The sequence below is a fragment of the Periplaneta americana genome, chromosome 7 (genome assembly GCF_040183065.1).
Source record: "Periplaneta americana isolate PAMFEO1 chromosome 7, P.americana_PAMFEO1_priV1, whole genome shotgun sequence".
In the NCBI taxonomy this organism is placed as follows: domain Eukaryota; kingdom Metazoa; phylum Arthropoda; class Insecta; order Blattodea; family Blattidae; genus Periplaneta; species Periplaneta americana.
This window is the reverse complement of record NC_091123.1, coordinates 13,842,019-13,986,197: the sequence shown is the minus strand read 5'-3', so window position 1 is coordinate 13,986,197 and position 144,179 is coordinate 13,842,019. Positions and strand designations below refer to the sequence as shown.

At 35.4% G+C, this 144,179-nt stretch overlaps 2 protein-coding genes across 2 annotated transcripts; one reads left to right on the top strand and one right to left on the bottom strand.

Moving 5' to 3' along the window:
• Positions 1-27,228: 27,228 nt before the first annotated feature.
• barc (RRM1_TatSF1_like and RRM2_TatSF1_like domain-containing protein barc) lies at positions 27,229-98,527 on the bottom strand. The gene is made up of 8 exons (XM_069830335.1): positions 97,919-98,527; positions 96,266-96,489; positions 92,217-92,370; positions 86,173-86,378; positions 36,262-36,431; positions 34,363-34,549; positions 32,823-32,959; positions 27,229-27,517 (listed from the first exon to the last, which is right to left on the bottom strand). Exons 1-8 carry the CDS (start codon positions 98,385-98,387, stop codon positions 27,373-27,375), a joined length of 1,692 nt encoding a protein of 563 aa, XP_069686436.1. The 5' UTR covers positions 98,388-98,527; the 3' UTR covers positions 27,229-27,372.
• LOC138702929 (snaclec coagulation factor X-activating enzyme light chain 1-like) lies at positions 72,799-78,677 on the top strand. Its single transcript, XM_069830336.1, has 3 exons — positions 72,799-73,096; positions 76,627-76,833; positions 78,260-78,677. The coding sequence occupies exons 1-3, from the start codon at positions 73,027-73,029 to the stop codon at positions 78,559-78,561; spliced, it is 579 nt and encodes a 192-aa protein (XP_069686437.1). The 5' UTR covers positions 72,799-73,026; the 3' UTR covers positions 78,562-78,677.
• Positions 98,528-144,179: the final 45,652 nt, after the last annotated feature.

The window sequence follows — 144,179 nt, the reverse complement described above, 5'->3', positions numbered from 1 at the left end:
CACATTGATGCTTGTGAAATATTCGTTATTGGTTGTACTGAAAATGTTAATGGCTAAAATACAATAATTGGAGTCCACACCTGTGGAGTAACTGTCAGCGCGTCTGGCTGCGAAACCAGGTGGCCCGGGTTCGAATCCCGGTCGGGGCAAGTTACCTGGTTGAGGTTTTTTCCGGGGTTTTCCCTCAACCCAATATGAGCAAATGCTGGGTAACTTTCGGTGCTGGACCCTGGACTCATTTCACCGGCATTATCACCTTCATATCATTCAGACGCTAAATAACCTAGATGTTGATACAGCGTCGTAAAATAACCCAATAAAATACAATAATTGGAATAATAATATTTTACTAGAGACGTAGAAAAATTAAGTTTGTTTTAATGAAATTTATTGATTACGTTTTATTTTCAATTCTAGTGGGATTATTATTGCTTAGGCCTACTTTCTTTTTTCAAAGGATATGTTTTTAATTATAGCTGTTAATTTTGTTGTTATTTTTATTTGTTGCTTTACTAGAGACGTAGAAAAAGTCTGTTACAATAAAATTTATTGATCACGTTTTATTTCCAATTCTGGTGTGATTACCGGTATTATTGCTTGACCTCATCCCACTTTGTTAACTACGTAAGCCTACACCTACAAGTACCGGTACACGTAAGTTACTCCATTAATTCATATTTCCATTATTATTGTTGTAAAGGGAAATTAAAATTAATATTTTGGTTTCATAGTTAATTATCGCTATAATCTTGAATGAGTGAAGCTATTATAGTAAATTTCAGTTCGTTTTGCACAAACAAAAATCATATTAACCTATTTCTTGCAGGTATCTTCGAGTTTATGGTGGAATTTAATATACTTCATTAAAATAATAAATTAACTTTATGCATTTAATATATCAATAATGGAAGGAAGGTGTTAATTTTTCCAAAAGAACACGACAACGAAAGTGTAACATATTTTGTCGTCTACTATAGGAGAGAGATCTGCGATGATGAGGCGATAGTAGCGATCCTAGTGGTGGGCAACTACCCATGTTTGCATTTTTACTACATATTGAACTTCGCGACTGTATATAGTAGACTGTGATAATACCAAAGCGTCGCTAGATCATTTCTCTTATCGTTTATCGTTGCTCCAACGTGTACGTACCCTAAGAAGTCACGTTTAACTCTCATTTGAATTGCATGGAGCAACTGTACGCTGTCGTTAAAATTTATCTTACCTACGATTTTATGATCGTGTAAGCGAACTTTCCAACCCGAAACAGGTCAGAACCAAAGATATAACAAATTGACAAACTTTGAAAGAGTTCTCAATAGGTGGCACCATTATTGGGGCGGTTAAAAAGTATCAGGGAAAATTATTATGTAGATTAAGCATTAATTCCCATATTTGACAATATCAGCGGTTTCCAGCTAAACCCAGTGTTGTTTCACAATAAACAGATACGAATATATTCATCTATAATTGGCAATACTGAATATCTTCGCCATCTATTCCCAGAAGTAATAACTAAAGAAGCCACACTTACACCAACAAATTATCAATTACTATCGATTAGTAAGGTCAGATATCTTTGAACGTCAGTGTACTTCTATTTAGCTGTCGTTCCCAATTGACGGTGGCGATCCTAGTGGTTGTTCTTTTCGACAGGTTACCGTTTTTAACTAGGATGGCCAATCTGTTACGTATGTGATTAGAGATGAAAGTTACTGCACGCACCATCTACAGGAGAGTAGAAACTATTTCGCTGCTCTACCTGCTCCATCTTCATTGTAATCTGAGACAGAACTCCTTGTGATCACTGCCTTCTTGATTATGATTGTCTGATCAGTTGTGCCTTGTGCTAGTTTCTTTTTCAGCGTAAATGTTAAGTTTTATCCCAGGTCACATATAACAGATTGCTGTCTTAGAGGCTTTGACGGAAACAACTTTTATGAATTTCACTATGCTGCCATCTAGCTACTGCATAAGTCAAGTTATAACTATAATTTGAATTGCACGGAGCAACTGTACTTCCATCTAGCGGTCGTTCCTAAGCGACGGTGGCGATTCTGGTGGTTGTTCTCTTCCCCATGTTACTGTTTTTAACATGGGGATGGCCAATTTGTTACATAGGGGTGAGTCGGGTAGTATCGGACAGTGCGTTTCTTTCATCTACCACCATATGGTAGTACCTGAATGACATGGTTACGTTTCTCAATGCGACATTACAGAAACGTAACCATGTCAATCAGGTGCTATCATCGTGTTGTTGATGAAAGACACTCATTGTCCGATATTACCCGATGTCCGATGCTACCCGACTCTCCCCTACGTGATCATAGGTTTTAGGTCACTCATTTATTACTTTTATATATTTATATTTATATATATAATTTTTTTTCGAAAGACGAGACATGACAGTTAAATGGCCGTACTTGGAACTACAGCGTTGCGTTGCCAATTTGGGCGACCACACGATCAGCTGATGCAATGACGTTATAGTTCGATGCGAGCTACCAGGTGACGTTAAAACCTTCATTGACAATTGAGTGAAGGTCAAAAATGGACAGGGAATGAAAAACAGAACGTACATTGCGTGCACAACAAATATCGCCATGAGGGCTATTGAACACTCATCACGTGGAAACTGTAACTTTAGCTACACAACAGTTGTTACCAGGGGCCATAAGAGCTGCGGAGCTGCAGCACTCCCTGCTTTGACAAGAAAATAAAAATAATATTTATTTTAATTTCTAGAAGAATTGTTATAGCTTTTATTGGTAAATTGCTTTATATTTCATCTACCGCGAATATGTACTATTATCTTATGCATTATCTTTTTGCGCGTCGACTCTACTGGAATTGGCACTGCATTCAAAGTCGTCCTGGGATCTGCAGGGTGGGATAGCTCATAGTGAGCGTCTCTTGCTATACTGTTTTCGCTGTAAGAAAAATCCTAATGTAAACATAAGCACGTTGCTGTCATACCCGTGATTGGCTCCCAGTCGAAACACTCACATAGCGCAGGAAAATATAGTTCGTATTTGGAAACCACAATATTGTATTATTTGAAAATAAAAAATTGAATTCTAGTTGTTAAATACGACGAAACATCTAATTTCACTCATATGTAAAACGCTATGTAAAAGAAAAGCTACTTTTATATTTTGTTATGTACTATGAACGCGGATGAATACCAACAGTAATACCGAGGTAGTCTGTTTTTGTAACAAAGTGGCGTCACTTGAACTCGTAGTTATTCACGTAAGCATGTGGTACTGAAGCATGGCTTCTGCATCTTCAACTGTCCTTTGTGAAGACATAAAACTTAAAAATAATTTAATGGCAGTAATTATAAAGTAAATGTTTCCTAAGCAAACGAATGCATAGTAGTGAGGTTAGGCCTACTTGACGAGTAACGGGAAATGTTTAACATGAAACAGAATGTACAACAGTAGGCGGGAGCACGTACTGAGAATCTATGGCGGCAAACAGCGGCCAATGAAGCCTCACTTCAGTCACGTGCTATTGTTTACATTAGGATTTTTCTTACAGCGAAAAGATTATAGGTCAGGTGGTAGAGAGGTGAAGGGAAGCAGAGGGAAACTGCCGCTGTTTAAAACCCATATTTCGCTGCAGTAGCTTGCAGAGCCAGGCTACAAGGGAAGATCTTTCCTCCCCTCTCACACAACTATTGTAATGCTACATCAAATGGATTCTCTATTCCCCGTATTCCCTTGAAACTAAATGGCAAATTTTTTATTTTCTCTTCATACTTATTGTTGTAGAATCTTATCGAGTGAGTATAACGAAATTAATATTCTCTTTTGTCTTATTATTACGTATATCTAGTTCCAGCAGAACCTAATATTTGTCTTAACTCAAAATGATTGCGCTAGTAGAATTCTTTTGATATAGCACATAAAATACGAAAGACTTTTTTTTACAGTTTTAGGAAATTGTTGACCATCATTATATCCGAGTGTAGCTTTGGTGTGACATCTTAGTACCGTGCAAATGTGCAAGCATGAGTGTGTGTGAATTAAAGAATAATGATTTTATTTTTCTCAATTTTCACTTGCGGAAAAGATTAATATGAAATTAAAGGGTCGTCCCTTATCCGATTTAAATCTTACTCAAGCTTCGTCCAGCCGAAATAGTGCATATGTAAAGGAAGTTTAACAGTGAAAGTTACGCTAAGCATTCGTGGTTATGTGGATGTGAATAAAAAAAATGCTGTATTTTGTTTTTCTTGCCTCTTCGGTGGTGATACTGCATGGACTAGGGGCGGTGTGACAGATATAGGATATTTGTCCCTACAAATAAAAAAGCACGAATCTTCGCCGTCTCAACTGAAAAATGTTGTTTCATTGGCTATGTTAGGCAGAACTAATATTGCTGCGCAATTAAGTGAAGCCTACAGAACAAACATCTCAAGTGAGAAAAAATCGTGAAATTATTTTAAAAATTATTAACTGTATCTTGCGGCCAATATGAACTTCCTCTTAGGGGACATGATGAAGAAAAAACCATTCGAAGAACCCTGGTGTAGCCTATTTCGTGGGTTGCTACAGTTCGTGAGTAATCTAAAAGAGCCTCTCAAAAATCATTTGGAACATGCCACTGTGTTTAAAGTTAATTCTAAAACAATTCAGAATGACTGGTAGATTGCATGTTGAATTTCTGACGATCTGAAATTCAGACTGAAATCAATGGTTAGCGATCATGGTAAATGATGCCACATACGTCTCCCAACTAACTCAGGAAGTTTTGGTTTTTCGATATGTACTGCATTTATTTTTGTCCTGTACTTATTAGTAATGGTATCAAGAAGTGAAATTTGTATGTATCAAAATCTACTGCAGCTCCCCCGATCCACAAGTTCACGAGCCGCGACTGGTTGTTACCCAAAGAGTTTGTAATACTTACTAGAGACACATACCCGTGAGTGGCAGGCAAGGAAAATGTCACAAAATGAATCGGCTAGCATCCGCCATTAAACGGAGGGTTTGTGGCGCGAAATTCGAAAACAGTACAATACATTGATGTAGCTTGGTGATAGACACAATTTTAAAAATCTTTTACCAAGGATGGGTCGTGATGAAATGAATTCGAACAGAGTAGCGCTGTATGTATTGAAGTATTGTATGATTCATCTTTGGCGATATTATAAAAAATAAATTCAATCACCCACATATACTCGGGATAAATAAGTCAAATATTGAGCAATGGCACTGCCAACATGAATTTTCAGTATTACCAGTATTGTTTAAGGCCATAATAATAGATATCTACTGTAATATTTAAAATAATCTATATTTTAGTCCTTTCATGCAAAGGAAGAGGAAGATATATGGTGCTTAGAAAATGTTTAGTGGTGAAATATGAGATCATCAAAATTCTGGAAACCTGATTTAAAACATAACAAGAATAAATTTTTTTATCACAAAACAATTTATTAATTGTATAGCTGTCAGTACAGGTTTTTTAATGCAGTAGTAGTAATAGGCCTATACTTGTTTTTTTTTTAAAGATGGGACATGACAGGAGCGTTGCGATCGGAAAAACAATTGAATGTCACATAGCGTGGTAGGTCTGTTGCTATGGTAACGACGGTTGAGTTGCCAAACTTCCGTTCCCAAGTGACGAGTGCTAAATAGCTCTCTTGGCAACATTTATTGTGCACACAATGTTAATATTGGAATGTTTCGTCTTTGATTCTCTGTCGATTTTTGTATTTTTTTTTACCTTCACGTCAATAGTCAATGAATGTTTTAACGTCAGCCATCTTAACAACAATTGCTAACTTCCATCAGATGGCAGTGTGGTAGTCCATATTGGCAACATAGCACTGTAGTTCCAAGCTCGGCCGCTTAACTGTCATGTCCCATCTTTCAAAAAAACAAGTATAGTAGTAGTGAGGGAAGACCTAAGGGGAAAAATCTTTAGGGAGGCCGAGACGTAGATGGGAGGATATTAAAATGGACTTGAGGGAGGTGGAATATGATGGTAGAGACTGTATTAATCTTGCACAGGATAGGGACCAATGGTGGGCTTATGTGAGGGCGGCAATGAACCTCCGGGTTCTCTAAAAGCCACTTGTAAGTAACTAAATAATACAGTATCATATTAGCAATTTTAAATTAGAGTCTCAAGTATTCAAGCTAAATAGGATTAGTGAATTTCAAATAATGCAGAAGTATTGTGCAGAGATTACAAATAAAATAAAAACCAATATATATTTCTCTAGTCGCCCTGAGTAGCGCAGTTGGTATAGCACTGGGCTTCTGTGCCTCAGGTTGCGAGTTCGATCCCGGCTCAGGTCAATGGTATTTAACTGTGCTTAAATGCGACAGGCTCATGTCACTAGATTTAGTGGCATGTAAAAGAAGTCCTGCAGAACAAAATTCCAACACACCAGCGACGCTGATATAACCTCGGCAGTTGCGAGCGTCGTTAAATAAACCATAATTTATTTATTTTTATTTAATTTCATTTTATATTTCTCTATTAAAATAGCATTTATTTATTTCCCATAATTAAACAAGCTCAAAATGATATTCTGACAAATTATGTGATAAAATGAAAGATATATTTTGTGGTTGGGAACAATGTTGTAAAAATGATTAAATGGTTTAATTTACCTTGAAGCCATGTTATATAATGGAGTCATTACTTAGTACGTAAAAATTTCTTTTGTTTACAGGATTCAGTGACATAGCAAGTTACATTTTCTGAATTTCCTCACTTCCATGAAGTTATGTATGCATCATCATATGCGGATAAATCAGTTCTTATGAAAGCCTTGTTTGATAAATGTGAAGGAGTGTTGAAGTCACAAAAACTGGTAATGGTAACTGCACCATCATCTTTTTAACCATATCCATCAACATGGATATGGTTAAATGCTTCATAAAGAAACAGGCTGATGTGGATACAGGAGCTTCTATACCACGTGATAGTGAGGAAAGAAATTAAAGAAGAATGCTTAAAATTGAGAACATGACTTTTGTCAACAATTTCTTTGGTAAATATCCAGTGATAAAGGTAAATTTTTTTGGTAGATTAAGGGAGATAACTTTGTAAAATTGTTATACATAAAGCTTTCAAGGAACATGAGTATTTAAGAAGCAGTGTACACTTGGAAGACAATGAGAAGAACATTTGTGCTGGCTGGTGTGATGAGAATACAAGAACATGGATTTTCAAGATGCACTGAAGAACTTTGATCTATTGTGTGGGTATTTACATAAGCACAATAAGGAGAAAGTTTTTATGCTTTCAGATGAGTATGATTCTCTGCCAATGAGAGCAATGTTCAGAGAATTTAGACAACATTACTCTTCTTCCTGTCGACATTATAGCTCCTGAATTGAGATATGGTACCATGTAGCTGGTGTGATCCTCACAGACATCTACATTGCTGGTGTTAAGCTTTCAATGACCATGAAAATTAAGAATCCTTTTAGGTTTCTAGATGTGGAAGAATTTGGTGAATATTATGGCCTTACTGAAAAAGAGATTAAACAAGCTATTGAAAGATTTTAACTTCACAGAAGATGAAAAGTTCACAACACAAAGCGTACAATGGTTATGTAACAAAGAATGGGCTAAAAATGTACAATGTATCTGTTACATACACTGGTTTCAAATTATACAACAGGTTACCCCAGCACATTGAGGAAATACCTACAATAGGTAAATTTAAAAAACTAGTTATTAAAAATTTACAGGTAAAATATTATTCATTATAGGAGTATTAAATGAAGACTAAATTCAGGGGTGTTGTACTCAAGAAGAATTTCATCATTAGAATCTACACCCATCATAATGACTACAGGACGCAATAAACAGACTGAATTATTATTTTCAGTTATCTTGCAAAATGCCAATATATGTAAAATTGTTATTCTTAGTCATTCTGTTATTCAATCTAAGTTAATTTTAGTTATTATGTATAATTTTAATATAGGCCTAGTGTTAGTAATTTATAATTTTAAGATTTTATGTAGCTTTAAGATTTTGACAATGTCAAAAAGTTTTATACAAGTCTAATTGAGAACCGTTTTTGCAAAACTTGCTAACTGAAAAAAACTAAATTTTACAGAAGAGACAAAACACTACAGTAAGCAAGTTTTGCTGTATCTCTCACTTATAGCAGAAAGCAAGTTTTGAAAAAACGATCACACTTTGACACACTACAATGAAGAGAAATAACCCAATTTTACTAAGACGCTTTGAACATCATGTAGAGGCCTGCCTTATGTTAACGAATCCATCAAAATCTCAATTTTGCAAATTTTGCAGTTGGCAAGTTTCACAAAAACGGTCCTCAATTACAATAAGCGCTTAGGAAAATATTTGGGGCTAAGAGGGATGAAGTTACAGGAGAATGGAGAAAGTTACACAATGCAGAACTGCATGCATTGTATTCTTCACCTGACATAATTAGGAACATTAAATCCAGATGTTTGAGATGGGCAGGGCATGTAGCACGTATGAGCGAATCCAGAAATGCATATAGAGTGTTAGTTGGGAGGCCGGAGGGAAAAAGACCTTTAGGAAGGCCAAGACGTAGATGGGAGGATAATATTAAAATGAATTTGAGGGAGGTGGGATATGATGGTAGAGACTGGATTAACCTTGCACAGGACAGGGATCAATGGCGGGCTTATGTGAGGGCGGCAATGAACCTCCAGGTTCCTTAAAAGCCAGTAAGTAAGTAAGTACAAGTCTAATTACAACTAATTAATTAAGGTTCATTGTTAATATTAAATTTAAAATAAAATGCAATCCTGTTTACATCAATTATGCTAATAAAATTAGTTGGTATATAAGTGATTTTTTTTTTACCTCTGATTGGGGTTATGGCTGATAAGTACTGACAAGAAAATAAAATTTGGAACTCCCTTCTACAATAAGCAAAGGCGCCCGCGGGATCCAATCTCAATGGTAGCAAGATGGTTAGAAAATTAGGGGAAATGGATGGACGAGGAGACAGAAAATTGAACATGAAAAATAGCCAGTTCTGAAATCTAAATTACCCTAAATTTAAAATTTAATTCAAAATTATATAATACTAAGTTAGTGGCCTGTGCAGAAAATGCTGCAAACTAAGTTCATTACACGTTCAAATACAATTTTTCAGATTTATTTTCAATGAAGAATACCAGACATTTTGAAAGTTATTTGCTTCCAAATAATGAAACATACTCCGTCTGAATGTTTTTTTTTTAATGTCAAATACTTTTTCTTGAACTTATTCAGCTCCAGTTTTTGAGTTTTAACTCGAAAACGCAAATGATCGGAAGACTATAAAATATTGTAGACCTCTTATTTTATCAGTAAGTAATACCTTTTGGTTTCTCCTTAGGAACTGTAATTTTTGTGCTCTCTTGAGCCACACCGCCATTAAGTAGCCTATATAAAAAAGACCCAACTCCACTTAACTATAAAAATATTTGATTTTTTATAACAATATTATTACCTTATAAGTTTTGTAATATATATATATATATATATATATATATATATATATATATATATATATAGCTGTCACTCAGTAAATTATTGAAATGAAGCTGTAATTTAAGATATTCTCCACATCTACTTATATAACTCCAAAACGTTTCACTTTTATATCATCAATATAGCAATAAAATATGTATAATTATTGAAAAAAGTCACATCATGGCATTAACTATAATATTATTTCATTTCTAATGCTAATAATGTCATTGTAGATTTTAATATCCAATACACAGCTGTACTCAGAAAATAAATACCGCAGAATCAGACTTATAAATTATTTTTAGCAAGTCTTGAAGTTTTTAATAGCCAATTGAATTTGAATTCTAAATACGTCAGCAATCCTGCAGGTCATGGCCTTCGTGTAATAGTCTATTGTTTACTGTAGTGTGTTTTTTGTTTTATTCTGGAAAGACATATTTTCTCAAAACTGACATCAGATGGATTAAGGAAAATAGGAAAATGGTGTAGGAAAATTAACATTTCACTAAAAACTACTATTTTTCTGAAAAACTTTGGGTTTGAAGCCTCAAAATGAGGAGTCATTTATTAAAATCCGTTCAGCCGTTTTCCCGTAATCTTCATTACCAGTTCAAATCATATATATATATATATATATATATATATATATATATATATATATATAGATATAGATAATAACACAGTCTAGTACATACAGTCACGGAGCTCAATACATAGGGAATATGCATCCAATGACAGTTGAACTTTAGTTGCTAGCCATTAGGATTGCTACTATCGCCTCATCACAGACAACGTGAAATAGTACCGGCACAGTCTATTGTTTCTAGCACTCTTAGTTTCTAACTGCTTGGAGTGCTGTATCGCGAGAAATGCAAAAAAATCACCTCAAACTTCGTGACTGTATGATATTAGACGCTGATAATAATTCAAATTTTGATGTTCTGATGTATCTATATACAATATTCCAGCTAATAGTATTTCACTATTCTGATTCTTGAACTTGAAATAAAATTTGCATTCGCCTAGGTTCTCGTCCATAGATATCAATCACTTTATGCAAAAATGATTCTCTGTTTTCTTCTATGAGTTTCCATGTGTGGACAGCATACATAGAGAGGAAAGACGGTCATCTCGCATGGTGTTCCTTAGCTGAAGGGTGCTGAAACATATATGTACAAGGAATACATATAAGTATTTTCTGATAAATGCTGTAGGCCTAACCAAAACAAACGAACATCATAATAATAATGAATACACATACCTGAATGACTGTTCCACTGTACTTGTAGCGCAGGATAAAATGATTGGCAATGTCAAAGCTTGCTCAATGGATGGAAAAATAAAATAAAATAAAAATGAAACGCATATAAAATAAAAAATCCCTGGGGGCGCTCTTGACAATAAGTTTCGTTTACAACACATCGTGCATGTGAAGTAAACAAGAGCACCTGTATATATGCTACTTGTGGTCAGTTGTGCGAAATTGTTGTCTACAAACAGGTGGACTCCCATCAAGATGTGCTCCAAATTTTAATTCCATATCTAGAATTTATAAAACAGTTATATTACCGGTTGTTCTTTATGGTTGTGAAACTTGGACTCTCACTTTGAGAGAGGAACATAGGTTAAGGGTGTTTGAGAATAAGGTGCTTAGGAAAATATTTGGGGCTAAGAGGGATGAAGTTACAGGAGAATGGAGAAAGTTACACAACACAGAACTGCACGCATTGTATTCTTCACCTGACATAATTAGGAACATTAAATCCAGACGTTTGAGATGGGCAGGGCATGTAGCACGTATGGGCGAATCCAGAAATGCATATAGTGTGTTAGTTGGGAGGCCGGAGGGAAAAAGACCTTTAGGGAGGCCGAGACGTAGATGGGAAGATAATAAAATGGATTTGAGGGAGATGGGATATGATGATAGAGAATGGATTAATCTTGCTCAGGATAGGGACCAATGGCGGGCTTATGTGAGGGCGGCAATGAACCTCCGGGTTCCTTAAAAGCCAGTAAGTAAGTACATATATTATCAGGCAGTACATCTCACTTGACGATATGTGTCAGAGGAAGAACAATAAATTGTTTGTATACCAGTACATCTGATGTCTGACTAGTGTAATATGTAGCTAGTCGGCGATGTGTGCAATGAAGGGAGAAAGAAACTGGCCACCCTATCCCATTATCTCCTGGCTTAGTTGCTCCATGACTGGTGCCTAATTGGTGTCACTTGTGAAGTTCAGACCTGTCTTCGGACAGTTGATTTATAAGATTGAGGGTAAACGTTTTTGTTATTGTGATATCTGGTGATGTCCCAAAACTAAGCCTAGCCCATATATGCTAGTTTACAAAATATTTTTTGTAATCATACAGACTCAGTTTTCTTAGTAGAAATCAATGTTATTAAAAAAATAAACTATATATTTTACAGTAAAGATTTTAGAGTATATTGTTCACATGGGAGAAAGTTTCAACAAGTATCTTCAGTATTTGAGTTCTCAGGATAAACATGTCCAGGTGAAGAATATATTCCACAAATTTTCACAACTAAAGAAAAATAACTGTTGGATTTCTGAAAACATTAAAATTGCTTAGTGATGTAGCCTACAGATAGTATAGGCTATATTAAGCATGCCAATTTTTATTTACAAAGAGACTATAGATTCTGAGAAAAAAAAATGTTGAAATATAGTAAAATAATACAAAAAGGTGTACCTCCCCCCTTAAATAGCGTATTAAAGGAATAAAAATAACAACATACAGCATTATTTCAAATATCGACATGCTATAAAATGTAATAGCTATGTAAATGCTTAGTTCGTAGTTAGCAGTCAAAACTATTACTGGTAATTCATTAGTTACATAAAAGCAATTATGCTTAGTTGGTACTTTGTAGTTAATAATACACTTGTTATCCAATGTTATAGAAGAACGTTTTAGGGATAATCCCGGTATTTTTCTTATGATTATCTTATATTCTCAATTTCATTACACTCTTAACTGGAAAGTATGTGTGCCCTGGACCTTTATTGCAAGAATATGGTGGCCTGACCGATGCTTACTGTGTTGTATTAAGTATTGATATTAAAAGTTTGTGTTGTACTAGTAGGGAAGTGGGATATGATGATAGAGACTGGATTAATCTTGCTCAGGACAGGGACCAATGGTGGGCTTAAGTGAGGGCAGCAATGAACGTCCAGGTTCCTCAAAAGCCAGTAAGTAAGTTGTATTATTAGACTAGGCCTATATTGTAAAACTCTTCCGTAATATATATTTCAACGAGATTGTGACTATAATTAAGACTTTTTATAGTACTATTAAGATTTTTTTTTCGTTTGACATGTTCCACATTCTAGCTGTGAAACGATGTATGAATACCATGGAATATAAATAAATACAATACAACTTAATTACTTACCAAAATCCCCTTTAAAATTACGATGATAATAATAATAATAATAATAATAATAATAATAATAATAATAATAATAATAATAATAATAATAATAATAAAATAAGTTCATCTTTCGTTTACCAGGTTTAATTTATAGGCAGAAAATGTAGTATGATCATTTCCTAGCAGATGATGCTCATCGGAAATGAGAGTCTGTACAAGCAGATTTGGATGAAAAACATGACAATGTGTGAAAAAATATATTTTCTTTCTCTTTTCCCTTCCCTTCTTTCCTCCTTCCCCTTCTCTTTTTTTCTTCTTTTCTTTATTCCTGTAAGTAACTCACGGCACATTTATTTTTATATTTTCTTAATTCTATATCTAATTTCTAATGCTGCATATTGCAATAATATTATATTTTAAACTTCTTACTTTGGCTAGACGAGAATCGAACCACCAGTGCTTTACCAATTGAGCTATTTACAGCTAGTTGAAAGCTCATACGAAAATGTTCCTATTTGCATTACAGAGTCATAAGACATGTAATTGTTGATTACATAATTTTACATTAGAAGTAACAGCATCTGAAATTGACGAACATAAATACTTAAATAATATTATGGCTTTAGCAGAGATTTGTTACTTTATCGTCACTAATATTGAAGCAATAGGAAGACAGGACACAGTAATCGAGAAACTTACTGGTACACGAATCGCAGATTTGGACGAGGCATAGAGTCGTATACATACCGGTATTCATATCATAACCGAAGAGTAGAAGTTGACGACCAATAAAAGTACCTGTAGGTGTATGTTCATATTCATTTTCCAATATTTTATGTATAATATAATAACACTATGTCCGCCGAGTTAGCTCTGTGATAGCATGTCTACCTCCAGACTAGCCGGTCCGGGTTCAATCCCTGGCAGGGTCAGAAATTTTCATGTAAAGTTTCTACATCGAGACTAGGAGAAATGGCGGTGCAGAACTTCTAATCACTAGATTGTGCATCAATATGCTGTGTTAAATCCCAAATCTCTCCGCAGTACATATGAACATAAGGCATATGTCACTGTTGATAGTGATTCGTCTGTTGGACGGGGACGTTAAGCCTGACGGCCCCCTTAGTGCTATTAGACAGGTAGGCCACGTGCCGGCACTGGGTTTCCCCTTCTCCCTTTCTCATCTTCATCATCACCAGTCATTCCATACACTACACTTACACATACACTCACCCTAGAACAAGACTTAACACTCCACAGATACACATCATGTACAGTGTGGCCCGTCGAAGTGGTGTGCAACAAGAAAATGGGTCACAGTCCTGCCATCTATCCGCAATATGCGGAACCCGAATCACGTAACGTGAAGTGGGTAGGCATTGGTTGGATACATATAATAAGGTAATTTGCTAGGAGACGTCGTTGCATATAAACCACTTTTACACTAAACCTAAAATTTGTTTTTGCAAGATATACTAAAAACCCTAAACTGACCTGACCTGACCTGACCTAACCTAACCTTTTCCTAAATCTGTGACAGGTTAGGTTAGTGCTTTGGTATAGGCCTACGTTGTATACACTAAGGTTAGGTTTAGTGTAAAAGTGGTCTATATGCAACGTCGTCTCCTAGCAAATTACCGTATAGTCTTCTAGGAATTTACCAAAACGCCTATAATTTGACATCCTTGGCATAAAAATCACCAAAATCATTACATAATATTTCCTGAGTTTTGCCTTCATTTTTGACAGTGTGTAACAAATAATACGTTTTCCGAAGTGATATAGTGTTAAAAGTTATGAAATCAAGATGTAAAATAATAATGGTTTAGATATGCAACAGGCCGAGTTTACCATCCCATGATTAAGCAATCCGTGTGAAATTAACTGGTTAGAATAATTTGTCATGTTCTACCATAGCTATCTTAAATTCATTTAAGATGGCTAGGCTATGGTTGTACCTATTTTTTTCCTTGGATTCTTGCAAACCTAAATTACCGGTACCGGTACCAATACCATACTTATAAACTCGATTGTAGGCAATGAAAATTATTACAAACTCTTATGTACAAACCGTAAATCACAGCCGAAATACAGACCATAATTTACTTACTTCAAGACACATCGGAGAAATGAAGAAACACGAATATGCCGAATTTGAAGCACTTTTGAGGTTAGCCAACAGTCATATCACAGTCTAGTAGTCACGAAGCTCAATACGTTGTGAATATGCATCCATAGATAATTGTTAAACACTAGCATCGCTACTGTTGCCTCAACACAGACAATGCTGTTATCCACGAGACAATGCGAAATAGTACCGCCACAGTCCATAGCTCCTACCACAGTCTATGTGCTAGTACTCTCAGCTGTAAAAAATCACCTCAAGCTTCGTGATATACTGTGTCGTCATATTACGCATCCGAAAAAAAATTGAAGCTCAATCTGAATGAGCCGAAAACGGGTATCTGGCTTATTTATACTGTATAATTTTAAAGCAGACGCGCAGCCTTAAAAATTGTTTAATAATAATTAACAAAAAGTAGTGTCACCATTTTACGTATTTAGTATAATTCGTGATCAGTAATCACACATTATAATATAATGGAGATAGGCCTAGGCCTACTTGATTTTGCGTCATTTTTCCGAAGTGTCTCCATCTAGGAGGGCTCACCGAAACTAGTCTTTTTTTCTCCCCCCCCCCCAGGCCAGTGTCCACGCGAATTATAATAAACAGCACTGCGTGGTGGTGGTGGTGGTGGTGGTGGTGGTGATGATGATGATGATGATGATGGAGCAATGGTGAAATGCCTGTATGGGAAACAGAAGAAGCCCGTGAAAACCCACCAACAAGCAACACTATCTTTGTCCAGAATAAATAAAGAATTCCACTTAGACTCACTGGGATTCGAACCAGGGTATTACTATAAATGCACAGAATTATTCAGAAATACTGAGGAAATTCATTTTCATTAAAAAAGCACAAAGTGCTGTTTTTTACGATTTACACTGCCATTTTTAATCAGTCAACAAATATGATTGCTTCTGGAGACTGATAATTTTGAACATGACTATTTGACTTTCGGTGTACGTTATATATATATATATATATATATATATATATATATATATATATATATATATATATCTCCCTCGTACTGAGGAATGACCTGAAGGCTTGCACTGCAGCCTGAGGCTTATTGTGCTTACCACTCCTATTCTGTGAATGATTGGGTAGCCAAACGGCCGTGCTCTTGTACAAGTACAACATGCCACTCCGTGAACTTAACCGAGGCTATGGTATCTTGGTATGGATGATGATATGTGAATGTATGATGGTGAAATGAATCCGAGGTCCAACGCCGAAAGTTACCCAGCAATTCTGCTTCAACTGGCTGAGGGAAAACCCCGAAAAAACCCCAACATAACTTATTCCACCAGGATTTGAACCTGGACCCGCTCATTTCATTGCCAGACGCGCTGACCGTTACTCCACAGCAGTGGATCTACGACCGTATTTAAGTTACTCGTGTAATAGACGCCATAATTTTTGGATTAGAGATCCAGGGTGTGTATTATATGCGAGGAAAAAAAATTAGGGAAAAAAATAACAGCCTGACAACCCACGTGATAATCGCAGTTGGTTTCGACATTGGACAATATTAATACAAGGCGTAGAATTTAGAGAAATCCAATTAAAAACAATTCAACAATGTTCTAATTTTGTATCACGTGGTGATATCAGGTCACAGATGTTCAAAAAGAACCCCATTCAATGTCAAACAATTCATAAGTCCGTCTTAAGTTTTTATCTATGACTAATTAATTAATGACTTTCTTATTCTCCATGAAGAAAAATTTATATACTGAGCATTTCTCATTATGTTCGCGTACCTACATTGAATCATATTGGGTGGTGCACGAAATATCATACAATTTCTTTTACACGTAACACATATTTCTTTGCGTTAAAGTAACACACAAACGGTACATAATTATTCATTATAGGCTGGCAAATGTTTCCTAAGGAATAACATGTTCAATTTGACCGCAGTTTTTCCTCACAACCTTTGCAAATGAACCCTTATATTCGTCACCACTCTTCAACACAAGTCTTCAGATAGCAGATGGCATGTGAACGGTGTTGTATATAAACAAAATGTTCCATTCTGGATGAGGGAACATCCTCGCATACTGCAAGAGAAAGAAATGTATGGGTCGCGGTTTTGAGCCATGGAATCATCAGTCCATTTTTCTTTGATGACACCATCAACCAAGTTCCATACAAAGCCATGTTGAAAAACAGTTTTATCCCCCATCTCTTGGCAAAAGGTCTTCCTACGCAAATGTAGTGGTTAATACAGGATGAAGCCCGTCCACACACTGCAAACACCATTCTTGATTTCTATATGAGACATTTGATGATTTGTGTGATGTTGCATCAGTTTCCTGAAAGAGCTCCAAAATGTGACCACCTTATGGCCTGGACATTAAACTGTGAGATTACTTTTTATGAGGATTCCTTAAAGAGAAAGTGATCCACAGGAAGCCAGAAAATGTAGTGTAGCTTAGAGCCCACATAGTGGAGTTGTGCCATGCGCTATCATAAGATTTGTGTCAAAGAGTAGTGACGAAGATAAGGTTTCCATTTGTAAGAGGTTGTGAGGAAAAATGGCGGTGATAATGAATATGTTATTCCTTAGGAAATACTTTCCAGCCTATAATGATTAATTCTGTACTGTTTTTATATTACTTTAATACAAATAAATATGTATTATGTGTAAAAGAAATGGTATGACATTGCGTGCACCACCCTGTACATTTGAAGCACGACTGTCTGGGTAAACATTTACATATAATTGGCATTCTGTCTATTCCAAATTGTGTATTATGTTCTCACGAAAAAGAAATGGATATGAATTCTAAAGCAGCATTATATGCAATAAATTCATATAAAATGATGTCAATCAAAAATTAAAGAATGTCACAAAATGATCCAACAACTTCAAAAACTACAGAAAAAAAATTCAATTGCAATGGATACCTGCACATTGCGGAATTGCTGGAGATAAAACTGCTGATTTTCTTGCCAAAAAAGGATCCAATTTAATTCAGAATACAAATACAAGCCTACCTTTTACATCCATCAAAAGACTAATTAAAAACAAATATAAAATCAAGCAAAACCAAGCACTATGTACCAAAGTCAAAGATAAAAAATGGAGCATTTTAATAAAAGAACCAGAAATTATTCCAGAAATCCCACGTAAATCTGCAGTAGCAAAATTCAGACTGCTTACAGAACACGATTATTTGGCCAAACACTTGAATAAAATAGGAATTTACACAAATCCAAATTGCCCTCTATGCAACAAAGAAGAAGAAATGACTGAAGATCATCTCATAACCTGTGAAGTTCTACCTGATGGATCCACCACAGAGAAATATTGGAGAGCAAGAACGCTAATGGCTTCATTGCCAAAGCCCGGGATTAGATAACAACAACAACAACAACACTGCAACAAAATAAAAGTCTTACATCTAGATTCAGGGAAGCAAGAGAGAAAATAACTCAATTGTTAAATCAAGAGCATTATTGTCGTCCGTAGTACCCCAGGCAGAAACCAAGAAATCCGTTGTCGCCACTGCAAACGAGGTTGAAACCTTACCCCATGGTCTTGGTTTCTCCAAGAAAGATGATTTGCTGCGAAATAATCATCACCATAAAGTGAGAAACAGCAATGCTGAATTGCTCAGGAAATTAAACATCTTTGAAGTATTTGAAGATGTGCATTGCATATCATCAGATGGCTCCATAAAAAAAGCAGATATTGTTGTAATCAATAGAAAGAAGACATTCGGATACATTTTGAACCAACTGTGAGTTTCCAAAAGGATGCTGGTCAAGCATAAGCAGTAAATAAGGAAAAACAAAGACATTACGAGCCATATACAGTATTCCCTGTTTTTGTGAAAAGTATGACAGTCCAAATTGGGAAGTAATTAGGATTTTAATTGGAGGACATGGCAGTATTACAAAATTTTGTATTACTACATTCTTGCATTTAGGTTTAAATATTTCATCTTTGGAAGAAATAGCACTAAATGTTTTGAGAGATTCATTGTATATAGTAAATTATTTATAATTTGTACAATCATATAAATGAACATAAAAAAATGACTTCGTTAGAGATAGCTGTTCTCTTAATTTATGGCCATTTCGATTAAATAAATAAATTATAATAATAATAAATAATATTCAGAGGAAAAAAACTTTTTAATTTAAGAAATTAGATTGTCTTTTTATTGACTGATCAGTAGGCTGAACCTTTTAATGGTTACTCTTTATAAAAAAAGGCAGTTACCCAACATTTTGGGATCTCTCTCTCTCTACCTACCTATCTACATCTGAGACATTTTTAGATGTTTAATAGTCTATTATATGGTAAAAAATATTATTTTTTATGTTTTGAGACCTGAAGAATACAAAAAATGTAAAGATAATTAGATAGTTCCTTATAAAAACAAGAGACTCTTATGATCTCTTTTTCCAGACCATTTTCCATCAGCAAATACAGAGCTCCCAATCTCGAGTGCCTGCATTTTCCTAGAAACTTCATATGGTGAAGGCCACACATGACTCTCTGTAGTTGGGTATAGATGTCAGGTAAAGGAAACGTGCAAATTTGAAGGAATATTCTTCTTCATTCTTGTATACACTCTTTTAACACTTATATAATCAATTAATCACTGATGAACTATTAAGTTAAGGTACGGTCACACGTCGCTACTTTTGCAGCGATGCAGTACAAAAAACTGCGCAACTCTTGTACTGCGACGTGTGAACAACGGTGCAACCCAAAAAGTAGCGGCTGCCGAACCTGCTGCCCGCTACTTTTCCATGCTGCGCGCAACTTAAAAGTAGCGACGTGTGAACAGGGTTCTCAGGGTTGCAGCCGCAGCATTTTTGATATCAGTTTTGTTGAAACTTTTGCTGCGGTTGCAACCAGTGTTACCACCCAAATGTGCCAATGATACTTTTATTGTTTGGATATATTTTAATGTTAAATGTGATGAAAATAAATTATTTGTAACAGTTATTAAATACATAACACAGTCTGAGCATAATTGCTGACAATATAATTCATTTTTTAAATTATCCGTAGCGTAGTTCCAAACAGGAGGGTTGCCAACATTGATTACGTGAATATACTTTTGGTTATCATTTAAATATATAGATGTTTTTAAAAGCTTTAGAGTAAAAATAATGCCAATTTCTGAATACTAGATACGACAGGAAAGCAAATATTAGATAAGGAAGCTTTCGCATGAGTTTCTTAATAATGTGAACATAACCACAAAATGTATATTGAGAAGTCAACACGGAGATGGGAACCTGCAGCAAGACTGCGGCTGCAAAAGTAGCGCCTTGTGTGTGAACAGACTCGCAACCTCCAGTTGCAACTTTTGCAGTACTCGGGTTGCGCAGCACGAAAAGTAGCGCTACTTTTGGCTTACGTGTGAACACGACACGCAACTTTTGCAGCTGCAGTACAAAAGTTGCGCTGCAAAAGTAGCGATGTGTGACCGTACCTTTATTTAGATTAAATAAATAACGACTCCACTGTGTTAACATTTTAAATTATGGTGTTATTTTACCTGATTGACTAGTTTCGATGTTGTTTCCATCACTATAATTCAGAAGAAGATGCAAATAACATCGAAACTAGTCAATCATAAACTAAAATAACATCATGATTTAAAATGTTAACATAGTGAAGTCGTTATTTATTTAATCTAAATAACTTAATAATTCATCAGTGAATAATGTATGTATCCTTCATCTCAAATAGCAGAAATAACTAAAATGCTCTCTAAATTAATAACACTCAATAAAAGAATTGTATTCCAATGGATACCATCCCACTGTGGAATCCTGGGAAACGAGAATGCGGATGCTTTAGCAAAGAAGGGCAGCACTGCTACTTACAGACCTGTTACTAAATTTACGTATTACTCTGTGAAAAGATTTATTAAATCTACATACTTAAGGCTTCAACAAACAAAATTTGATAACACAATCACAAGGGAAAAAATGGAACTCTCTGCATCATAATCCACAGTTAATGCCCGATTTACCACGCAAATCGTCTGTAGCTGCATTTAGATTGGCAACAGGCCATGACTATTTGGCCAAGCATCTGGATAGAATTGGAATATATCTGTCCCCTAACTGTCCATTGTGCAACTCAAATCAAGAAATGGATTCGGAACACCTCAAAATCTGTGCGTCAGTGGCCGACCATGACAATATCTTTGGAAAATATTGGAGTGCAAGAGGTCAAATGACTTTATTGTCAAACGCCTGGCATTAGAAAACAACAACAACAACAACAACATGTATGTATGTATGTATGTATGTATGTATGTATGTATCCAATGCCTACCCACTTCACTTTATGTGATTTGGGTTCCGCATATAGCAAATGGATGGCAGGACTGTGACCCATTTTCTAGCTGTACACCACTTCGGCAGGCCACGTTGTACATGATGTGTATCTGTGGAGTGTTATGTCTTGTTCTAGGGTGAGTGTATGTGTAAGGGTAGTGTATGGAATGGGTGATGGTGATGAGGAAGGGAGAAGGGGAAATCCAGTGCCGGCACGTAGTCTACTCCTGTCGAATAGCACCAAGGGGGCCGCCAGGCTTAACGTCTTCGTCCAATGGACGAATCACTATCAACAGTGACATATGCCTTCTCTTCATATGCACTGCGGAGAGATTTGGGATTTAACCCAGGCATATTGGTGCACAATCTAGTGATTAGAAGTTTGTGCACCACCATTTCTCCTAGTCCCGAGGTAGAAATTTTACATGCTACCACAGAGCTAACTTGGCGGAGAATATTCTTTCTTGAAAAATGTATGTGTTAATCAGAATGCAGCAACAGATAACAGCCAAGCTTGTAACAGCATTTTATTTTTCATCAAAAGAAAAACAAATGTATACATGTTATGCATATACTACGGTACGTATATAATAACAACCTTGTAAAATAAAACTCCTTCCATTCATGCAGTATGTGGCTGCTAGCAGACATATACGGGACAACACATGCTCACTCACTGCTGTGCATTCAGTTTGCAAGGCAGCAATAAAGCAACACACAAAATTCATAATTAAGTAGAAGACTGTCATTTACATATTAAAATAGCGAATGGAGAAAGACAAGAGAGAAATTTTCAATCATCATGGTATAAGAAATATCCTTTGCTAACAGAGTGCTCTGAGACAAGTTAGCCAACTGGTGGCTCACGGGCCGCATCCGGCCAGTGATGTGATTTATTGCGGCCCTGGGGAATCTGATGTTTATTTTCAAAATCGTAACTTTTACTGTTATACCGACACAGTATTCAGTTTTTATCAAGACGCTTCACAAGTTTACTGTGTTCTTCAGTATACATTCTCATTGATTAAAGTTCACGTTAACACTTTGTTTGTTAAAAACATAAAATTACTTACTCATATGTTAAAAAGTGTTAAAATTTGAAAAAAGGTATATACCTTCGACAGACGGCCCGTTTCGACGTGGTGTCACGTCTTCCTCAGTGTCTTCTGAACTACTCGTGATCTTGAATTCTGTGATGTGCATTTGTCGATTGTAGGGGTGGGGGTATGTTGCTCTTATGGTGGGGGCTGGTTGTTTGTGTGTTATGACGTATCATGACGTCGAATAATGTGTGGTATTGAACTGTAATTGTGTGTTAAGTATATGTTGTGGGTATGTTATTGTATGCTTCTATATTTCGTATTGTTCTAAGATGTTTAACTGTGAACTTTTTGGTGTGATGTGTAAAATTTCCATATCTGTTTCTATATTATTGTAGTCATGATTATTGTTGATAATATGGTCTGCATAATTTGATGTGATGTAGGGTTTGGTTATAGCTTTAATATGTTCATTATATCTTGTGTGAAAGGATCTTCCTGTCTGTCCTATGTAAAAATGTGGGCAACTATTGCATTTAATTTGTAAACTCCAGTTGAATTATATTTGTTTGAAAGTTTAATGTGATTATTTAGATATTTCTGTGTTGTGTTATTTGTTTTGTATGCTATCTTGTATTTTAGTTTTCTGAATAAAGTTGCAATTTTGTGAGTAATGGTATTGTGATATGTTAATGTTATGTATTTATTCTCACGTGGTGTTTGTGTTGGTTTGTTTTGTTTTTGTTCACTGTTAAACATCTTAGAACAATACGATACAATAACATACCCACAACATATACTTAACACACAATTACAGTTCAATACCCACACATTATTCGACGTCATGATACATCATAACACAAACAACCAGCCCCCACCATAAGAGAAACATACCCCCACCCTTACAATCGACAAATGCACATCGCAGAATTCAAGATCACCAGTAGTTCAGGAGACACTGAGGAAGACGTGACATCACGTCGAAACGGGCCGTCTGTCAAAGGTTTTTAAAAATTGTAACGCTTTTTAATGTATGACTAAGTAATTTTATGTTTTTATACAATCTCACTGTGTTGGATATTCTCTTTTACAGCTTAAACTTGTCCTCTTTGTGTTGAAGTTCCAGAAAGAACAAAATAAGCCCTCTACAACTCTACTGTAAGGGTGATGAACTGATGAAACTGAAACAAAAGACCGAAATGGTTAAGGAAGGAAGGATTTATAACACCATCAAAATAATAGTGATCACTCCCAAAGCTGGCTCGCAGGGGTTGGTGTATTTACTGTTTTTTAACATCATGGCTTTTGTAAAGGATTTTTTTTTTCACAATGAATATAGACCAGAAATTGTAATACAGTAGAACCCCGATTATCCGTCACCCTATTAACCGATTGGCGGATTATCCGAGTGTTTCTCTCTCTCTCTCTCTTTTTTTACAGGACAAAATATGAAGTCCTACACAGTTACTTCTTGGAGGGGATGTTTTTCCCAACTTGTAAAATAGTCATTACCTGCTTTCAAGGTAATGAATGACCCCAAGAACTTCCACACAATTGCAAAACCTGTGTACAATTCAGTCCTTGTTCTACTGTTGGAGTGGACGTTTTGTATAACATATGTAAAATATCTTCCATGGGTGTCGAAGGAAAACGTGTTGTGCTAAGTATAAAAAAGAGCAAATAATTGAGAGATTTGGGAAAGCAGAAACTTTATCTCAGATCGAATCAGAATACGAGATTGGCGTTACAACTGTGGGTGATTTAAAAAAAAAAAAAAAAAAAAAAAAAGGTAATTGTATAAAGTACGAGTGTGTAAATCTACAACACGAGATCTCTACTCCTATCTCTTAGCAGACAACCTCACAAGGCCCTTAAAAGGCTCTTGGCCCTTAAAACCCGTCACTGATAACCAGTCTTAAATTAGTGAACTTCTGATCCACTAACTAGCATGTTAAACACAACACCACGGAGGAAATTTCGAAACTACAGGCTTAAATATTATGCACTTTGTTTATGAAAATCTTTTATGGTACGGATTATCCGATTTTTTTGATTAACCGTTCAGTCCATCCCCATTATTAGCACGGATAAAAGAGGTTCTACTGTATTTAGTATGTCTTCAAGTGCTGTTTAATTTTAATTGACTATTTAACGACGTTGTATCTAATACTATGCTATTTAGCATCGATGGAATTGGTGACAACGAAATTTAATTTGGCGAGATGAATTCAGTATAACATGACGTAATTGCTGTGATAGTTTCAAGAGATATGGGACAACTTGTAACGGTATGTCTGAGTGGTTTGTTATATATTACATTGAAATTGATTATTCATTCTGTCGGAAGATTGAGTCTGGATTGTATGTTTGTGTGTACTTATCTTTTGGGATTTTAAAATTATTATTTTCTTTTCTCTATCTTTTTCTTATTATCCTCTACTTTCCTTTACCTTGAGGCACTGTGGTTTTCATCACTCAATTTGTCACATGCTTCATACGTCGCAATTACATTTGTATCATTTCCAAAAGTTGGAAATGTGCAAAAACAAAGCTGTCGCTTTACTATGGACTATTCTTGTCTTGTGAGTGTTACTAGATCTCAATTGATATAGATTTATATTTGCTGTGATCAATGTTAGTCTACCATTTTCGACTCACTTATGTCCATTACATTTGCATCGATACATCTTTGATGTTTGAGACATGTATGCTGAGGTCGTCGTTTGTGAAATGTACCTTTTTCTCAATGCTTCCTATTCTCCTCCTTTCCCATTGTTCTTAATTGTTTTATTCAAGTTTTTTTTCTTCTTTCTTTATTTCCTCCCCCCTTGTCTTGTTTGCGGATGGGGGGGAGGATGTAATGGTATGTCTGAGTGGTTTGTCTTTGTAATCTAGCAGAGTGTAATCACATGTATGAGTGATGTTTCTTTACGATCTTAGAGCACGTGTGTTCAGAAAAGAAAGACTTTTGATGTGGCAAATTCTGGTTTTTTCTCGTTTTTATCCGCATGCGCCGATGGCCCTTTTGCCACCACATGGATGGTGCAGGCTGTGGCAGTCGGTAGTTGACTACAGCTGTAGCCATCAGCTGGAGTTGATATAACGATATAATTCAACCAATGATCTAAAGATTGGTCATGGTGCTCAGGATTTTGCTAGGCTGAAAAGAACCTACATCGCAAGCCTGTATGCTGTAATGGTTAGTATAGTTATGATTTGTTTGAAAGAGTATTAAGGATCATGTGTTACTTGTGTTGAGATAAGAGATGAAAAATTTTAAAATGTCTGAATTCTAATTCCACTGTTATTTAAACTAGATATTCAGAACATAAAGCAGATTTCTGTCATAGTCGTAATAGATCTAAATTCGCATCCCATTTAATTGAGAGTAACCATGAACTTCAAAAAATGTCTGACACTTTACAAATTTTAAAACCTATCAACAATGGGAACATTAATTTAGATGCAGAAGAATTTTATATAGCCAAATCGCTTAGTAATAAGATTTCGTTATTTAATGAACAATTACCTAATTCCAATAACTCTTTATTCAAATTGGCCAATGGGAACTCTTCTCACTGCAACATGTACCCCCCTCCACTTACGTCATGATGTGATTCTTTTATATGTCATTGCACCAGTCAACACTACCAGTCATATAACATCGTCTCTTCCTACGGCTTCAAAAATCTCATAAGTGTTTTGTCACTACATAATTTCTTTTGATTCCGCATAGGTTCCTTTATTAAAATATCTCTTATTGATTCTTACAGATTCACTACACGCTGCCATTCTATGCGTCTTGATGACTGTTGCAAGTTTTTACTCTTTTAACCGTCTCTTTTATATTTCATAAGCTGCACACACGTCTTGCAGACTTTTATTCAAGGCATAGATTCTGTCATTTAATATCTAAACTTTATGGAGGTTGAATTACTACAACCATCTCCCCTGTTTTCAAGTTATTATTTCACTTTGCTTTCTGTTTGAGCAGTTATTTTAATATTGTAATTTTTTTTCACGTCATGTATTTTATCACATTTATTATGTTGCATTTCATCTATGTCTTTATGTATAAAGCTTCATAATATGCTAACTAGACCTGAAGATGCCACCTTATTGGCGAAAGCGCTAGTCATATGTTTTATGTGTATAACCTAATGTAATTTCTTGTACTACGCATTAGGTTAAAAATAGACAGTTATTGAAGGATTTATGATATTTATCTTCATTTCCACTGTTATCGTTAAAACAAAAATTTTCATTGTCAATTTAATGTCATTCAAACAGACGTAATTTGGTATATTTTGCTTGTCTGATTGATTTTAATACTATGAGGTTGGTTTAATTAAAGGTTATGAAGATTAAAGAGAATTGGTTGGTTTAAGGGTGTGATTGCTTAGTAAAAAAAAAAAAGGGAGAATAAAGTTTGATACAAATTTCACATTCTGAAGAGTTAAGAATTTATTAAAGCTTTCAATAATTTTAGTAATACAGCAGGACACCACTTCAAACTGCATATGGACTACTCAAAGTATGCGAAATAGCTAGTATGAAAGAAATGGAGCAATAAATGGCTTGAATACAGAATATTTTGCATGATTTTCTTCTGAATACTGTATAGAACTTAGAAGACATTGGAAAACACAATGGCCAACATATTCGAATTTTATAGCATATTACGAGACTGGATACTATTGGAAGAAAGACACAGACCATAGGAAAATTGACCAACAAAAACTGAGAACTCAGATATGAAATACATAAAAGAACTAGTGCTTCTTCACTTATGGGGACATGGTGTGATGATGGTGGTGTCAGCTGTAACAGGAATGATTATGGTGCTTGTGGTTATGTACCCACAAGTAACAGGCAAAGTGATCTTCAAAAAAGAAAAACAGACCGGGAAAATATGGAAGTATCTGTGATGCTGAAGCAATGAAACTGTTGCAAGCAGTGAGCACGTCCTAGTCTGAACCACAACCACACAGTTACGCCGCATTTTCTCGTTCCCCCTCTTTATTACCCTCCTCTGCAGGTTTCTTCACTCCCTTCTTACTTTCAACTTCTCCTGTTTGTAGGAACTTGTCCCACTTTTGCAGCCGCTGTTGGATTTCAGCTTCTGTCTCTGCAACTCTGCAACAGAAACTCACATCAGACAGAAGTAAACAGGTGCAGCTCTATCAGTAAGGTGACAGCTGCCTGTCCGAGACATGAATGATTCCTCTTAAATTGTGGCTAAGTTGTTGAATATACACAAAAATACAACATTTAGAATAAATGAATGAATGTATGAATGAATGTAGGTATGAACGTATGGAATAAATAAATATAATAAGTGAATAAATAAATGAATAAATAAAATAAATAAATAAAATAAGATAAGAAAATAATAAAATAAAATAAATGGAATAAATAAATAAAACAAATATGTTAAATAAATAAAATACATAAACAAATAAATAAAATAAATAAATAAGTAAATAAATACAATAAAATAAGTAAGCAAATAAATAAATAAAACGAGTAAGCAAATAAATAAATAAAAAACAAATAAATTAAATACAATAAGTAGGCAAATAAATAAATAAAATGAATTAATAAAAAATATATATATAAAATAAATAAATAAATAAAACAAAATAAGTAGGCAAATAAATAAATAAAACAAAATAAGTAAGCAAATAAATAAATAAAACGAGTAAGCAAATAAATAAATAAAAAACAAATAAATTAAATACAATAAGTAGGCAAATAAATAAATAAAACAAAATAAGTAAGCAAATAAATAAATAAAACGAGTAAGCAAATAAATAAATAAAAAACAAATAAATTAAATACAATAAGTAGGCAAATAAATAAATAAAATGAATTAATAAAAAAAATATATATATAAAATAAATAAATAAATAAAACAAAATAAGTAGGCAAATAAATAAATAAAACAAAATAAGTAAGCAAATAAATAAATAAAACGAGTAAGCAAATAAATAAATAAAAAACAAATAAATTAAATACAATAAGTAGGCAAATAAATAAATAAAAAACAAATAAATTAAATACAATAAGTAGGCAAATAAATAAAATGAATTAATAAAAAATATATATATATAAAATAAATAAATAAATAAAACAAAATAAGTAGGCAAATAAATAAATAAAACAAAATAAGTAAGCAAATAAATAAATAAAACGAGTAAGCAAATAAATAAATAAAAAACAAATAAATTAAATACAATAAGTAGGCAAATAAATAAATAAAAAACAAATAAATTAAATACAATAAGTAGGCAAATAAATAAATAAAACAAATATGTTAAATAAATAAAATACATAAACAAATAAATAAATAAGTAAATAAATACAATAAAATAAGTAAGCAAATAAATAAATAAAACGAGTAAGCAAATAAATAAATAAAAAACAAATAAATTAAATACAATAAGTAGGCAAATAAATAAATAAAATGAATTAATAAAAAACATATATATATATAAAATAAATAAAACAAAATAAGTAGACAAATAAATAAATAAAACAAAATAAGTAAGCAAATAAATAAATAAAACGAGTAAGCAAATAAATAAATAAAAAACAAATAAATTAAATACAATAAGTAGGCAAATAAATAAAATGAATAAAAAATATATATATATATAATAAATAAATAAATAAAACAAAATAAGTAGGCAAATAAATAAATAAAACAAAATAAGTAAGCAAATAAATAAATAAAACGAGTAAGCAAATAAATAAATAAAAAACAAATAAATTAAATACAATAAGTAGGCAAATAAATAAATAAAACAAAATAAGTAAGCAAATAAATAAATAAAACGAGTAAGCAAATAAATAAATAAAAAACAAATAAATTAAATACAATAAGTAGGCAAATAAATAAAATGAATTAATAAAAAATATATATATATAAAATAAATAAATAAATAAATAAAACAAAATAAGTAGGCAAATAAATAAATAAAACAAAATAAGCAAGCAAATAAATAAATAAAACGAGTAAGCAAATAAATAAATAAAAAAACAAATAAATTAAATACAATAAATAGGCAAATAAATAAATAAAAAACAAATAAATTAAATACAATAAGTAGGCAAATAAATAAATAAAACAAATATGTTAAATAAATAAAATACATAAACAAATAAATAAATAAGTAAATAAATACAATAAAATAAGTAAGCAAATAAATAAATAAAACGAGTAAGCAAATAAATAAAAAACAAATAAATTAAATACAATAAGTAGGCAAATAAATAAATAAATAAAATGAATTAATAAAAAATATATATATAAAATAAATAAATAAATAAATAAATAAAACAAAATAAGTAGGCAAATAAATAAATAAATAAACTAAAACAAAATAAGTAAGCAAATAAATAAAATAAGTTCATTGTGGTGATGAAGCGTTTCCCTCGTAACTATCCAACATTCTGTAATGAAATTTTTTGTGTGTATTTATGCATATCATATCTACAATATGATGCAAAATCACTTGTCTATCTTTGATAGATTGTGTGATAAAAAATAAATTCATTTCAAAAATGATCAAATATCAGTATTTTCTTCTAACACAAAATAAAAAAAATATTATTTATAAGGAATGTAGTTGAAAGAGCATATTGTAAACATAATTTCAGCAATAAAATAAAAGAGAGAGAACATGAAAAATTTAAAAAGTGTATGAGTTATGACAGAAATGCTTCATCACTACACAGTGAACTGCCATCATTTTGAATTTTGAAAAAAATATATAAATAAGTTTTTTTTTAAATCGTAAAAATATTTTTTTCATATAGCAGAAGGACAGTGTTTTACACATACCAATTTTCATTATTGTACAAGATACAGTAATGGAGGGAAAAAAAGTTGAATGCGGTATTTCCAAAAATTTTACTGCTGTAAGCTGTACCTAAGCCCTTAATAAAAACCATGAAACAGCTTATTTTCAGGGATTTCATTGCTATTGTGTACATTTGTGTGCATACATACAGTCTTGAGAATTGGCAATGAGTGCAAGTAGCTAAAGATACAACAAAAGATTTTAACAACTATGAGAGTCATTTCATAACTCATGGCAACTATATTATATCAGCCAATAAAGCTGCAGGAATAGAAATTCACTATATGGAATTAAAGGTAACTGGAATGTGCTTTGTAATGCTAGTACCAAATTGGGACCAGGTACAGGAGGCAATGGGTAAGAAAAATTCAAAATGCGTAAATAGAAATCATTGTTTTATTATGCACAAAAGAAGAAAAAGTACATTACTCACAGCTAACACCTTCAAAATAATTCCCCAAGACTTCCACACAGCCTTGCCAACGATGATGCAGGCATTGAATACCATTGGCTGTGAGCAATTCGTCCAAACACTGTTACGATGTCCTCCCTGTTTGCAAACACGGTGGCTTCTTCAATTGCAGAATGAGATCAAAGTCGTATGGACTGAGATCAGGCGAGTAGGAAGGATGTCCCAACGCATTATCACCCAATGCTTCTCGTAGCTCAGAATGACACTGACGAGCATTTCTGCCATGAATAACTGCAATTTTCACGCATGACTGCTGCTCAATTTTACTTACATCCATTCTGGAGCACAGCCTCTAGTATACTAACTTTTGAGAGTGCTGTCAACTAGTTATCAATGCACATAAACCCAATCTGGTGGTGGCATCCCGTACAGTGTACAACATGTTTTCAAACATATATACTAAACTAACCACATTTTCGGTTATTTGGAAGATATAGCATAGTTGCCATGACTTATGAACCCTCGTATTTTCAATACACAGCAAATAAAGAAATCAGAAGGATTCAATTACAAAAGTAATGTCACACGACAGTCCTCACAAAGTGAAATTAGAAAAGATACTATCTGTATCCGTAAAATTATGTGATTAAACACAAACAACAAATGAAGAAGACAAGAACAGACTACAAGCAAGTAGAAGCAAGTTGTCAAGGTTATCGCAGAATACAGATAAAATATAAAAACTACAATAATTAAAAATAAGGAACTTAAAATAAAAAGAGCACTGAGGTAAGTGCATATACCGCACATAGCAAATGAAAATTTGAATTGATGACTGAACATTTAAAAAAACTATAAAGGAAGTGGGAAAATAAATAAGGTTACCCTGAAAGTTTTTAACAGAACTTAAGGGGAGAGGATGGTATTTTTTAAAACTTTTTTCCTCTTTAGTGTAAAATATTAATTTTTTTGTATGTAGAGAGCTCATAGCTGTGGCAACTCAGCCAAATAAAAATATATAAAAAAAAAAATTATTGGGCCCAAATTTGAAAAAAAATATACCCAATGCAGGATTGTACTAAAACCGATATATCTAAACCGTTTTTAAAGATAGATTCAAACAGTTTTTTGCAATGTATTTGCAAAAGCATGTTCTACAAACTGTCTGTAACAGAATTTTGATATTAGTCCCTACGTTTGTAAAATAAACAATTAAAATTTTATAAAAGTTTTCTGATTTCCTTTCTTGCAAACAAACGGACGTATTTTTAAAATGATATCAATTAACAAAATTCTGTTACAGGGAAAAGTTTCCTAATAGTCTAAAGAATGTGTGTTCTAAACTTCATGCATGTATCTTTAATAGTTCAGAAATTATATCCATTTTTGTCTGGCAATGTAGCAAAAAAAATGAAGTTACTGGAAACCGATAAAAGCGGGTGTGTGATTTAAAAATCCATAGCGCAGGAAGTTTAAAAATGACGTCTCAACATCCGATAAGGGCACAAATACCCACAAAATGATATGCAATGCATTTCACACATATCAAAGGGTATTTTATAGAATTTTTTTTTTTGAAAATTTAATTTAATAGAAACATCAATAAAAGTGGGCGAATGATTTAAAAATCCATAACACAGGAAGTTTAAAAATGGCGACTCAACATCCGATAAGGGCACAAATACCCACAAAATATTATGTTATGCACTCTACACATATCAAAGGGTATTTTAAAGAAATTTTTTTTTTAAATTTAATTTAACGGAAACAACAATAAAAGTGGGCGAATGATTTAAAAATCCATAACACAGGAAGTTTAAAAATGGCGACTCAACATCCGATAAGGGCACAAATACCCACAAAATATTATGTTATGCATTCTACACATATCACAGAGTATTTTAAAGATTTTTTTTGAAATTTACTCATTTTTCACCAAAAAATACCATCCTCTCCCCTTAACATTAAATCAAACAATCTTTTTTTTTTTTTCATTTGAAAGAGGGATGTTTCGAGACTATAAATCCTCCATCAGGCAAACAGGGGTGGATTGGTTACGTAGGGGTGTGGGGTGGAAGTCTAGGAGCTCCAATAATAGGACATAACCACAATCAGCTTGAAGGATAGTACGTTGTGCTCGTATGTAAGAGGAGTGCACTCTTACTTGTACTTGGTCTTGCCATCCCAGGTCTCTGCTGTTATCTTCCTCTGCCCAAACCACCGCCCGTTCAGCAGAGCTACACAAGCATCTGCCTCCTCTGGTTCTCGGAATGTCACCTGCGCCACTCCCTCAGGATGTCTCTGCAAATTTAATGCACACTCAGTGACCATCACATTGGTAGAAGGCTTTCCTCATCTACGACTGTACTTGTTCACTACAAACTCAACACAAAACTCTTCACATATAATCCTATAACCCAGTGACCTCAGTTAGCCACAGTCTCACGGATGGAAAACTCTGATCTGCTAGTTATTTGCAGCCTGTGAGATCATGTTCCAAGACCTTGTGTTGAGTAGGCTGACCAGATTTTTTATCGTTCAGCAGGGGACATCGGCAATTTCAAGAAAAACCACAAACGCTTATCTAGTCACTTTCTGTTGAAATGTTACAGGAAATACATGCAACAGTACATAAAATGATAGAACTTTGCACACTAAATTTGTAGAGTACTTTAATTTTCTGAATTAAATGCATAAACGCACGTAACTCCTATACATAATTACAGCCACTAAGAATTCAATTTCAATACTGAAGCATGCATGGAAGTATTTCACATAACATTGTACACACTGAACTCTAACACACACATTTTACAAGTATTTGTCTGAAGAATGTACCTTTTTAAGGATCCGTTGATTCCTACACAGTTTCACACGAAGTTCTTACATAAGAAATTAAACTTTGTTTTCAGTTGTAATAAAGCTTTAACTGTTTCAACTTTCATTCTTGGCTTTTCATCAGTCCAGATTGAGTTCATTGTGGAGAAAAGTCTTTCAATTAATGAATTACTGCCTAGAAGACACATAATTAATGACACTATTTTGAGAAGATTTTGAAATGGAATGAAATTTTTTTTTAAATGTTGAAAAACACACTACTTTTCATCTGTTGGTTTTTCATAAAATTTCTCATTTTTTGAACTGGCTACTTAAAAAATAACTCTGCTGCAGTTCTAACGCTTTCGAGCAACGTGAATGCTAAGATGACCAAAGACAAAGATGTTATATTCTTCTCAAAGAGTGTAGAATATCTCATACTCTGCTCGCTGGTTCTTCTATCTTATACTAAGAACCATTCAGAAATGTGCATGAATAACAGGAGTTCCATCACGATACTTAAATATTTACGTGTAAAATGTTTATTGAAACAAAATACAAATTTCTGGGGATAAAATTAGTTTCCGGGGACAAAAATGGGGACATTAGCTCCTCGGGGACAGCAACTCAAAATTGGGGACGTCTGGTCAGCCTAGTGTTGAGTAAAAATATTATTATGGACTAAAATCTTACTGTTTAACATTTTATGTCTTTGGCAACCTCACCAATCTGAGGAAGATTAGATGATATTATTATATGGCCAATTTCTAGTACGAGTAAGTCAAAATTTTTCCCAGCTTTTCAATTAATAATCATTCATTAATTTTGTAACAAAATTATCATATTACATGTGCATTACTCCCAGGTGATTCTGAATCTGAACTTACATCATACACAAGCACTCGTCTCACATCTCCACACTTTGAACACTCTTCCCGCAGGTCTTGCTGGTACTCCAGCAGCAAGGACACGTCCTTGTCGAACACACTCGGCTCAAACAAATTCTTCACAATCACCACCTTCTCATGCTTGGAGCGCTCACCCCGCAGCTTGTCAGGCCGCCAGTCAAATAGTCTGAAACAGATCACACATGTTCAAACCCGCTGCATCACAATGAATTGTATTGTATTTATTAACATTCCATGGTATTCATACACTGCTTACAGCTAGAATATGGAACAAGTCAAAAAACTTAATATTATTATAAAGTCTTAATTTATAGTCACAGTTTAGATGAAATATACAGTATACAGACGAGATTTACAATATAGTCTACCAGTACAACACAAAATTTTAGTATCAATTTCATGAAGTGTTATTGAATGTCACGAATTCACCTACAGAATAGAAGGCGTGAGAAATTAGGTACTTCTTTAATTTGGCCTTAAATAATTTTACGTTTTGAGTTTCATTTTTTATATCGATAGGGAGACTATTAAAAATTTTTACTGCCATATAACACAGTCCTTTTTGATAGCACGATAGACTTGCCAATGGAGTATGAAAGCCATTTTTTGACGTGTATTTATGCTATGAACTGTTGAATTAGTTACAAAGTTTTCACGATTACATACGAGGAAGATTATTAATGAAAAGATATGACAAGCCATGGACATTATTTGTAATTTTTTTGAAAATAATAATCCTACACGATTCCCTAGATTTGGCACCTACTATTATTCTAATTACTCTTTTTTGTAATAGAAATATACTGTTACTATCTGTGGAATTTCCCCAGAATATTATTCCAAAACTCATTACCGAGTGGAAGTATGAAAAGTATACTGTTTTTTACAATATTGATATTTACTATCTTTTGCATAGATCTAATAGCAAAACACGCTGAATTTATATATATTATTTTAATGTACCAAAGTACATATGATATTTCCATGCAGATATTCTGCGTCATCATACGATGAAAGATACGGGTTCAAATCCTGGCGCCGGGGAGAATTTTTCTCCGTTCCATTACTCTTTCATCGTACGCTGAATTTAGTTTGGGGGTAATTTCTTTAACATGATTTTTCCAATTCAACACATTATCAATTTTTAAGCCAAGAAATTTGGTTGTTCTTGTTTCTAATAGGGATCTATTGCTAATTATTGTGCTAGAAATTTGCGACGTTGAATTTGGACAAGATTTAAATTGAATTATGTTAATTTTGTTACAATTTAATACCAATTTATTTATTGAGAACCAGTCACATATTTTGAAGAGAATTTCCTCTGTTGAAGATTGGAATGTGTTGGAGTTATTGGCTGTAATTACTATACTTGTGTCATCTGCAAATAATATGGGATGATCTACATCTTTTATAAACACTAGAAAAAGTAGGGGACCTAATATTGATCCTTGAGTAATTCCATTATTAGTAGTTCCCCATGTCGACGCAGATTTCATAGTTGTATTGATTTCAACTTTTTGTTTCCTATCTATGAGATATGAGTGAAACCATTTCTTAAGCAGTGATGAGAACTCCTAGCACAGCTTGTTGCCAAACTTCCAGAACAGCCTTGGTATTTACTCAGCCTCCTACCTCCATGATCTCCACGCCTTCATGGGACTTTAAAGAAGAAACAGTTACTTTATAAAAAATGTATGCTCTTCCAGCTTACATAAATAATTTATAACTGGACCCTGCAGTCTAGTTGATACAGCAGTGGCTCATTTCACCACAGTCTTATTAAGCTTACAATTTGCTTTTAGAATGAGCAAGGATCTGTGTATTATTTTATCTCAAATGGCCATGGACAGTCATGCATAACTCGACCTTCATACTTACTTTTCTTGCATTTTCTTCAATTTCTCTTTGTCCTTCTTTTTCCGCTTCTTGGGTTTCAGGTTTGGATCGTAAGTTCCTTTCATCTGGAACTTGGCTCGTTCTACGTGAAGTTTATGTCCTCGGAGATCATATCCATCCAGCAGCTTCAAGGCAAGGTCCACTGATTCGATCTGCAGACAAATTAGCATCTTATAAAGCATCCGGTACCAGACAAGCCAGAATAAACTATCCCACACCTCCACAGTCTGAAGTGAACAATTACAAATACAAAACAGCAAGAGAAAAACCATTAAAATCCAGCAGGGGGAACAGAATTTACAACAAATACGGACAATAAAACAGGAATATATGTCATAATATGCACAAGACATTGTACAAACAATTTTTTCGAACCAAATCCCTTAGAAAACAAACTGTCTATCATTTCAATCTAAGAAGAAATTGTCTGAGAGGATTTCGAATAAATCGCTCTTTTGTTTCAGACGAAGGCCCACAAATGTTTTAAGTAAATTGATAAGTGATTAAATTCCATGTCCATCACACTAGGTAGAATGACTCTTAGATACTGAACATGTTAGTTTAGGAAAAAAATAGGGGGTGGCATGCTAAAAAAAAAAACACTTTCTCGACAATGCTGAAAACAACTATATCTGAGAAAATTTCTAAATTTTTTTTCCCCCCATAATCTCACAATCTCTATATTTCGTATGGTGGGAAATTAAAAATTAGCTACCCTTTTCTACGACAGTGCTGAAGTTGTATTTTACGTACAGATATTAGTACTTAATTATATATGTCAAGAATGATCTAAATGCAATTAATTATGTAAAATATGGAATTTAGATTTCAGTATTTCTTACATTAAATATGAACTTCTTCTTATTAAAATAATGAAGATAGTTGATTTAAAATAATATTGCCATTTGTTACACTTTAATCTTCATTTACAGATTCTGCATTTTATATTTATATCTGTGTGTATTTTCATTTTTCATTCGTATTTAGGCTATATATATATTTATCTCTTGTTCATTTTTTATTCTTTTAATTTTTACGGCATAAGAGGAAATAAATAAATAAATAAATATATATATATATAAATAAATGAATGAACAAATGAATAAATAAATTAATCAATAAATTAATTAATGAATAAATAAATAAATTAATTAATTAATGACTCAATAAAATAATGAATCAATAAATGAATACATCAATGAATGGATGAATAAATGAATGAATGGATAAATCAATGAATGGATGAATAAATGAATGAATGAATAAATCAATGGATAAATAAATGAATGAATAAATAAATATATGATTCAATAAATGAATAAATCAATGAATGAATGAATAAATAAATAAGTGAATGAATAAATAAATCAATGAATGGATGAATAAATAAATATGTGAATGAATGAATAAATCAATGAATGGATGAATAAATGAATAAATCAATGAATGAATGAATATATAAATGAAAGGATAAATAAATAAATAAATAAATTAATAATTAAGTACATAAGTAAATAAATTAATGAATCAATAAATGAATAAATCAATGAATTAATACATCAATGAATGACTGAATGAAAGATGAATGAATCAATCAATCGATGAATTGAATAAATGAATAAATCAATGAATGAATGAATAAATAAATACATAAGTAAATAAATAAATATGATCCTTCATAGCACTCAAGTAAAAAACAAATGTGTATAAAGTAATCACTTTACGCACTGGTATTTACATTACGCACTACTGAAAAGAGAGGTGTAATTATACTATCTTGAAAATTTCATTCTCCACAGATGCGTAAATAATGACTTATATAATTATGTTCTTCGCCATTTCTGGCATCAATTCCGATACAGAAACCTTCAACACTTCAGAAATAAAGCTTGACCCACCATTTTCTTCGAGATCATACATACAAAATGCAGTTATTACAGTTTGTTTATTTTCGTAACTATGGAAGTTACATTGTTGTTCACGGCATTCTAGATCTTCGCTTTTTTTTGGTGACCACGAAATTCATAATCACAATGACTTCAAGATCTATTTTGCTACCACATATTATTTTATTTTTCTTTTAATTATACGGTCGTCGTGAAAAAAAATGTGTTACATATAGAAAAAAAAAATTGTTTGTTACAAGTTTCTAAACGTTTCTTTGACCCTGGTGTGATTTGTGAAAGTCTGCTACGACTCGTTTCACGAACTGCAGATTCGTGCCAAAAAAACGTCACTTTAAGAACTTTTATCATAAATAACTGCTTAAGTACAGTTCTCAAGGAACAAGACTCTAATGTGTTTTATTTTTTAATCGCATTTTAATGCGCTCTCACCGTACCGATACATTCCCATTATTTTATTCCTCCAACCAACTAGATAAATAAACCACATAAGAAAAGTGACCGTGTTTTTAATATAATGTTTTATCCAAGTTTAAGTTCCCAGTTTCAAATGGTCATAACTTTGGCAAATTTTCAGATTCTGAAAAAATAAAACACCAATTTGTTCGTAAAGAAATGGGAGTTTATTACAACAAGAAAAAAAAGTTAGATATGACTATCACCGTGTTATCACAGTCTACTATATACAGTCACGAAGCTTGACTTTGAGGGTGCTAGAAACAATAGACCGTGACGGTACTATTTTGCATTGCCTATAATGAGGCGATATTAGAGATCCTAGTGGTGGGCAACTATCTCATGTTTGCATATTTACTACGTATTGAGCTTCGCGACTGTATATACTAGACTGTGGTGTTATTAAAAAAGAAATAATCGTTCTTCTATGTTACAAACGGCTTTAAATAGTAAGTAGGGTCATTCCATGAAAGTAGTAACCTGAGTTATCATACAAAATTTATATTATTAAATTTACGCTGTAATTACATACATTTAAAACTTGTAAAATTGGAAATAAGTCATTGAAATGTTATAAAAATATCTTATAATTATCAGAACTTAATTACTTGTAGAAAAGCTGATAAACTGAGAATAAAATTTACATGCAACCTGAGTTACCATGGAATGACCCAGTACATTCCAGCTTACGAAATGATTTTAAAGAACAGTGTCCATTTCTCAATTCATGTAACGCTCGAAATCTTTTCAATGCATTGGGATATTGTCTACTGAATTCGTAATAGCATTGAACGAGGCCAATACGAAACTCATAAAGGCAAAACTATTGTAAAAATTATTGCTATGTTTATTCTTAACCGCAACTGTTTATACAAGCGCGGCACGGTTACCATAGCAACGAAATGTATACCGAAAAAAAAAAATCCCAATCCCTCTAAAGCATAATGGGTATCTATATGAAACCAGACTGTTAATATGTACAGAAGATACCCATTTCAAACTGGGAACAATTTAGAATAACCTCAATTGTGTTGTCCTGCCAAAGCAGATCAATGTAGAGATGGGAATGATATATCGGTTTTTACGAAATACCGATATTTTCTTTTCGATATTTCGATATATTGGTATCGAAATTTTGATTCAATATATCGTATAATATATCGATTGTCTCATAAATTTATCGCTTTTGTGGAATTATCATCATTATCAACAACAACAAAATCCACATTAGACAACTCTGATAATTCTACTACTGTTTTAATATTGTTATTAATGTTCTTCAAGACAGGAGCAACTTCTGCCCTGAAAGGGAACCATCTGACCTCAAAACGGGTATAAAAACTTTCTATTTCTATATTCTGAAATGGAAAGAGAAACAAGAATTTAATACTGATGTGGCATTTGTTTACGGCAATGATTTCTATGCACAACCTAGTAGTGACGTTCTGTTTTCTTATTATATTTTTTTTGGTGCATAAAAATTCTATCCCTATCATCGTCACCATTGTTGTTTAGAATGTTTGAGTGTAACAATAACTTGCAATGGAAACTTACTACAGAAGGATTGTATCAAATCACCTGTGAAGTTTGTTAAAACTTGTAACATCCTAAGTACGGTTTACTTACATTTAAAAATAATTACAAATTCTGTTTACTTACATTTAAAAATGATTACATTGTTAGGTATAAAAGAGCATTATATCTGTGTCCTGGATTTAATCCTATATAAAATTAGAATAATTGAATCTTGTTACAATATCAAATACTCAACCATGTAGAGTTCACTTAACCCTTTCCCACTATAAGCTTACGTTACTTACTTCCACCATAATTTTGATTTAGGTTAGGATCTACATCTTTATGGTATTGAAAATGTATTGTTTATTGTTACAATTTTACATTTATACTTTTAACTGTTATGATGTTAATTTTCATGGTAGAAAGGAATATTAAAATTTAAGTAAGTTTATTGTAATACAGTAAATGTCCACCTGAAAATGAAATTTGCTTACGGAACACCGATATATCGATAATCGTTCGATATATCGATATATTTTATGCAATATATATCGATTATCGAAATTAGGTTTGCAATATATTGCAATATCAATATATCGGTATTTAAATTATTTCCTCCATCACTAGATCAATGAGAGTGAAGTGTTGCCAACAGTTGTTCGTATATCCCGCTAGATAGCTTTCGAAAACCCGCGATTTTCTAAAAAATATCTCTAGATTTTAATGTATACTTATTATTCAATAGTAATAGTAATACTAATAATAATAACAATAATAATAATAATAGTCAAGATAGAGCATCCACCCGCCAATGTAATGAATATTGCACACTTTTATCATTCCCAATGTGGCGCTATAAAGCAATTTTAAACACTTTTATTACAGACACAACATATTTAAATTCTTATTGCATTATATATCTTACCGTTAAAACCCAAAATCCAACAAAATCAGTTTACCAAACGAAAACCTAAACAAACCAAACCTAACCTGATATTGATTCTCGATCACACGAAAACTCACTTTCTATCTATCTTTATTTGCTTAAACTAGTTTTTACTAGTTGAAACTGTTTTGACGGATTTCGGGTTTTAACGGTAACATATATAATATGGAATTATCACTACATTAACACATCCATTATTTCACAAAACACACACTGAACGAATTAAATTTAATTATGAAGGCCGCTTTTAATGCTGATATGAATTTCATTTCAGAAACTTTAAAGATTAAAAACCGCTAGTATTCCCGCTAAGCGGAATAATATAATTTTACCCGCGAGACGGTTATCCAAAAAAGCTAGATTTAGCGGGAAAACCGCTGAATTGGCAACACTACTTGCAGTGTCCTGTAGCATTTAAATTCATCGGTTGAAGTTCGAGGACAATTTCTCGACTAAAAAGATGATTGGTAGCAAGATACGTAACCGTGATGGAATGAGAAGGTCACGTAGAAAAAAACATTTCAGAGCAAATCGTGTAGGGGACCAGATGGGAGCTGAACATCGCCCCTTCTGATTAATCATAAGAATGATGCTATGTTCTCGGAAACCCCTTACTCACGCAGCTCAGTGTATCACATTCTTGTGTATCATTTCCTTATACTTCATCTCGTATCTCGCAGATGGCAAACAAGGTACAACAATCACTTCCTCCTCTGCACCACATCCTGCACATTCCACATACGACCAGCCACAGTGATTACATTTTCCCCAACATCACTGTATAGAGTTAAGTCACGAATCCGGTGAACTTGTCACCACAATCTGATTAACTTCTCGCACTCTTTACGATCAATGTAGTTAATTTCTGTCCATGTAACACTTCATTAGTTCCGAGGTTAAGGGGTTAGGTACAGCTTGCAGCAGTAAAATTATGGAAATATCCAACATTTTTTTTCCTCCATTACTTACTTACTTACTTATTGGCTTTTAAGGAACCCGGAGGTTCATTGCCGCCCTCACATAAGCCCGCCATCGGTCCCTATCCTGTGCAAGATTAATCCAATCACTATCTATCATCATATCCCACCTCCCTCAAATCCATTTTAATATTATTCTCCCATCTATGTCTTGGCCTTCCGAAAGGTCTTTTTCCCTCCGGTCTCCCAACTAACATTCTATATGCATTTCTGAATTCGCCCATACGTGCTACATACCCTGCCCATCTCAAACGTCTGGATTTAATGTTCCTAATTATGTCAGGCGAAGAATACCATGCGTGCAGTTCTGCGTTGTGTAACTTTCTCCATTCTCCTGTAACTTCATCCCTCTTAGCCCCAAATATTTTCCTAAGAACCTTATTCTCAAACACCCTTAATCTCTGTTCCTCTCTCAAAGTGAGAGTCCAAGTTTCACAACCATACAGAACAACTGGTAATATAACTGTTTTATAAATTCTAACTTTCAGATTTTTTGACAGAAGACTAGATGACAAAAGCTTCTCAACCGAATAATAACACGCATTTCCCATATTTATTCTGCATTTAATTTCCTCCCGAGTGTCATTTATGTTTGTTACTGTTGCTCCAAGATATTTGAATTTTTCCACCTCTTCGAAAGATAAATCTCCAAATTTTTATAGTTCCATTTCGTACAATATTCTGGTCACGAGACATAAACATATACTTAGTTTTTTTGGGATTTACTTCCAACCCTATCGCTTTACTTGCTTCAACTAGAATTTCCGCGTTTTCCCTAATCGTTTGTGGATTTTCTCCTAGCATATTCACGTCATCCGCATAGACAACAAGCTGATGTAACCCATTCAACTCCAAACCCTCTCTGTTATTCTGAACTTTCCTAATGGCATATTCTAGAGCGAAGTTAAAGAGTAAAGGTGATAGTGCATCTCCCTGCTTTAGCCCGCAGTGAATTGGAAAAGCATCAGTTAGAAACTGGCCTATACGGACTCTGCTGTAAGTTTCACTAAGACACATTTTAATTAATCGAACTAGTTTCTTGGGAATGCCAAATTCAATAAGAATATTATATAAAACTTCTCTCTTAACCGAGTCATACACCTTTTTGAAATCTATGAGTAGCTGATGTACTGTACCCTTATACTCCCATTTTTTCTCCAATATCTGTCGAATACAAAAAATCTGATCAATAGTCGACCTATTACGCCTAAAACCGCACTGATGATCCCCAATAATTTCATCTACATATGGAGTTAATCCATTAACATAAAAAAATGTTATGTTTTATTTAACGACGCTCGCAACTGCAGAGGTTATATCAGCGTCGCCGGATGTGCCGGAATTTTGTCCCGCAGGAGTTCTTTTACATGCCAGTAAATCTACTGACATGAGCCTGTCGCATTTAAGCACACTTAACATAGAAAATAACAAACAGAAAGAAGCCATATAAAAATAACGACATAAAATTTCACGTTCCGTTTGAAGTTGTGCACCACTGTTTTCTTAATCCAACAGGCTGCTTATTCCTCCTAGCATACCTAGCGCTTAATGCCCGCTAACGACGTCAAGGTCAGAAAAATGCGCTTAAATGCCATCGACCTGGCCCGGGATCGAACCCGCAACCTTGGGCATAGAAGGCCAGCGCTATACCAACTCGCCAACCAGGTCGACCATTACTATATCTTGTACAATACTGAAAATCAGTATGTGTAAAACACTGTCCTTCTGCTATATGAAAAAAAAATATTTTCACGATTAAAATATATATATATATATATATTTTTTTTTAATTCAAAGTGATGGCAGTTCACTATGCAGTGATCAAGCGTTTCCCTCATAACTCATAAACTTTTTAACTTTTTCATGTTCTCTCTCTTTTATTTTATTGCTGAAATTAATGTTTACAATATCATGCTCTTTCAGCTATATTCCTTAATAAATAATACTTTTTTATTTTGTGTTACAAGAAAATTCTGATATTTGACCATTTTGTTACATGAATTTATTTTTTATCTATCAAAGGTAGAAAAGTGATTTTATGCTCGACCATGCTGAAATGTAGTAATTATACACCTGGTAGCAGCCTTTAATGGACCTCATTAAAGTACACCTATTCATTAAAGTTCAGGTGTTCCACCAATCAGAAAATACCACTGTAGCAATATGAAAGCGCAAGTATCGATTATTCTCGGATATGCAATCGAAAGACAACTAGCGAAACGTCACGGAGGCTGGAAATCCAATAGTCACAGAAGGTTATGTTCTGTTACTATAATAATTAGCGTTAATTGTAAATAATATTCAAATAAATTCAATTTGTCATCTCGTTTTTCAATGTCTAAATCAATTTCAAGGTTATATCAAGATTAATGTTTACTTTACTCTCTAGATTATATCAAGGTCAATGACATTTCTTTCTCGGAAAAAATCAATACTTTCGCGTCTGCGCACATCTCACAATTTACGAGATATAGCACAAGGTCAGTTCCGCTCCCAGTCAGATAAGAATAACATGAACACTTATGAATAATTTCAAGTTAGAAATATGGTCGAGCATAAAAAGTCGTATTAAACTTGCCTATAATGGTAATTAAGACGCTCGTATGAAAATTATGAAACTCGCTTGCGCTCGTTTCATAAACATACTCGCGTCTTAATTACTACCATTACAGGCTCGTTGCATAATGTAGTATTGCATTATATTATAGATATAACACGCATAAATACACAAAAAAAATCATCACAGAATGTTGGATAGTTTTTGAGTTATGAGGGAAACGCTTCATCACTGCACAGTGAACTGCCACCACATTGAATTTGGAAATTTTTTAAATCGTGAAAATATTTTTTCATATAGCGGGAGAACAGTGTTTTACACATAGTAATTTTCATTATTGTACAAGATACAGTAATGGAGGAAAACAATGTTGAAAGTTTCCAAAATTTTACTCCTGTAAACTGTACCTAACCACTTCAACAAACCTTCCTACAATCTGATAAAAGAAAATGTCACGAGGATGGCACTGACTTTCTCATACATTTAAGCAACAAACAAATTTCATGACGACCTGGGCAGGCATTTAATCCGGACCACCTGGATAGAAGACGAGTCCACTAACACTTGAGCCACACATGCGGCTATACATACATACATACATGTATGCATTCTATACATCCCTTAATTTTGCCGTTGCTCTATCCCAGCGGTGATCAAACTGGGTATCGTGATTACGTCGTGTAATCAAAGACATTAAGGGAAATTTCCTGTACATTGCTCTCTGTCTCGCTCACGTAATGAAGGTAAGCAGTGTCGGTACCATGTCGCTCTACAAACCCTCTGTCTCTACAAGCAGGAACAGAAGGTTTCGTACAGAATGGGAAGAGGAATTTATTCGCTGTTCTGTCGGAGAAAATGTAATATGTTGCTTTGCTCAACGGTTCAATTAGTAGTAGTATATAGAAGCGACATTACAGGGCATTATACAAGCATAACAGGTATTATTATTATTATTATTATTATTATTATTATTATTATTATTATTATTATTATTATTTATCAGCAAGTGTTACCATAATTCATATATACGTGTCTCAATATATAGGCCTACATCTTCCCTTGAATGATAAAATAATTGCTACGCTATATCTCCATTTTAATTTATTTTTTTTTAATCTTTTGATAACTATTATCAGTTATTTACGTTATTGATTTAACAATAATAATAACAATAATAATAATAATAATAATAATACTGATAGTTTTATCAGTAGTAGTAGTAATAATAATAATAACAATAATAATAATAATAATAATAATAATAATAATAATAATACTGATAGTTTTATCAGTAGTAGTAGTAGTAATAATAATAATAATAATAATAATAATACTGATAGTTTTATCAGTAGTAGTAGTAGTAGTAGTAATAATAATAATAATAATACTGATAGTTTTATTAGTAGTAGTAGTAGTAATAATAATAATAATAATAGCAGTAATAACAATAATAATAATACTGATAGTTTTATCAGTAGTAGTAGTAGTAGCAGTAATAATAATAATAATAATAATAATAATAATAATAATAATAATATAGAGAAACTGATTGAATATTACGTGCTGGTGTAGTAATGAAGTGAGCTATTAAACTCTAAGAACTGAAATCAGCCTTAAATCATCGTCATGAAGAGAAAGATGACATAAATAAATGTAAGGAAGCCAGCTATCTAGTGGCGAACGAAATAGCTCGTTCTCTTAAGCCTTCCAACGAAGGAGAGTTTTATAAAGGCGTAATGATCAAGGTGACTGAAATAATTTGTCCAACGAAAGTTGTTAATTAATTTTGAAAAAACTGCCCATTTCTCGACTAAATATCCAGAAGAGAATTCTGGAAATTTCTGAGTGTGTTCATTGAAGAATATTAAAAAAAAGCAAGAAAATTTGTATATAATTTTTTTTTATTGGTTCTTGATAACAGTAGTGATATTACTGATACAGCAAAGCTTGCTATTTTTATTCGCGGGGTTGATGAAGAAATCAATGTTAGTGCACGAACCACCACTGGTTGTAGTTTTCATGCCATGTACCTCTCCTCCGTCTCCTTACTTCTTAGACTGTCTCTCGCGTGTAATTACTGCCGTTCGAGTTTTGGTCACCGCTGATCTATCCGAAACGAATTATGTTCAATGCACAAAATCACTGCCCACTTTACTAGATCTTTACATCCTTTGCAATTTCAGGAGTTTACCCCCTCACGTTTGCCAACCAATATTCTCTAGGTTCTTTCGATGTCCTCAGGGGTGTCGTATATTCTGCCCTTCGTCCGAATTCTGTTCATGGAGAAATGCGTCCACTATAAGGACTTGTGTGGTTACTTGCAAAGCTGACCGCCCCAATGATGCAGAAGTTTCCCGTTGCTACAAGATGGCTGGATGTAACCTTTGCACGCAGTTTTATAAACAGCATTGTTTTCACACTTCTCTCTCAGTGAAAGATCATGACTTCACATCCTTAAAAGACATCGGCATGATAATCGTTTCCTTGAATTCCCAGTCGCCATAAAATTGCTTCACAAAACAAAAACTGCATTCATTCACAAGATAACGCGAAGGGCGACCTCCGACCCACATCTGGACGTGAACTTGAGGAAAGTGCAGCCAGCGGATAATTGCCGCTTCCTACGCGAGGCACAAGAATAACATCATCTTCCTTCACCAACGTCAGACCACGAGGTCCGTTTCGGCGCACAAATTAACGTCATCTGTCAAATGTTTCGGACGTCTTCCTAGTTTCCTCTTCATTCTTCTCAAAACGTTTCAGACGTCTTCATAGTTTTCATTTCCCTCCTCCCAAAACGCTTCAGTCGTATTTCTAGTTTTCCATATTTCAGACGGCTTCCTAGTTTTCTTTTACATCTTCTCAAAATGCTTCAGACATCTTCGCAGTTTTTAATCTTATCAAAACGTTTCAGATGTCCTAGTTTTCTTTTCCATCTTCTCAAAACGTTTCAGTCGTCTTTCTAGTTTTCCATATTTCAGACGTCTTCCTAGTTTTCTTTTACATCTTCTCAAAATGCTTCAGACATCTTCGCAGTTTTTAATCTTATCAAAACGTTTCAGATGTCCTAGTTTTCTATCCCATCTTCTCAAAACATTTCAGACGTCCTAGTTTTATTTTCCATCTTCTCAAAACGGTTCAGACGTTTTCGTATTTCTCCATCTTCTCAAAACGGTTCAGACATATTCGTATTTTTCCATCTTACCAAAAGTTTCAGACGACTTCCTAGTTTTCTTTTCCATCTTCTCAAAACGTTTCACACGACTTCCTAGTTTTATTTTCCCTTCTCAAGACGTTTCAAATGACTTCCTAGTTTTCTTTTCCCTCCAAAAACGCTTCAGACGTCTTCCTAGTTTTCTTTTTTCATCTAAAATCGCTTCAGAGTCTTCCTAGTATTCTTTTCCTTTTTGAAAACGTTTAGGGGTCTTCCTAGTTTTCTGTTCCCTTCTCAAAACTTTTCAGACGAATTCTTATTCCTTCTCAAAAAGTTCAGATGACTTCCTTAGTTTTCTTCCCCTTTTCAAAACGTTTCCCTAGTTTTCTTTTCCCTTGTGTAATAACGTCACAGACGTCTTCCTAGTTTTCGTTTTCCCTCTAAACGTTTCAGACGACTTCATAGTTTTTCCCCTCCAAAAACGTTTCAGACGTCTTCCTAGTTCTATTTTTTTCCTCTAAAACGTTTCACACGTCTTTCTAGTATTATTTCCACTTCTCAAAAGGTTTTAGACGTTTTCCTAGTTTTCTGGTCCCTTCTCAAAACGTTTCATACAAATCCCTATCCATTCTCAAAAAGTTTCAGATGAGTTCTTAGTTTTCTTTTCCCTTCTCAAAACGTTTCTCTAGTTTTCTTTTTCCTCCTCTAAAAACGTCTCAGACGTCTTCTTAGTTTTCTTTTTCCCTCTGAAACGTTTCAGATGTCTTGCTAGTTTTTTATTCACTTCAAAAACATTTCAGACGACTTCCTAGTTTTCTTTTCAATCCTCTGAAAACGTTTCAGATGTTCCTAGTTTTCTTTTCCCTTCACAAAACGTTTCAGACGTCTTCCTAGTTTTCTTTGCCCTTCTCGAAACGTTTTACACGTCTTCCTAGTTTTTTTTTCCCTTCTCGAAACGTTTTACACGTCTTCCTTGTTTTCTTTTTCCTTCTCAAAACGTTTCATCTAGGTTTCTTCTTTATTACTATAAAAACGTTTCACCCTTCTCTCAAAATGTTTTAGATAAAAAATATATAAAATACATAAACAAATTGGAAAAATATGCTAATTATTTATTTATTTGACCAGCATTACTTACTTACTTAAAAATGGCTTTTAAGGAACCCGGAGGTTCATTGCCACCCTCATATAAGTCCACCATCGTTCCCTATCCTGAGCAAGATTAATCCAGTCTCTACCATCATATCCCACCTCCCTTAAATCCATATTAATATTATCCTTCCAAATACTTCTCGGCCTCCCCAAAGGTCTTTTTCCATCTGACCTCCCAACTAACAGTATATGCATTTCTGGATTCGCCCATACTCTCATTATTTGAAACATTTAATCTACAAGTTGCTAGGATGCTTACTGAAGTAACCGCAATTCCCCCAGCCTACCCTAATCCTTATTTGTAACTTTTTCCAGTATGGCCATGTTTAGGGCCTGAATCACAGACTTCCGGGTATTGCGTCACAAGGACTGGGGTTAGGAGGATTCGCATATGACGCCACTGTGTTTTATGTCTTGCAAACAGGTGTGCCAACCTAGCAGTCAAAACAGTTTTATAGAGCGACAGATGTTGGGAATATGAACCACATGTGTGGCGGCAGTAGCAGCACTCCACTCACTCCACGCGTGGAATAGACCGCGCACAAAGACTCCTTTAAGAGTCTGTTTGCTTGAGTGAGCGTGTTTGTCCGTGAAGGACGATTCCTCATCTCACGAGTCATTATTTTTAGAAGCTTATCAAAGAGGGAAGAAGAGACTCTTCGCTTGGACTTCTGCAGTATGCCAAAATAGAATTAGCTCTGAATAAAACCAACTGCATATATTTTACTGAACGTATGCAGATTTTTCTGACAGATTATGACAAATTCGATTCCCCGATCCCCTTCAATATTGACATGTCAAAGTCCGAGGTTCTTGTATTGTATTGTATTGTATTTATTAACATTCCATGATATTCATACATGCTTACAGCTAGAATATGGAACAAGTCAAAAAACTTAATACTATTATAAAATCTTAATTTATAGTCACAGTCTATATGAAATATATACAGACGAGATTTACAATATAGTCTACTAGTACAACACAAAGTTTTAGTATCAATGTCATTAAGTATTATTGAATGTCATGAATTCACCTACAGAATAGAAGGCGTGAGAAATTAGGAACTTCTTTAATTTGACCCTAAATAATTTTATGTTCTGAGTTTCACTTTTTATATCGATAGGGAGGCTATTGAAAATTTTTACTGCCATATAACGCACTCCTTTTTGACAGCACGATAGACTTGCCGATGGAGTATGAAAGTCATTTTTTTGACGTGTATTTATGCTATGAACTGTTGAATTAGTTACAGTTTTCACGATTACATACGAGGAAGATTATTAATGAAAAGATATACTGACAAGCCATGGGCATTATTTGTAATTTTTGAAAATAGTCCTACACGATTCCCTAGATTTGGCACCTACTATTATTCTAATTATTCTTTTTTGTAATAGAAATATATTGTTACTATCTGTGGAATTTCCCCAGATTATTATTCCAAAACTCATTACCGAGTGTCTACAAATGCAAATTATGTACCACACGAAACGTAAGTAGATATGTTATGTAATTGAGAAACAGTTGGAAGAATATGACAAAAATGGATTTTGAAAGTAAATGTTATATGGGATGTGCAACAGATACCAAGAATTTATGAGTAGAAGATGAGCTAATCAGCGCTTTCCAATCCGTGGTCTGCGGAATCAAGACGCGTGCAAAATTGAAATTCTTACAGAATCCAGTTGAGGAGAGTAGAGATAATTATTTCAATGAAAGACGGGAAGCAAGTCGTACACTTAGGAATAAAAAGAGAGTTACTTGAAGGAAAAACTGAATGAAGTAGAAACAAATAGTGTCCCGCGCCGTAGCGTCGTGGTCTAAGGCATCCTGCCTAGGACTCGCGTTACGGAATGCGCGCTGGTTCGAGTCCTCATGGGGGAAGAAATTTTCTCATGAAATTTCGGCCAGTGTATGGGACCGGTGCCCACCCAACATCGTGATGCACTTGGGGAGCTGCGATAGGTAGCGAATGCCAGCTATAACGGCTGGGGGGATCATCGTGCTAACCACACGATACCTCCATTCTGATTGGATGATCGTCCACCTCTGCTTCGGCATGTGGGCGTGAGGCTAGCAGCCGGCTGGTCGGTCTAGGCCCTCCACGGGCTGTACCGGCACGGATTATTATTAGAAACAAATAGTAAGAATAAAAACATTCGAGATTATATAAGGGTATAAAGGAATTTAAGAACGGATATCAGGCAAGGGTAAACTGATCAAGGATAAGAATGGTGACTTGCTTGCAGACTCTCATTCAATCTTGAACAGATGGAAAAACTATTTTGAGCAACTACTAAATATACATAAGCCAGATAGAAATGATCGGGAAGAAATTCAAATACAAACTGCTGAGCCATTTATACCCGAACCCTCACTTTCAGAAGTCGAAATTGCGATAGAAAATGTGAAAAATTACAAGTCTCCAGGTATCGAAGAAATTCTAGCAGAATTAATACAAGAGGGTGGAAGCGCATTACCTAGCGGAATTTATAAACTTGTACTTGCTATTTGGGAAAAGGAAATTGTACCAGAACAATGGTAGGAGCCCATAATTGTACCTATTTTTAAGAAGGGGTACAAGATTAACTGTAGTAACTTTCGAGGAATATTACTTTTGTTGACGTCATACAAAATTGTGTCCAATATTCTTTTGAGAAGATTAACTCCTTACGTAGATGAAATTATTGGGAATCATCAGTGTGGTTTTAGGCGTAATAGATCAACTATTGATCAGATTTTTTGTATTCGACAGATATTGGAGAAAAAATGGAAGTATAAGGTTAAAGTATTTCACTTATTCATAGATTTAAAAAAGGCGTATGACTCGGTTAAGAGAGAAGATTTGTATAATATTCTTATTGAATTTGGTATTCCCAAGAAACTACGTAGTTCGATTAATTAAAATGTGTCTCAGTGAAACTTACAGCAGAGTCCGTATAGGGCAATTTCTATCTGATGCTTTTCCAATTCATTGTGGACTAAAGCAAGGAGATGCACTATCACCTTTACTTTTTAATTTCACTCTAGAATATGCCATTATGAAAGTTCAGGATAACAGACAGGGTTTGGAATTGAACGGGTTACATCAGCTCCTTGTCTATGCGGATGACGTGAATATGTTAGGAGAAAATCCACAAACGATTAGGGAAAATACGGGAATTTTACTTGAAGCAAGTAAAGAGATGGATTTGGAAGTAAATCCCGAAAAGACAAAGTATATGATTATGTCTCGTGACCAGAATATTGTACAAAATGGAAACATAAAAATTGGAGATTTATCCTTCGAAGAGGTTGAAAAATTCAAATATGTTGGAGCAACAGTAACAAATATAAATGACACTCGGGAGGAAATTAAACGCAGAAAAAATACGGGAAATGCGTGTTATTATTCGGTTGAGAAGCTTTTACCATCTAGTCTGCTGTCAAAAAATCTGAAAGTTAGAATTTATAAAACAGTTATATTACCGGTTGTTCTGTATGGTTGTGAAACTTGGACTCTCACTCTGAGAGAGGAATAGAGATTAAGGGTGTTTGAGAATAATGTTGTTAGGAAAATATTTGGGGGTAAGAGGGCTGAATTACATGAAAATGGAGAAAGTTACACAACACAGAACTGCACGCATTATATTCTTCACTTGACATAATTAGGAACATTAAATCCAGACGTTTGAGATGTGCAGGGTGTGTAGCACGTATGGGCGAATCCAGAAATGCATATAGAGTGTTAGTTGGGAGACCGGAGGGAAAAAGACCTTTGGGGAGGCCGAGACTAGATGGGGGATAATATTAAATGGATTTGAGGTAGGTGGGATATGATGATAGAGAATGGATTAATCTTGCACAGGATAGGGACCGATGGCGGGCTTATGTGAGGGCGGTAATGAACCTGCGGGTTCCTTAAAAGCCATTTGTAAGTAAGTAAGTAATAACAAATTAAAGGTACAGTTCCCATATTTATTTGTACTACCGAATTATTACATGTTTCAAAATTTTAAACTCGGAGAGGGTAATCGCCCCCTTGTATCCCTCAATGACGCCACTGGATCAACTACCTATGTCGGGAATGGATCCCGAGTCCACAACGTAATAAGGATCCAGTCAACAGAATGATAGTCATCCCACAGCGTGCTGAATCACGCAATGCAAACAAACAAGAAGTTCACACCAGGCTGCGAACTGTTCCATGCTTGCGTTATCCACACAATGAGGAATTTTAATATCAAAATATGTGAGTCAGTCGGCCTTGGTCCTTGTTTGCCGTTTAATTTGAATGTAATGTCGAATTACACGTCGCGATGTGTGTCAAGATTAATAACAGTTATTTGTGTTTTATCGTGTTTGTTGTGCGCCACACCTCGCCGCTCCTTCAAATTTGAAGCCGACGACGATCACAGCCTACAGCGAGAAACTCACCGAGGGACCTCGACACCCAATAATTGGGGCCGCGAGGAGTCCCAAATTTAAACACCGATGTCGTCAAGACGACACACACCTTCTCGCTGTACTACGTTTTACGTCTCTGCAACAATTTTATTCAGTTCTGAATCAACTACTGTTTATAGTTTACTGTCGTTCTGTGTTGGCCAACTGATTTATTCTGGCCAATGAATACGAGGTCCGCGGGTTCAAACCCGGCCTAGAAAGATTGATTTTTTTTATTTTAGTAGGTTATTTTATGACGCTTTATCAACATCTTAGGTTATTTAGCGTCTGAATGAGATGAAGGTGGTAATGCCGGTGAAATGAGTCCGAGGTCCAGCACCGAAAGTTACCCAGCATTTGCTCATATTAGGTTGAGGGAAAACCCCGGAAAAAACCTCAACCAGGTAACTTGCCCCGACCGGGAATCGAACCCGGGCCACCTGGTTTCGCGGCCAGACGCTCTAACCGTTACTCCACAGGTGTGGGCAGAAAGATCGATTTAATCATCATCATCATCATCATCATCATCATCATCATTATTCTAGACTAGATGGTCAGTTTCAACACACAAAATTAAACTGGCGCTTTTAAGGTCTTTCTAATCTTCTCTTTCTGTCGGTAATTCAAAACTTGTTGAGATATTTTGTTGTCAAATTTTAGTACAGTAAAATACCAGTATAACGAAATCCTACAGATCTCCGAAATTATTTCATTATAATGAAATTTTATTATATCGAAATGAGTTATTTTTCTGAACGAAATAAAGACATGCTGTAAATTCTGCATATTTTGCATTTAGATCTCGAAAATGTCCTTATAGTACATTATGCAACGAGTCTATAATGGTAGTAATTAAGACGCAAGTATGTTTGTTTATGAAACGAGCGCAAGCGAGTTTCATAATTTTCATACGAGCGTCTTAATTACCATTATAGGAAAGTTTCATACGACTTTTTATGCTCGACCATATTTCTAACTTGAAATTATTAAAAATTAGGTGATGTTATGGTTATGTGCGAACTGACCTGAATTGTGAGATGTGCGCAGACGCGAAAGTATTGATTTTTTCCGAGGCCGAATGTCATTGACCTTGATAGAGAATACGATGAACATTAGTCTGATATAACCTGGAAATTGATTTAGAATTGTAAAACGAGATGACAAATTGAATTTATTTGAATATTATTTACAATTAACGCTAATTATTATAGTAACAGAAAATAACCTTCTGCGACAGTATTGGATTTCCAGCCTCCGTGACTTTTCGCTAATTGTTTTTCGATTGCATGTCCGAGAATAATCGATACTTGCGGTTTTATAACGGTACAAAGGTAACTTGTCATTGGCTGAACATCTGAACTTTAATGAATAGGTGTACTTTAATGAGGTGCATTAAAGGGCTACTACCAGGTGTATAATTACTACATTTCGGCATGGTCGAGCATAAAATAAAATAAAAAAACTGAACTTGCATTGCATTTGAAGAGAAAAAGTTTAAAGAAAGACATAAGAAATTCAAGTTTTATGAAGCACTTCGTATGACAAGATGTGCCATGTTGTGAGATTAATGAGCTGTGATTGGTACAAGGAAACTAAATGGGGAGAAGAAGGGAACAGCTACATGAAAAATCTAACACAAAATTCAGACATCGGCATCATTTTTGGTTTACAAGACCAATATTTTTGTTAAATTATTAAAACTAATGATAATCATTTTTTCTATTATATTTTTAGTAGACATAACTACATAAGCTAGATATTTAATGATCACGTGGTCACTATGCGATTGCAATAAGCCCATTATTATAATATAAACTATATCCATACTTGCTATAAAAAATGTATCTTATATTTCAAATAATCTTCGTAAAAAACACTTTTTCGCTAAGAGAACGAAATTTTTTATTCCGCTATATACTGATTTTTTTTTTTAGTAAAAACGAAATTCGTTAACTTTAAATATTTCAATATTAAGGAGCAGAGGAGAGAAAATAATTTCGTAATACTAAATATTTCGTTATACTGGAGTTCGTTGTAACGAAATTTTACTGCATATGCTGTATCTAGGCTAACTATAATTGCATCAGTCAAAAGAGGACACCTGTAATATACCTCCTTCAAAAATATCTTGCAGGAGTTTGTTTTAGAACGCACAGACATAATTATGAAATTAATGGGCATTGAAACAACTATGGCCATCTATCCCGGACTTACCCTACCCAAGTAGAGAAAATCGTTAAAATATTGCTTACTTACTTACAAATGGCTTTTAAAGAACACGCAGGTTCATTGCTGCCCTCACTTAAGCCCGCCATCGGTCCCTATCCTGTGCAAGATTAATCCAGTCTCTATCATCATATCCCTCCTCCCTCAAATCCATTTTAATATTATCCTCCCATCTACGTCTTGGCCTCCCCAAAGGTCTTTTTCCCTCCGGTCTCCCAACTAACACTCTATATGCATTTCTGGATTCGCCCATACGTGCTACATGCCCAGCCCATCTCAAACGTCTGGATTTAATGTTCCTAATTATGTCAGGTGAAGAATACAATGCGTGCAGATCTGCGCTGTTTAACTTTCTCCATTCCCCTGTAACTTCATCCCTCTTAGCCCCTAATATTTTCCTAAGCACCTTATTCTCAAACACCCTTAACCTATGTTCACAACCATGCAGAACAACCGGTAATATAACTGTTTTATAAATTCTAACTTTCAGATTTTTTGACAGTAGACTAGATAACAAAAGCTTCTCAACCGAATAATAACAGGCATTTCCCATATTTATTCTGCGTTTAATTTCCTCCCAAGTGTCATTTATATTTGTTTGTGCGAGATCGTGCGTATTTGCTTGTTTTCCGCACAGAACCAATACGCGGTAAGTGTGAAATACCACATTCAGTATTCCCAACCTAACACACATAACAATTTCCCTCTTCTTACCGCTTAAGCGCGACATTCATTTTACTGCTTTAGGCTTTTAACATATTATTTTTAGAGACGTTTAACACAGTAATAATTATAAATTGGAAACTTACCACTGCAATTTCACCTAAATTGCAATGTTAATTATTGTTTTTAAATATTTGCAAAAATTAAGTAAAGTCTACTACTCCACGAAACTTATTGCATTCCTGATACAAGTAACATTAAGGAAGCCGTGAAAAAATCAACGAGATTCCAGATGCCGATGTTATTACTGCAATATGGTATATAAATAATATTGTTAAAATATTAAAATGAAAAATAAATCATTACATAACCTTACCGTTTGTTTTAAGTTCGCATTTATAGACTGGGGGGGAAAAAAAAGACAGACGTATATCACGGCCTGCTGGAGTATAAAATAAACACAGAAAACATTTTACAGCAACAATGTTGAAGAAAGATATTTTGGTGTTCCGAAGTTGGCGTCATTAAACAGAAACCAACATGAAGATTTCATTGCAACTAATTAGAAATTCGTCTTTCAGGTATGTAATAAACGATCTTCGCACAAAATAATGTACGATACACGAGCGGTATGTTTGTTTTCATGTTCTCGGAAATTAAAAAAGCTCAACTACGTTTCGCTTTTTCAATCTTTTCCTCGACCATGAAAACGTCAACATACCGCTCTTGTAACGTATATTACTATACTGTTGCTCCAAGATATTTCAAATATTACACCGAATTTAAAAAAAGCAATCTTACTTATGAGAAGAACTAGATAATATACATGGGCAAAGAACTGTGGCAAAACATAACCTGTGTTAGTATGTCAAAGATTTACTTCGGTTCATAACTCCAGTCATATTTGTTTGAAGCCACTACTGCATTTAATGTCAGATTAAGAATTTGTAAGACATTAGCCAGACCTGCGCTTTCATACGGCAGTGAAACATGGACTATTTGTAAAGGATATTAAGAGGGATTACGGCAACGGAAATGAGATTTATGCGTCGTACAGCTGGCTACCCGTTTAGATCAGAAACTCAATACAAACATTTTATCCCCTGGTAGAGGGGCAGAGAAGGCCTGACGGCCTTATCTCTACCAGGTTAAATAAATAAATCTAATCTAATCTAATCTAATCTAATCTAATCTAATCTAAAGTGCAACTATTTTGGAACAAATTAAAAATTATCGTAATAACTGGACACAACATGTTTTGAGGACGTCTTCCACCAGGATTCCTCTGCAACTATTACGTTACCAACCACGATACAAGGTTGTAAAGTGCTTTTACAAAATCGATGAAAAGTTTGAAAAACTCGTTCTGCTCGTTTTTCAGTTTCCGAGATTTTTTAATGCACTCCACAAACGTGTATTGTACAACATTTTTTGCACGATCATATTTTTGAAATTGCAAATACAATATATTTTGCATTCAAAATTTAGAGCAATATTAGCCTATTTCAAAGTATTCGCAAAACTGCACTGTAATGTTAACTAAGTAACAAGTGTAGGCCTACTGTAATGGGTCTATTTCAGTATAGTTTTATGTTATGAAGAATGGTTTCCATAGCAACAAGTTTCTGTGTGGGAATTCTAACTTTCAAGGCCTAACAACAATAGCTGTAAATACAAGAAAAAAACACGATCGTGCAAAAGAGAAGTGTGGGTTGACCTTTGGAGCGCTGGACTGAGACTGAAATAGGCCATTTTTGGGCTAATATTTGGAAGGCGGATGATGAAATCAGGTCTATCAAGTAAATAACTATAGAATTCAGTACAGCTAAACTTCCTGAAGCTGAACTTGTTCCTCTCATCCGTTCACTCTAAAAAGACTAAAAATTCTCTCTTTATTGGCAATGGACTCCGTTTAGGGATTCACTGACAAGCAAACATTTTCATGGGACAGATGGGAAGGTTATTTTTACTTCCACCAAGTTAATGTCAAAACAAGTGCTTATACAAATTTTGGCCACTCGAGCACAATTACGAGGACCGCAAAAATAAGTTTTTCTGGCGCCGCCGTTTCCAGAAAAAAAAACACAATTTCATGGAAATATTTATTGGAACAGATACAGCAATTATTGAGCTATTTTTTCAACATATTTTCCACCGGAATTGAGACATCTGTTATATAGTGGGATCAACTTTTGTATCCCTGTGTCGTAGAAGTCAGCCGCCTGAGATCGAAACCAGTGTGTGGTAGCCGTCTGTACCTCTCTGTTGATTCCATGGTATGACAAATATATCGGTTCCGGTGGGGAAATATGTTGAAAAATAGCTCAACAATTTTTATATCTGTTCCAATAAATTTTTCCAATGAAATTGTGTTTTATTTCTGTAAACGGCCCCAGACAACCTTATTTTATGGCCTTCGTAATTGTGCTCGAGTGGCCAAAATCTGTATACGCACTTGTTTTGGCCTTATTAACATTGTGGAACAAAAGAAAAACTTTTTTGATCTACCCTCATGAGAATGTTTGCTTGTGAGATAGTCATCAGTGTGCCAAGAATTAAAAAAAAAAAAAAAAGAAAATCATTAGCCATTAGCTCATCCATGTGCTTCCTGCTAATGTCTATCCAAGCCAAGAATCGTACTAGTCCAAAACAGTCTGACGTCACTGACTGATCTGCGATTGGTTGAAAGCCAAAGCCAATATACGCTATAAAATATAGTCCCGTAAATATTGCAGTATAACTAACATTTTTACACATATTACGTTAATTTAAATCACAGCAATGTAAATAACTATTATGCTAGATTAAAATAAACGTATGCATTAATGTGTACTTGATATTTTCTGTTTACCAAGACGTAGCGATACATTAGTATGGTTCTTGGTTTGGATAGATAATAGTTCCAATGTTATTTTGCACAAATGATATGAAATTAATAAATTATTTAAGTAACAAACCATCATATACATCTTTATCTTCCAACAATTTAACACAGTTCTCAAATACTGACCAATTTGGGGCTCTTTTAGCAACATCCAAGAAAATGTGGAAAAGTTAGTCTATCATACTATTTAACAACTGTTTACATTAAAATAAATAAAATTATCAGGTTTTTACATGTTGTCATAAATCGAGACAGAAGTTAATTTTATAACAAAATTGAGTGGGACAAATTGATGTGCCCTCAAAACAGGGCAATCTCGTTTAATCAGGACGTATGGTCACCCTAATTGTATCCAGTCCTGCTTGTAATTTCCGTTTCTTTAAAAAATAGATATAATTTACAATTCTTGTAAAATGTCTTTACTTCTTTTATGGCCTAACAAAGTATATCCAGCTATTTTCCTAAACAAAATCATCTCTCCAGTACTTGATCTTGTTAAATATTAACAAGTAAAGACTGCTGTATGCTTTAAGTCTCGTACATTTCCGGACCTGCCTAATATTTGTTGGTCACCACTACATTTTAATCTCGTTTTGGGGAAAAGTACTGCAAAAAGTTCACGCATCCTCAATGGAAAAGCAAAGGATGAATTTACACAGTTACTGAAAATTTTAAAAGTAGTAATATATACATAAAGTAGGTCTCCATACAAATGCTGAAAAAAAAAAAAAAAACGAGTAAAAAATAAAACGAACATTGCCTATCGCTGCCGTGCCATTTAGGAAACTTCTCTGACTTATCTTCGTGGCGGATAGTATATATCCTCAGGCGCACATGGCAGATTGTTCTGCGGCTTCACTGAGAGAGTAGCTGGTGTGTTGCTGATTAAATAGCATAGTCAGAGCAGATGATAGCTTGATAAGGTGAAGGAGAACAAGGGAACGACAAGGAGAACAATGGGAATGCGAGGACAAGGACTACACAAGAATAGAAAAACCAGGAAAAGAAAAGAAGAATACGAGAACCAGGGGAATATAAGAAGAGCAAGGGTAATGCAAATAGAACAAGAAAACGAAAGGGACAAGGGGAAGAAAAGGAGAACAAGAGAAATACGGGGAGAACAAGGGGGATACAAGGAGAAATGGGGAACTACAAGAACAAGTGAATATAAGATGAACAAGGGGATACAAAGAGAACAAAGTGAAGACAACGAAAACAAGGGAATATAAGGAGAACAAGGAGAATATAACGAGAACAAAGGGAATATAAGAAGAGCAAGGGGAATACAAGTAGAACATGAAAACGAAAAGCACAAGGCGAAGAAAAGGAGAACAAGAAAACGAGGATAAGGGGAAGAAAAGGAGGACAAGAGAAATACAGAGAGAACAAAGAGAACAGGGGAATTCAAGGAAAGCAAGGATAATACAAGTAGAATAAAAAACGAAGAGGACAAGGAGAAGAAAAGGAGAAGAGGAATACAGGAAGAAGGAGAATACAAGGAGAACAGGGGGAATACAATAAGAACAAGGGAATACATGGTGAGCAAGGAGACTACTAGGAAAATGAGGGAAATACTAAGATAAAGTAATAAGGGAAATTGGAATATGTGGGAAATACAAACAGTACGAAGGGAAGTCGAGAAGAAGAATATAAGGACAAGGTGAAATACAAGGAGAACAAGGTGTTGGCTTTTCATGGGAGTCAATTCCTCGTACGTAGTGAGGTGGACGACGTAATTAAATGTCAATGGGCAAGTTATCTGGTTGAGGTTTTTTCCGAGGTTTTCCCTCAACCCAATATGAGCAAATGCAGGGTAACTTCCGGTGCTGGACCCCGGACTCATTTCACCGGCATTATCACCTTCAACTTATTCAGACGCTAAATAACCCAAGATGTTGTTAAAGCGTCGTAAAATAACCTAATTAAATAAATAAATAGACAAATAAATAAATACATAAAATGAAATAAACTTCCGTTTTATGGGTTGTACATAAGACAGTTTATAATTCAATGGAGTATGATATCTAATCCCGTCTAAAAATGTTGGTTAAATACACATAATAGGTATTGGTATTTGATATTTGATATTTGATATATTTGGTCACAGCACTTCTTTACATGTAATGGTGTACCTCACATTTCTGTATCCGGTGCCACCATTAACACTTACATTAACACATATTTGCAGTACATGTCTACACAACTTCTACCAATTAAACTATGTACTTTTTTTTATTATTACTTGTTCAATCTCCCTTTCAGTATTTCTCCTACATTTCGTTTGCTATTCTCTATTTGATCATTAATCGTAATATATCTAAATTTATATATGCCTTTCAAACCCCCTTTTTCCTCTAACTACTATTCACTAAGATTTCAATTTCACTTCAATAGGTATTGGTATACTGAAACAGCTTGTAATATTAAAAGGTTTACGGAGTGCATGCAATTTCTCAAATTACATACTACGCAAATACTTAAATACTTCGTAAATCTAGTATGCAAAGAAATTCCTACTTGTGCTTCTACTTTCAAACAAAATGAACAAGGACCCGGCGAGGTAAAAATCAGGTATGATTTGAGACTATCATTACGCATGATGTTCAGGACAGTGGGAGGTTTTGAGTATCGACTTGCCTTGGAGACCAGACTCATCTGATATACTCGTATCTGTGCCAGTGAACGTTTCTGCAACTAACCCATCGCTCTTCATGACATTGGGTCGCCATAGAAACACATTTCTGACACCTTCCTCAGAAAAGCGCATTCATATACCAAGTTACTAATAACTCTTGATGGTCTTTCCATGTCGAATAGTCACTCTACCTTTCAACGTGGCGACTCAGATTCGATTCCCGTTTGGGTCAGGATGGAATTTGTAGTGACAAAGTGGATGCTCAGGATCCTCGGGGTTTTCGTTTCTCCTCACCATTGCCAGAAGGATTAACAAATTTTACTCAACGTATTTAATAGATCAAGCTCTTTGTAATGGAGCCAACAAATAGGTTGCCTCATTCCCTGATGGAGCCGAAACATAGCTTCGTTTCTATAACTGTAATACAGTACAAATACCCAAAAAAATCTTATCCCTATCTTAACAATCGTTTGCAATTACATATATAAACGATTTCTGGTGAACCTGTCTGTGACAAGGAAAAAATACACATTCTCAGAACATATTTGCGACATGTCTGTGAAAGCAGTTAAAACAAAGTATTAATATATGGCTGTATCTCCGTAACAGGTAAGTTTCTGGTTAATTTTACAGAGTAATTCGTGTAGGGATGCCTAACACCCAACGCCTCTGTTTGAAGAAGTTTACAAGTGCGGTCATAAATTTGTAGATAAGAGTTAAATTTTTACAGAAAAGGTCTTAACTGTGTAAACAAACTCACACAAGAGCGTTTTCGGAGTCAAGACTATCTGTGCCATTTTGTTCTTCGCATGATATTCTGTAAGAAACACAAACCTTAAAAAGATCGAAATCTTGCATTATTCCTTAATAAACACGTCCAGTAAAGATTTATAGGCCTAAATTACATGATTATATTGCATGTGGATTATTCCCGGTTGGGTTGACTCGTTGAAACTGAATACGAACAAAATCCGTCGCTTTACTGAGAAATCGATCTACTGAGTCAGATAGAAATACCAGAAATAAAATTGTTTTATTTGAAGTACTACAACGCCATAAACTCTCATATTTTATGCATAATTCCCGGATAAAGACATAGATAGACAGATAACATGCCGAAAATTACTACAACTTCAAAGATATTGGGAACGTAAGTTATAGGGGAGAGTCGGGTAGTATCGGACATCGGGTAATATCGGACAGTGCGTTTCTTTCATCTACCACCATATGGTAGTACGTGAATGACATGGTTACGTTTCTCTATGCGACATTACAGAAACGTAACCATGTCAATCAGGTACTATCATCGTGTGGTAGATGAAAGAAACTCACTGTCCGATATTACCCGATGTCCGATACTACCCGACTCTCCCCTACTTCCGTGAAAATATCGTATGACAAAGTAAAAGAAACGAGAGAAAAAGAGAAGAGCGAGACGGAAGACACAGGTAAAGAGAAAGGATGAAAGACAGTCAACGAGAAAGGAAAACTAAAAAGAGCTGACAGAAAAATAGGCAGAAAACAGAGGAAAGATGGAAGCAAGAGAAACGCAGTAGACAAGATAAAAATAGGAAAAAGAAAAGGAAAGTGAAGAAGAGGGATTAAAAAAAGCAAGAAAAGGAAGAACTACAGACAGAAACACAGACAAGGCGAGAAAGAGGAAGAAAATGAAAAGAAAAATTGTGAGAAAAAAGAAAAGAAAAACAGAAAAGAAAAACAAAGGACAAGCGAAAGAACAGAAAGAGAAACAAACTAAGAGAGATAAACGAAGAACTAAGTAAATATAGAAGAGCAAATATAAGAAAGAGAAACAGATCAAAGGGGGATGAGATAATAAAGGGAGAGGAAGTAAATAAAGAGGAAGGAGATGAAAAAGAAGAGAAAAGAGTATGAAAGATAGCAGGTGAAAGAGAAAAAAGGAGACAAAGAAATATAAAAGGAAAGAAAGAGATAGAGGAAGAGAGCAAGTAGAAAAATGAGAGAATCGCAGAAAAAAAGCTGAAGAAAGGGTGAAGAAAAAAAAGAAAGAAAAATAAAGAAAAGGGTTGAAGAGAAATAAATAATTGAACAAAGAGAAAAAAGAGGTTGAGAAAGAGAGAAAAAGAGAAAGAGGGAGAAAGGTTGAAGAAAGTAAGGAACAGAGAGAGAGGGTTGAACAAAGAGAGAGACGGGGTTGAAGAGAGTAAAAGAGGGGTGAAAGAAAGGGTTGAAGGGAGAGAAGGGTTGACGGAAGAGAGGAAAAAGGTTTAAGAAAACAATAAAAAAAGGGGTTGAAGAAAGACAGAGGAGGGGTTGAAGAGATAAGACAGAGAAGGGCTTGGAGAAAGATATACTGGGTGTTCATTTCAAAGTGTGTCATGACGTCACTGTTGTGAGTCAGCGATTTGAAGCGAGTTTCAGCTTTTATGTCAGAGAAGTTGCCTATTAATCAAGGCGTTCAATCTGAACTTGAGAACGTGTACGGTATAACTTGAACGTCGTAGCAACAGATGGCGGTCTGTACGGTCTGTGTGCTACCATAACCTCTTTTGAACTGTGTTTTGCTCGTACCCAGGGTATTTGTTATCAACGGCTGCGTACGGCATTATTCCACAACACACATCAAATGCTCCGTGTCCATGTTGACCGTCCAAGTTAATGTCAACAAATACGTAAGTAATCGTCTTAACCCTCTCCCTATATCCCGACAGTAAGAAAAAACTCACCTCAGTACGTGTTTCCAAACAGTTCACATTCCTGCCACTACCGGCATTACGGTACGTATCGGTAAGTAGTCTTCAGAATAAACGCCGTGCTTGCCAGGCAACTTCTCTGGCACATAGGTAATACGCCTCTGCGGAAGTGTAGGAAGATTGAATTCTCTAGGCTCATCGGTTAGCCACATGACGACATACAGCGAGCCATGACACACTTTGAACTGAACACGCATTAGAGCATTCCACGTTAAGAAAAAAAAATCGTTTTATGGGCCTTCCCTAGTACATTGTAGAAGCTATGTGGTAGGTAGGCGTTTCTATGGTAACTACTCAGTATTTTTTGTTAATGTGAAATCCTCTATAGAAGGGGTTGAAAAAAAAAGAGAAAGTAAAAAAAGGAAAAAGAAAGGAAGGAACAAAGAATGAAAGAAAGAGAGAAAGATTGGATTTGAAGAAATATTGGGAAGAGGTCGAATAGAGAAGGAAAGAGAGAAGGGGTAGAAGACTAAGGGTTTGAAGAAAGAGAAAAAGAAAGAAATATGATCTTGCATTCCAACAGCGTTCCGTCCGTCTGCACGTGCATTACCCTCTGACCACAATCTGGCTCGGACGTGAAGAAGTGTTCTCCACCGACAATTCGAAGGCCCGGAGCGCAGACTGGGTCAAGGTGCGAGCGACACACATGAGAAATGTCTGGCAGCCGATAGCCGGTGACATGCTGCACGGCCAACTTTCTCGGCGTACGCTATTGAATGGACTTCAATGAAGTGGAGATTGTCAACCTTCAACTTTCGTCGACGACATTTTGATATTAGCCTCGGGATTCTGCGTTATTCAGTCCTGCTGCTAACACCTCCAGTTATGGTCACCAAGACCTTAGCTAAGATGAGTAATATTTTATTTAACGACGTGTGAAGGGCCAGCAGGATCAGAATGATTACTGTGAGAATACACCATACTTACTTACTGGCTTTTAAGGAACCCGGGGGTTCATTGCCGCCCTCACATAAGCCCGCCATTGGTCCCTATCCTGAGCAAGATTAATCCAGTCTCTATCATCATATCCCACCTCCCTCAAATCCAGTTTAATATTATCTTCCAATCTACGTCTCGGCCTCCCTAAAGGTTTTTTTCCCTCCGGCCTCCCAACTAACACTCTATAAGCATTTCTGGATTCGCCCATACGTGCTACATGCCCTGCCCATCTCAAACGTCTGGATTTAATGTTCCTAATTATGTCAGGTGAAGAATACAATGCGTGCAGTTCTGTGTTGTGTAACTTTCTACATTCTCCTGTAACTTCATCCCTCTTAGCCCCAAATATTTTCCTAGCCACCTTATTCTCAAACACCCTTAATCTCTATGCAAATCTAGTCTTTCAGGTAAAGCTCCCTGTAAAGCAGATTTGAATAATTTCAAGGGAAAAATTGTTCCGGGGCCGGGTTGAGTTCCCGGGTAGCTCAGTTGGCAGAGCGCTGGTACGTTCAACCAGAGGTCCCGGAATCGATACCCGGCCCCGGAACAATTTTTCCCTTGAAATTATTCACCCTTAATCTCTGTTCCTCTCTCAAAGTGAGAGTCCAAGTTTCACAACCATACAGAACAACCGGTAATATAACTGTTTTATAAATTCTAACTTTCAGATTTTTCGACAGCAGACTGGATGATAAGAGCTTCTCAACCGAATAATAACACGCATTTCCCATATTTATTCTGCGTTTAATTTCCTCCCGAGTATCATTTATATTTGTTACTGTTGCTCCCACATATTTCAACTTCTCCACCTCTTCAAAAGATAAATTTCCAATTTTTATATTTCCATTTCGTACAATATTCTCGTCACGAGACATAATCATATACTTTTTCTTTTCGGGATTTACTTCCAAACCTATCTCTTTACTTGCTTCCAGTAAAATTCCCGTGTTTTCTCTAATCGTTTGTGGATTTTCTCCTAACATATTCACGTCATCCGCATAGACAAGCAACTGATGTAAAGCGTTCAATTCCAAACCCTCTCTGTTGTCCTGGACTTTCCTAATGGCATACTCCAGAGGAAAGTTAAAAAGTAAAGGTGATAATGCATCTCCTTGCTTTAGCCCACAGTGAATTGGAAACGCATCTGACAGAAACTGGCCTATACGGACTCTGCTGTACGTTTAACTGAGACACATTTTAATTAATCGAACTAGTTTCTTGGGAATACCAAATTCGATAAGAATATCATACAAAACTTCTCTCTTAACCGAGTCATATGCCTTTTTGAAATCTATGAATAACTGATGTACTGTACCCTTATACTCTCATTTTTTCTTCATTATCTATCGAATACAAAATATCTGATCAATAGTTATCTATTACGCCTAAAACCACACTGATGATCCCGAATAATTTCATCTACATATGGAGTTAATCTTCTCAAAAGAATATTGGACAGAATTTTGTACGACGTCAACAAAAGTGATATTCCTCGAAAGTTACTACAGTTAGTCCTGTCCCCCTTCTTAAAGATAGGTAAGAAGGGATTGTTACGTTGCGTAAATACAGTATCGGAGAAACGTTTAAGACCACCCCTAAAATTAAATCATTTGCCTACTAGTCTTACACCAACTTTCTGGTAACAACTCTAATCTACTTTGTCTGAGAAACGGAAGATTTTCCTAAAGGAAAAATCTTGTACCTCAAACGACTCGAACAGAATTGAATTTTTTAAGGTTTAACCCTTTTCGTGACGACCCCCTTTGCATAGTATTATGTGAAAAATGCCAAGTAAATTTACATAAGTGAACCGCTCCACTGAACGTTACTCTACGCTCTCGGACAACACTACAGTGGTCTTTGTCGTCTGGAGAATAACAGCAAAATGTAAACTATATCACGATTAGATCGTGACCGGCATTTCTAGCAAAATTTTAAAATTACGATGTAATCGTGACTGGCACTCAAAGGGTTAAGCGCAGAACAAAAATGCATTTTTGACGCAGAACTATGTCTTTCTCCACACTACGTCAGTCAAGGGGTAACTTGGAAATAGACCATCACAAAAATTCAACTCCCTCTCCTTGTTCTTCTTGTATTCCTCATATGTGACTTGTACTGACAGACGCCACAAAAATGAGTTATTGTAATTTAGTATTTTTCTAAAGGAATAAAGTTAAAATATGGAAACAATTTAAGTGTTTTTAATGAATTCTCTTGAATTATTCCTTCTTGTATTCCTCAGATATGACTTGTATTGACAGACGCCACAAAAATGAGTTATTGTAATTTAGTATTTTTCTAAAGGAATAAAGTTAAAATATGGAAACAATTTAGGTGTTTTTAATGAATTCTCTTGAACTATTCCTTCTTGTATTCCATATATGACTTGTATTGACAGACGCCACAAAAATGAGTTATTGTAATTTAGTATTTTTCTAAAGGAATAAAGTTAAAATATGGAAACAATTTAAGTGTTTTTAATGAATTCTCTTGAACTATTCCTCCATGTATTCCTCATATACGACTTGTATTGACAGACGCCACAAAAATGAGTTGTTGTAATTTAGTATTTTTCTAAAGGAATAAAGTTAAAACATGGAAACAATTTACGTGTTTTTAATGAATTCTCTTGAACTATTCCTCCATGTATTCCTCATATATGACTTGTATTGACAGACGCCACAAAAATGAGTTATTGTAATTTAGTATTTTTCTAAAGTAATAAAGTTAAAACATGGAAACAATTCACGTGTTTTTAATGAATTCTCTTGAACTATTCCTCCGACACTGTAAACTGGTTTTTATGGCCCTTTAAAACATAAATAACTCTGTCGGTCGGTTTAGACCCGCGAACCTCGAGTTCACCGACCAGACTAGACCAGACCACATCTCGTATAAAGACCGAAAATAAGTTGTAATGATTTGCTATGGATTTGTTTGTAACAGGCGGTTCGCCCAGTCTGTTAAGTGTTGGGAGTAGTAGCAGAGAAACTATTTACAAATGTTGCTGTCAGTTCAAGCAGTCACGATATGTTGGTCCAACTGTAGCACCACACCTATCAACCAGCTGTACGTAATGCTGACATAACCCACTACATGCTCAGCATGCTGAATTATGTTTCGATGCCCTCATTTCCGATGTTTCTTATTACCAGTTTCTTCCATTTCCTTTGCAAATGTGGAGTTCCACAGTAATGAGATTCAGTTTCTTCCTTATATAGCACTCGCTGTCCTCTGAGGAAGTATTGACGACGGTTGAAAGTAATAGCTACAATAAGCAGCATCCGAGCGGAGACTTTATTCAGCGATAGGGATATTTCATGTACCGTACAACTATGATACGGGATCCTGTATTATTAATTGATTTTTTTACTTGGTTATTTAACGACACTGTATCAACTACTCCTTTATTTAGCGTTGATGGAATTGGTGATAGCGAGTTATGAGGCCGAGGATTCGCCATAGATTACCTGACATTCGCCTTACGGTTGAGGAAATATCGGGAAAAACCAAACCCCGGTAATCAATCCAAGCGGGAATCGAACCCATGCCCGAACGCAACTCCGGACCAACAGCCAACGCGCTACTGCATGAGTTGCGCCGGTGGCTCTGGAATATTTTACGACGTTTTATCAACTGCTATGGCTGTCTAGCGCAGCGTCTGAATGATACATAGGTTGGATAAAAAGTAATGGCAACACTGCTATCACGTGACGATGGTGCGTTCGAGAGTTCCCAGCTGTGTGGACATGAACAAGGGTTGTTAGATGAGTCAGTGCAGCCAGCGGCGACAGTACTCTGTCTGCAGTGTGTAGAACGTTGACTTTCATAGGGATAGTGCGAGCGCCCTAAGACCACGTTTACAAAACTAGAGCAACGTTCCTGGATCAAAATTGAAGTGACACGAGGTCGTAGTGCACAAGAATGTTTTCAGGGACTGCATGAAGCATATGCCGATGCAGCGTTGCCATATATCACAGTGGCACGATGCGTTAAAGCGTTCCGGGAAGGCAGGAATGCCGTTCAGGACAACCTCCGTACAGGACGACCCCGCGTGGAGGACAACACAATTCAACTCCTTGCTTCCCTGTTGGATCCACCGTACTCACCCCATATGATCCATGCGATTACGATCTTTTCACCAAAGTGAAAGAACCACTGCGAGGGACCCGGTACAATACCAGAGATGAACTTATCCGTGCTTTAGGGCGGTCAATACGGAACATCAACAAAGATGGACGCGCTGATGGTGTACGACGCCTTCCAAACATTTGGCAAAAGGTAATAAATAAGAGGGGTGACTAAATAGAAGGTACGTAAATGTTGTACACCTGTGAATAAAGCCATGTCAGAAATATCGAACTGTTGCCATTATTTTTTATCTAACCTTAGTATTATGAAGGTGATAATGCCAGCGAAATGAGTCCAAAGTCCAGCGCCAAAAGTTATCCAGCATTTGCTCTTAATTGGTTGAAGGAAAACTCCTGAAACAACATCAACCAAGTAACTTATCCCAACCGGGATTTGAACCCGGTCAGATATGCTAACCGTTACTCCACAGCGTGGACACTTTAGTTCTTAAAGAAGCTATGTTAATGATTTTCAACCTTTAATTCTTTTTCGCTTTCAGTCGGTTTCCAACTTATGGATTACTGATATAACATGAAGCATAATGAAGGCTGCCATACTCTGCTTCGTTTCCAAAGAAACTGGTCGTCCTCGGTGGTCTTACGGTTACAATGCTAATCGACAGATCCCACGACATTCCTGAGGGATCCTACGACATTCCTGAGTTCGAACCTGGCCAAGAGTGATGGATTTAAGGGCGATAAAATCCACCTTTGCGAGGAAAGAGAATATGAGAGGTCTGTGTCGGACATTATGCCACGTACATATGAACATTTTCCATATTATTTTAAATAGGAAAATTTCCCCTTATTAAGCAACTATTTTAATTTCATTTTTATACGTTTTATAATTTTACCGATATTATTATACATTTTGGCGGCCGGGTAGCTCAGTTGCTAGAGCAGCTACGGACTGGAAGGTCCGGGGTTCGATCCCAGGTGGTGACAGGATTTTTTCTCGTTGCCAAACTTTCAGAACGGCCCCGAGGTTCACTCAGCCTCCATAAAATTGAGTACCGGGTCTTTCCCGGGGGTAAAAGGCGGCCAGAGCGTGGTGCCGACCACACCACCTCATTCCAGTGCCGAGGTCATGGAAAGCATGGGGCTCTACCTCCGTGCCCCCCAAATGCCTTCATGGCATGTTACGGGGATACCTTTACCTTTTATTATTATACATTTTATTGAAAATGTTTAATTTATTACGCAATTTTTCTGAGCTCCTAGATTTTGTTAAATTTCATAATAAATTGTAAGTAATGATATAGTTACACATTTTTCAATTATTCAGGAATTTGTTACCTTATTGACTTTGCTAAGGTTCATAAAATTGTAGGTACTGATATAAATTTTATTGTAAATTTCCCTGCAAATGTTCCCTATATTAAGCAACTTTTAAATAATGTTGATATGGCTAAAGTTTAGAAAGTATTTTTGTGATATAATTATACATTATCCTGGAAATATTTTCCTTATCACGCAGTTTTTTTTTTTTTAGTTTGCTAAGTTTTATAATAAATTATAGGTAATGGTATTACAATTAAAATTTTTCCTGAAAATTTTCCACTTGTTACGCAATTTTTTAGTTTCCTGATTTTACAAAGTTTTATAAAATGTTCTATATAATAAATTAAAACTCCGGGTGTAAAAATGATTCATTCATTCACTCACTCATAGTTTCCTGCCCAAAGACAGGTTTTTCAATGCAAACACAGCAATCTCCAATCTTTCATATTTTCTTCCTCCCTCTTCGTCTCCGCATATGATCCACATATCTTAATGTAGTCTATCATCTGATATCTTCTTCTGCCCCGAACTCTTCTCCCGTTTACCATTCCTTTCAGTGCACCCTTCAGTAGGCAGTTTTATCTCAGTCAGTGGCCCAGCCAAGAAGCATTTGAAATGTGGATGTGGAGAAGAATGGAGCGTATGAAGTGGACAGACAGAATAAGAAACGAAGCTGTGTTGGAAAGAGTGGGTGAAGAAAGAATGATGCTGAAACTATCAGAAAGAGGAAAAGAAATTGGTTGGGTCACTGGCTGAGAAGAAACTGCCTACTGAAGGATGTACTGGAAGGAATGGTGAACGGGAGAAGAGTTCGGAGCAGAAGATATAAGATAGATGACATTGAGATATATGGATCATACGCGGAGACTAAGAGGGAGGCAAAAAATAGTAAAGACTGGAGAATGCTGAGTTTGCAGTGAAAGACCTGTCCTTGGGCAGAACACTATGCATGTTGCTCAGTTTCCTTGTCTTTTAATTTCGGAATATGTGTGTGTGTGTGTGTGTGTCTAATGCCTACCCACTTCACTTTGCCTGATTCGAGTTCCGCACACTGCGGATAGGTGGCAGGACTGTGACCCATTTTCAAATTGCACACCACTTCAGCGGGCCACGTTATGCATGATGTGTATCTGTGGAGTTATGTCGTGTACTAGGGTGAGTGTATGTTACGTGTTCGTGTAAGTGTAGTGTAGGGAATGGGTGAGGATGATGATTAAGATGAGGAAGGGAGAAGGGGAAACCCGGTGTCGGCACGTGCCTACTCCTGTCGAATAGCAACAAGAGAGCCGCTAGGCTTAACGTCCCAATCCGATGGACGAATCTCTATCAACAGTGACATATGCCTTCCCTTCATATTCACTGCGGAGATATACTGAATCTCCTAATATTAACTTGTTGCTCTACTCGCATGGCTACTGACAGTACTTCACTTAGTTCTTCAATTGGGGAACAGAATACCTGGAGAAAACTTCTGTGTTACCTGGACCACGGGCTTGCCCAATATAAGTTATAAATTCAGAGTGGAGCGGGATTTCAACCCGGGGCCCCTAGCGTACCTTCGAACGTAGTGTAATATGATTTTGCTAGACTTCGTTTTACATCATTAACGTCCTTCCGAAACAAATGGATCAAAATCGCTGAACCCAGGAGCGCATCCTCTTTCCGCGGGCATGACAGTCTACCACCACGCCCCCCTCCGCAGGGGCGCAGTCAGTTGGTTTAACATCGTCATTTTTACACAAACAATCCATCATAATTATGTCGTTATGGCGACACTCTCATCTGCATACAAACGTATCATTGTTTTAGACAAAGCCCACTTGTTTACGACCTGAATCTGATTCATGTGGAACAAAGTGTACGCTGTTAAGGTATCCATATTGTTTCTCTCTGAATCAGGACTCTGAAAATAGCAGTCTACAAGTCTAGCTGGCTTCGCTGGCGCAGAGCCCACATTTCTCTTCCTCCCCTCTGCACGCTGGTCTCCTCCCCTCCATTTGTTCGCCGCCACGTTAACCAAAAACCAAACCCACAACGTGCTGCTCGCACACTTGTCTCCATTCAGACACTCGCACTGTCAGTCAAAACACATCATTCCCGCGCTCGGAGCGACTCCCGCGGAATTGCAACAGGCTGGCGGAGAGGTGCATGATGCGGCAGTGATGTGTGCGCCCACCCCCAGCATGTGGGTCCTGCTGCTGCTACTGCTGCTCGGCACATGTCTCTGTGCAGGTACGGATGGACTCACGACCTCTGAACGATTCCTCGGCAATAGTCGTAGTGATAGATATAAATTTACACGTTGTAAACCGATTGTTAATTAAATACAATGGTATACAATTAAAACCCCTTTATGAGTACTTTACTACTGCTAGTAATCTGGATTTTTGATCGCGTATAATAAATAGTAACAGTGAACTGTTTTTTTTATTTTATTTTATGAATGATATGTGTATCAATATACTGTTAATACTCATTATAAACTAAGGGGTTAATAATATAACATCACTAAAAGCATGTTCCCAATTAATATTAATAGTATCTACGAGTAAGAAGTCATGCAATTACAGACGTGGACAAATTATTAACAAAATTGACGATTTTTATGATAATTCTGTTTACAAAATTTGACTTTTCAATTTAGATTACAGTTGACAATTTTGCATATTTCCATCATTACAGTAGACAGAAATATGCAAAAATGTCAACTGTAGTTTAAATTGAAGAGTCAAGTTTTGTAAAAAATATATAATAAAAATCTTCAATTTAGCTAATAATTTGTAAATTAGCAAAAATGTCAACTGCATTGAAGAGCCAAATTTTGTAAAAATATAAAACAAAAATCTTCAGTTTTGCTAATAATTTGGAAATATCCAAAATGTCAGCTGTAGTCCAAATTGAAGAATCGAATTTTGTAAAAATATACAATAAAAACTTTCAGTTTTGCTAATAATTTGTAAATATGCAAAAATATCAAATGTAGTCCAAATTGAAGGGTTCAATTTTGAAAAATATACTATACAAATCTTCAATTTGGCTAATTATTTGGAAATACACAAATATGTCAACTGTAGTCTAAATTGAAGAATCATATTTTGTAAAAATATATAATAAAAATCTTCAATTTTGCTAATAATTTGTCCACGTCTGTAATTTTATTATAATACATCACTACGCAGTTTACTTGTATAAATTTGTATAAATGAGAAACTTATTTGCAAAACGATCCTTGTCCATTACCATAACTTTGTGGAAAATCACAAAAAAATATCTTATCAGCTAGGCAAGAGATATTATAAAACCAAAGAGTTGGATGCATTTAGAATCAGATGGGAGCATAAGACTCTTTGATTCCAAAGCTGGAACTAATATTCTGTCGAAATTTTTGCTGCGGACAAAAGTCAGTTTAATTCCTACAGTCACTTTTAACGCAAGATTTTAGTGGTTTAGAGGCGTTCTGAAGAAAATCATGACAATTTTATAGCCTATGTAGAATTATTTCTCAAAAATGCATGGACACAGGAAGTTGATTTTTGTTATCAGATGGACAAGAGGCGTTTTGAAAATGAGCTTCTCAAATGTACAATAACAGTAATGACAGTGACAGTAGCAATAGTAGTAGTGGTAGCAGTAGTAACAGCGTGATAGTAATAGCAGTACTAATAGTGTTGGTAGCAGTAGCATTATCTATCAAGGTGGTGGTAGTGGCAGTAGTAGGTCTAATAGTAACAATAATGGCAGTGATGATAGTAGCAATAGTGAAACGTGGTGAAGACAGCAGTATTAACAGTGGTGGTGAGATCAGTAACTGAATTACGTAATATATTCATTGACTATGCACGAGCTTTAGACTCAGTAACTAGAAAGAAGATAACAGAATGTTTATTACAATATCAAATACCACACAAATTAATAAGATTAATAACCCTCACACTTCAAAATACTAGAGCCAAAATTAAAATAAACAATAAATTGAGTGAAGAATTTGAAATAAACATTGGCGTCAAACAAGGTGATCCATTAGCAACAACTTTATTTAGCAGTGTAATCGATTATATAATAAAACAACTAGATCTAAGAGGTAATATAAGTACCAGACTAAAACAATGCATGGCATATGCAGATGATACAATAATAACAACAAGAAATATGCCAGCATTAGTTGAAACTTTCAAATTATTGAAAGAAGAGTCAAGCAAATATGGATTGATAGTTCATCATCATCATCATCATCAATAGCTATCAGAGTTTAGGCCATTTGGCCTGTTCCGTCTCAGGTGAAAAGCTGGTCTCTCCATCGCTTCTTCGGGCGTCCACGATCTCGGTATCCAAGGGGTCTGTAATTTAATAATCTCCTGGGTAGTCTATAATTTGGCATCCGTAGAACATGCTCATGCCAGTTGCTCCGATACTTGTGGATTGTCTCTGTAATGGCTGCGATATTTAGTTCTTGTCGATGTCTTCATTATATTTATGGTCATAGAGAGTGTAGCCTGCTAGCGGATTGATAGTTAATAATGCTAAAACTAAATATTTAAACAATAACACAAAAAATAGAGCAACAAAAGATCTCATAATAGAAAATATTAGTTATGAAAGAGTAAATTTGTTTAAATATTTAGGTTCCATTATAAACCAAAATAATAGTATAGAAGAAGAAATAAATGAGAGAATTGCTCTAGGCAAAGCATATTTTGCGAACAAAATATTGTTCAAAAGTAAATTAATATCTAAGTCAGCAAAATTCATACTATATAAAACAATTATAAGACCAACTGTGACATATGCATGTGAAACCTGGGCGTTGAAGGAAACAATAAAACAAAAGCTTCTGATTTTTGAAAGGAAAATTTTGCGTAGGATAATGAGACCAATCAAAGAAAAAGATGGTACATGGAGGATCCAAACCAACATGGAATTAAATAAGACGATTAAAAATATAATAAATTTATTAAAGCTCAAAGACTAGGATGGTTTGGACATGTAAATCGAATGCAAAATGACAGACTGTTAAATAAGATCTACCAGTGGCAACCTCTAACGACAAGAGCAACAGGAAGACCAAAAAATAGGTGTGGGGATGACGTACAGAAGATATAAAATTATTAAGGGTTCGGAATTGGCCCAAAATTATCCAAGATAGAGAGAAATGGAAAGAAATCGTTGAGAAGGCCAAAACTTCAATGAAGTTGTAGTGCCTTCAGAAGAAGAAGAAGAAGTTGAGGTCAGTAACAATAGTAGTTAGGTGGTATCAGTCGTAATAGTATATGAGATGGCAATAGTAGTAAAAATAGTTTTATGGCAGTATTAATATTACTAGTAACACTGGCAGTAGCAGTAGTAATAACAATAGTGATGATGCCAGCAGGGGTCATATGAATGATAGTGATTGAAATAGCAGTATAACAGTAATAAATGATGACAGTAGTAGTAACGTGTTGATGGCAGCAATAATAGTGAGTGACATTAGCACCAACAGCAGTTGTACTAATAGTACCAATAATAGTAAGTAACAATTTGTGATGGTAGCAGTAACAATAGTATTAGTAAGTGATGGAGGCAATAGCAGTAGCAGTTTTGTGATGGCAGTACCAGTAAATGATAGTGGAAGGAGTAATCTAGCGGTGATGGCACTATAGTAAGTGACAGTAGCAGTAACAATAGTGGTGATGGCAAAATACTGTAGCAGTATTGCCACAAATTCTCGCTCGTCCTCATATTACAAAAAATAAACAATTTGAAGTATGACTGAAAATGTGCAGATGACAGCGAAGGGGACATGAAGAAGACGTATGTGTGTCCGTCGGACTTTGTACGCAATGGCAATAGCTGCTACTTCTTCAGCACCCACATGGCGGCATGGCAGGAGGCGCACTTCGCCTGTCAGGACAAGGGCAGCGACCTGGCCCGGCTGGAGAAGGCCTGGGAGGATCGCAACATGAGGAGCTACCTCAACAAACCCGAACTAGGTCAGTTCCTATACTTTTATCTTTTTCTATTATTTTCTGTTCTACATCCTCACCTTCTCTTGCTTCATTATTTTCTCCTACTTCATCATCCTCTCCCTCTACTTCATTTTCTCCTACTCCATACATCATACTCTTCTTCTACCTCATATTTCATCATTCTCTCCCTCTACTTCATCTTCTCCTACTCCATACATCATACTCTTCTTCTACCTCATATTTCATCATCCTCTCCCTCTACTTCATCTTCTCCTACTCCATACATCATACTCTTCTTCTACCTCATATTTCATCATTCTCTCCCTCTACTTCATCTTCTCCTACTCCATGCATCATACTCTCCTCCTACTTCATATTTCATTATCTTCTCCTCCTACTTCATACTTCATCGTCGTCTTCTCCTACTTCACACATCATGAAGTGGATCCTGTCCAAAAAAAAAGTCATGCTTTGATTTTTCCAGTAATATCTCCAGTTCAAAATATTTTGATAAATTTTATAAGGGATATAATATTTTGGTCTGTACACTGTCCTTTGAATTGACAATTGAAACGTATCCTCTGCAAACAGAAGTGTTTATTATTATTATTATTATTATTATTATTATTATTATTATTATTATTATTATTATTATTTAGGTTGTCCAACATACTGTACATTTAATCCTTAGGATATATCATGAGATATTTAAATTAAATTTACAATTTAGGATATATAGGATTAAACTCAAAATCACAATTTATCAGTTGATTAGTTAGTGTCTTGTAAATGTCATTTATAAAAGTTATTGTCCTTGGATAGGAAATCACTTTCCTCAGGTTTGATCTTGCATTCTTGAGGTTCTCTGGTCTAAACTTGTCATTCAATCTGCATCGAGTGAAATGGGCAGCTGTCTGGTACTCCTCTTCACATGGGCATGTTGATGTTGTACTTTTGCCAGTTTTGTGTAGGTATTGCAGGAAATTTCCATGATCTATCATGAACTGGGTTAAAATGAAGTTAGGATGAAAGTTGGTTTGCAGTCTGCAGTGAATGTTTGGAAAGTAAATTTTTGTGTATATGTATACTCGATTCCAGAGGTTTTCGTAGTAATCTTTAAGCTTCAGTTTACATAGTGATAACGGTCGAAGGTTATTCTTTTGCGGTTCCTGGAATCTATTTTAGCAAGAAAGTCTACCCTCTAATTTCTTTGATGACCAGTATGGTCTCCTCTGATCCAGTAGTTCATATGTTTTAAATAGAGCATGGAGATTTGTTCTGATCTGGATGACAGCGGGGTCCATTCGTGTTTGTGTTTGTTAGTGCGATTCCTGTTTCGAAAAATTTAGTTCCATTTTGAAGTAATTTAATTTAAACAGATATTAATTACTTTCAGGCCTCAATATCAACAGACATGCCGAATGTATAAATTTCCCATTTCTGTTCCCAGCCCCTCTCGAGCGTTGGATTGGAGGGATATACAACTGGGAGACCAAACGATGGGTCTGGGCTGCAACTGGCAGGCGGCTGACATATCAGGGATTCTCCCGTCGCTCACCGAAAGAAGATCCCACCTGGCACTGCATCATCATGGATCCCAAGATGATGTACAAGTGGGGTTCTCGTAGTTGTGTGCACCGCAAACATTACATATGTGAGAGACCACTGGAAGTGGTGATGGTGCGCGACGAACCAAAGCCAAGAAGGCACTCTCGTCGACGACACAAGACCAGACTCATTGATCAGCAATAACATTCTTGTGTGTTGTTCCTCATCTCTTTCTTGTTTATTTAATAATACTGTATCGTAAGTAATGGTTTGTTTTACAGTGAATGAACAAATACAACGATTCTTGGGTGTCTTTTCAATGGGAGTGGTGAAGTCTTTTCTCAAACAAGAAATAATGACAACAAAATGTCTTAAAAGTCGTTCGTTTTTGTTATTCAGTGATCACCATACTTAACTCTGGACTAATTTTCAGTTAAAGGCAATGCTTTTATATAAAAAAAAAATTCTACGTGTACTTTCCATCACACAAAGACATAATGTCACAGGCCACAACCAGTAGACTTACAGCGTGTGAAATACCATTTTATTAATTAATAAAGACACATGTAGAGGTCTCTGGTAGAAAAGAGTAGAAAATCGACTCAAAATCGTACTAGTCCACAGTCTTCTATGTGTGATTAACTGTTGACAAAACAATACTAAACGTAAAAATTAAAAATAGGTGTTAAATAAGCCAACCAATGATTTCACTATCAAGTGCTCAGCATTAGAAACCAACCAATCAATCATGTGATTACATTCAGTCATAACATGTAGAATTCGAACTTCCAACGAAAGTTTGAATTTTCATTTTCCAACATCTGCACATAAAGCATAAAAAAACTCTTGCACAATGCGAAGTCTTCTATTCAGTCAGTATTACAGGTAAGTACAACGTTTAGTTTTAAATCTGCATATTTATATAGTTCAAACTTAACTAGACTGTGCTAATGCCACAAAACAGACTGACTATAAGGTTCAGTTAATAATGCACATAAAATTAACTTAACAGTGAATTCCTTATTTCAGTTTCAGCATGATTCACTTTCATATCCTAGCAACCACATATTATATTTAACATTTCCTTATGTCAATTTTAGTACGATCACGATTTCGTATCTTAGGGTGCTATGCATAGACATTTCGCTAGCCCACGCTACGAGCGTGCTAAACTAGCCCTGGCTATCGACTGATTACTTGTACAGGATTTATATCATATCGCTAACACTGGTTTATGAATACGAAAAACGTTAGTTCGTTGATCATCTACCGGAAGCCCACGCTAAGAGTAGGTATCTATGAATATGGCCCTTAGTAACTACATATGAGTAGCTTAATATCAAAGACGGACATCTGACCTCAATGGAAATTTAAATAGCTGTGGTTTCTTATACAATTTTTCATGCTCTTTCCAGTTATAGTGAAACCATATGCAAACTCTAACACTATATTTATAAAATAAATTGCGTTAAATATTACAAAGAACACTGTGAATTAAAAAATTGCCTCTAGATCAAAACTATGGAGACGACAGATATCCGTCTTTGATATTAAAATACTCATATAGTTTACACAGAATTGTGTTAACGCCACATAACAAAATTGACTGTAAGGTTCAATTGTAATTAATAATGCACATAAAATGAACTTAAAAAGCGATTTCCTTATGTCAGTTTTAGTATTATCACGATTTCGTATCCTAGCAACTACTTATAGTGAACACAGACTGTGTTCTGCTAGAAGCTGAGTAAATTCCAGGGAGATAGTACAACCAGAAAGATTATCTACATCTATGGCGAAAATCCATGACCCCATCATCAATTGAACAGAAATCTCCTGGCATGCAGTGATTATATTACAGAAGTTCAACTTAATTCTATTATAGACTGTGGCTTAGGAACTATCTTTGTTTCTCTCTTTCTAGGATTTTATTCATATTACCACGAGAATACCCCAGAATTGTGACATATCTAAGAAACAGAACCATATTACATCCCTTGTCACCTTGCTGGGAGTATGCAGGGAAAATTTATGAAGTGTTGCTATCTTTGTTTAGAGAATTTTAATGCTCATTTTAAGTATAAAATTGCTATATACAGTGCAGCGTAGATCGTGTAAATATAATAATGTAATATTTTTAACATTCATACTTGATTCTGACTGGCGTTTGTTGACAATACTGTTGGGAACTGTCATCTCCTGGGTCTATTCCTCATAGCAATAATTTGGTAAGTGAAAAGTGAATTATGCGGCAGTGACAAGCTTTGCTATTTTCATTTTCTCGCGGCACACTGATTGAAAATGGCTGGTCTATGGCTTGGGATTTAGGTTAAGTCTAGATTTAAGACCTCTCCTGACACTATATAATCATAAACAGTCATCCTACTACAGTATAGTATATCATTGGACAATGTTACTCTTTCAGGTGTCCCAAACTCATAAGTTACTACTAGGTACGAAGACTACAAATGTCGAAAGACAACCTGCTGACAATAAAAAAAATCTGTAATCTGCTGGACACATTTTATTCATACTATTTGATTATGAGGTAGTTCACACAATGCACATGAAACAAAATCATCTTATGAAGAGATGGCGGGAAAATTTTTGTAGACCAGAACAGTCCTTCTAGGACTATCACCTGTTAGGATGACGATGATGATGATGATGATGGATTAAAAATTAACGAGTCTTTATTTAAAGAAATAACAAAAAATGGCGATTTACAGCAAATGAGCTCTAGCTTTTTTTTTTCTTAAGATGAAGTTACAAGTAGATATCGCATTTATAGTGAGGGTCACATAAGAACAGTTCCTAAACAGCAAATATTGCCGTCTTGTCAGTGTTGCCAACTGTTACCAGATATCACAAGATCTTACGTATTAAATTACTTATTTACTTACAGTACTTTATGTTGGAAAGTTATTTTAAATAAATTCAATAATTTGTAACATATTTTCGTAGGCAAACTATACGAGAAAGGGATCAACATGTCAAGTATTTTGTCTGGCAATAAGAAATTCATTGGTTTGACTAAACAACTGACTCACGAGACCTAACCTAAAAATGTATTTTGTTTGACCATATGAAATTATTAGTACTAACTCCAAAAACTTAACTGACTATAGCCTTGATTATAACCACAATGCAACACATAAAATAACTATTATGTATTAATATTAATAATATTAATTAATTACTAGTATATTGGAGTGTAGACTTTCACGGCCGGCGTCAATAGTAGAAAAGTTTTCCGGGCTATGAGGCCGTGGTCTGTTGGTTGTGAGACCAAACGTTTCGTTCAGCCAGCGCAGCCTGTAATCGGCACGCGCAGTAGCACCAGCCGCACCAGCAATAGACACCACTGAAGATGTTCACCGCAGCAGTGAACGAAACGTTTGGTCTCACAACCAACAGACCACGGCCTCATAGCCCGGAAAACTTTTCTACTAATTACTAGTATGTTCAAATTTCACTAGCTTCCAGTAACCGGCTCAGAAATCTAGTAAATTTTTAATTTCATGGAACTCGAGTACCGACAAATATTATCGATATTTGTCTCAGCTGCCAACATAACAGTTACAAAATCACTAATATTTGTAGTATTTGTCAGTATCGAAATTAGAAACAAAGTTCGCAAAAGAAAATTCAACCTGCAAACTAGAAAATCACCACAATCCACTAGCATAAGTAGTAATGGGGGGAAAATGGTTAGGTTTCATCCTTAGGGAATGAAGTAAGCAGACCCGGACTATATATGCACTAAAAGCTAAGAATTTCACCAAATATCCTGCTATGAATGTGGTGTTCGTTGGGAGAACTTTTAGACCTGGTTTACAAGACAATGAAATCTAACAATAGAGAACTGTGTCTGTCATATGGACTGGAAAATACACGAAGTAAACCGGGTGCTGACTTGTAACTTAACAAACTACTGTCAAAATTTTGTATTGATACTGTTAACGGAATTTTAGAAAAAGGATTTTGTCAAGGCTATGGATCTGTGAAATTTATAACTTCTACATTTCTACACCAATTAATCTGAAACGTTTAACACATATTTTTACAATGTGGACATGCAATACACAAATTTTCACTTTGATATTCCAATTAGTTTACTTATAATTATTTTTTTTTAATACTGAAATAAAATTATCCCAATTTTCAAAGTTTACATAATTTTTATTTAAATTTATATTTAATTTATTCCTGATAGATGTATGTAAAATATGGCACATGCTTTTCGTATTTTTCCGATTACTCTTTTAGTTGTTAATTTTTCATTTTTTTAACTTATCACATTCTCAACACATGATGATTTGAATACTTTCAATAGCAGAAGAAAACACATATTGTATCAGTTTACTTCACATGATTTTGTGGACTTCTGTGCAAAATTTCACTGAGATTGGAGAAAAACTGCATTCATTAGAGCATTTTGAATGTTACAAAATATTGAAAATTGGAAAATCGAGAAAACGAGTATCAAAGTACAGCATGTATATGATATAATTATATAGTATCGATATCCTTCCTTCCTTTACAGGTCTACCACACACATTTTTCTCTCACATAACACCACGAAATATGAAAAGTAAATTTAGTTAGAATGAAGTACAAATTCTGTGAGAATGACAGCTGAGTGTCAGTTTAAAGGGCCACAGCTCCACACACGTGCCGTCCCTTTAAATTCGTCACAGGGCCAAAATAAGCACATATTTATAAAACTGAAACATTATTTTATTTTTTAGAGTTAAAAACAAATTTTCCATTTTTTTATGGTTCTTTCATTATTTTCATTGATCCATGGCCTTAATATTTATCTGCATTTGTCTTAGTTCTAGTGAACTAATACAACTTGTGGTTTCCGAACAGGACGTTCGTTTGCCAGTCCAAAGAAAACGAAGAATTTATTATAGAAAACCCTGCATACAAAGATCTAACAATCCTTTCCAATTTAGACTCTCACTTGAAAAGTTACAAGAAATGTTGAAAGGCACTGGACCACAGTTATGGCAACCAATATTCAGAAGTCACTGACTGATGTGAGAAACTTCTACTGGCTTGGACTAGCAAACCAGTTCATACTCCTGACATGCATGGGATTAAGATCTCAGAACATGACTGAAGTTGTTAACGAGATTCTGGAATGTGTTTCCAATTAAGACATCTTTATAACAATACAGCAGATATATCTAATTCTGTTTACTGTTAATAAACATGTTAATAAAATAGACAACATTAGTTTTTCAAGAGAGTGAAAGACAGAAATTTTCCTATTTTTCATCACTATCTATACAAAAATTCTACCATCCTCAGCATCAACAAAAGTATTTAGTATTCTTTCTTGTTACTTCCTAATGATTTCTTAAGTTTCCCCATATAGTATATTCTTGGTTACTGCTTTGCAAGCCAGCTGTATTAGCTATCAGATGACGTGATGCAATAACCATGCTAATGGATTCACTAAATGCTTGTGACACATGTATTGTCTATCTAAATGAGCATTACAATCAACGTCAACAACAGATCTGACAGTGGGTGTATCTGAAAATTTTCCACTTACCCTGAAAATCTTGATAAAAAAAATACCAAAACACGCTTAATTACTATTATCTCCACCCTGTTCAGCCAAAGTATCAAAAGAGAATGCATTTAAAATACACAAGACTTACAAGCTGTTCAAAAGTAATGCATAATATCAATTACAATTGAATGAGGGGATTTTCGACAAAAAGCTCAGACACTTCAAACCTTGTACCTATTTTGGAAAGTATATTTTTATGGAAAATAAATATTTTTGCAACTATTGTTGTACGAATTCTAAAGTCATCCAGAACACTTTTAAAGACAGCCTTACTTACAAATGGCTTTTAAGAAACCTGGAGGTTCATTGCGGTCCTCACATAAGCCCGCCATTGGTCCCTATCCTAAGCAAGATTAATCCAGTCTCTACCATCATATCCCACCTCCCTCAAATCCATTTTAATATTATTCTCCCATCTAAGTCTTGGCCTCCCCAAAGATCTTTTTCCCTTCGGCCTCTGATCTAACACTCTATATGCATTTCTTGATTCATGCATACATGCTACATGCCCTGCCCATCTCAAACGTCTGGATTTAATGTTGCTGATTATGTCAGGTGAAGAATACAATGCGGCAGTTCTGCGTTGTGTAACTTCTTCCATTCTCCTGTAACTTCATCCTATTTTCCTAAGAACCTTATTCTCAAACACTCTTAATCTGTGTTCCCCTCTCAAAGTGAGAGTCCAAGTTTCACAACCATAAAGAACAACCGGTAATATAACTGTTTTATAAATTCTAACTTTCAGATTTTTTGGCAGCAGACTAGATGACAAAAGCTTCTCAACCAAATAATAACAGCCATTTGCCATATTTATTCTGCGTTTAATTTCCTTCTGAGTGTCATTTATATTTGTTACTGTTGCTCCAAAATATTTGAATTTTTCAACCTCTTCGAAGAACAAATCTCCAATTTTTATATTTCCATTTCGTACAATATTCTGGTCACGAGACATAATCATATACTTTCTCTTTTCTGGATTTACTTCCAAACCTATCGCTTTACTTGCTCCAAGTAAAATTTCCGTGTTTTCTCTAATCGTTTGTGGACTTTCTCCTAACATATTCACGTCATCCGTCATCAGCTGGGTCTGCAGTGAAAGACCTGCCCTTGGGCAGAACACTAAGGGCCGATTGTATAAATCATTTAATCTTAGATCAGAGGTTAAATTGATCCTCGTTCTAGCTGAACTTGGAATTTTGTGTTGTATAAAGTCTAATCTGAGATTAATTCGTCTTAAACTAAAGTCAACTTTGACTGAAGAAATTTCTCCAATTAAGTTAGATGATCCAAGTTCAGTTATTTCTTTTCTGTTTGAAGTATACGAGTAGCAGATTGTGCAAAAGGAATAACCATTATTATTAATATATATGGTAGATACATTTATTTATATATATATATATATATTTTTTTTTTCTTTTTTCAATTTCTTGCCTTAATATAGAAAAATTCTTATATTTTATAAGGCTTCATCATGTTCAGCAGTATCAAATAACATAACCTATAATTATATTATGTTTATAACAACCATTAATTATTCATGGATATGATGGGTACATTCATAAATTTTCAATTAACTGTATTACTAAACGAAAATTGTCATTTTATAAAGCTTTATTATGTTTAGCAGTATCAAACACCATAACATGATAACAATTTGGAGAACAGTCAATCTTCTTCTTATTGTCCGCCATTATTTACAACGCACAAAACCAACCAGCGTCTCCAACAGAGTGTGCGGAAAGTCGCCAAAAAGTAGTTGGAAAGTTGCTAGATTTCTTATTATGAACAAAGAAAGATTAAATTTTCTCACTATGAGGTGCTAAAAAGGTCGCTAAATCCCTATTTAAGCAATATAAAAGTTAAAAGAAATTGTCGTTGAAAAAGAATTAAAGTCGCTAAATTGGCTACACTGAACAAACTTGTACAACATGGCCCGCGCATTACATACTTCACCTATTTATGCGATGTTGCCAAGTCCTTTTCACGTGAACTTAGATTGCATTTGAACCAAGGTAATTTGATAGCAGAAAAGTTTTATACAATAGAAGAAGTGTCTGAACTCGGTTCACTTTCCGATCTTCGATCAAAATTGATCTTTAGTCAGAGAGTTTTATACAATTGGGCCTAAATAAATGAATGAGTCGCAGTCGGAACCAGTGACAAACCTATCACAGCGACAAAATCACACCCCACCACCACTATGATAGAGTTATAACAGCATGCTGTACCTTGATGTAGGAGCACAGTCCGTCACCCTTGAGCTGCGAGGAGTCCGGCTCTGTGTACAGCTTCACCTTCATCTTGCCAGTCTCCGTGTCCCGCATCACAAGGCCGCACTTCTGCATAACATCCACGAACTCCTGCTCCGTGATGTCCAGTGGCAGATTGCTCACATACACCTTCGTGTTATGCTGCTCGTCCATCTCAAACCAGCCTGCAAGCATCAACACAACGTCCTCCTTTTATAAAGCTTAAATTAAAACTATGCCTAACCATGTAACTTATGTGGCTCTGAAACATAACAACAGAATGGGTGAAATATTCTCTAAGTAAGATAAAGGTGTGCAGACTTTATCATCAACATCATCACTAGGGTTCAGATTTATATAACCTAAAAACTCTGGAAATATGCCTGCACTTATACCCCAAGAAATATCAAACTATACATAAAACTTGGTAATATGATGCAAAATGAATTACATATTTTCCAAAAATTACTTGGAAAACTATTTATTCACCATGTCACAAAACTATTTTGTGAACATTAAAGGCTGGTTCACAATAAACCGGGAACGAGAACCAGAATGAAAACGAGAAGCAGACGACGTGAATATGAACATTTTTGATTCACAATAAACCGAGAACGTAGACAACTATGCATATCGATATGTATGTCAATAACGATATGTAAAGTCGATATTACGCATTCTGATGTTATTTGTGTATAATTGACCAATGGCGTTCTCTCGTGAGTACAAGGCAGTCAACATAAACACAGGTTAACCAATTTCAAAATTTCAACGGTACTATAAATATGTCCATGCATCTTTATTATCACAACCTATTTTAAGTCTACCATAACGTAAAATAATTAGAGAAGAAACATTTGTAATAGAACAAAAATGAACACAACAGTAGTTATTGAATTGAAGCGTGAATATGTAGTGTGTAATACAGCCAATACAGTAATAAAATATGATTCACTTACGATCGGAGTTCAAAGATGCAGCTATTGAAAGCCACGTATTCTCCTTCATTTTCTCATCTTTATACGAGGCGCGCCTCTTATCGTAAACGTGAGGATTTTCCTCAACACTCAATATTAGAATCTCATCAAATAAAACTTGCTCCATGATGCACAGCACAGAACAAAATAATGCATAGGTTATGTCACGGTCTTCTTGCTACAAAATATACGACGACAAAATAGCTTTTAGATGGCAATAGAATGAATCTAGTGGGCTGTGATCGGAAACGTGAACGCCAAAGTTGAAACTTGGCCAACTCTCCGTTCCCGATCCCAGGCTCCGGCAAGCTTTTCGTTAATTGTGAATGCTCACATTTAAATGTACACATTTTAACAATTTTACCGTTTTCGTTTTCGTTCCGATTCTCGTTTCCGGTTTATTGTGAACCAGCACTAACTCCTTGTATTGGCCATAGCAGAAAATTCTGCTTTTAAGGAATACTTTTCAAGCGGATTTTGTGATAATGAAGCCCGAAATATCAACTCGACTTTCAATAATCAATAGTTCAGCATATTCGATACCACATCTCAATTAATTGTAATGCATTATTCTTTATCATTCTTTATAGTCTTGCTTTGCGCTGTTTTCACAGAGTGGTTGCTTTGTTTGCTTTATTCTCGCGAGTTGTTTGGATCCTGGTTCCAAGTTTTTTTTTTTTGTTACTTTATGCTGTTTAAGCATTGTTATAATGGTGACTGAACAAAAGAAATTAAATATTAGACAGAAAGTGAAAATAATAAAGGATGTTGAGGCTACCTACAAATGAAACTATTACATATGGCAAAATACTTGAACCATACAGAGATAGGGACAATGAAAGAGGAGATAAGGAACATTATAATAAAACATACGATGGGAGAACTATTTAAAAAATTAGAAGGTGGAGAGGTCATCACACAGGGAAGAATAGCAAGCGATGGAATGAATTAGTCAGCGAGTCACATGAACCAGGAAGAGAGGCCAGCGACCAGAGTAATGCAAAGTGCAGCAACAGCAGCAGACGAGGGTGTCAACAAGAGATTAAAGAAGAAACAAGAGGCTTGCACTAAAATGATGATGACGACATCAGGTAGACAGGGGAGAACAAAAGGATGGCATACAGAAGCTGAGAACAGCAAAAAGAGTGCAGTGAATCCAGCTGGAAGAACAAAACAAATATGGGTCAGCAATTACAAAAAGGATCGAGAGATGAAGAAGATACTAAGATAAGAAGTCAAGATTCTGCAAGAACTGGAAGGGATGAAGTAACATTAGCGACATCGAATAGAGGTACGCCAGTGGGAAGAAGTAAGGGACAGAAAAGTTATAACTTAAGAGGTTGGTGCGTGAGTACAAGCCATAGGAAAGTGATAAAGTGAAAATAGTATGCATGAGTGACAAACTAAGGAAAGTGATAAAGTGAAAAGAGTGATAGTGACAGAAAAGACGGTAAGGCAAAGGAATAATAGTGAAAAAGGATAACATACAAGTAATAATCAGAGAGTGATAATAAGTAAGTAGTGATACAAATATAATAAAGAAAGAGGGGATGGAAATGTAATGAAACTGTAGAAACTACTTCGTCTGAAAATATACAGATCAGATCAGTCTTTCTCAAACTTTTCTGAAGTGGGGACCACTTTTTTAAGTCAGAACAGTTCCGCGGACCACCTTACTCTTGTTCCCTTTGAAAGCAAATTTATCATTTATGTAGCAAATTTTAATAACAGTATACTTACATTTCAATGTAGAAATAATTAATTAAAATTAATTTAATTCAATTAATTTTATATTAGTAATAACTAATTAAGTTAATGTTAATAGAAGAAAATTTCTTATATCGGCATTTGCAAAAACAGAAATAAAAAAATTAATGCAGAAACATGCCCCATTTTCAACAAGTAAAGATGCAATTTTGCATGTTCTATTATTGGTGTACGACGTGACCGTTTGAATGTGCAGACTGAGTGTCAGCAAAACTATTAAGAAAGTCATAAATACATGAAAAGGTTCGGTACTTTGGTCCTGTTATGACTTCGGGTGGTCCCTAGCTGGGTAACAGGCACAACACCAGATTTGCACGGAAAAGATAACGAGAAACACCACGTTCATAGTGCTTTAAATCCCTCTTTTGTTGCTGAGAGTAGAGTGGGAAGGCGATAGACGGGTAGGGTAAATAAATTTCATAAAATGTCAGTTCTGGGAGAAAATGTGAAAGGCGATTGCCATGTGTCATTTACAAACTCTGAGATTTTCAGCTATAGTGTGGTACGCAATTCGATTGAATTTTATTTTTTCTTCTGTCTTTTTTGAAGGGCTACAAGGGCAGAACTCGAGGACCACAGGTGGTCTGCGGACCATAGTTTGAGAAACGCTGGATTAGATTAATGGGAATAAGTGGTCAGTGAAAGTTAGTTCAAGTGAATAAATAAGCTGACAACTATGGAAGAGTTCAACTTAATGTAAACAATGTTGGGAACAATTAATAAGAGTTTGAGAGAAGTGATTGTTTATTTAAATGAGATTAGTAAGAATAAGATAGATAACTGGGAAAGGGAGGGGGTAAGTAGAAAAAGAAGGAAGGGAAACAGAAGGGAGAGACGTGATAGAAAAGTGATCAGGGTCATTTATATGTAATAGACGCATGTTTAAAAAAGCGTAAGCAGAAAATTATCTATCCAAGGGAGTGATGGCACTGTATGCAGAAATGTGAAGGGCCATCACGACCGATGTAAGCTGGTGGAATAAATATATCATATCATATCATATGGCAAAATAGGATGGTTTGCCATCTACTTCATTATGGGGAATAATGTGCATGAATCATATTGTATTAACCTACAATACTTTTGACAATACGCATGATATGGGGAATAATGAAGAAAGAAGACATTTTCAATGTCAAGTTTCAGTGTGATTCAGATTCAACCAAATGGAGAAACATTCATGCCTCATCATTTGAAGAGTTAGAAAATATTATAATGAAATTAATAGTAAATAATAATTTGCGGGTGCTCGTGTAAAGGGGGTAAGTTGATTTGGCCAAACTGGAGTAAGTACAGATTTGAACTATCCACAATTACTTTTGTGCGAGATCGTGCGTATTTGCTTGTTTTCCGTACAGAATCAATACGCGGTAAGTGTGAAATACCACATTCAGTATTCCCAACGTAACACACATAACAATTTCCCTCTTCTTACCGCTTAAGCGCGACATTCATTTTACTGCTTTAGGCTTTTAACATATTATTTTTAGAGACGTTTAACATAGTAATAATTATAAATTCGAAACTTACCACTGCAATTTCACCTAAATTGAAATGTTAATTATTGTTTTTAAATATCTGCAAAAATTAAGTAACGTCTACTACTCCACGAAACTTATTGCATTCCTGATACAAGTAACATTAAGGAAGCCATGAAAAAATCAACGAGATTCCAGATGCCGATGTTATTACTGCAATATGTTATATAAATAATATTGTTAAATATTAAAATGAAAAATAACTCATTACATAACCTTACCCTTTGTTTTAAGTTCGCATTTATAGACTGGGGGAAAAAAAAGACAGACGTATATCACGGCCTGCTGGAGTATAGTAAACACAGAAAACATTTTACAGCAACAATGTTGAAGAAAGATTTTTTTGTTCCAAAGTTGGCGTCATTAAACAGAAACCAACATGGAGATTTCATTGCAACTAATTAGAAATTCGTCTTTCAGGTATGTAATAAACTATCTTCGCACAAAATAATGTACGATACACGAGCGGTATGTTTGTTTTCATGTTCTCGGAAATTAAAAAAGCTCAACTACGTTTCGCTTTTTCAATCTTTTCCTCGAACATGAAAACGTCAACATACCGCTCTTGTAACGTATATTACTATTCTCTCGTGTTAAAGGGGTTAAGTTATTCTTCCATTTATGATGCAGTTACAGTGCTCCATACTTTGTGACAAAGGAGTTTTGTTCAAAACCAAAGGAGAGGAGTTTACATACCTTGCAATTTGACTTAACCCCCTTTACACGAGCACCCGCGAATTATAAGCATAAATGATTATAATGTTTAAAATACAACACACATCAGTACTAGTTATTTCAACCTTTCCTTCCCATTTTATGTAAATCCCATTTAAGAGAACAAAAAGTAATCCCACAGAGATTCGTTTAAGGGTTAGGTACAGCTTAAGAGTAAAATTTTGGCAATATTCAACATTTTTTTCCTCCACTACTGTATCTTGTACAATAATGAAAATTGGTATGTGTATGTGTCCTTCTGCTATATGATAAATATATTTTTACTATCTAAAAAAATTATTTATATTTTTTTTTTCAAAATTCAAAATTCACTGTGCAGTGATAAAGCGTTTCCCTCATAACTAAAGAAGTATCCGACATTCTGTGATGAAATTTTTTGTATTTATGCATCTCATATCTACAATATGATGCAAAATCACTTCTCTACCTTTGATAGATTGTCTGATAAAAAATAAATTAATTTAAAAAAATGGTCAAATTGAGTATTTTCTTCTAACACAAAATAAAAAAAAAAAATATTATTTATTAAGGAATGTAGTTGAAAGAGCATGATATTGTAAACATGAGTTTCAGCAATAAAATAAAAGAGAGAGAACATGAAAAACTTAACAAGTGTATGAGTTATGAGGGAAACGCTTCATTACTGCACAGTGAACTGCCACCATTTTGAATTTTGAAAAAAAAAAAATATATATATATATATATGTATAAATCATTTTTTTTTTAATCGTAAAAATATTTTTTTTCATATATCAGAAGGACAGTGTTTTACACATACTAATTTTCATTATTGTACAAGATACAGTAATGGAGGAAAAAAATTTTGACTATTTCCAAAAATTTTACTGCTGTAAGCTGTACCTAACCCCTTAAAAGGGGTTTTACTGTAATTTCAATTCTCTACAAACTGATTCATCTGTCAGTGTTCTGATTTATTTTTCAGAGATGTAAAGAGATGTAATAACAAATTCTTCAACCAATGACAGCACATGACTCATCAACTTACTGGGGTCCTGAGGCATTGCCTTCCTCTTCAGAGCTGCCTTATCTTCACTGCTTTCACTCTTAGCTTCAGCCTCTTTGTCTGCTGGAGCAGCTGCGGCAGAGTTATCAGTGAATCCATAGTTCATCTGATAATGTGCCAGGAAGTCCTCGTCCACCTGCAACAACATACCGTAGCTTTATTTCATGTTGTACAATTAAACATTTCATAACTCAAAGCAGGCTTCCAATGGTTCGATGTGATAATGCTTGCTGATATAAAGTAGTGTCAATAACATAGTTACCATGGTGGTCCAGCCACTGGACACGCACTTTTTCTTTAAATAAAATATCCAAAATATAACTACAGTACATATTATGTTCTGAAGATTTGTCAATGCATATCAATGAGACAGCTATAATCTCGCTCCAAAGAAAGGTTACAAATAAGGGTGAATGCTATTTAAGGACTGCAATAGGTACATACGAGGGGGATCCAAGAAATAACGACCGTTCGCGCATACCCACCGCGCAGCTGACTCCCCTTCCTTGTTTGAAGGTCAACTGGCTTCCTTAACATGTTCTCATAATGTTGTGAGTACTGGTTGCAACAAGTCGCCATTGTGCATTTTGTGTTACTTCAAAATGAACGACATGATTGATAATCCCGCCGACTGTGAGGTGAGGAGTGTGATTCGATTTTTGAATGCCCGACATTTGAAACCTGCAGAAATTTACCAGCAATTGAAAGAAGTGTATGGTGATATTGTAATGAATGAAAAAAATGTGAGAAAATGGTGCGAAATGTTCAACAATGGGCGAACAAATGTCCACGATGAAACTCGACCCGGACGCCCATCACTCATCACAGAAGACCTGAAGACTAAAGTGAACGACAGAATCTTGCAAGACAGGCGCACATCACTCGACGAATTGCATATTGCCTTTCCTGACATTTCTCGTTCTTTGCTTGGTGAAATTGTGTCGCAACATCTTGGCTACCACAAAATCTGTGCACGATGGGTTCCACGGCAACTGAGTGACCAACAGAAAACTCAGAGAATGGCCTCAGCATTGACATTCTTGATGCGATATCCCACAGATGGAGACGCCTTTCTTGATCAAATTGTGACTGGTGATGAGATCTGGGTGTCTCACAACACCCCAGAGACCAAGCGCCAATCATGTCAGTGGCATCATCCCTCATCACCCAAGAAACCGAGAAAATTCAAACAGACTCTCTCAACACAAAAAGTCATGGCTACTGTCTTTTGGGATCGCAAAGGTGTTCTTTTGCTGGATTTCATGCCAAAAGGCACTACGATCAATGCAAATCGTTATTGTGAGACTTTACGAAAACTACGGTGAGCCATCCAAAACAAGAGGCGAGGAATGCTTTCGAGAGGAGTTGTGCTTCTTCACGACAATGCCCGCCCGCACACTGCTGCTTCAACTCGAGAATTGCTGGATCAATTCGGTTGGGAAATCTTTGATCATCTGCCCTATAGTCCAGACCTTGCTCCTAGCGATTTTCACCTTTTCACTAAGCTGAAAGACTTTCTGGGTGGTACGCGTTTTGGAAGTGATGAAGAGTTGAAGAAGACAGTGAACACCTGGCTTAATGAACTGGCGGCAGAGGAGTATAACACGGGAATTCTAAAGCTAGTGAACAGATACGACAAATGTTTAAATGTAGGTGGTGATTATGTAGAAAAGTAAAGGAAGCTTCAGTTATGTAACAGACTTTGTTTTTTCAAATAAATATATTTTTTTAATTATTACAACAAAACGGTAGTTATTTCCTGGATCCCCCTCGTAAATATACTTTCCACACCTTCAGTTCATGGTTGTACGTTGGTCCTGTCAAGTGAAAGTACCATAAACGGGGTGAATCCATTATAGTATTGTGAAACCGATCAGTTTTGCTACTTTGAACAAAGCACTGTGCACAGATGTTGCTGATAATTTGAAAGCATTGTTGACACTCATGTTTCTAAGAAGGATAATTTGTCAGAACAAATGATAGGCCTATTTAAATCACGTGCAACTCACTGTATACAGTAGCGAGAAGGATTCCGAGGTGTGCTATATTTTTGTATTGGAAAATTCTTTAAAGGAGTAAATAACAGAATATTTAAATGATTGATAAAATAGTAAACTTACTAGTGTTAATTAAAGATGGACACTATTTAAGTTCTTAGGAGTCCCTTAAGAGTTAGTGCAAAGCATTAGAAATAAAATTATTTTCGTTTTTGTTTTATGCCCTTTCCAATGCAGTGTTGTTGTTTTGGAAAGTGATTCCAATCACACATATATAAGTTATATTAAGGAAGAAGCTGGTAATTCATGATTGGGATTAATTTTGTTACCAAGTCATTCTCCTTTACTTAATTTTCGTTATGTTGTAGGATAAATACAATGTGAATATATGCAAAGAAGCTAGAACCAACAAGAAAGTGCAATTGCAACTCAGTGTACCTTTGTAATGTGGCGAAACCTTTACAATTAGGAAAATTAAGCATCAGAAAGGCTCAGAAGAACATGGGATCTCTTACATGGCAATGAATGATGCATTAAGCTATCAGAAAATAATTTTGCTATTATAAGATTCCCCATTAAGAAAATAATGAAATACTGTATTTCATTTGGAGAATGAAAAGAAAAATAGGAGAGAACTTGCATGAGCAGAACTTCCTCCTAAAAAGATGAGAGAGGGTGATACATTTTTTGTATTATATCCTGCCACTGAAGTAGAAGAAGAGCAGATATTACGAAAGACGATGCAACGAATCTTGGGACATGGGAAATGTAATATTCTTTAATATTGAAGTCTACAATATTGATTAAGTCATTTATGATCTTGTTATAATTATACTTTGTCATAAATAATGAAACATTCTTTAAAAACTTTTTTAAAACTTCTATTAGTAATCTTTTCAAACAATCAGTTGTATGTATATGATTTTAAATGACTGTTACACTTTTACTATGTCATAGGCTACTACTTTTGACCAATAAAACGGTAGGCCTATAGAATGAATATAAATTATTTTAATGTACCGAAGTACATATGATATTTCCATGCAGATATTCTGCGTCATCATACGATGAAAGAGTAATGGAACGGAGAAAAATTCTCTCTGGCACCGGGATTTGAACCCGGGTTTTCAGCTCTATGTGCTCTTTCATCGTATGATGACGCAGAATGAAATGAAATGATTAGCCTAAAAAAATGTCCCGTTAAGGGCAAAGGCCTCCTCCTATAGAGGGAGAGCTCTATTTGTCTCACGCGGTGAGCTACTCCGCGTAAGAGTGGAATTGTTCACTTGGTTCACATTCTGCACGCAGAATATCTGCATGGAAATATCATATGTACTTCGGTACATTAAAATAATATATATGATATGCGTAAATCACTTCGTGATTTGAGACGGCGCTTATTCCGTCGGATCCCGGCCAACTAGTGACTCATAACGAGTGCACCTCAGCACATGTGTGTGGACTTCAGTCCTACGTTCATAGACATCTATGACGTAGTGCAGAGGGTGGCCACTAGAGGGAACCCAAGAGTTGGAACTTAAACTGAGACGATTCTGTCCAACACCGAGATGGGTATCCAGTGTGGCTTAGTGGATAAAGCATCAGCATGTAGACCTGAAAACCCGGGTTCAAATCCCGGTGCCGAGAGAATTTTTCTCCGTTCCATTACTCTTTCATCCTATAGAATGAAGTTTTTCAACCAATCACGGCTGCTCATCCCTACAATTTTTATCACCTCCCTAGCATTTGTAGTAGATTTACGAGTAGGAAAAGAAAGAAAGAAAGAAAGAAAGAAAGAAAGAGAAAAATTTTTAGCCTGAAACTTTGGTGCCTGTAGCAAAAACACAGTTGCCATGGCGACCTAGTGCCCGTGATTTTTGCACCCCTGATTTAGCAGCATTTTCCTTTCAATACCGAAAACAGTACTTATGGATTATAAAAAAAAAAACATGTTATCCAAGACAACTCCGCCCCATTAGTTCGAATAAGCAGGGTTCTACTGTACCGTAACAAGGATAAATAGAGTCACCGTACCTTTGGGAACCAAGCATTCTTCTCCCTATCCCATATGTAGACAGTTCCATCTGAGGCGTCGGTATACGTGTGAGTGTCGCCCTCATAGCCGTACGTCCCCTTGCTCATGTCCTGCTTTATCACACGATCCTCGTCACTTTCATCAGACTCGTCATCATCCTTGGCTTCGCTGGGCTCTTTCACAACCCAAGAGCTTTTTGTGTTGTCGTATTTGTATGTGACACCTGCAACATACAACACACATTACTGGATTAGCAGCTTCCCCAGAATTGTAAGGCAATGCAAAATGGAATAAAATGGCACTAATCTGGTGCACTGTCAGCTATGGACTAGCGGTCACAGCGTATTACAACATAATCATTCCAGGTTGCAGAAGACACAGCCCTGCAGTATATATTGACTGCACTCCAAGTCTGGCTACTAGCAACAGGCATCTATAATGAATACCGTTCAAAATACCCCTCATTTCTCGTGAAAAACAACAACTGAATAGATTACAGTGGACTATATGTTGTCAGCAAACAGCTGGATACATTAAGAAGATTGATTAACAACTGTAAGGGGTTTACTCTCAAGGCTCTGTATTCATGGAAAACACATCTATAGGAAGAGACTACCTATTATGTTCGAAACTTTAAGGGGAGATTCTGTCGGCTAGAAGAAGAGACCACCTCGAATTGTGATCCATCAAGCCTCACAAGATATCAAATGCTGGGTGTCACATATCCAGGGCAAAGAATACGAAGGGAAAAAGAAGAGAAAAAAACACGCACGCACGCACGCACACACACACACACACACACGGAGAGGTGGAGGGAAGAGGAGGGAGAATAAGAAAATGACAAACTTTTGTATATTAGATCTAGGCCTATTATACAGAAGGCAGCCGGGTAGCTCAGTTGATAGAGCAGCTGGCTAAGGACTGAAAGGTCCTAGGTTCAATCCCAGGTGGTGACAGGATTTTTTTCTCGTTGCCAAACTTTCAGAACAGCCCTGAGGTTCACTCAGCCTCCTATAAAATTGAGTACCGGGTCTTTCCCGGGGGTAAAAGGCGGTCAGAGCGTGGTGCCGACCACACCACTTCATTCTAGTGCCGAGATCATGGAAAGCATGGGGCTCTACCTCCATGCCCCCCCCCCCAAGTGCCATCATGGCATGCTACGGGGATACCTTTACCTTTTTACCTATTATACGGATGTAGATCTTCATGTTCTCATGACCTTAGCTCTGAATTAAGTAGTGGGATCAGCACCAGGCTCCGACCACCTTCTGCCCCAAGGAAAGACAGATACTCAATTTAACAAGAGGGGCCCTTCTGGAAATTTCTGGCAAAGAGAAAAATACTACCACCGCCTACGATTCAACCCAAGACATCCAGTTCGTAGTTAGTTGCTCTACCAACTAAACTACCCAGCCGTGCTGTTCAAAATTATGATTACACCTATATTATTAGGCCCATAGTTTCATATCCCATATATATATATATATATATATATATATATATATATATATATATATATATATATATACCTAAAATATAAACTGCCGATACTTAGCTTCAAGCAACAAACCCTTTTAAATGTAGGTAGCCTACTTTCACATTAACAAAAGTCAAGCCATTATACATAACGTAATTTTATGTTACATATTTACCTGTTTTACTGTCTGTATAGCAATAAGATTCTCCATCAAAATCATAATCTTTTGAAGAAATATTATTGCCATCTTTATCTGATGGAGGACATTTATTGGTCTGCACTTCACTTTCTTTTTCCGCTTTACTAGTCTCAGACTTATCGGGTTTATCTTCTGTAGATTTCGTACATTCCGACCGTAATACCCACTCATTTTTGTCAGAGTCCCAAATATACTGGCATTTTGAAACAGGATCTGTGTAAACACAAACACGCCCTTCATAATGGAGGTTAGGGTTGTCAGTTTCATCTCGCTTATCTGACGAACCTGTATGCACCTCAGCTTCTTCGTTGCTTAAGTCTGTCGACGTTTCATCCGACGTTTTTAATGAATCCTCTTTCCCTCTTGCTGGTGTGGATTGTTCTGAAGCAACAGATTCGGCATCTTGATCACTTGATTGATTTACTTGTCTCGTATCTTCTGCCATTGCGAAATAATAAACAACACAATAATCACAAACGAATATAATAATCGAAAGTAAATAGCCGATTAAATTTATCGTCGTCTACCTTTCTCATATAGAAACAAGTCTATAAATCTCTAAATGAATAGAACGCATTTCCTAGCGTTTCAATTGCGAATCTAGAACAAGTCCACCACCATTTTACCACTACATGAATGGGCAATTATTAACCTTGTTAAAAATTCAAGCATACGAATACTCTCTTATCTATAAAGTTAATTTGATTATTAAAGATTAAGTTCACAATAGATAGCAACACATTCTTTTGATTTACTTCTGCGAAAATCTATTTGATTTATTTTCCTAAAACACATTTTTCTCTTAATTGAGTTGCATACACTGCGATCAACTGAGCGTCTTTTGTTTCATATACAAAGAGGGAAATTAACAAAAATTCTCTGTTTCATTCAAGGTTTACACAAAATAAATTATGTGTACGACATTGTTCGATATTTCTATGTAACAATTTTAATATGACATTCTAAAGTAATCTAAAAAAAAGTCATTCATGAATAATTTCAACCAATACTTTAAGCATTCCTACAGAGTCACCGAGAACAAGGTTGGTAGTCAATAGTTGGAAATCACACTGTTAGATGGCACAACCGACCGGTTTCGTCTCTAGCCGTTCATTGTTGGTACTACTGTTTCTCCTCCCCCCCCCCCCCACGCCAGTCATTACTTCCAGTATCAGTGTGCTTCATATTCATATAATTCGGTATCTAGATTTCTGTGTAAATCAACGTTTCGAGATGTCTAAGATTACATCTGGAATAACATCTGACAAGCAAACATTCTGTTGGGGGCAGATAAAAAAGTTTTTTTTTTCCTTTCACCATGTTAATAATGTCAAAAGAAGTGCTTATACTAATTTTGGCCACTCGATGCAATTACGAGGGCCGTAAAAAATAAGTTCACCAGGGACCGTTAACAGAAAGAAAACGCAATTTAAATGAAAAAAAAATATTATAACAGACATAGCAATTGTTGAGCTATTCTTAAAAATATTCCCACTGGAATTGAGACATTTGTCGTATCATGGGATCAACAGAGAGGTGCAGACGGCTGTCAAACACTGGTTCCGATCCCAGGCGGTTGACTTCTACGACACAAGGAAACAAACATTTATTGGTCACATGGTATGACAAAATATGTCTCCATTTCAGTGGGGGATATGTTAACAAATAGCGCAACAATTGCTGTGTCTGTTTCAATAAATACCTATTTCCATGCAATTGTGTTTTTTTTTGTAAACGGCCCCAGGGAAAACCACTTTCTTTACGGCCTCGTAATTTCGGTCGAGTGGCCAAAATTTGTATAAGCACTTCTTTTGACATTATTAACATGGTGGAAGAAACAAATTTAAGTTTTTTATCTGCCCTCAACAGAATGTTTGCTTATGAGTCATAAATCTGAATTAACGTCTATGGCCACGATAACCCCAGATAGTAGGCCTAATTACCGGTGATAATAATAATAATAATAATAATAATAATAATAATAATAATAATAATAATCCGTGGCGCTACAGCCCTTTAAGGGTCCAGACCGACCAGCCGGCCGCTGGCCTCAAGTCCACATGCCGAATCGGAGGTGGACGATCATCCAAACAGAATTGAGGTATCGTGTGGCTTAGCACAATGTTCTCCCGTTATAGTTGGTTTTCATAACCGGATTTCGTTACCTAACGTAGTTCCCCAAATGCATCACGATGCTGGGTGGGCACCGGTCCCATACATTGGCCGAAATTTCATAAGAAAACCTCATTGTTCAAGAGGACTCGAACCAGCGCGCATTCCGTAACGCGAGTCTTAGGCAGGATGCCTTAGACCACGACGCCACGGCGCGGGACAAAATTGCATGTCTACAAGGCCTTAATTCGAAGCATGATAACGTACGCATTCGTTGTGAAGAAGGTGATTGGTTTTCAGCCAATAAACTAGCATTAAATTGTAACAAAAATAATACAGTATGATCCAATTTAAATCCTGTCCAAATTCAACCTCGAAAATTCCAAGCGCAATAATTAATAATAGGTACTTAATAGAGAGAACAACAACCACATATCTAGGCTTACAAATCGATAATTTGTTAAATTGGAAAAATCATATTAAAGAAATTTCCCCCAAACTAAATTCAACATGTTTTGTTATTACATACACATTCATTCATTATATTCCATAGATCTTACATGAGCAATGAAGCTTTAAGATGTGGAACAAGTCAACATTTTACAATATTACAATTACAATTTTTACACATTTTTACAATATTTTACAAATTTTACAGTTTTACAATTTAGTAATTTTCTACAATGATTAGGTGAGGTTCGAGGATTCGCCAAAAGATTACCCGGCATTTGCCTTTTGGCTGGGGAAAACGTCGGAAAAAACCCAACCAGGTAATCAAATCAAAGGGGTGAAATGAAGTGATGCCGAGGACTCGCCATAGACCATCCGGCTTCAGTCCCACGGCTGGGGAAAACCTCGGAAGAAATCATTCAATGAGACCAAAGGGGGATCCAACCCAAGCCCGAACGCAGCTCCGGATCAGCAGCCCAGCGAGTCTGCCGACTGAGCTACATCGATGGCTCTACTAAAAGTATATAATACATAGCCAATCAGATTATTAAATTTACAAATGCAAACGGTCATTCATCAGTTGAGCTATATGTATAATACAAAACAAGGAGGCCTAAGTTAATTAAATTTAAGGCATAAACAATTCAATCAGTTGTGATATAATACATATCATGCAAACTACTTCAAATTACAAACACAAACAATTTATCAATAGAGCTATACAGATTACTATTCAATTTAAAGCATATACAATTCATCGGCCAAAACTATACAAACATATACAATACAAAGTAAGCAGATTAATTCAATTTACGAGCATACTTTCATTAAGTTATACAAATTTGCGCAATTAATATCAAGTAGATTAATTCAACTTATAATCATAAACAATTCATCAGTTGAGCTATACAGACTAAGGTGGGTGCTCCTGTTATGGCCATGTTCCTGATATGGCCACCCCCCCTATTTTGAGTTAGTTAACCAAAAAATCCGCTAAATTGCAGCAGCATCCAGTGAAAGAGCATCCTGGTATATCACTTGATCGTTTTCCATCCAGTCAGGTTGAGCAATATGGCGTCAGTTGCCTGTTTTGCGGTTTTCATGTGACCTCTTCTTATTTTTCTCTGGTAAGTCTCCTTTGTTTTATGCATGTTTTTCAAAGACTTGTTTCATGAAAACCATAGTACTCCATTCAGTTTTTAATGTTCTGTTGATTGGTGTTGTCGTTGATGGCGTATCTTTTACGAGTTGTTCATAATCAAACGATTTTCGTGAAAGCTTACCTGCTCCTGATATGGCCATATCAAATGCACCATGGCCATATCAAGTTCATTTCACTTTTATTTTTTCACCTGACAAATTTACATGACTTATAGCTGGGATTACGCAAAAATTTTGTATTTTAAGAAAAACCTGTTTTGACTACACTTTTGAATTATAAAAAAGATTATAAAGTGTCATGTTTATTCATTTTACACCAAAATTATTTAATGTTAGCACAACTGCGCTATCAAACTGAAAACAATCACGATTTGTAGAACATGAAACAAAGGTGGCCATATCATGTGCAAATGTTCCTGATATGGCCACTAGGTAGACTTTTGGAATTTGGGACTTTTTGGACAATTAAAGTTATTTTTATGGGGAAAGAAAATTGTTTTAAGAAAGTCCATTAGACTGAGAGCGAGTAAGGAAAAAGTAGTTTACATTTTTTTTCAAAATGGCGGCTAGAAAAATTCTCAAACCTTAGCATGGCCATATCAGGGACACCTACCTTACTATACAATAACGGTCTTACTAATAAAAACTCTATATACAGATGTTTAACTGTCTTATACTTATACAATGAGTAGCTCGTTTATACGTCGTGTGTAAATTTCTTACTAATAATCACTACATACGTCGTGTATAACAGTACAACTGTTACACAGCTACGTCATAGTTTCGTCATTACTTCGTTACGAAAGGAAATAGAATATCTGCGGTTCTCTATTGCACCCGGTAGAGCGCTCTACTGTGGCGTGTGAAATATCGATAGTACAACTAGCTCTAATCGATTACCACACTATATTTTGGTCAAAGAGTACAAGCTACAGCTATATTATTGTACTTATTCTGTGCTCTTTGGTGTGTTCTTCTGTGGTTACAAGGCATCCATCATCATGAAATGACAGTCGATACGAACAGCTGTTAGAGGGGCGGCCATTTTTTCTCTATATACACCGCTTAAACAAGGGGTTTCGTATATATAACTACTGCAAAGCAATTCCCATTGTATAGTTACAGCCTGTTTATACATCCATCGCTTATGCATGGTTTATTAGTAACGTTTTCTGTCTCAACGCTGCATAAGTCTCGTATAAAAACTATACACGGTTTATTAGTAAGACCGTAAATAAATTATTTACAGCATATACAATTCATAAATTAGCTGGCATAGTATAATTAATTAAATTGCACAGGGAAAGTGCTGAAATAAATAGTTTCTCTGCCTATTTTCGATATGTAAGGCTGTCTCCGCAGTCTTGGTGCTTGCATTTCGTAACTCTGTGTGTGTCACTATTTGTAATTCAACCTTGGTTTTACAGATTAGATTTTATGGATTTACCGGAATTCTCCATCCACAAGAGGGAGAAAAATGAATGCAGACAACTTGCTAATACAGGCCGTAATATTGCAAAATGGTGCCTTTGTCAGTATTAATCAGACAAGTTTTTAATGCCGTGTACTAATAAGAGCACCACGTAGCTTTGACAAGTCTACGAATATGGGCATACACAAGAAATGGAAATGAACGCGCGGAACACAATGGAAAGCGCAGACGTGTGGAAAAATCAGAACTACTAAGTGACGATTTAAGATTCCTTGGGAACATAATTTAAGCTTTTATCAAGCAACTGATTCTTTAAAGAATTCTTGGATACTACAAGTTGACTTTAGAGAACAACTGGCTGGTGATTAATTGGGGTCAGTTTTAGAACAACCCATATAGCATTTAGACGACATAAACATCAATTAGGAAGTGACAAATTACAGACTGGTGATAAACAATTGTTCGGACGTCAAGATTATACAAGAATAGATAAAACGCTCTGAGTTTCTGCATAGATAGACTAAAGGAAGAAGTGCATGTTAAGGAAACAAAAAAAATTATCAGCTATAAAATTGTATTTCAAGCGAAAAGTTATTTGATGTAAAGTAACGTTGACTTGGTTACTAATTAATGTGCATAATGAAATTCGAGATGTTGTGCTAGAAAGAGTGGATGAAGGAAGTATAAGTCCTGTTACACACTTGAAGAGATCTCGCTAGCGAGAAATGTGTAGCGAGAAAAATCAAAGATTGATAACTAGGGAGCGGATTTTTATGTGCTAAAAATTTAAATATATTTATTTTTTATGTGCTGAAAAGTACGAAAATATTTGCTAAAACTTAAAAAATATTTTGTTTTAAATATGACAAAAATACCTTACTTAGCTTGAAAAAAAATGTTACTAGATACTCACCAACCACACTTGAGTGCTAGTAGTTGTCCGAGAATTGCAGTAACAACAAAGGTCATCTCCAAATTTTCCATCACAAATGCATGCCGATTATCTCTGAACGACTTATACTGTGAAAACGATCTTTCCACATCATAGGACGTCAGACGTGCATATTTAAAGAGAGGAATGTCACAAACACATACACCGTCAATTTCACCTACAGGCACACCCTCCAATACTTGAGAAAATTTACACATTTTTTTATATCCACTGTTTTTCCCAAACACATTCTGAAATTTGTCCCTTAGTACGTGTACTTCTGAACCTGGTAGCGAGTGCATTTTAATTTTCACGTCATGCACCTCCCTGTTTCAGACAACAGCTTTTTGGATGTTTCGAGTTTTTTTTATGGTGTCACACAAAAAGCTTAAATTTGCTAATAGGAAAGCCAAATCGTTTTTTTAAACAACCATCTTTCAGTATATCTTGAAGGATATCGATTGACGAAGCCCGATAACAAGGAATCACAACAAGATATATTGCCTTACTTGATGGGCATGAGCGAGAGGCGAGAGATTTGTTTAAATTAAATAATGTTCATACCCGAGCTCTTATCTGTTGTGTTTCACAAACAAAGCGTAGAATGAAATCATCTTCAGCAACAATAAACATTGCTAATTATGTGTTGCAAGATCTCTCCTCCTTGTCCATGTTAATTTATTCTCTAACAATAACATTGACATGCTGCCTAGCACTTCTCAGAACTTGAGGCGATACTATTACGAAAATGGATACACTACACAGCGCTTAGAAACACGAAGCAACCAAGAATTCTTAAAAAAAGATAACGTATTTCTGAGTGATATAATTGCTTTAGTTTTAAAATATTTAAAACCTGTTGTAAAAAATTATTTCAGTAAAAAATCTCCAAGATTTATGTGTTTACAATAGATTTCCTGAAAATATGATTTTACATAATTTTTTGTGAAAATATGTGTTTTTATGCGAAATAAAATTCGGGTTTTAAACTTGAAACTTCATGTTCGGAATGTTTAACTTTGTTAATTGTGTTTTATCACACGCAAAAAGAATATTTAATTGCATAAGAATCCGCTCCTTATTGATAACATGGATTGAAACGGACGTCCACACAATGGAAGAGATTCTCGTTCGATGAGAAAACCTCCAGCGAGTTTCTCGGTAGCTCAGCGAATTTTCTTGACACATTTATCAGACGTTTGACATTTGTGACAATTGAATGTAGAAAAAAATGAAGAAGTAATATCACAGGTCGTACGTAGATGAAATTATTGGGGATCATCAGTGCGGTTTTCGGCGTAATAGATCGACTATTGATCAGATTTTTTGTATTCGACAGATAATGGAGAAAAAATGGGAGTATAAGGGTACAGTACATCAGTTATTCATAGATTTCAAAAAGGCATATGACTCGGTTAAGAGGGAAGTATTATATGATATTCTTATTGAATTTTGTATTCCCAAGAAACCAGTTCGATTAATTAAAATGTGTCTCAGTGAAACATACAGCAGAGTCCGTATAGGTCAGTTTCTATCTGATGCTTTTCCAATTCACTGCGGGCTAAAGCAGGGAGATGCACTATCACCTTCACTTTTTAACATCGCTTTATAATATGCCATTAGGAAAGTTCAGGATAACAGGCAGGGTTTGGAATTGAACGGGTTACACCAGCTTCTTGTCTATGCGGATGACGTGAATATGTTAGGAGAAAATACACAAACGATTAGGGAAAACACGGAAATTTTACTTGAAGCAAGTAAAGCGATCGGTTTGGAAGTAAATCCCGAAAAGACAAAGTATATGATTATGTCTCGTGACCAGAATATTGTACGAAATGGAAATATAAAAATTGTAGATTTATCCTTCGAAGAGGTGGAAAAATTCAAATATCTTGGAGCAACAGTAACAAATATAAATGGCACTCGGGAGGAAATTAAACACAGAATAAATATGGGAAATGCGTGTTATTATTCAGTTGAGAAGCTCTTATCATCCAGTCTGCTGTCCAAAAATCTGAAAGTTAGAATTTATAAAACAGTTATATTACCGGTTTTTCTGTATGGTTGTGAAACTTGGACTCTCACTCTGAGAGAGGAACATAGGTTAAGGGTGTTTGAGAATAAGGTGCTTAGGAAAATATTTGGGGCTAAGCGAGATGAAGTTACAGGAGAATGGAGAAAGTTATACAACACAGAACTGCACATATTGTATTCTTTACCTGACATAATTAGGAACATTAAATCCAGACGTTTGCGATGGGCAGGGCATGTAGCACGTAAGGGCGAATCCAGAAATGCATATAGAGTGTTAGTTGGGAGACCGGAGGGAAAACGACCTTTAGGGAGGCCGAGACGTAGATGGCAGGATAATATTAAAATGGATTTGAGGGAGGTGGGATATGATGATAGAGACTGGATTAATCTTGCACAGGATAGGGACCGATGGTGGGCTTATGTGAGGGCGGCAATGAACCTTCGGGTTCCTTAAAAGCCATTTGTAAGTAAGTATATCACAGGTGGTGATGAATGTACTGTATTTTTTTTATTGATAATGAGGAAAGAAGGCTGATAATAATTGCAGTGAGAATCTTATCGAACTTGGACGATGTCACTCGTATACCTACTGTATTTATATGATACACAGGATAAAAACTATAAAAACACGATACTTAAAGAAGAAATCTGGAGACAAATATCAGATGATCTGAAAATAACTAGGACTATATCCTATTTTGATGAGCTTTACTTACTTACTGGCTTTTGTTAATGTTAATGTTACGTTTTTATTTAACGACGCTCGCAACTGCAGAGGTTACATCAGAGTCGCCGGATGTGCCGGAATTTTGTCCCGCAGGAGTTCTTTTACATGCCAGTAAATCTACTGACATGAGCCTGTCGCATTTAAGCACACTTAAATGCCATCGACCTGGCCCGGGATCGAACCCGCAACCCTGGGCATAGAAGGCCAGCGCTATACCAACTCGCCAACCAGGTCGACTACTGGCTTTTAAGGAACCCCGGAGGTTCATTCCCGCCCTCACATAAGCCCGCCATTGGCCCCTATCCTGAGCAAGATTAATCCAGTCTCTATCATCATATCCCACCTTCCCCAAATCTATTTTAATATTATCTTCCCATCTACGTCTCGGTCTCCCCAAAGGTCTTTTTCCCTCCGGCCTTCCAACTAACACTCTACATGCAATTTTTTCTATTGTTCTATTAAAATTATAGCATATAGCCTATTAACCTGTTGTATCCTATACGATACATTGTCAATTTAAGGGTTAAGAAACTGTATTATGTACGGCCAACATACATGAAATTTAATCAATCAATCTTTGCATTAAATAAAAATATAACAAGGTTACTTACATTGGAATATGAAATACGGACAAATAAAAGCGCAGTATGTTCATGCAAGTCCACACCTGTGGAGTAACGGTCAGCGCGACTGGCCGCGAAACCAGGTGGCCCGGGTTCGATTTCCGGTCGGGGCAAGTTACCTGGTTGAGGTTTTTTCCGGGGTTTTCCCTCAACCCAAGATGAGCAAATGCTGAGTAACTTTCGGTGCTGGACCCCGGACTCATTTCACCGGCATTATCACCTTCATCTCATTCAGACGCTAAATAATCTAAGCTGTTGATAAAGCGTCGTAAAATAACCTACTAAAAATAAATGTTCATGCATAGGCGGGGACCGTGTTGCGAGCCCCTGGCTGCGAACCCGCAGCTCTTGGCTGGCTACCAGGGCCCGGAAGAGTTATGGAACTGTGTTCTGTTTGCTGAAGGGTTGGAAATTGGATTAGAAGGGTAGGAGGGCGCTGAGTTATTGCGTCATCACCGGAGAGAGCGGGGCATACATCTTGCCTCTGTCAGCAAATCTCTTAAGAAAGTGAGCCAGCCACAGACTGAGGTGTGAAGTCACACATACCTCGCCAAGCGATATGTAACACCTTCATATATGCCGGAGAAGCGACTTCAAATCCAGATTACGACTCATGGTGGACGTGTTCAGTCCTTCCTCCATTTCTTCTTTCACTAGACTAGACGTCATTTCGGAAGGCGGTTAGCTTCTATATGCGCCGTAGCATTTCTGGTATGTGACGTCACAAGCTTGTACAGTAGAACCAATCAGAATCAGTCTATAACAAGCACTTCCTGAGTTCGTTTGTTCACGTGCGAGTGTTTCAATACAATGAATAAGTAAAACTAACATTTACTGTGTTTATGTAAGGTAAATAAATGGAAGAAGAGACTGTAAAAACACAAGTATTACACAAGCAGGCGCGGAAAATAGTGTTTAAGGTGTATAATTATTTTAAAAACGTTAACGAGCAGAACGCTGCCGGCCATCTTGATGCTGGCAGCAACGTTGCCAAAGTGCAAGAAACGACAGCAGAAGCATGTGGTGTGGGATTGAGAAACGTGCAAAGAATATTGTTAGTGAAGGAAAGAGGGTTTGTTTGGTGTCATGCTTACAGTAATCAACGGCTAAGGTCATTATTGTCTTTTGATAATTTAAATTCTCTCCTGCGCTATTTGTATTACACGTGCGTGAAGTACGATGTGGCAATGTTGTACGCTGCCTTGCTCTCTCTATCTGTCTCTCTCGACGCAAACGCTAGCAGACAACCGCCTTCCGAATTGCCGTGGACTCTAGCATCCACGAAGAATAAGCTTATACTGTGGTCACACCTAAAGTTTCTGCAAGTTGATATGTATAGAAATATAGGAAGGAAAAACGAGGAAAATCGTATTAAACTTGTTTCTTTGAAATATCTCAAAGAATAATCTCCTGAAATATTATTAATGAATTACCTACAGTTGTCCCTGTATAAGCATGCATACATGCATACATACATACATACATACATACATAAATAGGCCTACATACATACAGTCCACACGGTTAGCGCGTCTAATCACGAAACCAGGTGACCCGAGTTCGAATCCCGGTCGGGGCAAATTATCTGGTTGATGTTTTTCTTCCGGGAGTTTCTCTTAACCCAGTACGAGCAAATGCTGGGTAACTTTCGGTGCTGGACCCCGGACTTATTTCACCGGCATTATCACCTTCATTTCATTCAGAAGCTAAATAACCTGAGATGTTGATACAGTGTCGTAAAATAACCCAATAATACATACATACATACATACATACATACATACATACATACATACAAGCTATCCGCGTAGCTGGGTCGGCTAAGGCGCTTGCGTTTGGGTGCGGGTTCGATTCCCGCTTGGGCTTATTACATGGTTGGGTTTTTCCGAGGTTTTCCCCAACCATAAGGCAAATGTCAGGTAATCTATGACGAATGCTCGGCCTCATCTCGCCAAATATCATCTCGCTATCACCAATTCCATCGACGCCAAATAACCTCGTAGTTTTTTTAAGTAGGTTATTTTACGACGCTTTATCAACAGCTTAGGTTATTTAGCGTCTGAATGAGATGAAGGTGATAATGCCAGTGAAATGAGTCCGGGGTCCAACACCGAAAGTTACCCAGCATTTGCTCATATTGGGTTGAGGGAAAACCCAGGAAAAAATCTCAACCTGGTAACTTGCCCCGACCGGGAATTGAACCCGGGCCATCTGTTTTTGTGGCCAGACGCGCTAACCGTTACTCCACAGGTGTGAACAACCTCGTAGTTGATACAGCGTCGTTAAATAACAAGTTAAAAAAATACACACATACAGTCCACACCTGTGGAGTAACGGTTAGCGCGTCTGACCACGAAATCAGGTGGCCCGGGTTCGAATCCCGGTCGGGGCAAGTTACCTGGTTGAAGTTTTTCCGGGGGTTTCTCTCAACCAGTACGAGAAAATGCTGGGTAACTTCTTTCGATGCTGGACTCCCTGACTCATTTCGCCGGCATTATCACCTTCATTTCATTCAGACGCTAAATAACCTGAGATGTTGATACAGCGTCGTAAAATAACCCAATAATAATAATAATAATAATAATAATAATAATAATAATACTTACTTACTTACTGACTTTTAAGGAACCCGGAGGTTCATTGCCGCACTCACATAAGCCCGCCATATGTCCCTATCCTGAGCAAGATTAATCCAGTCTCTATCATCATATCCCACCTCCCTCAAATCCATCTTAATATTATCCTCCCATCTATGTCTCGGCCTCCTAATTAACACTCTATATGCATTTCTGGATTTGCCCATACGTGCCACATACCCTGCCCATCTCAAACGTCTGGATTAAATGTTTCTAATTATGTCTGGTGAAGAATACAATGAGTGCAGTTCTGTGTTGTGTAACTTTCTCCATTCTCCTGTAACTTCATCCATCTTAGCCCCAAATATTTTCCTAAGCACCTTATTCTCAAACACCCTTAACCTATGTTCCTCTCTCAAAGTGAAAGTCCAAGTTTCACAACCATACAGAACAACCGGTAATATAACTGTTTTATAAATTGTAACTTTCAGATTTTTTGACAGCAGACTGGATGATAAAAGCTTCTCAATCGAATAATAACAGGCATTTCTCATATTTATCCTGTGTTTAATTTCCTCCCGAGTATCATTTATATTTGTTACTGTTGCTCCCAGGTATTTGAATTTTTCCACCTTTTCAAAGGATCAATTTCCAATTTTTATATTTCCATTTCGTACAATATTCTGGTCACGAGACATAATCATAAACTTTGTCTTTTCGGGATTTACTTCCAAACCTATCTCTTTACTTGCTTCCAGTAAAATTCCCGTGTTTTCCCTAATCGTTTGTGGATTTTCTCCTAACATATTCACGTCATCCGCATAGACAAGCAACTGATGTAACCCGTCCAATTCCAAACCCTCTCAGTTAACCTGGACTTTCCTAATGGCATAAGCTAACCAACAACACTAAAGCCTTTAAATAAAAAGGTAAACAAATTAATAAAGGAGTAGGAAAAATAATTCAACTAAGGAATCTTCCCCCTATAATAGCTATAATCAATAAACCTAATATACCCTTAATTATATTAAATCCATATTCACCTATATTATATATACTCAATATAGTTAAAAAGTAAAGGTGATAGTGCATCTCCTTGCTTCAGCCCATAGTGAACTGGAAACGCATCTGACAGAAACTGAGCTATAATAATAATAATAATAATAATAATAATAATAATAATAATAATAATAATAATAATAATACATGTATACATGCATGCATACATACATACATACATACATACATACATACATACATACATACATACATACACGGGCCTACACACATGTGTATACTGGGTGTTCAGTTCAAAATGTGTCTTGGCTCGCTGCATGCCGTCATGTGGCTAGCTGATGAGCCTAGAGAATTCAATCTTCCTACACTTCCGCAGCTCAGGTGTATAATCTAAGAGGCAGAGAAGTTGGCTAGCAAGTACGGCGTTCATTCTGAAGAGTACGTGCCGATACGTACGGTAACGCCGGTAGTGGCAGGAATGTGAACTGTTTGGAAATACGTACTGTCGAGATATGGGGAGAGGGTTAAGACGATTACTTACGTATTTGTTGACATTAACTTCGACGGTCAACATAGACACGGAGCATTTGATTTGTGTTGTGGAATGTTACCATACGCAACCGATGATAACAAATACCCTGCGTACGACTTGCCGGCGCAAAACACAGTTCGAAAGAGGTTATGGTAGCACACAGACCGTACAGACCGCCATCTGTTGCTACGACGTTCAAGTTATACCGTACACATTCTCAAGTTCAGATTGAAGAACGCCTTAAATAATAGGCAACTTCTCTAACATTTAAACTGAAACTCGCTTCAAATCGGTGACCCAACAACAGTGACGTCATGACACACTTTGAAATGAACACCCAGTATATACACACACATAGCCTACACACAGATCAGCGTATGAGGTAACAGTTTGCTGTATTTACGACGCCACTCGCAGCAACTCTGCTTCTCTCTTCCGTCGTGCAGACATTAATTTGAGCAGCTTTAGATCCGTTACGACGTCGGCTGATAACAGCAGGAAAGGAACGGCACGTCCATAAAAGAAGCAGCGCTCGAGCACTTTCTACTGCGACTTGATAACCATAAAATTAACAGTTTATTAGCATTTGCTTTCTCCATACTTTATGTAAGGAAACATAGCAGTAGGTCCAATAGAAAGTATTATTTGCAGATTAACAAGTAGCTGCACGATGTTGCCCATACAGTCAAAAGCTTCAAATACAATTGAATTTAATTTTTTTAAAGGGCGTAAGTGATCATTTTTGACATTTTCATTTTTATCGCAGTTTCGAAAGTACATTGATAAACCCGTAGTTTTTGCTAGAAAGGGCGCCGATAACATTCTTCATGGCTTGTTAGAAGCAAGTTAAAATCACAATTTGTTTTAAATGGTTGATAGTTATTGACACGCATGTTGTCCACACCTTTAGAGAAACGGTTAGCGCGTCTGGCCGCGAAACTAGGTGACCCGGGTTCGATTCCCGGTCGGGGCAATTTACCTGGTTGAGGTTATTTCCGGGGTTTTCCCTCAACCTAATATGAGCAAATGCTGGGTAACTATCGGTGCTTGACCCCGGATTCATTTCACCGGCATTATCACATTCATCTCATTCAGATGGCAAATAACCTGAGATGTTGATACAACGTCGTAAAATAACCTACTAAAAAAGCAATTGAAGGTTAAAAAAAGACAACCATAGTTCAAAAACATAAATTTTTAGGGTAAACAAAAAAACTATCTGGCATGGGGTAGTTCACACTTCAAGTATGAAATTCATCATGCTATTTCTTAAGATGTTGTAGAAATTTGGGAAAACTGAAGTACATTTAGGCCTATAACTTGAATTTCCTCAGAGAAATACATCACTAAATATAGGTAGGCCTAACTGTAGACAATGGTTGTTTTAAGGAAAAGTACTCTGTTGTGGTTGAGGTGTGCATCTCCTTTAGTCTTTTTTTTTTATTATATCCTGTTTCTTCTCCTTTCGTTGCTTATGTTTCTTCCATGAGGTTATTTCTGCACCTAAAGATGACTCCATAACTAATAAAACAATTCACGTGCCAAAGAATTTTTCTCTGAGGTGGTTTTTGCCGCGTACATAAGAAGAAGTACTGCCAATCTACTACAGTTTAAAATTGTATGGATAAATGTTTCAAGATGATATGAATGGGATATTCGATACTACCATCGTTCTAGCTGGACAATAACTGTTTAAAAAAGTCTTTGGACTATGGTTGTTATATATAAAAACCACTGAAAATTTCCACTCCTACTATAACATAGGCCTATGGTGTTTTTTTCCTCTAACAATTAATTCAGTAGATGGCAGCTACAATACATTCACCATGTGCTTAATATCTGAAATTTGCATTTTTTTGGTCTCATTCATTCATTCATTCATTCATTCATTCATTCATTCATTCATTCATTCAGTGTTCTGCCCAAGGGCAGGTCTTTCACTGCAAACCCAGCTTTCTCCAATCTTTCCTATTTTCTTCCTTCCTCTTTGTCTTCGCATATGATCCATATATCTTAATGTCATCTATGATCTGATAATCTACTTCTGCCCCGAACTCTTCTCCTGTACACCATTCCTTCCAGTGCATCCTTCAGTAGGCAGTTGCTTCTCAGCCAGTGACCCAACCAATTCCTTTTCCTCTTCCTGATCAGCTTCAGCATCATACTCTTTTCAACACAGCTTCATTTCTTATTCTGTCTGTCCACTTCACACGTTCCATTCTTCTCCACATCCACATTTCAAATGCTTCTATTCGCTTCTCTTCATTTCGTCGTAATGTCCATGTTTCTGCCCCATACAATGCCATATTCCACACAAAGCACTTCACTAGTCTCTTTCTTAGTTTTTTTTTTCAGAGGTCCGCAGAAGGCGCTCCTTTTCCGATTAAATGCTTTCTTTGTCATTGCTATCCTCCTTTTGACTTCCTGGCTGCAGCTCATGTTACTGCTTATAGTACATCCCAAGTAGCCTATTTGAAGCTGTCCACTTGCTCTACTGCCTCACTTAGAATTCTCAAGTTTACCTTCTTCATTTTTCTTCGTCTTATTTGCATTTATCTTCAGCCAATACTGCTCACAGCTGTCATTTAGCTCCAGTAGCATATCCCTTAGAAACATCTCTTCTGCTAACAACGCCATATCATCAGCAAATCTTATACACTTTATTCTTCTTCCTCCTACTATCACGCCTCCCATGTTCTGAAAACAGTTCTTCACTAAATCCTCCAAGTAGATGTTGAACAGGGTAGGCGATACAGGACATCCTTGACGTACTCCTCTCCCAATTTCACTTCCTTCTGACATTTCTTCTCCTATCCTGACTTTGACTCGTTGTTTCATATAAAGATTACTGAACCGTCTTCTCTCTTTCCAATCCATACCAATTTTCTTTAGGATCTCCTTTTTGGTCTATGTTTTTTTAAAAAAAACCCTTCAATTGTCCTCTGTCAGGTTTGATTTATTTTTTTATTTTTTTATTTTAGTAGGTTATTTTAAGACGCTTTATCAACAGCTTAGGTTATTTAGCGTCTGAATGAGATGAGGGTGATAATGCCGGTGAAATGAGTCCGGGGTCCAGCACCGAAAGTTACCCTGTTTTATTGTTTTAAGAGAATTTTTTCTTTATTGGTTTTATATTTATACTTTGTAATGGATTTTTCTTGTTATTTGTTGGTAATTCGATTTTTTATTAATATAAGATATTATATATAAATTAATGAATTTTTTCTTTATTGGTTCCATATTTATACCTTGTAATGGATTTTCTTGTTATTTGTTGGTAATTCGATTTTTTATTAATATAAGATATTATATATATATATATATATATATATATAAATTAATGAATTTTTCTTTATTGGTTCCATATTTATACCTTGTAATGGATTTTTTTGTTATTTGCTCATATTGGGTTGAGAGAAAACCCCGGAAAAATCTCAACCAGGTACCTTGCCCCGATCGGGAATCGAACCCGGGCTACCTTGTTTCGCGACTAGACGCACTAACCGTTACTCCACAGGTGTGGACGTCAGGTTTGAAACCATGTCCAACACCGAAAGTTACCCAGTTTCATTGTTTTAAGAGAATTTTTTCTTTATTGGTTCTATATATATACTTTGTAATGGATTTTCTCGTTATTTGTTGGTAATTCAATTTTTTATTAATATAAGATATTATCTATATATATATATATATATATATAAATTAATTAATGAATTTTTTCTTTATTGGTTCTATATTTATACTTTGTAATGGATTTTTTTTATTTGCTCATATTATGTTGAGAGAAAACCCCGGAAAAACCTCAACCAGGTAATTTGCCGCGATCGGGAATCGAACCCGGGCTACCTGGTTTCGCGGCTAGACGCACTAACCGTTACTCCATAGGTGAGGACGTCAGGTTTAAAGCCATCATCTTCGGATTCGGTGGTTACCATGGAAACCTATGGACCACCGTGAACAAGAGTGTGTTCGTGGAATGAATATTACAGATCAACAGTCTCTAAAATGTCATCGTCGACTGCGTTAGTAACCAAAGTGTGTTAAGTTTAATTTCTTATAATGATAGGCCTATTATATTATTACATTGTTTTACGAACACGAATTTGTTGTTCCGGCCGACTAGTCGTGACATCTAGTGGCTGAAATCATCAACAATGCCTGCGTGTGGTCCCGGGCAATGAAATCCTGTGGGGTCCATTGAAAACTAATTTTATGGGCCATAAAGCCTCGTTATGCGGACCTGCGGCTGATCGGTGGACGATAGCTGCGCTGTCACCTGTCGTCGTGGGAATCCGTTTACACCGACCTCACCACTCACAAGGACGCTCATCAAGACGTGCGTGCACTCATCTCGGAGGCTCACATGTTACCTGAATTATTATAAAACCATCCCGGTAATGGCAAGGGTCAATAATGTGATTTATGATATTACTAAAAGTACACAGTGAGCATGAATGATTGCCCTAGTTTGGGGATTTTTTTATAGACAAACCGTGAATGATACAACAATGGTACTGATATTACCAAATAGAATATCTCTCAAAGTTTTATTTCAAATTATCCCCGCGGCGTAGTTCCACTTCCTACCGGTGGAGGACTTGAATTTACGGAAATGGCGACTGGTGCTGAGTTTGCATTTGTAGCAATGGAATTTCATTCCACAAAATTCGTCATAACTGGGCAGCGACATTTTCGAGAGAGATTCAATAATGGTCCATGAGACGCCAAGACCATTAGACGGTGGTACAATCAATTAGTGACCACAGATGCCTGTGTAAAAGAAAATCTCCTGGTCGGGCTTACGTGGAGCACATTCGTAACTCCCTGAAACTTAATGTCTTCTGTGCACTTTACAACTCCAAGGTGTACGGCCCCTTCTTTTTTCTTGAACTCACCGTGTCAGGACATTCTTACCTGGATATGTTAGAACAGTGGTTGATGCCACAGCTGGAGAGTGCTAGTGCCCATTTCATGTATCAACAAGATGGCGCTCCACCTCACTTCCATAACGAAGTCCGGACATTTCTAAACGACCGATTGTCAAACAGATGGATTGGTCGCACGGGAGAGACGAGATGCAGATCTTGCCCTGGCCTCCACGTTCCCCTGACTTAACATCGTGTGACTTCTACCTGTGGGGATATGTTAAAGACTCTGTTTTTGTACTTCCATTACCGGCAAATCTGCCAGAGTTACGCGACCGCATCATCAACGCCATCGCTGCAATCGACATGGATACACTTCATCATGTATGGGACGATGTCTGCAGGGTCACAAGGGGAGCACACATCGAGCACCTATAAGGTATGTTAAAAAACTTGGAGAGTTTCTCTATCTACTTGTATATCTAAATATTTTCAATGTTAAATCGTTAGTCCACAAATAATTTTCGTAACTAGGGCAATCATTTATGCTCACTCTGTACTGCCGGTAGAAAATTAACATGAAGTTATTACTTTACATTGTTTTACATTTACTAGCATCTCACTTAGTTTGTCATAAAATCTTACTTTTTATACTTTCTTTTCTTGAACTATCATCACGAGAGGATCTAATGAATTTCTCGACCTTTTACGTTTCACAGGAAAAACACAGGGTGTTTCCGGGCTAGTGTTACAAACTTTCAGGGATGATGGGAAAGGGTACATGTATCAATTTGAGATAAGGAACCCTGGTCCGGAAATGACTGAGTCGAAAGTTATAAGCAAAAACAGTTGTGTGGAAATGAAATTATTTGGCACCACGTGCCCTCCTTCCCTTAACTTTTGGAACAGTCGTGGAAAGATGGTATGGAACGGATGTGGGTACTTGCCCCGATACAATCTGTGAGCTTGTCTACTGTTCCCATTGGCTCATCCATATTCGAAAATCAGGTCTGCTTATTCCGCTCTCGTGTACTCCTCCATTTCACTAGGACTGATCGACTGGACACTGCAACTTGTACACATACATGCTGTCTACAGACGTGCATATCAGGACCGACCATGTCCGTTACACATTACGCTATCTGCATTGCTTTAGTGTAGTTTCCTGTCCCCATCCCTCAGACAGCGAACTGAATGGAATACTGTAAGTAGACAACGTAAACAACGTCAGATGAATACAGTATGTGTAAGATGTACAGATAAATACATATAAATAAGGTGTACAGAAGAATAAAATTATTTCATTTTCACACAACTATTTTTGCTTGTAACTTTCGACTCGGTCATTTCCGGACCAGGGTTCCTAATCTCAAATTGATACATGTGCCCTTCCCCATCATCCCTGAAAGTTTGTAACACTAGCCCGGAAACATTCTGTATATAGTCTAAGGAAATAATGTTTAAGGGCTAAAATTCATCGAAATGCAATGACAATTATTTTATTTTCTTAATAGTTTCAAAGGAATTAATTAAATACAAATTATTCTTAAAATGTAACTTCACTTGAAGGGTATTTTTTTAAAGACCCATAGTTAAAAAAATGCAAATTTGAAATAATAACCTAATGAGCGTATTGTAGTGACCATCTATTGAATTAGTTGTAAGGGGGGGGGGGAACACCATAGTTCTATGCTGTATGAGTGGAAGATTTTAGTTGTTTTCATAAAACGACCATAGTCCAAATACATTTTTTGTGAAAACAGTCATTGTCCAGCCAGGATGATGGCAGGATTTACAAATATCCCATTCATACCATCTTGAAACATTATTTTATCCATATAATTTTAAACTGTAGTAGATTGGCAGCACTGCTTCTTACGTAAGCGGCAAAAGCCACCTCAGAGGAAAATACTTTAGCACGTGAATTGTATTAGTTATGGAGTCATCTTTAGATGTAGAAGTAATCTCTTGAAAGAAACGTAAGCAACGAAAGAAGAAGAAACAGGATATAATAAGAAAAAGAAGATTAAAGGAAAGGCACACTTCAGACACAACAGAGTATTTTTTCTTAAAACAACCATTGTCCACAGTTACCTACATTTACACGTGTATTTCTATGAGGCAATTTAAGTTATGCATGTACTTCAGTTTTCCCAAGTTTCTACAATACCTTAAGAAATGGCATGATGCATTTCATACTTGAAGTGTCAAGAACACCCATGCCAGGTACTTTTTTATTTCTCCTGAAAATTTATGTTTTTGGACTATGGTTGTTTAAAAGAAAACTTCATTTGCTTATGGATTTTGCTTTTCGTAATGCATCAACAATGTTATTTAATCCTTAAATTGACAAAGTATCCTATAGGATACAACAGGTCAATAGGCTATATGCTATAATTTTAATAGAACAATAGAAAACAATTGGTAGGAAAATTAAAATTTCACAATACTTTTTTTTTAATTTACTAGAGCTTCCTCAAATTAGAGGTTGCCATTAGACAAAGCATACAAAACAATACAAGAACAAATAGGTGATGAAAGATAGCAGAGTAAGAAAAAAAGTAAACAAGTACACAAACAAACAAACAAGCAATGGCAGTATACAGAATAAAAAAAAGTTACAAATAGAGAAGCGATGAAAGCTAATAAGAGAAAGAAAAAAGATAATGTTGCGCTAGTATAACATATAAAATATGGACATTGCGATAGTTGTTTTCTTTACAGTCTACAAGATTTAATAAACTAGTGTGAGAAATGAAATTTGCCAATTTAAGGGTTAATTTCTACTGTAGTTATTACTGTTAAGGGGATACTCAACTATATTTTGGAACTTTTTTCCTATTTGACCAATCTTTTTCAAATTTGGAGAAAACGTTTAATATACACATGGAAAGTAACATGCAAAATCGCAGCTGATTAGATCCAATACTTTTCAAAATAAAAAATATTTCAATTTTTAATCAATCATTAATTGAAATATCACTTTTAATTATCATTTTTTATTTTTTGGCTTTGTGCATTTGACTGTGACTTCTCAATGAATAGGGGAAGAATTCTGCGTATTGATTTAGTTCTATCATATAAATTAGTGTAGAAATTTAATTTTTCATTTCTATGACACTTTTTCTCCAATTTTTAAGTTGAGTGTCCCCTTAAATACAACAAAAAAAAATTGACTTTACAAGAAATAAAATGTAGGCCTAATGTAAATACCCAGGGTAAAGAAAATAATAAGAATAAAACGTATACTGTGAAATCGTTTGTCGTCATTGTGACAGGGATTCTTGCCCAATCGCAGCGGCGTCTAGGAAAGCGACTAGTTCTGCTACCGTTCGGCTCGGGGGACAGCGAAGGACAAATCTATACTAATAATAAATCTGTAGCCGAAATTTTTCTGGTAATTTTCGATTTTCCAAAAATAATTGGTCCTAACATATATAATTAATTACCCTGAAACCGAAAATCGCTTTTTTGAAATTTTTGTTTGTATGTCTGTCTGTATGTTTGTTACCTTTTCACGCGATAATGGCTGAACCGATGTATATGAAAATTGGAATATAAATTAAGTTCGTTGTAACTTAGATTTTAGGCTATATGGCATTCAAAATACATTATTCAAAAGGGGGGTTATAAGGGAGCCTGAATTAAATAAATCGAAATATCTCGCTTATTATTGATTTTTGTGAAAAATGTTACATAACAAAAGTTTCTTTAAAAATAATTTCCGATACGTTTTATTCCTTGAAACATTTTGATAGGACTGAATGAGTTTTAAAATTAAAATAACTGCCATCTAAGGCCGTGTAATGAATTAAAAAACAAATGACTTCGTCTATAAGGGGCCTTGGACAGCAACAATCGAAAGCTATGAAACATAGCCTACAGAGAATGTTTCTGTGTTCGTATGAAGTAATATCGGAAGCTAAATTAACCGATTTTTATAATTAATTATTATTTCACCATTGGAAAGTGTAGTTTCTCTAGATGGACATAATGCTATAATGTTATTACAGTAACTTCTGAGTGAATTGAGGACAGGTAAGATTAAAATAGCTTCTTATGCACAAACAACTTGATAGGCTATTCTGTGTATTCGTTTCCTGTATTTCTTAAAATAATGTTTATCTCAGAGAATTAACGAACAACGAGAAAGTATTGATTTAGTATGCAATAATAATATGTTAGCTTAGCATTTCATTATTTTATAATCCAAATTTTAACTATGCTCAATTGAATCGAGTTAAAATACATAAAATACATATGCATTAAATGAAGTGTAAAAAATTTGGGTAATGAGCCAAGCAGATAATGTTGCCCTGTTGTAAAATAAAATTTGTTCCTCCTGAGATTCATAACAAATTGAAAACTTACTTATCGGGGTACATCCGTTATCAACACACTTTTTATATAATATAATATAATATAATATAATATAATATAATATAATATAATATAATATAATATAATATAATATAATATAAACATAATAATAAACCTGTAGCCAAAATTTTTCTGTTAATTTTCGCTTTTCCAAAAATAATTGGTAATAACAATTAAGAAACATGTTAAAGGAATTGTCATTGCACCAAATGAGTGGTCTCTGGATCAAAATGATCGCATTTTAATATTTTAAATACAATTTAAATTAAGTAACATATTAAACGATTTATCCTTCTATCAAACACGAATGTTCCCTCGATCAAATTTCCTATTTTAATTAGGTAATTACTTTATATTTATTTCTAACGGGTGCAGCGGAGCGCACGGGTACGGCTAGTAATATAATATAAACATAACAATAAATCTGTAGCCAAAATTTTTCTGTTAATTTTCGCGTTTCCAAAAATAATTGGTAATAACAATTAAGAAACATGTTAAAGGAATTGTCATTGCACCAAATGAGTGGTCTCTGGATCAAAATGACCGCATTTTAATTATTTGGATGTAATTTAAATTAAGTAACATATTAAACGATTTATCCTTGTATCAAACACGAATGTTCCCTGGATCAAATGTCCTATTTTAATTATGTAATGACTTTATATTTATTTCTAACAGGTGCAGAGGAGCGCACGGGTACGGCTTGTAATATAATATAAACATAATAATAAATCTGTAGCCAAATTTTTCTGTTAATTTTCGCTTTTCCAAAAATAATTGGTAATAACAATTAAGAAACAGGTTAAAGGAATTGTCGTTGCACCAAATGAGTGGTCTCTGGATCAAAATGATCGCATTTTAATATTTTAAATAAAATTTAAATTAAGTAACACAATAAACGATTTATCCTTCTATCAAACACGAATGTTCCCTGGATCAAACGTCCTATTTTAATTATGTAATTACTTTATATTTATTTCTAACGGGTGCAACGGAGCGCACGGGTACGGCTAGTTATAATAATAAAACGTAAAATGTGAAAGCGTTTGTCGTCATTGTGACAGGGATTCTTGCCCAATCGCAGCGCCGTCTGGGAAAGCGACTAGTTCTGCTACCGTTCGGCTCGGGGGACAGCGAAGGACAAATAATTCAATAAAAGTCTCACCTACCCGCCGAGTTGGTACAGTTTTGAGTTACGACTGTTTGTGCCATGAAGACCACAATCGTAAGAATAGCTGAGCCGCGTTCAGGGGGGCTGGAAGCCTCGTCCCTTGCCCCCGCTGTCATAATGCGCAGTCTTTGTTCCATTATCGCTCATAATCAGAATTTTCCTTGGAGACGCGTCGCGGCCTTTTCATGCGAGTTGAACGTAATGGCACAATTACAAACCACGTAGAAGAGCCTCCAAACCAAGGCAGGCATTCGCGCATAATGGCTCCCTTCATGCGTTTGATGTGAAATATATTAGGTTTCCGGCACTGCTCCCCGCCCCACGGTTACATTATTGCTGTGTCACCGCCGTACCCGACGCCTCGAAAATATGGCGACACGGGGCAGCGCCTGCAGCTAGGCTAACAGCCATACATGGTGTAGCCTACAAGTCATGTGAGCTTACAACCAGATGAACTGAGTAGAATCCGCCCAATGTTTTCGAAGAAGGAGCTGTAAAATACAGATACAGATGGATAGATAGACATAGCCTACATGGATATTTTGAATTTTTATTTATTGAAATTATAAATTAGGTACATTCTCTTTCAAGAGACTGCTAGAATTTTTTGAGAGCTGCTATTCGCTTTTTTATGTTCTAGTGATATTTAACTTATTTTATATTTTTGTTTTCATATTTTCCGATAATGGTATATCTCTAATATGATAAGTTGAGCTATATATAATGATAATCTTTCTTACTGTGTGTGCTTAAAAATATTGTATTCATTGTATGCTTTGTACTGCACTATTTTATTACTACTATTAGTATTATTATTACTATTAGGCCTATTATTATTACTATTCTTATTTTTATCATTATTATTATTATTATTATTATTATTATTATTATTATTATTATCATCATCATCATCATCATCATCATCAATAATTGTCTTATTTTTTATACTTTGTATGCCTCATTTATTTTGACCTGCTGTTCACATTCTATTATGCTTTTTTCTTTCTTTCTGTATGTTATATATTATGTCTGATTTCTTCTTACTTGTTGTTTGCATTTCATGATTATTATCTTATTCAGTTTTGTGTGTAAAATTGTAGTGTACTTTGTCAATTTGTAATGTTTTTGTAACGCAGTTTTTATTCCTGGTTGAGTGTTAGAGAAGGCCGTATGGCCTTAACTCTGCCAGGTAAAATAAATCATTATTATTATTATTATTATTATTATTATTATTATTATTATTATTATTATTATTACTATTATTATTACTATCAACATCATCATCATCATCAATAATTGTCTTATTTTTTTATACTTTTTATTTTGACCTGCTGTTCACATTTTATTATGCTTTTTTCTTTCTTTCTGTATGTTATATATTATGTCTGATTTCTTCTTACTTGTTTACATTTCATTATTATTATCTTCTTCAGTTTTGTGTGTAAAATTGTAGTGTACTTTGTCAATTTGTAATGTTTTTGTAACGCAGTTTTTATTCCTGGTTGAGTGTTAGAGAAGGCCGTATGGCCTTAACTCTGCCAGGTCAAATAAATCATTATTATTATTATTATTATTATTATTATTATTATTATTATTACTATTATTATTACTATCAACATCATCATCATCATCATCATCATCATCATCATCATCATCATCATCATCATCATCAATAACTGTCTTATTTTTTATACTTTTTATTTTGACCTGCTGTTCTCATTTTATTATGCTTTTTTCTTTCTTTCTGTATGTTATATATTATGTCTGATTTCTTCTTACTTGTTTACATTTCATTATTATTATCTTCTTCAGTTTTGTGTGTAAAATTGTAGTGTACTTTGTAAATTTGTAGTGTTTTTGTAACGCAGTTTTTACTCCTGGTTGAGTGTTAGAGAAAGCCGTATGGCCTTCTTAACTCTGCCAGGTTAAATAAATCATTATTGTTATTATTATTATTATTATTATTATTATTATTATTATTATTATTATTATTATTATTATTATTATTATTATTATATGGCCTGGTTGAACCACATAACATGCAACGATTTTCCTTCTGGAAGAATCTGCCACTAGCATTAGTCACAAGAATCTACAAGCAACATTATAGCGAAACAACATTAATGGTGTTTCCATACATCAATTTTTTAACTTTAATTTTAATCTTTCAGTGTTAGGCCTACATTAAAAAATTATTTAGCATTCAGCATTTTACATATTTTAACCATTTTATATGATAACTGATTTTTAACTATGAAATTGTTTGTGTATTAATCTTATAAAGTGTTCATACTTCGTAACATTAAAATTTAATGATCTGATGATGGTAAATCACTGTCGAAAACGTTCACCGAATTAAAATCATTTTATATGTTATGCTAATTATGTGAATAATAGTACATTATGCAACGAGCCTATAATGAAGGTAATTAAGAAGTGAGTATGGATATTTATGAAAAGAGCGCAAGCGAGTTTCATAATTTTCATACGAGCTTCTTAATTACCATTATAAGCGAATTTCATACGACTTTTTATGCTCGACCATATTTCTAACTTGATATTATTAATTTTATTGTATCTGACCTGGAGCAATGTCCCGTATGTTGTGAGATGTGCGCAGACGCGAAAGTATTGATTTTTTCCGAGGAACAGATGTCCAGATTGACCTTGCTTGGCCATAAGAACCTACAGAGATAACATTGAAATTAAATTAGACATTGAAAAACAGATGACAAATTGAATTTATTTGAATATTATTTACAATTAACGCTAATTATTATAGTAACAGAACATAACCTTCTGCGACAGTATTGGATTTCCAGCCTCCGTGACTTTTCGCTAATTCTCTTTCGATTGCATATCCGAGAATAATCGATACTTGCGGTTTTATAACGGTAGAAAGCTGACCTGTCATTGGCTGAACAGTTGTAACCTGAGTCGTCATTGGCTGAAAGACCTGACCTTTAATGAGTAGGTGTACTTTAATGACATGCACTAAAGGTCTGCTACCAGGTGTATAATTACTACATTTCGGCATGGTCGAGCATAAATAATCATATAGCAATTGATAAGCTATCTAAGACGGCAAATATATTATTCATTTAATTCCTATATTCAAGCTTATCAGAAACTGAACAACAGGCCATTAAAAAATTATCTTCTGGTTGGTTTACATTAAAGTTGATTGTAAATTGGACGGAGTTACGCAACAATAGACCAACCGATAATTTGAAAAAAAAAAAACAGACATTTGCACAAATCTATTGATGGCACACTAATTTAAGTCGGAAAAAATCAAGAATGCTATATCTGAATTTTGCTGTTATTTATAAGCAAAAATTCGTTTATTGCGTACAATTCATTTATTTATTTTGCTTCGAAATATTAATTCAATTGCTAGTCTATAATTAAAAATCGGTTAGCCTTTTTTGTTATTGTTTATGCTATTTTTTTTGTAATAGTATGAATGTTATAATACTTCTTGCATAAAATTTTTTATATATAAGAAGAAAATATTTCAATGGCCAATACCTCGAAACAGGTTTTTGGTGCCTGGATTATTATTGCTTATCACAGTTCAATTGTTCTTTGATTTCTATTGCAAATAACCTCTTATTTTGTTTTTCTGACTAATTTTCTGATTTTAAAATGTAAAATAATAATAATAATAATAATAATAATAATAATAATAGTAATAATAATAATAATAATAATAATTTTTATCTGTTAACTTGCTTCAGGTTAAATTAATTTTAAAATAATCGGTTAACCAATAACCGGTTATTTTCGAATAACCTCCCATCCCTATCAACACATCATATACAGAGTGTTTCCGAGGTGGTGTTACAAACTTTCAGGGATTATAGCGAAGGGCACATGCATCAATTTGAGATAAGGAACCCTTGTCCGGAAATGACTGAATCGAAAGTTACAAACAAAAATAGTTGTGTGAAAATGGAATAATTTTATTCCTCTGTACATCTTATTTATGTGTATTTATCTGTACATCTTACACATACTGTATTCATCTGACGTTGTTTACGTTGTCTACTAACAGTATTCCAATCAGTGCACTGTCTGAGGGATGGGGACAGGAAACTACACTAAAGCAATGAAGATAGCGTAATGTGTAACGGACATGGTCGGTCCTGATATGCAAGTCTGTAGACATCAGTGCAGCCTATGTGTATTAGTTGCAGTGTCCAGTCGATCAGTTCTAGTGAAATGGAGGAGTACACGAGAGCGGAATAAGCAGACCTGATTTTCGAATACGGATGAGCCAATGGGAACAGTAGACAAGCTCACAGATTGTATCGGGGCAAGTACTCACGTAGGAGACATCCGACCCATACCATTTTGGGCAGGGCATAGTTGCGCCCCACGGCCAGGTAAGATGCAGCAGATAAAAAAGGGTCCCTGTTTTGTGGGCTTAGTTGCGCCCCGTTCCCATCAGGTAGAGAAAAGGGGCATGGCATAGTTGCGCCCCGATGAAATAGGTAGAGGAAAAGACACTACGGAAACTCGAGCCTCGTAATCAACCAATCTTATTGATTTCTTATTCGATTTAATATTTATTAAAATAAACACCATGAAGTTGGCAGTACTTTATTAACTGTTTTTCTACTGTTCATGCAGCGATTATCGATAGCCTACCGTAAAAATAAACACCATGAAGTTGGCAATACTTTATTAACTGTTTTTCTACTGTTCATGCAGCGATTATCGATAGCCTACCGTAAAAATGAACACCATGAAGTTGGCAATACTTTATTAACTGTTTTTCTACTGTTTATGCAGTGATTATCGATAGCCTATCGTAAAAATGAACACCATGAAGTTGGCAGTACTTTACTAACTGACATATTCAAATGAGTGAGCCGTTGGAATATGGGACCTTAGCAGTCTTGACATTTTATTAGTGATTTTCACACCGTCTGTGGCGTAGAGTGAGGTTAATTTAAAATGAATGTTAAGTTTAGTAAAAAGGGTAAAGAGTTAACAATTCACAATGGTTTCAAGTTTCAATTTTCGAAACTCTGTACCGTAGGGTTAAAATATCGGTGTACAAACGAAAAATGAATTCATTTGTGATCGATAAAAAAAATTGTTATTTTAAATAGCAAAATTGGTCATATGCTAGCGTACCTGATTTCAATGCAGCTACCATTACAATATTTTTAAGTAATTTATTTATTTTGTGTACTATGTCTATGTCCATCGGGGCGCAACTATGCCATGTCCATTTTACTACCTGATTTCTTCGGGGCGCAACTATGCCATGCCTAGGCCTCCCAATTGACCGCGGGGAGTAACTATGCCATACCGACCATTTTTCCACGACTGTTCCAAAGGTTAAGAGAAGGAGGGCACGTGGTGCCAAATTACAATTCCATTTCCACACAACTATTTTTGCTTATAACTTTCGACTCAGTCATTTCCGGACCAGGGTCCCTTCTCTCAAATTGATACATGTGCCCTTCGCCATCATCCCTGAAAGTTTGTAACACCACCTCGGAAACACCCTGTATAAGGGGCAATGTTGCAATTTTTGTTATCATTTTTCTCGTGTGGTGCGCAGAAAAAGTAAACATCTGATCGGGGTCAACAGATACAGTGATTGGTAACTGCTTGTTTGGCGTGTCTTTCCAGCTGTAGAGAGGACGACCAGTTGACACAGTGATAAGAGCACGGTTGAATCAACATGAGAGGGGAAACGGAGCAAATCACTCAAGAGTCTCCTTGTAAGAGATCGGGTCGCATGTTGCCGACAAGCCACTCTACACGTTGCGCCCCTAATTCGTTAATACAAGCCGACCCGGCTCTCCCCTCTTGCCTGGCATTTCTTCAAGAAGCCCATAATCATAGTAATAAAGCACGGGGGAGGGAGACGATGCGTTCATAAGGGTGACTTCGAGAGGTATTAAAATAGGGTTGAAGAGATGCATAGGGGTGTGTAATATTGAATTGACCCCTTGTAGAGGGTCAGATATGTGGACGTCAGTGTGTGTGGATATTGCATTTCGAGAGGGTGAATCCACTGATCTGTTTATTGGGTGGCAAAATAAAGGGACGGGGCGGGGATGAAGGGTGTTTTCTGCGTCATTTGTTCAACTATTATTGTGAAGTACAGGAGCACCCACAACTGTGTCAACAGTCCCGGGGCGTTGCAACCTTTGAGAGTAAACAAATACAGGCATATGCACAAACTGACTTATTAAATGATTTGAAAACAAGCAAACAAATGAACAGAGAACAGAGATAGACTGAGTGCTGAGTGGTAGATGCACAGGCTAACGATAGACTGTTTTTCTGATAAACTGTGGTAGACTGAATGCGATAGATATTTCGCTAGCCCGCGCTATGGGCGTGCTAAATTTATTTATTTATTTGTTATTTTGCTAATAATTGTAAAGAAAAACTTTAGCTCGCCCCTAAAAGAGTAAAACTCGTGCTCAGGGGCGGATTCCTGAATTGAAATTAATAATTATACAATACAATTTGTCTTATGTCTACTATGCAATTATAGTATATAAATTTAAATTTAAAATTTTTCAATTTTTATAAAATCCATACATAACTTTTTTAATTTAATACTAGGACTATTAGAATTGATAAGATTAGGATATTTAAATATAAATTTGTTATATATTCTTGGGCCTATATTACTGCTATGATTAAATACTGTAACAGTGTTGCATTTTGGTTCAAATAATCTTAAAGAATTCATACCTTTTGTTTCATAACTATGAGAATGCAATTCAAAATTGTTTCAATTTTTATGTATGAATTTTATTAATACAATATAATAAATTTGTCTTACGTTAAGTACATTTAAAGTCTAAAAACAAATTTTGAGATGGAAAATCAATAGGTTTATGAAGACATATTTTAATTATTTTCTTCTGTAATAAATAAAGTGGATTAAAATTGGATTTAAATGAGCTACCCCATCCTATAATTCCATATATAAATACCGATTGAAATAAAGTTAAATATATTGTGCGTAATAAACTTATTGACAAGCAATTCCTCAATAAAACAAAATGATATACTATTTTACGCAATTTATTACAATGTTAATTAATGTGTTGGTTCCATTTTAAATGATTATCGAAAATTATGCCTAAATACTTAACTTCAGAGGACTCTTTAATAATCGGACATTTACACTGTATAAGACAATTAGAATTATGTAATTTAATACTTAATATATATGTAGGAGGTTTGTTACATTTTTCAGATAATGAGAATGGAATAATTATGATTTTATTTTCGTTGATAGAAAGATAATTTATGTCAAACCATTTTTTTATTAATTTAAGTCCATTATTTGAAATATTATATGCATCATACCAGGTTTTTCCACCAAAAAGTAAAACTGTGTCATCTGCATAAGAATAGTGAACACCATTGTATTGTTGTAAAACACCATTGATCATCCACCGGAAGCCCGCGCTAAGAATGTCTATGAATGTGGCCCTAAGTTTATAAGTCTGAGAGACATCCAAGTTATAAGAATGATGGTTAGGGACCGTATTCTGTCCCAGGATATACAGAGATAAGGTTAGTTGTTCATAGACCGTATTGGCGTGATGTAATACTTTGCGCGTGGCACAGGTACTATCAAGGAACACTTGCATCTTGTTTGTTCTCCAGTTGACGTTCAATCGTGATTCTAAACTAAACCTCGAAGACTGTTTACAAAGCATTCTAGTGATGAAGATTGACACTACGATCATCTTTCCTAATATTTAAATTATTTGTTCATTTATTTATTTTATTTATTTTTACTGGCAGAGCCTTCTCTTCCACTCAGCCAGTATAAAATACATAGCAAATATAAATAATATAAATACAGAAAATAAAGTAATAATAATAATAATAATAATAATAATAATAATAATAATAATAATAATAATAATAATAATACCGCGCCGTGGCGTCGCGGTCAATGGCATCCTGCCTAGGATCCGCGTTACGGAATGCGCGCTGGTTGGAGTCCTCGTGAGGGAAGAAATTTTCTCATGAAATTTCGGCCAGTGTATGGGACCGGTGCCCACCCAGCGTCGTGATGCACTTGGAGAGCTACGATAGGTAGCGAAAATCCGGTTTCGCAAACCAGCTATAACGGCTGGGGGGATCATCGTGCTAACCACACGATACCTCCATTATAGTTGGATGATCGTCCACTTCTGCTTCGGCATGTGGACGTGAGGCCAGCAGCCGACTCGTCGGTCTTGGCCCTTCAGGGCTGTAGCGCCATGGATTTAATTTTAGTTTTACTTTACTGTAATAACAATGATAATAATAGTAAGAGCGAAATGTAGACGTGTTGACAGACAGATAGATAGATAGATAGATAGATAGATAGATAGATAGATAGATAGATAGATAGATAGATAGATAGATACATAGATAGATAGATACGTAGGTAGGTAGGTAGATAGATAGATAGATAGATAGATAGATAGATAGATAGATAGATAGATAGATAGATAGATAGATAGATAGATAGATAGATAGGCAGGCAGGCAGGCAGGCAGGCAGGCAGGCAGGCAGGCAGGCAGGCAGGCAGGCATGCAGGCAGGCAGGCAGGCAGACAGACAGACAGACAGACAGACAGACAGACAGACAGACAGACAGACAGACAGACAGATAGATAGATAGATAGATAGATAGATAGATAGATAGATAGATAGATAGATAGATAGATAGATAGATAGATAGATAGATAGATAGATAGAGCTACTCAAACATTTTTGCCATTCCAGCCTGTGTCTTTGTACTTATTAATTGATCAAAGGGATCAGAGTTCGATTCAAAATACTCGTAGATTTTGTGATATTCATGGTGGCTGTGAAATAGATATTTTCCGAACTTTTCCGCCACTATTATATCATCATCATGATCATGATCATGATCATGATCATGATCATCATCATCATCATCATCATCATCATCATCATCATCATCATCACCGTATCAATTGCAGTTAACGTCTTTCTCTCGACTGAATTTTTGTGCCTCCGGTTCGTATTGCGGAAAGCCCTATGTATGTATGTAACTTGTATGATGCGGTGCGCGTCAGTGTTTTGTTTTATTATGGAGATGAACGGCTTGTCGAACGCACAATGGGCTCGCAGTTAATATCGGATCGCAATGAATCGCAAGTGGCAGCTGCTGCGCTTATTGGAAAGATAATCACAGGGTTGGGATGGGGTGGGTGGGAGCAATCTGATATCCAGTGTGCATCTTCTTCCACGTACGAGTGTGTTTATTTTTCAGTGGGATTACGCGTTAAATCGCAGGCTCATAACGTACTTCGTGTGTAATTATACTATTTACGGTTTATTTCCTCATTACATGAGCTTATTAACCCTTAAATTGACAATGTATATTATAGGATACAACAGGTTAATAGGCTATCGGTTTTACTAATAAAAACTCTATATACAGACGTTTAATTGTCTTATACTTATACAATGAGTAGCTCGTTTATAAGTCGTGTGTAAATTCCTTACTAATAATCACTACACACGTCGTGTATAACAGTACAACTGTTACACAGCTACGTCATAGTTTCGTCATTACTTCGCTACGAAAGATAAGAGAATATCTGAGGTTCTCTATTGCATCCGGTAGAGCACTCTAATGTGGCGTGTTAAGTATCGATAGTACAACTGGCTCTAATCGATTACCACACTATATTTTGGTCAAAGAGTACAAGCTACAGCAATATTATTCTAATTTTTCTGTGTTCTTTGGTTTGTTCTTCTGAGGGTACAAGGCCACCATCATCATAAAATGACAGTCGATACGAACAGCTGTTAGAGGGGCGGCCATTTTTTCTCTATATACGACGCTTAAACAAGGGGTTTCGTGTATATAACTACTGCAAAGCAATTCCCATTGTATAGTTACAGCCTGTTTATACGTCCATCGCTTCTGCATGGTTTATTAGTAATGTTTTCTGTCCCAACTCTGCATAAGTCTCGTATAAAAACTATACACTGTTTATTAGTAAGACTGTATATATATATAATTTGAACTGGTAAAGAAATTACGGGAAAACGGCTAAACGGATTTTAATAAATGGCCCCTCATTTTGAAGCTTGGAACCCGAAGTTTTTCAGAAAAATAGTAACGTTCAGTGAAGCGTTAGTTTTCCTACATAATTTTCCTATTTTCCAAAATCCATCTTTCGTCAGTTTTGAGAACTAATTGGGTATCAGTATAAAACAAAATACACACTATAATAAACAATACGATATTACATGAAGGCCATGACCTGCAGGATTGCGAGCATATTTAGAGCTCAAATTCAATTGATTATTAAAAACTTCAAGACTTACTAAAAATAATTTACAGTTCTGATTCTGCGGTGTGTAATTTTCTGAGTACAGCTGTGTATTGGACACTAAAATCTACAAAATTTGAGGTGGTTTGATGACATTATTATCATTAGAAATGAAATATTATTATAGTATGCCATGACGTGACTACTTTTCATTAATATTATACATATTAATGCTATATTGATGATATGAAAGTGAAACGTTTTGGGGTTATAGAATAGAGAATATCTTAAATTAGCTCTTCATTTCTATAATTTACGGAGTGGCGGCTATGTAGTTCATAACTACAAAACTTACGTAAGATAATAATATTGATATAAAAAAGCAAATATTTTTATAGTTATTAATCAAGTCGGGTTGGGTTTTTTTCATATACTTAATGGCGGTGTGGTGTAGATATTTATATGCGTCATTCTCTTCAGTGCTGGCTCGAGAGAGCGCAAAAATTACAGTTCCTAAGGAAAGACCAAAAGGCATTACTTACTGATAAAATAAGAGGCCTACAAAATTTTGTAGTCTCCCGATCTTTTCAGCAAGATCTCTTAGCAGGATAAAATGATTTTACCCTCTACATTTCAAGCTCTACATGCAGCAGCTATACCAAGATGCTATGTCTATTGTTCCAAAGCATAGCAGACCTGAATTTTACATCCACTATGACCTGAAATAGCTATTGATTTACTCCCACATGAAAAACCCACTGATCGCCCTTTCATTGTTACTAGCGTTTTCGCGTTGAAACTCAAGAGACATAGGATACATAGATTCAAGAAAAAGTATTGGACATAAAAACCATTCACAGGGAGTATGTTTCATTATTATGGAAGCAAATAACTTTCAAAATGTCTGGTATTTTTCATTGAAAATAAATCTGAAAAATTTCTATTTGAACGACTAATGAACTTAGTTTGCAGCATTTGCTTCACAAGCCTCTAGTATGCTATAATTTTAATAGAACAATAGAAAAAAATTAGTAGGAAAATTAAAATGTCACAATACTATAATATTGTACAACATATAAAATATGGACACTGCGATAGTTGTTTTCTTTACGGTCCGACAAGGTTTAATAAACTAGTGTGAGAAATGAAGTTTGCCAATTTAAGGGTTAAGGACATAACTGCGTTGTAATGTTCCAAAAACGGATGATTTTAAAAGAGAATACGTTTTCAGGATTACTGACACAAAAAAATGCGGCTTTCAAAATGTCGTCCGTCCGTCTGTCCAGGGACTTCTGAACTATTCGGATGGAATTTTTTTAGTTGATTATTTAACGACTCTGTATCAACTGCAAGGTTACTTAGCGCCAATGAGATTGGTAATAGTGAGATGTTATTTGGCGAGATGAGGCGGAGGATGCGCCATAGATTACCTGACATTCACCTTGCGGTTGGGGAAAACCTCGGAAAAACCCAACCAGGTAATCAGCCCAAGCGGGGATCGAACCCGCGCCCGAGCGCAACTTCAGACCGGCGGGCAAGCGCCTTAACCGACTGAGCCACGCCGGTGTCTGGATGGAATTTTTTCATAATACATAGTGCGGGGTTTTACTGAATTTGCATCTTGTTAGTGGTAAGCGAAAAACATATGCCTTAGTATGAGTAATTGTGAGAGAATATAGCCTAGTGTTTAAATTTAATAAGAATGTAAGAATAGCGCGTAATGTAATGAATTAATGAGTAAGATGAGGTAGGGTAGGGATTAGCCAAATACAAGTTAGTAGGGGCTAAGAAGAAGAAAGAAATGTAATATCAGGAAGGATAGAGAACATGAAAAATAATTTGCCATAGGAGTAAAAAAAGAAAGAGAATAGTAATTGTAGTGAAAATAGAGAGTGAATTAAATAGTAAATGAAAGTGTTATTTAACGATGCTGTATCAACTACGAGCTTATTTAATGTCTATGGGATAGTGATAGCGAAATAATATATTTAGTGAAACGGGGCTGAGGATTCGCCATAGATTACCTGACATTTGCCTTACGGTTGGGGAAAACCTAGGAAAAATCCCAACTAGGTAATTAGTCCAAGCTGAAATCGAACCCGCGCCTGAACGCAACTCCGGATCGGCAGGCAAGTACTTTAGTCCAGCGTTTCTCAAACTATGGTCCGCGGACCACCTGTGGTCCTCGAGGTCTGCCCTTGTGGTCCTTCAAACAAGACAGAAGAAAAACTAAAATTCATACGAACTGCGTTTCGCACTATAGCTTGAAATCTCAGAGTTTGGAAATGACACATGGCAATCGAATTTAACTTTTTCTCCCAGTACTGACATTTTATAAAATGTATTACCCTACCCATCTTCCGACTTCCCACTCTACTTTCAGTAATACAAGAGGGATTTAAAGCACTATGAACGTGGTGTTTCTCGTCATATTTTCTCTGCACATCTGGCGCCGCGCCTGCAACCCAGCCAGGGTCCACCCTAATTCATAACAGAGGACCAAAGTACCGAATCATAATTCTGTTTCAAAATATAAGTATAGGCCTACTGGTATTAAAATATGCTACAAAAAATGATAAATTTGCTTTCGAAGGGAACAAGAGTAAGGTGGTCGGCGGAACTCTTCTGACTTAAAAAAGTGGTCCCCATTTAGCCTTAGCCGACTGAGCTACGCTGGTGGCTAGGTGTTTGTTTTCTGTAAGTAATGTAACATAATACTGTAGTAAATCACGATAAGGGTGGACGGATGTGGGACGATTTGAGAAGGACAACATAGTCTATATTATACAGGATGTTCGTATGAGCTTCTTACAAATTTGGAAGAGTGATATGTGGGTCAAATGGAACAAGTTTTGCTTATCAACCCATATAAGGTGATGTTCCTGTACGACACTACACATCTTTGATAACAACGAGTTCTTCCTATAGGCCTACCAGTCCGTTTTGCTCCATTCCGATTCTGTATTAGTAAACGCCTGAAATCTTAGACAATTCTTAGTACGTGTCTCCACCTTTGGTTGAAACAGTAAGGGGAAACAATATAATACGTAAGTATTCATTAGTTAAATGTCTTCAGATGTTACGCATGCCTTTAGGCTATCAAACATTCTGAGTTTCGTGCTCTTCTTTTCTCTTAAGCAGTTACAATGGGTCACTTCACAAAAGCAGAACTTGCAGACATCCATTTTGTTTATGGTGAAGCACGTGGTAACAATAGAGAAGATGAGAGATATGTGTAACACTTTGTTTCATTATATTTATTTCTTAATAATAATAATAATAATAATAATAATAATAATAATAATAATAATAATAATAATATTGAACTGCTCCTCTTTGAGGGTAGCCCTTACGGACTCAGTATATCCTCAAAAAAAATATTATACATATGTAAACATAGATATTAAATTTTAAAGAAGGGAAACAAAGAAAAGAGCGTGAAAAATTACAATTGCTATTAATGTGGCACCATGTGATTAATTAGGATTTGGCAGGATTTTTTTAACACAATCATCACAATGTCATCCCTCAGATATGTTGGCAGAACAAATTTCCGTCGAAATTCTTCGAAAAAAGCTGGTATAGTCCCTCGAGCACCTATGAGCAAGCCGAATACCTCAACGTGAATTAAGGCATATTTCAGCTTGAAATAGCTGACTGTAGGCTCATAGATCGACTTCTTCTCAAGGTGGACCTCGTCTGACTGATGACATTCAACTTCAAAACGTATCGTGGGGTCCACAATGATGCCCTGTTTAGTGTCAGCATTGTACGCTAAAATATCTACTCGTCTCGTTGACCCATTTTCAGCTAGACAGGAGATTTCTTCTTCTACTATCCAGCCCTTATTTCTTAATGCGGCAGCAATTTTAGATCTTATAAGATGATGTCTAGAGTTTCTCAAGAGCAATCCCTGTTCACAGAATCCCAAGACGTGTGCTAAAGTTTCAATCTCCGGGCAGCCATGTCAGCACCGGGAACGGAACGAACAGCAGCTAAATTTGCTGCCATTTTCAGGCTAGATATTCTTAGAATATTTATTGTTTTTTTTTATTTTATTTCATTATTAATAATAGAATTTATTTTATTAAATGGGATATTCTTGTTCGTACCAGATATCCGAACAGACATCACATAGTATAGGCCTATATATATTAGAGATGAACAACGATCGAGAAAGCAAGACTAACAGCGCCCGCAAAGCCGAAAACCCGCACGACAATGTTGTATACGTCGCATCGTTGACGTAAAGACTGCTTGTGAGTGTTTCGAGACGCAGAGATTGATCACTCCCGAAGTCCCGGACGTCAAGCAGCCTTGAATCGCCACAGTTGTTTATATTTGACTGAACTTTTATCTATTTTGGCAACTGTTATATATGTATAAACAATCAAGTAGCTTATTTGAAACACTATCTCTACCTTTCAGTGTATAATAATCCATTCCCCAGTCTTTATTTAATTACTAGGCCCTTATTAAAAGGCTAGGAATTTTCTTTTCATATGTTTGAAATCAATCGAAATAATTTTGAATTGTATTCTCATAGTTATGAAACAAAAGGTATGAATTCTTTAAGATTGTTTGAACCAAAATACAACACTGCTACAGTATTTAATCATAGTAGTAATTTAGACCCAAGAATATATAACAAATTTATATTTAAATATCCTAATCTTGTCAATTCTAATAGTTCTAGTATTAAATTTAAAAAAGTTATGTATGGATTTTATAAAAATTAAAAAATTGTAGATTTAAATTTATATAATTATTCTAATTGCATTGTAGACATAAGACAAATTGTATTGTATAATTATTAATTTCAATTCAGGAATCCGCCCCTGAGCACGAGTTCTACTCCTTCAGTGGTGAGCTAAAGTTTTTCTGGATATATTATATTTTATGTTACAATTATTAGCAAAATAAATAAATAAATAAATAAATAAATAAATAAATAAATAAATAAATAAATAAATAAATAAATAAATAAATAAATAAATAAATAAATAAATAAATACGTAGGTAGGTAGGTAGGTAGGTAGGTAGGTAGGTAGGTAGGTAGGTAGATAGATAGATAGATAGATAGATAGATAGATAGATAGATAGATAGATAGATAGATAGATAGATAGATAGATAGATAGATAGATAGATAGATAGATAGATAGATAGATAGGCAGGCAGGCAGGCAGGCAGGCAGGCAGGCAGGCAGGCAGGCAGGCAGACAGACAGACAGACAGACAGACAGACAGACAGACAGACAGACAGACAGACAGACAGACAGATAGATAGATAGATAGATAGATAAATAGATAGATAAATAGATAGATAAATAGATGAATAGATAAATAGATGAATAGATGAATAGATGAATAGATGAATAAATGAATAAATGAATAAATAAATGAATAAATGAATAAATAAATAAGTGAATAAATAAGGAAATTAATTAATTAATTAATACATGAATAAATAAATAAATAAGTAAATAAATAAATAAATAAATTAATAAATAAATAAATAAATAAATAAATAAATAAATAAATTAATTAATTAATTAATTAATAAATAAATAAATGATGAATGAGTGAATGAATGAATAAACAAACAAATAAATAAATAAATAAATAAATACATAAATAAATAAATAAATAAAATGAAATAAAGTGTGCAATCTCAAGTAAAAGATATTAACATCATGTTTTATGTTTCTTATAAATGTAAATTTATTTGAGAATCGTTTTTTCTATTTATATAACTATAGGTAATATCATATAATAGAACCAGATCATTTTGATAACTAAGATACTGTTCTGTTTTGTCTTCTTGTCACATTTAAACATTAATTATATTGTTATTTATTTCAATGATGTATGTTATTCAAAGTTACGAAATCTTTCCACGCCGACCAAATGCTATTTCGAGAATGATGTGCGAGACTCGAAGCGCACGAGAATGACGAGACGAGACTCGAAAGACAAAAATGCAACGAACACAGTGAGCGAGAGCGGCAGTTAGTTTTGTTCATCTCTACTATAGTATACTATATTCCCTGAGATTCACCAACGCATACGGGAAACAGTATAGCTGTGTAGCTGCAGTACGAAAACTAAGATCCCCAGCCTTTGACGAGACCATACTAATCGCGTAGGTGACAAACCATCCACTAGAACCCTCTAATAGCTCATGGGAGAGCTCACGGCACTGTGTGGGAGGTGTTACACGAGAATCGACTTCACACTTATCACCCACGAGCACTCAGCCCATCAGATTTCGGGCCACGACTCGAGAATCTTCACGGTTCCTGCAGAGCTGTGCCGCGAAGCCATTCTTTCCTCAGATTGTATTGTATACTGATGAGAGGTTATTACCCAGCTCTTCGCGTTCCATCCTGCGAACTAGCAAAATATTGGTTAATAGACTTGCTTACTTACAAATGGCTTTTAAAGAACCTGCAGGTTCATTGCCGCCCTCACATAAGCCTGAACTCGGTCCCTATCCTGAGCAAGATTAATCCAGTCTCTACCATCATATCCCACCTCCCTCAAATCCATTTTAATATTATCCTCCCATCTACGCCTCCCCAAAGATCTTTTTCCCTCCGGTCTCCCAACTAACACTCTATATGCATTTCTGAATTCGCCCATACGTGCTACATGCCCTGCCCATCTCAAATGTCTGGATTTAATGTACCTAATTATATCAGATGAAGAATACAATGCGTGCAGTTCTGCATTGTGTAACTTTCTCCATTCTCCTGTAACTTCATCCCTCTCAGCCCCAAATATTTTCCTGAGAACCTTATTCTCAAATACCCTTAATCTCTGTTCCTCTCTCAACGTGAGAATCCAAGTTTCACGTCCATACAGAACAACCGGGAATATAACTGTTTTATAAATTCTACTTTCAGATTTTTTGACAGCAGACTAGATGACAAAAGCTACTCAACCGAATAATAATAGGCATTTCCCATGTTTATTCTGCTTTTAATTTCCTGCCGAGTGTCATTTATATTTGTTACTGTTGCTTCAAGATACAGTATTTGAATTTTTCCCCCCTTCGAAGGATAAATCTCCAATGTTTATATTTCCATTTCGTACAATATTCTGGTCACGAGACATAATCATAAACTTTGTCACTTTGATATTTCGGGATTTACTTCCAAACCTATCGTTTTACTTGCTTCAAATAAAATTTCCGTGTTTTCCCTAATCGTTTGCGGAATTTTTCCTAACATATTCACGTCATCCGCATAGACAAGAAGCTGATGTAACCCGTTCAATTCCAAACCCTCTCTGTTATCCTGAACTTTTCTAATGGCATATGCTAGAGCGAAGTTAAAACGCAAAGGTGATAATGCATCTCCCTGCTTTAGCCCGCAGTGAATTGGAAAAGCATCAGATAGAAACTGGCCTATACGGACTCTGCTGTACGTTTCACTGAGACACATTTTAATTAATCTAACTAGTTTCTTGGGAATACCAAATTCAATAAGGATATTATATAAAACTTCTCTCTTAACCGAGTCATATGACCACATCATTCCACATAGTTTGTCAGAAATCACCCGAACACCCGGTAAAGAATGATACAGAATAATTATTCCATTTTTAATAAAAAAAAAAAGGCATCTTGTTGCCGCCACGTAGACTATTCAACACTTTTACCAATACACATACAAAAATATTTTTAATTGGAAATGAAGTATGCAACAGATAATTTTAATAGTATGGTAATTATTTACATAAACTTCCTCGTCTATTTCTGGCCGAAAAATTAAAACAAAAACCGTCGAATTTTCGCCCGAATTAAAAAAACTTATAATTTTTTTGCCCACGAATGCATATTTTCACTCTCAACCCAATTTTAAGTACCTTCAAACGGGAAAACTTGGAACAGTGTTTTAACTTGGAACATTATCATAGGGTATTTTCGTTTTGTCACAGTAACACCAAACTGTAATAGAACCAATGTGCTGCACAACAAAGTAACAAGCGAAGATTATGTTGCCGTTGTGACAAAACGAAAATACCCTATGATAATGTTCCAAGTTAAGACACTCTTCCAAGTTTGCTCATTTGACGGGTACAATATTTTGACATAGATTTGTTAAAATAATTTAACTTCTCTAGGTATACGAACTTAAAAAGTATGCCTCTCTACATAAAATAATTTAAAACATAAAATAAGCAAGTCTATGCTAACCTACCTCAACTAACTTCACCTAACCTAACATAAGCAAAGCTAACCTAACCTAAACATAACGCCATCGCAGTGCAAAAGTGAAACAACTGCACTAACACAACTTAGAAAAAATAGATTAATTAAAATAAATTATCAGGTATTTTTAGGCCATTTCCCACTATTACATTTATGCCGTTTTTGCACACAATTGTATATAATCAGTGTCGCCAACATAAGAAACAACTCGTCAAAAGTAATGCTAATATCTAATAATCCTCTAAATACTAAATTCGGCAGAAAACGTTGGTTAATATGACGAAGGTTAGGTTTGGTTTGTTGAGGTTTTTAGAGCTTGTTCTCATTTCAATAATCCGAAAACAAATAATGATATATGAAGTATAGGAATTTTTTTCCCTATATATATATTACCAAAAATTAATGCGGAGACATAACAAATCTGTTCCACACAGAAATTAGTACATACAACCAATGTTTCTTACCTCTTTACATTGCACACATATAAATAGACATCTTGGTTATATTACTGTGTTAAATTAGCACGCCATTTAGTATGGAATAAATAGTAACAATAAGCCTACGTACGTACGTAAATTATAGGTGTGCTCCCACGCCTCAGTTCGGTATTGTATGTCCCTTGATAGGTTAATTAACAAGCACATTTCTATCTGATCTCTCTTGGACGCTTGCAAATAATCAAAAAGCAATACCAAGCGAGACTGAAACATTTCATAAACATTATTACGTCACGACAAATTTGTGACGAACAGGTTCACCAACTGGTCGACATTGAATACAATGAACAACATTGTTGACACAGAAATTATAATATCAGAACGTAAAATGAAGGTACTGAGAACAAAGGAAGGTGATAAATAAAATTATTAGGTATGAAGACGAATCAAAAGGTACTTTAAACTTTAAAGCGTTATAAATCTATACTAATAATAAATCTGTAGCCGAAATTTTTCTGGTAATTTTCGATTTTCCAAAAATAATTGGTCCTAACATATATAATTAACCACCCTGAAACCAAAAATCGCTTTTTTGAAATTTTTATTTGTATGTCTATCTGTCTGTCTCTCTGTCTGTATGTTTGTTACCTTTTCACGCGATAATGGATGAACGGATTTCGATGAAAATTGGAATATAAATTATGTTCGTTGTATCTTAGATTTTAGGCTATATGGCATTCAAAATACATTACATTAAAAGGAGGGTTATAAGGGGGCCTGAATTAAATAAATCGAAATATCTCGCTTATTATTGATTTTTGTGAAAAATGTTACATAACAAAAGGTTCTTTAAAAATAATTTGCGATAAGTTTTATTCCTTCAAAAAGTTTGATAGGACTGATATTTAATGATATAAATGAGTTTTAGAATTAAAATACCTGCCATCTAAGGCCGTATAATGAAATAAAAAACAAATGACTTCGTCTATAAGGGGCCTTGGACAGCAACAATCGAAAGCTATGAACGATAGCCTACAGAGAATGTTTCTGTGTTTGTATGAAGTAATATCGGAAGCTAAATTAACCGATTTGTATAATTAATTATTAATTCACCATCGGAAAGTGTAGTTTCTCTAGATGGACATAATGCAATAATGTTATTATAGTAACTTCTGATATAATATATTGTAATATAATATAATATAATATAATATAATATAATATAATATAATATAATATAATATAATATATGTAATGTAATATTATATAATATAATTTATGTTATTTGAAGGGTTCAGAACCATAGTGGGCCAAACGCCATTTACTGAATACGTTGAAAACAAGTGTTAAAATTAAGTTATTACCATAATTTAATAGAAATCTATAACAAGTAAAATAAAGTATACACATTAAATCTAAGTGATGTCAATGTTCATTAAACTATGGTTGCATGTAATAAAAATTAGAAACATGTTAAAGGAATTGTCATTGCATCAAATGAGTGTCTCTGGACCAAAATGATCGCATTTTAATTATTTGGATGCAAATTAAATTAAGTAAGATATTGAACGATTTATCCTTCTATCAAACACGAATGTTCCCTGGATCAAATGTCCTATTTTAATTATGTAATTACTTTATATTTATTTCTAACGGGTGCAGCGGAGCGCACGGGTACGGCTAGTATTAAATATTTCAGATAGTAAAAACAAAAATAAAAATTCCATTCTGTTGGGAAAATAATACAGTTTAGTGTTTACAAAATATTGGAAATATGCCCGCCGTTTTCTTGTTCAACAAACACCTTTATTTCTGCGTCATCATAAACAGAACTTGCAGAAGTTTTGGAACATTTTCAATTTTTTGCGAGATGGCATCTTTAGTTGCTGTAGGGTTGTTGGGTGTGCTCCGAACACTCGTTTCAGGTAACTCCAAACCAAAAGTCGGCCGCTGGCGAGTCATTTCAGTTTTTGTTTGAGAGGGGGCAAGATTTTTAGAGGATATATGGAGTGACTTAGGTACTGCCTCCCGATTTCCTCTGAAATTGACTATTTTCCACACTGAAAACTGGGGTAGACCTGATCACAAAAAATTAAATCCTGATATCAGATACACTGAACACATTTTTAATTTTTTTTTTTAATTTCTTAAGAATTTTTTATTATTTCAAGTGAAAAATATGACTGATATGGTATTTTTTGTTTCTTTTATGATCAAATTCACCTCATTTTACAGTGTAGGCCTGTTTTCAATTTGCACACGTAGAACTAGTTTTAATTTCTTATCCTACTTACACGATACAATGTATCGGATATATAATTTAAATAACGCTTTCTTGTTAATATGACGTAGATGCGAACAAATGAAAACACACAATTTTATCAATAAAGAAGTTTTAATTTCAACTAACGAAGAAGTGATTTTATTTACAATAGGCCATTCATTCATAATTTTCTGCCCAAGGGCAGGTCTTTCATTGAAAATCCAATATTCTGCAATCTTTCCTAATTTCTGCCTACCTTTTCCACATATGATCCATATAAATCTTAATGTCGTCTCCCATATATCTTCTTCTGTCCCGAACTCTTCTCCCGTTCACCATTTCTTCCAGTGCATCCTTCAGTAGGCAGTTTATTCTTACCCAGTGACATAGCCAATTCCTTTTTCCCTTCCTGATCGGTTTCAGCATCATTCTTTCTTCACCCACTCTTTCCAACACTGCTTCATTCCTTATTCTGTCTGTCCATTTCATACGTTCCATTCTTCTCCATATCCATATTTCAAATGCTTCTAGTCGCTTCTGTTCACTTCATTGTAATGTCCATCTTTTTTCCCCATACAATGCCACACTCCACACAAAGCACTTCCTTATTTCTTTTTCCAGAGGTCAGCAGAATCTTACACTCGAGGTGGGGGGGGCAATTGTCCCTGGTGCCACATAAATGACACCTCTAGTCGGCTGGAATGAGATTTGGAGATCGTGGAGGCCATATTGTTGGAAAAATGTCTTCTGATAACACGATCGTGAAAGATGCGTGTAATTGTTTTGCAGGAGTGTAGATGTGGAACGGTGCGTCATCTTGCATGAATATTATGTTTCGCAGGTTGTCATTCCTACGCGTAGGGGTGACTGAGTACTATAGCATAATGTAGTAGCGCTCCCCGTTTAAAGTGACAATCTCTATAATTCCATTTGTTATCTTTTTCGAAGAGATAATATGAATCGAGGAAAACTTCAACTGCTGACTCGTCCTCCATAATTGTTACTATTTATTAT

Coding starts and splice junctions, on each gene's coding strand:
- LOC138702929 (XM_069830336.1), top strand. CDS start 73,027: ATGTGTGCGCCCACCCCCAGCATGTGGGTCCTGCTGCTGCTACTGCTG. Junction 73,097..76,626: donor CGGCACATGTCTCTGTGCAG/GTACGGATGGAC, acceptor GAAAATGTGCAG/ATGACAGCGAAGGGGACATG. Junction 76,834..78,259: donor CCTCAACAAACCCGAACTAG/GTCAGTTCCTAT, acceptor TTCTGTTCCCAG/CCCCTCTCGAGCGTTGGATT.
- barc (XM_069830335.1), bottom strand. CDS start 98,387: ATGGCAGAAGATACGAGACAAGTAAATCAATCAAGTGATCAAGATGCC. Junction 96,490..97,918: donor CTATACAGACAGTAAAACAG/GTAAATATGTAA, acceptor TGTATGTTGCAG/GTGTCACATACAAATACGAC. Junction 86,379..92,216: donor GGCAATGCCTCAGGACCCCA/GTAAGTTGATGA, acceptor TGATGCTTGCAG/GCTGGTTTGAGATGGACGAG.